The sequence below is a fragment of the Arvicanthis niloticus genome, chromosome 3 (genome assembly GCF_011762505.2).
Source record: "Arvicanthis niloticus isolate mArvNil1 chromosome 3, mArvNil1.pat.X, whole genome shotgun sequence".
Lineage (NCBI taxonomy): Eukaryota > Metazoa > Chordata > Mammalia > Rodentia > Muridae > Arvicanthis > Arvicanthis niloticus.
In genome coordinates, this window is record NC_047660.1 from 86,393,634 (window position 1) to 86,515,529 (window position 121,896).

At 46.6% G+C, this 121,896-nt stretch overlaps 5 protein-coding genes and 1 pseudogene across 7 annotated transcripts; 3 read left to right on the forward strand and 3 right to left on the reverse strand.

The window, feature by feature from the left end:
* The first annotated feature begins 1,361 nt into the window (after window positions 1–1,361).
* Rbp3 (retinol binding protein 3) lies at window positions 1,362–10,374 on the forward strand. The gene is made up of 4 exons (XM_034497486.2): window positions 1,362–4,539; window positions 5,828–6,018; window positions 7,851–7,993; window positions 9,462–10,374. The coding sequence occupies exons 1-4, from the start codon at window positions 1,492–1,494 to the stop codon at window positions 9,782–9,784; spliced, it is 3,705 nt and encodes a 1,234-aa protein (XP_034353377.1). The 5' UTR covers window positions 1,362–1,491; the 3' UTR covers window positions 9,785–10,374.
* Window positions 10,375–13,877: 3,503 nt separating this feature from the next.
* Window positions 13,878–25,324, reverse strand: Znf488 (zinc finger protein 488). Of its 2 annotated transcripts, none has more exons than XM_034496987.2 (2): window positions 24,917–25,324; window positions 13,878–17,145 (listed from the first exon to the last, which is right to left on the reverse strand). In XM_034496987.2, exon 2 carries the CDS (start codon window positions 17,032–17,034, stop codon window positions 16,018–16,020), a length of 1,017 nt encoding a protein of 338 aa, XP_034352878.1. In that variant the 5' UTR covers window positions 17,035–17,145; window positions 24,917–25,324; the 3' UTR covers window positions 13,878–16,017. The 2 variants fall into 2 exon arrangements, with proteins under 2 accessions (XP_034352878.1, XP_076787583.1); XM_076931468.1 differs by having other exon boundaries at window positions 13,878–17,258.
* A 1,135-nt stretch (window positions 25,325–26,459) lies between these two features.
* On the reverse strand, window positions 26,460–26,774 carry LOC117704971 (ATP synthase F(0) complex subunit g, mitochondrial pseudogene; annotated as a pseudogene).
* Window positions 26,775–31,456: 4,682 nt separating this feature from the next.
* On the reverse strand, window positions 31,457–63,744 carry LOC117706197 (anthrax toxin receptor-like). The gene is made up of 17 exons (XM_034499064.2): window positions 63,296–63,744; window positions 50,008–50,079; window positions 48,771–48,842; window positions 46,849–46,930; window positions 46,732–46,765; window positions 45,856–45,932; window positions 45,697–45,765; window positions 45,344–45,421; window positions 45,191–45,251; window positions 43,126–43,230; window positions 41,776–41,845; window positions 41,145–41,223; window positions 39,678–39,896; window positions 39,178–39,216; window positions 38,094–38,219; window positions 36,676–36,753; window positions 31,457–31,758 (listed from the first exon to the last, which is right to left on the reverse strand). Exons 1-17 carry the CDS (start codon window positions 63,535–63,537, stop codon window positions 31,555–31,557), a joined length of 1,707 nt encoding a protein of 568 aa, XP_034354955.1. The 5' UTR covers window positions 63,538–63,744; the 3' UTR covers window positions 31,457–31,554.
* Window positions 63,745–65,589: 1,845 nt separating this feature from the next.
* Window positions 65,590–88,729, forward strand: LOC117705664 (anthrax toxin receptor-like). Of its 2 annotated transcripts, none has more exons than XM_076931469.1 (16): window positions 65,590–66,053; window positions 73,640–73,708; window positions 74,669–74,740; window positions 76,403–76,484; window positions 76,592–76,625; window positions 77,507–77,586; window positions 77,657–77,725; window positions 77,989–78,069; window positions 78,164–78,215; window positions 81,112–81,210; window positions 83,435–83,504; window positions 84,044–84,122; window positions 84,823–85,155; window positions 85,384–85,422; window positions 86,406–86,549; window positions 88,387–88,729. In XM_076931469.1, exons 1-16 carry the CDS (start codon window positions 65,812–65,814, stop codon window positions 88,630–88,632), a joined length of 1,791 nt encoding a protein of 596 aa, XP_076787584.1. In that variant the 5' UTR covers window positions 65,590–65,811; the 3' UTR covers window positions 88,633–88,729. The 2 variants fall into 2 exon arrangements, with proteins under 2 accessions (XP_076787584.1, XP_034354251.2); XM_034498360.2 differs by having other exon boundaries at window positions 65,594–65,671.
* Window positions 88,730–96,136: 7,407 nt separating this feature from the next.
* On the forward strand, window positions 96,137–120,519 carry Antxrl (ANTXR like). Its single transcript, XM_034499241.2, has 17 exons — window positions 96,137–96,384; window positions 97,357–97,428; window positions 99,024–99,095; window positions 101,156–101,237; window positions 101,359–101,392; window positions 102,739–102,818; window positions 102,897–102,965; window positions 103,288–103,364; window positions 103,510–103,574; window positions 109,939–110,037; window positions 111,488–111,557; window positions 112,074–112,164; window positions 114,086–114,190; window positions 115,695–115,733; window positions 116,750–116,896; window positions 118,645–118,725; window positions 119,837–120,519. The coding sequence occupies exons 1-17, from the start codon at window positions 96,137–96,139 to the stop codon at window positions 120,257–120,259; spliced, it is 1,854 nt and encodes a 617-aa protein (XP_034355132.1). The 3' UTR covers window positions 120,260–120,519.
* The last annotated feature ends 1,377 nt before the right edge of the window (window positions 120,520–121,896 follow it).

Below are 121,896 nucleotides of genomic sequence, written 5' to 3' on the forward strand. Positions count from 1 at the left end.
AGCTTACAAAGTAAGCTCTCTCATCCCCACCCCGAAGACCACCTTCTCTGGCTGTCTCGTGGGACTCTACCGGCTATCTACCAAGCCCAGCCATGTGTTCTGGATAGAACTCAAGAAGCCAGAAGGTGGGAACCGGAAGTGGCAGCACCAGCTACTATTCCCTGTCTATACAACGCCCCTTACAGGCTGACCAAAGCATATATGCTAAATGAGAGAAATGTGCCCACTCAGAGGCTGCCTAGACAAAGCAAGAGTTCTAAGTGCAGGCTCCATGGTGAGTGTTCTTTGATCCCCAGAGCCAGTCAGACATGAGAAAAAGTCCACATCACTTTCATAAGAAAAGGGTAGACTATAGCCAATGCACCTGGGACTGGCTCCTATGTGTGATTCTGCAGGTATGAAAATGAACTGTATTCTTTGTATGACTTAGGACCACAGAGAGCCACTCACTTCTCACGGAGAGCACTGGGCTGAAGCTGAGCCCCTAACTAACAGGGGTCTCCATTCACAAAGAGAATGAGGCTCACTAGATCACTTAACCCTATCTGATGTGAAATTGTTGATCTCAAGTCCCTCTCAGCTGTCATACCCTATATACTGATGTCCAGACCTTTCATTGATCTTGTTGTAAAGTTGTGAGATGGCCTATATTGTACCTAGAAGCATAATCAGAGTATAGGAACAAGTTTCAATCCCTGAGGCTGGCAGTAGCCCTAGACTCAGCCTTCTCAGTATCCTCTGTCACCGGCCCCCATCTGAAATGGCAAGTTGAACTATCTACTTCACTCCCTGGCAATAATTTATATATATATATATATATATATATATATATATATATATATATTACTCATTATAGTCTTTATCATAACTTCCAGACACTGCAATGCTTTGTGAAAGCATTCATATTTAATCTACCCAATAACTCAGTCTATAGAACAAATCATATACTTTCCCAAGCCTATGAATAAACAGTAGCTGAATCAGACCTCCAACTGCATCTGCCTAATTCCAGAGTCATGAGTCACCCACAGCAGTAGGAAAATGATACATATTTTTATATTAACGATTCTAATTTGCAGGGCTTTATTAAAAAAAAAAAAAAAAAAAAAAAAAACAAAACAAAAACAAAAAAAAACCTGTGAATGTAGAAAGCATATCACAGGGCCTAGCATGTGGCAGGAACTCAAACTAAACACAATTATTTGTGTTATTCTATGCAGACATGGCTCAGCAGGATGAGATGCAATGTTCCTTCGGGGTCAAACCACCCTGGCCTCTTCTTCAGAGTCCCCTGGCTCATGAGCTTGAATTAGACAGGATTAAAGGCTTACCAGAGCTGGAAGCCTCACATCTAACTCCCACGTTGAGCCCCACACCTTCTGTCTGCCTGCTAAGAAGGGCAACGGAGAACGGTAACGGCAGGAGCAGGACCACAGTCTTGTACACGGTCAAGGGAGCTCTGACCCAGGAGCCAGGGCTCCGGGGATCCCAATGATGAGAGAATGGGTCCTGGTTTTGTCCACACTGCTCTGTGTTCTGGCTGGTCCCATGCACCTCTTCCAGCCAAGCCTGGTACTGGATATGGCCAAGGTCCTCCTGGATAACTACTGCTTCCCTGAGAACCTGATGGGGATGCAAGCCGCCATTGAGCAGGTTATGAAGAGTCATGAGATTCTGGACATCTCAGATCCTCAGACGCTGGCCCATGTGCTGACAGCTGGAGTGCAGAGTTCCTTGAATGACCCACGGCTCTTCATCTCCTACGAGCCCAGCACCCTCGAGGCTCCCCAGCAAGCACCAGCGCTCACCAACCTCACCCTGGAAGAACTGCTGGCCCAGCTACAGAAGAACATCCGTCATGAGGTTCTTGAGGGCAATGTCGGCTACCTACGAATGGATGACCTCCCTGGCCAGGAGGTACTGAGTGGGCTTGAGGAGTTCTTAGTGAGCCATATGTGGGGGCAGCTCATGGGCACCTCCTCTTTGGTGCTAGATCTCCGGCACTGTGCTGGTGGCCATGTCTCTGGCATCCCTTACATCATCTCCTACTTGCACCCTGGAAACACTGTCTTGCACGTAGATACCATCTATGATCGGCCCTCCAACACCACCACAGAAATCTGGACCCTGCCCAAGGTCCTAGGAGAGAGATACAGTGCTGACAAGGATGTGGTGGTCCTTACCAGTAGACACACTGGGGGAGTGGCTGAGGACATTGCCTACATCCTCAAGCAGATGCGCAGGGCCATCGTGGTGGGTGAGCGGACGGAGGGTGGTGCCCTGGACCTCCAGAAGCTCAGAATAGGTCAGTCCAACTTCTTCCTCACAGTGCCTGTGTCCAGGTCCCTGGGACCCCTAGGTGGAGGTGGCCAGACATGGGAAGGCAGTGGAGTGCTGCCCTGTGTGGGGACACCTGCAGAGCAAGCCCTACAAAAGGCCCTGGCCATCCTCACCCTGCGTCGTGCCCTGCCAGGGGTTGTCCTCCGACTTCAGAAAGCCCTACAGGACTATTACACATTAGTGGACCGAGTGCCGGGCCTGCTGCACCACCTGGCTAGCATGGACTACTCAGCCGTGGTCTCTGAAGAGGACCTGGTGACAAAGCTCAATGCTGGCTTGCAGGCAGTGTCAGAGGATCCCAGGCTCTTGGTGAGAGTCACTGGGCCCAGAGAAACCTCCTCAAGACCTGAGACTGGGCCTAATGACCCCCCAGCAGCCATGCCTGAATTGCCCAAGGAAGAAGATGCCCGGAGGGCCCTAGTGGACTCTGTGTTTCAAGTGTCCGTGCTGCCAGGCAATGTGGGCTACCTGCGCTTCGACGGATTTGCAGACGCCTCTGTGTTGATGACACTGGGCCCTTATCTGCTGCAGCAAGTGTGGGAGCCCCTTCAGGACACAGAGCACCTCATCATGGATCTGCGTCACAATCCTGGGGGTCCATCCTCTGCTGTGCCTCTGGTGCTGTCCTACTTCCAGGGTCCTGAGGCTGGGCCTGTACGTCTCTTCACCACTTATGACCGCCGCACCAACATCACCCAGGAGCACTTCAGCCACAAGGAGGTGCTTGGCCAACGATATGGGAACCAGCGTGGGGTGTACCTGCTTACTAGCCACAGAACTGCCACGGCTGCTGAAGAGTTTGCCTTCCTCATGCAGTCACTGGGCTGGGCCACACTAGTCGGCGAAATTACCGCAGGGAGCCTGCTCCACACCTGCACGGTGCCGCTGCTGGAATCGCCGGAGGGTGACCTGGCGCTCACGGTACCTGTGGTCACTTTTATTGACAACCATGGTGAGGCCTGGCTGGGGGGTGGGGTGGTGCCTGATGCCATCGTGCTGGCTGAGGAGGCCTTAGAGAGAGCTCAGGAGGTGCTGGACTTCCACCGCAGTCTGGGTGCCTTGGTAGAGGGCACAGGTCGCCTGCTGGAGGCACACTATGCTCGGCCAGAGATCGCAGAGCAGGCCAGGGCTCTCTTGCAATCTAAGCTGGCCCAAGGAGCCTACCGCACAGCTGTGGACTTTGAGTCACTGGCTTCACAGCTCACTGCTGACCTTCAGGAGGTATCTGAAGACCACCGTCTGCTGGTGTTCCATAGCCCTGGTGAGCTGGTGGCGGAGGAGGTCCCCCTGCCGCCCCCTGCCGTTCCCTCCCCAGAGGAACTTTCCTATCTCATAGAGGCTCTGTTCAAAACGGATGTGCTACCAGGTGAGCTGGGCTACTTGCGTTTTGACGCCATGGCTGAGCTAGAGACTGTAAAGGCCATCGGGCCTCAGCTAGTGCGGCTGGTGTGGCAGAGGCTGGTGGACACGGCTGCGCTGATTGTTGACCTGCGGTACAACCCTGGCAGCTACTCTTCTGCCGTTCCTCTACTTTGCTCCTATTTTTTTGAGGCGGAGCCCCGCCAGCACCTCTACTCTGTTTATGACAGGGCAACATCTAGGGTCACAGAGATATGGACTCTGCCACTGGTTGCTGGGCAGCGCTACGGATCCCACAAGGACCTTTACATCCTTATGAGCCACACTAGTGGCTCTGCAGCTGAGGCCTTTGCTCACACTATGCAGGACCTACAGCGGGCCACCATTATAGGAGAGCCCACAGCTGGAGGGGCACTCTCTGTGGGCATCTACCAGGTGGGCAACAGCCCATTATATGCCTCCATGCCTACTCAGATGGCCCTGAGTGCCATCACTGGTGAGGCCTGGGACTTGGCTGGTGTGGAACCAGACATCACTGTGCCCATGAGTGAGGCCCTTTCCACAGCCCAGGACATAGTGGCCCTGCGTGCCAAGGTACCCACAGTCCTGCAGACGGCAGGGAAACTAGTGGCTGACAACTATGCATCCCCTGAACTGGGGGCCAAGATGGCTGCCAAGCTAAGTGGTCTGCAGAGCCGATATGCAAGGGTGACTTCAGAAGGGGCCTTGGCTGAGATGCTGGGGGCAGACCTGCAAATGCTCTCTGGGGACCCACACCTGAAGACAGCACACATCCCAGAGGATGCCAAAGACCGAATTCCTGGAATTGTGCCCATGCAGGTAAGGTACAAGAGAGACTTAGCCAGGCCCAATCCTATGAGCAAGTTGTCCAGATGTTGGCATGTGTGTGGATATGTGCACAGTGCAAGGCTTACTTCTGGGCTTCTGTTTTCACTAGCCATGTCCTTTCTTCACTTTCACCCCACTGTCTCTCCACTCTCTGGCTACATGCTCCCTGGGCAACTCTATAGAATACTCAACAGATCTAATGTGAAAACTTGCAATGGAATCAGTATCAGTACTGAGGAAGGGGGTCATCAAGTTATCTGAGGCTCCAACTTGAGATTTCCCTTCCCTGGAAATACGAAGCTTACATTACTTGGATCCGCTGTGCCCTTAGAAGCCAAGTATGCAGACTGGGCCCAGGTCCTGGAGTGGCTGAGTGCTAAGGCACAGCCCAAAGGCCTCAGTTTGGAGCCAGCTTGCCATCTTCCTTCAGAACAATGCACAGCAGGCATCCTGGCTGAGTTGAGGCTGTGAGTGTCTGATCCGAGGCTCAACTTAATAGGAAATGTGAAGCAAGGTGGCTCCAGTCAGAATCCTTGAAAGCCAGAAGCAGAGTGCCAGGGACACCGGCAGGTGCAGTAAGCTGTGTGGCTGCTGGGAGGGTGTGGGAACTGGCCAAGGGCAAAGTGGACAGGATTCATAGAGGCCCACTCTACCTAAGCTGCACTAGGGAAAGAAGAAGTAGAGTCTTATTAGGGGAGTTGTACTGGGCTTCCAGGACTCCATTGTTCAAATTTCTCATGTTTATTTTTCCCAGAGTAGCCAGGGCCATGGAGTGAAAGAGTGGATTCCTTGTCTGCCTTTCGCCCGTTCCTGTCTGTAAGGGCCTCCAACAAGTTAGTCACTTTGTGCTTCCAGATTGTTCTGGAAAAATGAGAGTAACAGTGTCTTCTATACAGGGTAGCTGCCACTGTGATGGGGCTGTAAAGTGCTTATCCCAGGGCCAGGCCCCTTCCTATCCCAGCAGAGGAGAAGATGGGTCCAGGGACACTGAGAGTGTCTAGTGAGGTTGCAAGCATCAGAAAGGAACCGTACCTGGGCCTTTCATCTTAAGACACCAAAGGAGGGGTTGGCAGACCTGAACATTTGCTGCCAGGATGTCTCTGATCAGCTGACTCATGTACAACCCATGGTTCCCACCCCAGCCCCATCACTCACATGCTACCCTCCCAGACACCACTGATTCCTCCCCATATCCTTAGTAGTCTATGGTTCTGCCGCACTCCTGGGAACTACTGTTTGCTGCTGCCCTGATACTGAGCTAGGCTTCCCACTCTTCCAGATTCCCTCCCCAGAAGTCTTTGAAGACCTGATCAAGTTTTCCTTCCACACAAATGTGTTTGAAGACAACATCGGCTACTTGAGATTCGACATGTTTGGGGACTGTGAGCTGCTTACCCAGGTCTCTGAGCTGCTGGTAGAACACATCTGGAAGAAGATTGTACACACTGATGCCCTGATCATCGACATGAGGTCAGTGGGCTGGACTGCCTGAGGACAGTCAGAGCTATGGGCCAAAACAGAGGTAGAGACCCCATGAAACAATCAAGGATCTGAAAGGAACCAGGCAACCTACCTGTCAGGGATCTGGCCAGCTAGCCCAGAGGTTCAAATCTTACTGGTCTATGGGACCTCAGAACTGGTAGCCTTTTAAGCTCCCCTAATGATCTCAATATGTGTCTGAGGTGAAGAGTTATCCCACATCTGTTGCCTGACAAAACAAGTCAAACGGAGGAAAGGGCAGGGACAGAAAACAAGCCTACTGACCCTCAGCGCCATGCCATCCCTATGGCAGTAGCTGCAAGGGAAATTGTACAATCTATAATCCTGGTGGTCTGCCCTCCACTGTGGTTGTACTTCTGCAAAATCACCCCCCCCCCCCCAAGACAACCTCTGGGTATCACAAAGCCAGAGCCCCAGGGATAATTGGAAATGAACAGATGCTATCAGAACAAGAAAGCTTTGCATTAACAAAATAATTATTGGATGTCTTTGCCCATTCACATCCCTCTGCTTAAAACAAACAAACAAACAAACACTTTATATGTGGTGAGTTTCCCTCATAGACCCCTTTTACCACCCCCACTCCCTTCATGCAGAAGAGTCTTCAGGCCTCCCTCCAATCCCAGTTCTGTTGGTGGGTATGTCTCAAGCACCATCCATGAGTATGAGGAAGTTCAGGCTGTTCCTCTCCCATGGAAACCTTTTCCACTCTCTGCTGGAAGAGAAAGGCTCAAGTATCAGCCCATCTAAGCACCCAGGCCAGCTGTAATTAAATCTCTTGCATGACTCTTAACAGTCACTAGGTGGCTCCAAATTGTGATGAGGCTGGCATCCCTCTCTGGGAGATTATTTCCCTTGGCCAGGTTTTACAGTTGCCCAAAAACCTTAGCTGATCACTTTACTCCTTAGAAGCTTTAACAAACACCAGAGACACCACCAGGCCAAGCATCCTTTTGATTGAATGTATCATTCACATTTTTCAAAGGGAAGCCCTACCAGCATACCTGGCTCAGACTCTTCTGTCCCTGGGGTTGGGGGTCAGATGCCAAGGTCAAGGGCCCTGATGGCTCATGGCCATCAGCTGTAAGAATGTCTTGATACTTGCCAGCACCAGAGAGAGAAGCAAAGACAATACAAGGTTGAGTGTAGGCTTTCTCCCTCCCAGTGTACCTCCACAATCTTGAGTTTACTACTACCCCAAGCATCACTAGTAACTTGTGTTACTACACTTGATGGAGTCTGTATTCTATTCATAGGCAGTATGAACACGGAGGAGCAATCTCTGGTTGATACATGGGAAAGCAATACTAAATAATTCCCACTTACAGGACTCGTCAGAGCCTTCAATACATTAGTATATAGGATCATGACCTAGGTTCAGTATTTTATTTTCTCCTCTTTTCATCTTTTAATTCTTTCTTTTGTTACTGTCGTTGTTTTGAGATAGAGTCTCATTATGTAGTCCTAGATGACCTGGAACTCACTATGTAGTCCATGCTGGCCTTGAACTCTCAGAAATCCATCATCCTCTGCCGCTCAAGTGCTAGGATTAAAGGTGTGAGCCACCACACCCAGCCATTATTTTCTGAAAACATCTGACCACTGATTCATTTAGTCTCAAGAGGCTAAGACTATGGAATCCTCTGGATCATGTCTCCTGTGGAGTTCTGAAGGGTGCACAGTGCTGAGGTACCCTGAAATTAGAACCCTTCTTCACAGGACAAAGAGCCAAGTGGGGAGGTGGGCACTGAGTGCCTCTCTCTGAGCTCAGACCCCCGAGTCATTGACTCTGCTTCCCTTAGGTTCAACATTGGTGGCCCCACCTCCTCCATTTCAGCCCTGTGCTCCTATTTCTTTGACGAGGCACCGCCCATTCTGCTGGACAAGATCTACAACCGGCCCAATGACTCAGTCAGCGAACTTTGGACACACACTCAGCTCACAGGTACATGAAGCCTTCTTCTCCCTGTTGTCATTCCAAAAACCTTTTGAGTAGATCAGAGAAAAACAGCTTGAGTGTGTATAAAAATAGCAATAGCAGAGCATAAGGTCCCTGTTCTGGTCCACTGGACACAGCACTGGAAGAACCTTCAGTATCTGAAAGCACATGTCTAGAGAAGAAAAGTGGGAGTCAGATGGCTAGGCGATCTTGCCTGGAGTCACTCAGCTAAAAAGTGAAAGATCCAAGAGTCAAAGGTTACTTTGCCTGATACCTACATGCCCGCTCCCATCTTGAGCTAGCAGCCTATAGAACAAATACAGATCCAGGATGACCCCCTCACCTTGCTAATCAAATGGGTGCTTTTAGAGCTCATCTTGTTTGAACTCTCGGCAGCAGCTTGTTCATCACAATTGCCTGGAGAAATGTCCAGATGCTAGCAGGCCCTCCTTTACTTGCCTGGGCCGGAGCACATCCAAAGTATCAGAGGCAACCTGAGCTCCATAGAACCCTGACTCTCAAAGCCTTATTTCTTGGGGGATGGCCTCCCTCCCTCTTCCCAGAACACAGAACCAAGGACTCCTGGTGGACCTCGTGTTCCCATGCCCAGGAGGCCATTGGAGAGGCCAATAGGGTACCTCTGACCAGAGGCATCTGGCCACTTTCATTTCCACATTTACTCGGTACATAAGCATTTTTCTACCTTGGCTTCCAGGATTTATCCAATAACACTAAAAAATTGTAAAAAGGAAAAAATCAGAATAAGCAGAATCCAGTGAATTCTAAATTTAAATAGATACTTAAAACCAGGTTAGAATAGCCTCAGATTTAAAGACTCTATTACTTTGATTGGCATGCAGTACAGGACCCACTAGCTGCCTTTGGCTTCTAAGACCTTAAATGTGAATGGTTCTCATTGAGCTGTGTTATCACTGTAAACTCCACACAGATTTAGAAAGCCTGCTGTGGAAATGAAAGAAAGGAAGGGGAGGCTGGGGAGAAGCAGGGAGATGAACCTCATGCTTCAGTGTAATAATTTCATTTCAAGTCAATGTATCTTTGATATATTGTTTAATCAAAGCAGAATTAAAGTCAACTTCATCTGTTTTTTTTATATACTTGTTAATGTAGCTACTCAAAAATTTCAAATGACAACAAAGTCATAAAGTAATAAATGTTCTTCTGGGAGCCCAAAGCAAAAAGATTCTCAGGTCAGAGTTGGAGGTACCATTATTCAGGACATAGTTGTATGCCCAGTCCTCAGGAAAAGCCAAGCCTTCTTTTCATTTGACCACACACAGCACAGGGCAGCCATTGGGCATGTGAACGGCTGTCACTGTTTCATGGAGAAACAGTGCCCCAAGTATTGACACAAATGAGCAAGACTAAACCTGTGGCCCTCCTCATGGTGTCTGGACAGTGTAGGTGATAGGGTGCTGACTTGATCCCATGCTGAATGGCCTCTGTCCTCCAGGTGAACGATATGGCTCCAAGAAGAGTGTAGCCATCCTGACCAGTGGTGTGACAGCCGGCGCCGCTGAGGAATTTACTTACATCATGAAGAGGCTGGGCCGGGCCCTGGTCATTGGTGAAGTGACAAGTGGAGGTTGCCAGCCACCACAGACCTACCACGTGGATGACACCAACCTCTACATCACCATCCCCACGGCTCGCTCTGTGGGTGCCGCAGACGGCAGTTCCTGGGAAGGGGTGGGCGTGACACCTAATGTAGTTGTCTCTTCAGAATTGGCCCTTACCAGAGCCAAGGAGACACTCCAGCAGGCCCTGAGAGGGTAAGACAGAGCCTGAGGGCTCCGAGGATCCCCACGGCCAGAGCTGTGGTGGCAAACTCTCTGGGCCACTACTGGGCCTCCAGCATAGGATCCTGCCCGAGACCCCAGGCAGCCTGGGGGAAGGGGGTGCTAAGCTCAGGCATCTCAAAGGCATCCCCCATAGTGGTTATTCTGGGGAGACTGAAGTCCGTCTCTCTTCTACTCACATCTCCTAGCTGCCTGTCTCCAGTCCCCACACTGTGTCCAAGAGCAATTCTGTCAGGAGAGGGAATTGAGTCACAGCTGTAAGGCACATGTGACAGTTTGCTTTTTCTAGTAGTCATCTTTTCAGAAAGCAAAAGAAAGAAGTGCTTAATGCTTGTAGCACTTTCTAATGTTACAGCTCCTCTTTAACTCAGGGCAACTTTATCTGTAAGTTCACCCTTAGTAAACAAGATTATTAGTCAAAAAGCATGTGATAGCCACACAAGCCTATGCTAGAGTAAAATCTCCCTAATGAACCAACACCCATCAGTGTCCCTCTGTTTAATGTGTCTGACTTTCTATGTCCACAGCCCTCTTGTGAATATTCGAGGATAACAATGGTGGCCAGTAGCCTGCCTCTGTGTGGTCTTTCAAATGCAGTGTGTAGTTTGGGATGACCGAACATCTGTGTGTTTCTGGTACTCAGTGGGGACATGCAACTCATGGCTTCTGAGGTTAGGAGCCCTTCCTTATGCTTCTCCCGCAGCCCTGTGGTCATTTCTCCCCTCTCCAAGCCTTGTCATGTGCTACATGGCTCTGGTGTGCAGCCACCACACGTGAATGGTAGGTAATAGGACAAAAGTCTACATTGCCCTCCACCCACAGCCCTCAGACACCTTATCTGAGGGAAAGAGCTCTGGGGCCCAGAGATGGTGAGAGCAAGACCCCTGGCTGGTGCCCTGAAATTCATATAACTTGTTCCCACTACTTTGTAAACTAATTTAAAGATGATGTGTGTTTTTAAAGAAGGACCATGCACCTGTATTGTCTAGCCTTGGCATCTGGAAAGGCTAAGGTATAACTGCCCAGGGCCTAATAAAGTGGCAAAGCCCCACATCAAATACTCCCACTTATACTCACCAAAATCCAGGGAGTCTATGGGGCACCCTTTAACTGACACTATCTAGACTCTATGCAGTCCAGGACAAAATACCATTGCAGGGCCTATCTTGCTACATTCAAGTAAGATCATAGGTGGGGGATTTGGTGATAAGCTGTATGATATGGTTCTTATTTTCTCTTTATAAGATAAATGTGTGACATTTATCTACAGTGCTTAAGCACCTAAATTCCAGGAATCTCCTCCCCTCCCCGCTCCCCTTCCTACTTCCTTCCTCCTTTCTCCTCTCCTGCTTCTTTCATGTGTGTGTGTGTGTGTGTGTGTGTGTGTGTGTGTGTGTGTGTGTGTGTATGAGATGTAACATAAATGAAATCCTTAGTAATAGACTTTTAGTGATATTTCTATCTTTCTCGTTTAATACTTTGCTCTTTTCCTAGTTCTCATAACAAGCATATAGCACTATCTTCAGATGTAGCAGTTACTATTCTAAAATACAAAATTGTACACGTAATCATAGCATTAATGGTTGTTCTGTACATCCCTTTCTCTCCTTGCCTGACACTTCTGGCATTTGTGGATGGAGAACTGAGTTTAAGACCTGGGACCAAGAGCTTGGGGGACAGCAGAAGGCAGAGATCCCATGGGTGCTCAGCAAGGAGGATATTCAAATTCTGTGCTCTCTCATGAGCCACCATCACCATCCTTCACCAGGGAGGCCTCTGAGATGCAGGAAGCTCAGAAACCTGCCTGAGGCCACACACCCAGTTTGTTCTTCTTCAGGCCACCTATCGTCTGTGCTCTGTGGAGATTCACTCCCAACTGAGCTGCCTATGGGAGAGACTTCCGAAGAAGCAATGATCTTAGCTCTAGTGTTAGCAGCCTGCCTGAGTGGGAAGACCAGTCCAGCCTCCTCTTACCAGTATGATTCCAGGCAACATACTTCACTCTCTGGACCTCAGTTTTCCTGAGTGCTCAGTGGGGGAGATAGATACTACGTCCATGAAAACTCACAGTTAATCAGAAGTCCAACCAACATGAGTTATTATTTTTCTACCTCAAAACTGATATTTTAGAAGCTCAGCTTTCTGGTACTGGGGAGACATTCTACTTTAGTTAGGTAGGGGAACCCTAGGTAGAGATGCAGTCTGGAACAAGTGACCAGAGAGTCTAGGCATCAGCATTCTGCCAGATGCAGAGTGGGCGGTGGCAGACTGTCAGCAGCATCCTCAGGAGACAGCTCCAGGTATGACTTCAGCCCTGGTCCTGACTAAGCCACCTAATTTTTCTCCCAAGTATCCAATCAGATTCCTCAGGCTACTCTTCTGAGACTGGGCACAATCCAGGCTCCTCCCAGCAACCCCTTTCTGCCTCCATTAGCCAGACAGTTTTCTGTCAGAGAATAGCGCAGCCTGGAGCCACTGCTGAGGAGAGAGGTAGGACCTGAACCCCAAACTGTCTGCCTGAAGATCCCAATGTTTCCACTGCACAGTGAATAGTATCCCCTTGGCCTAGGAAGAAAAATTGAACTTAAAAGAAATTAATATTCTCTGCATAGCAAAACAAGCCAGCCTTCCTGCATGTGAGCTTCTGACAGGACCAGTTTAGAGACAAGACTAGAATAAAAGACAAAAGGAATCAACACACACACATACAGACACAGACACACATACAGACACACATACACACAGAGACACAGACACACATACACACAAACACACATACCCACACATACAGTCACACAGACACACACACATAGACACACACAGACACACACATACATACACACATACACAGACACACACACAGACAGACACACATACACAGTCACACATACACAGACACACAGACACACAGATACACATACACACACATACAGACACACATACACAGTCATACATACAGACACACATACACAGACACGTACACAGATACACATACAGACACACAGACACATACACAGACACACATACACAGACACACAGACACATACACAGACACACATACACAGACACATACACACACACACACACATACACACACACATACACAGACACATATCACTCACATTGCCAGAAAGCAGTAAACAAAAACCAGACATACCAACCCCCAATCCTGCTCCAGGAAACCCTCCTCCGTGTCACCACAGGACGGAACCTATCTCCCTGCCTGTGTTTAAACAGCAACTGAGTTAGTTGACAATTACACTAAGTCCTGACCTGTCTTATAGTCTGTACTCCAGTCCAGCTCTGAGGAGGCTTTCCCCAGATGACCAGCCAAAGCTCATGACAAGACCTGCTGCCAAGGTGTGCCGCCACCATGTCTGTGCCCTGGCTCCTTCACCTGCATTTGCTGTTCTAATCATACTGTCATTACATTTAGGATCCCTGACCTAAAAACCCAGGAATCTGTAACAAGTTCAGAACTAGGACTTGGCATTGAAATGGTTTTTAATTGTTCCCAAGATAAAGGCAATAGTAAAAAGAAAACTTCAACAATGGTCTGAATTTAGCAGTAAAAGCACTCGAGGTATGAGCTGTTGGTAAAGGCCCTGTATAGTAAGCTGATGTGATCTCAGAATGTTTTCTTTCGGCCTGGTTTTCAAATCCTTTTTTCTTTTGCATAGTTCTGGAGACTGAACCGTGGGTCTCATGCACGCTAGGCAAACACTCTACTCTGAGCCATAACCCCTGCCCCTGAGGACTTCTTAGATGCCTTGATTTTCCTAAGAATTATTTTTATTTCTGTGTGGGAGAGTGGTTGTACCACATGTGTGTAGGCACCCCCTGAGGCCACAAGAAAGCATCAGACTCCCTGGAGCTAGAGTTGGATCTGGAATTAGAGGCAGTTGTGGCCAACCCGACCTGTATGCTGGTAACCCAGCGAGGGTCCTCTGGAAGGCCAGCAAGCACTCTTAACCACTGAGTCATCTACACCCTTAGAAGCTATAACTGAGTTATGTAGAGGTAGCTGCCTGGCCTGTTCAGGCTGCTTTAACACAATACCATAGACTGGGTGGCTTACAAACAAGAGGAATTTATTGCTCACAATTCTCAATCATAAAGAGGACACGTGTCAGTAAATGTAATGTCTTTTGTGAGGGCCATTTTCTAGTTCAGAGATTGCTCCTTTTAGCTATGTCCTCAGAGAGAAAGTGGGGAGCTGGCCCTCTGGAACCCATAAAGACATTAATCCCAATCTCCCAAAGGCGCACTTTAGAATTTCCACGTGAATTTTGAGAAATGAAAATATCCAGACTATTATTTTATGAAAGAGATAACTTGGGAAGTCATGGTTTAAAGTGGCATGAAGGAGGAATACATGAGAGGGGGTGGGACCTCCAGAGGATGCCTGGGAGCCCAGCATGCTTATTCTGAGGGAGTGCCACTAACAGGTTCTAAGTCACAAACTCTTAAACATTCTTGAACTTGTAAATCTGGCTGTAAAGCAACTATGTCAACGTCAATTCCAAGCATCTTTTGTGTGTTTCCCTTTCAAAGAGCTGGCATAGAAATCGTGGGACAATGCATGAGCCCAAGGTAAGTGTGCACACGCTTTTGAGAGATGCCACCTCCTGTTCCCCAATGCCAACTCAAGAGTTGGCAGGAGCAAAGCCAGATCCAGGCAGATCGTTCATTTATTAACGTTTGTGCTTATTCTTTCAACAAATACCTGTTGAGTACCTACTGCATGACTGAGTTGTTCTAGAAGATGGAAATGCAGCAAAACTCCCTGCCATTATAGTGAGGAGAGCTACAGTGAACAGGATAAATGCTATGCTATTTAGTATACAGGATGGAAGAAAGTGCTTAAGAGAAGAGGTGTGTGTGTGTGTGTGTGTGTGTGTGTGTGTGTGTGTGTGTAAGTAAATGAGCATGCATGAACATGTGTGTGTCTTGTAAAGTAACAAGGTTAAGTTGAAATCGAGACCAGCCTCTAAGTTCCAAGTATTGAGTCACTCAGAGTGCTCTGTGACCATGCTTGGTAAGCAAACATGCAGAGGTTGAACAAGACGTGAGCTGAGATCTGGGGGTTCATGGGAGTTTGTTCTTCCACCAATGCTCCTAAGTGGCATTGGGAAATTCATTAACCTTTCCAAGTTTATATTCCTCTGCAGGAGGATGAGAATTCACTGTCTATGTCCTACAGTGTTGCAGGGGTAGATGGCAGAATGTGCCTCGGGGGACCTCCTCCTTCCGAGTACCCTCCAGTTGCCCTTTCCCGCCCTACTCAGAACCACAAGGAAGGATGGCACCTGGAGATCATTCAGAATAAGTGATGTGTGTTTGGTGTCTCTCTTCTCACATATTCACAGTATGAAGACCGAGGTTGAATTACTTGCCCCCACTCCTTTGTTAGGGTTTCAGCCAGGCCACTTTTCCACTTGGCCACTTTAGGCCTGGATTTATGTTGGCTTTACTTAGGCTTGTGACCCATTTTCTAGGTATTTTGCACTCTGGGCTTCACTCTATTCAGTCTATTGACCCAGCAGCAAAAAAGCCTAGACTTGAATGCAGCCCAAGCCATGTCCACCAAGCTAAGCTATCCCCAGCCTCACTGCAGAGAAACACAATGTTTGTTCACCCCTGAGATCTCATGAATAACATATCTGGCTAGTGCAAGTGTTGACTATGCAATCCATATGCTTAGTGCTCACACTGTACCAGGGAACGAGTGGGCCAGCAACCGAACATCTTCCTCGGCACTCTGATGACATCTTGCTAAGACACCACTTTCAGAACAAGACAAGTGAGGGTGGCAAGTTAAAGGAACATGTCCAAGGTCAGGGCTCACAGGTGAAAGCCCAGATTGAGTGCAGGCTCGCTTGCTAGCAAAGCCACAGATGTCATGTTCGTGTGCTTCCATGCAGAGTACCAGGGACAGTCAGGTGCAGCCCTGTTCCCTGAGCCATGGGTCCCACTATCCCATGAGTGAGACTTATCATTTTAATGCATGACTTCCCACATCATGCATTAAACACATCACAAGGGCTGGGACATGTGACAAATTATAACTGAGATGTTCATCTCTGGGAAGCAAAAGGAACAACCTTGAAGACGTCTATGACAACCTTCTCAGCACAGGCCAGGAGTCACCTGTGCCTCACCACTGCACACTGGATACTATGGCCATCCGGTTTCCTCTGTAACCACCTGCTAACTATGTGAAGTCATATGCCTGGACAGATGGTGGCGCTCCCGGAAGTACTCATTGCAAACAGGGCACGTGAGAACTTCCTCTCTTCGTTTCTTAGACTGTGAATCAGAGCCCACATGCTCCCTTTTGTGATGGGACCGCATGTGGAAGACCAGGTCAGCTGTCAGACGAAAGGCTAGGTTGCACTTCGCACACCAGTTTTGAGTAGACAAGCCCAGGGAGGAGAGTGTAGGCGGCAAGAGAGCCCGAGAGGCTGTGGCAGAAGATGCTGAAGATGTGGGTGCTTGCACCTGGGTGTGCTCCAGCCATGGTGTAGGAGCCCCCTGGAAAGCATTGCAGAGTAGAATGTTCTGTGACAACGTGTGTAATTTCCAGAAATCACCCATGAACTTGAAAGTTGACAGATGAGCCCAATATGGGATGTCCACAGTGGTGATGAGACCTGAGAGCTCCCATGAACCCTCTGCATTTCCACCAGCCAGAAGCATGGGGGAGCGCTTAGGTTTCTCTGCTGCTGGGCGCTTGGCTGGCTTGCTGAACGCACTTTTCTGCTCACTCCCGGCTGCACCTGGCCATACTGAGCACACTGTGCCATCACCTGAGGCTCTGGGGAGACTCAAGGGCGGCTGCTGAGTGCCAAGCTGGCCTTCTGGAGACTCCAGCTTCCTTGTCTGGGCCTGGATGTCCCCTGGCCTCTCCTGGAGACATGACAGCTCTGTGGAGGCATTCTGTCTCTGCTCAGTGCATGCCTTGCAGGCCAGAGGCCTGTCCAGTAGAGGCTTATTTGGTGCTGTTGACAGGCTCAGTTCACTATAGGCTGCATCTTGGCTACCCTTTCCTGCAGCAGTATCAGAGTCCACTGGGTTTATTTTCTTGAGCATCCCTGGCTGGGTCTTCTTGGGTTCCATGAGCTTACATCTCTTCTCAACTGAAGGCCTCAGAGAAGCCCCTTTGCCCTCAGCCATGTGATCAGCAGGGCTTGCCAGGCTAAGCAAGGTAGATGTTCCAGCAGCCATTAGTCTACAGGGCTTTGGAGTTCCAAAGGGCTGGTCCCTATCCCCAGGAGGAGCTATGAGACAGGAAAGTCCTCAGTAAAGCCTGGACTGGATGCACTTGACCGATGGTCTCTGCAGGAAAGGAAAATAACAGTGAGGCAGGTACTGGTCATTCAGTGTTCTGTATAGTCCGAAACCAGATAAGCCCAGTCTCTTCGATGTTTGTGAAGTGGGAGCAGTGCCATCTGAAAAGAAAGAGAGAAAAGATGAACGTTCTCAGACAGACCCCAGCCTCAGGAAGAGACCAGTGCCTGCCAGAAAGACCCTTGGAGCAATGACACCAGAAGAATATACCATGACCCCATTCAGGAAAAGGCAGAGGAGGCACAGAAACAGCTACTGTGATTAACCAGGCCTGGCTCAGAATCAAGGAGACTGAAGGGATAGAAAAGGGAGCCAGCTCTGAGGCAGAAAATGGAAGATTCTGGACACCTACCAACAAGCTGGCCCAGCAAGGAGGAAGCTGTGCACCATCAGCTCCAGCTCCAGCATCTCTGTCTGGCTCTGGCTCAGTGATGGTGTGGAAGGGTCATTATTTTGGCTCCTTATGGCATTCTTCCTCTTCTCTGACTCCTTAACTAGCCTGTCTCCACACCGCATCTCCCACTGGCTTCCACTTGTCCTTATGATCCCTCTGGACCAATCTTCTTAGATTCCTTGCCCCAATTTTCCCTCTACTCCCTTCCAAGTCGTATATGATCAGGTTGCCTTTCTCTGTGTACCCTGTGCTGGCTGACACCATACAGTGGCCTCTGCTTAGTTTCATGCACTCTTCTCCTGCTCTGGCCCCTGATAGGAAGCACTTCCCGAGTATGCCCTTGGGAATCAGGGGTTTGACATCCAAGCCAGGGATAGGGGGAAGAAGGGTAGATTTATGTTGTGGGGAAGCTTTAGAACCACTTCAGAGATACCCTGCTTTGACCTCACCTGGATCTGGCTATCCTCTGACTCGCAAAAGGAAAGCTTCAGAGGGTCGCACTATAAGTGGAGGTACTGGGTAGTCACAGTGGGGTGCATCCTGAGGGATCCTACTGCTGGATCCTATAAATGTTCTTCCCACACTGTGGGAGCTAATCACTAAACTGGGACTTGGGAGTGGCTTTTGCTCCCAATGGAGATTATAACTCACCACCATTTCCTTTGAAAGCTGCAGGTCTCCCCTAGTGTGCAGACCTGAGGATCCCTCAGGAGTCTGTTCATCAAGCAAAGGAATGGCTTCCACCAGCACCTGCCCTCCTCTACCTTAGTCATCATATTGTCCAGCTGTGGCTCTGGGTACAGCCTTCCCTGGGTTGGATGAATGTCACTCCTCCTAGCCTGCTGATCTCTCAGGCCCAGGGAAAAGGGCCTATGTCAGTGTCTGCCCTCCATAACCCCCAGAGGGAACCCAGGTGAGGCATACAACAAGGTCTCGGGAAGTGATGTCAGGACCAAAAGGTTCTTAAGCCAGCCCAAAGGAGGAGAAGATTATTGCCTCTTAGAGCAAAAGAGCAGATGTCTGACAGTCTGCAGTCCAGCATCTTCCCTCCCAGCCAAGTCCTTTCTAACATGCTTCTGTTCCAGGGTTCTATACTGCTACTTAGTTCCCATCTTTCTCCAGTTCATGTCTCCCGCCACCCCCTCTGATGGTGGGACCTGCCCTGCCCCATAACCTAATAAATTCCATCTCTGCTGTGTTGGCCAAAACTGATGTTTTCTACTTGTGTCCAAAGTACTGTGACTGTTCTAGAAGTGACAGCCCCACCCAGCTCTGAAGACTGTGCCTCCAGGACTCTATCAGGGAGAATGTCAACATAACACACTCTCACATGTGCACACGTGTGAGCAAACACACACAGAGGCTTCCACCCAGTGGCACCAGAGGCTCAACACCATCCCAACGCATGTCAGCACTGGGCAGCCATTACCATATGAGCAGTGTAAATAGTGCCACCTGCCAGCTTGACCTCTCTGGAAATCCTAATGTGTTTTCACCCTGGCTGAGGACAGGTTTCCCTGCTGGTTGGCATGCTAATTTAGATTCTTGTTGTCAGGTATGCTAGGCCACTTCAGGTGAGGAGGGACAGGAGCTTCTACAGGAACAAGTGGCAAGAGGGCTAGAGGAACACTTGGCAGGATGGATGTGGGCTGTTGGGTCCTTACATCACACTGAGGCACAGTCTGCTCTCCACCTTGTTTCTGTCTAGAGCTTGAGTCTCCCTGGTCTCCACTCAGCAGATCCACTCACTCTTGACTGGATCACCTCATCAGCCTTTCTAAATTGCAGCTTCAGCGGGGTTGCTTCTAGCATCAGACATCACATTCTCTAGTAAGTTGAGAGTGTGGAGGGGACAGCAGCCACACAGTAACCCTGAGCAAAGTAACCCAGGTCTCTACCTGCAAAATGGGCTTAGAATATCTCCACAGTCCAGCCCCGATAGCCCAGCTATAACTGGCTGGGATAAAATGTTCCACCCCTTTCTCAAACAATAGAATGTCTGTTGGAATCTCCACCACTAAGTTTCTATTCCATGAGCTCACACAGACATACATATACATTCACATGGGCAAATTCATACACACACACAGGCATGCACATGCATGCACGCACACATATACAGATATTTAACATATACACAAATACACATACACTTTCACACAAATACACACTCATACATGGGAACTTACACCTACATACACATACATGTACAAACCTATACTCATACACAAATATACAAACACTCCTGTGTTACACTAAAACACTCACGTCTTCTGCCTCTCCCTCTCATCTCAGATACTTCTCCAAAGTCAGCTAGATACAGACAGTGTAATACCCATCTTGCATTGAACCTGCCTTGAAAATCCCTGAGTTCAAGGCACTTACTCCACCTCTGCAGAGACACTTTGGGGCTGCCTTCACGGCCCACACAGCATTTTCAACCGGAAACAGCTAATATCAGAAACCAGGACTTTCCATGGCATGCAAGCAGAAATGACCACTCTCTTCTCAGGGACATGCAGGACAGAAAGCTGCTCACCAAGCTGCTTCATGATATAAAGCCACGATAATCTACTGACTAAGTGCACACAGGCCAACAAGTCCATGCTTACATAAGTTACATAAGTGTCACAGGAACTATGAGGTACATTGTGTCTCTCCACCCAACTACATTTATTATCAACCTGTCCCCATTCCATCTTGCCCAACCCCTGGGACATCCCTGCTTTGACACCATTGTGAATCTGGAGAATGGCAGATACTAAGTTAGATATCCTATCCAATCTCATGCTCCATCAATGACATCATCCCCATCCTTGAGAGGGGGAGAAGAGAAAGACGAAAGGGGGAACTGAATAAATGATAATAAGGAGAAATGGAGCAGACAAAAGCAAACTAGTAACTGAGTAGAGGAAAATATGAAGAGAAGCATGTATGCATATGTGTGAGACTTCTGTATGTGTGTTTACCTAAGAGTGTGCAAGTATTAGCACGTGCATTTGCTGTGTATGCTTTGTGTGTAAGTGTGGTTGTGTGCACATGTCTACTCATCAGCACTGCTTGGGATTAATCGTGCAGGCAAGTGCACAGGATTCCCTATAAAGCCCCCCCTCGGGCCCTGCTCCCACTTCTAAATCCTCCGTGAAAGCTGCCCGATGGATGCCTCTCAAAATGGAATCTAATGTGAGACTCATAAAACTTAGCCCAGCAGAAACCTCGCTGCGTCCGTGTGCTTACCTCTCCTGAATGGACTCCCAACCCTGGATGCTAGCATCTTGTCCAAGGTCAAAGTCAGACTTCTAAATCTCATAAATCTCCAGCAGCATCTATTTCTCCTTGATCCCTACGCCTCTCAGATGGCTACCGAACCCATGGGAGCTCATCTCCAAGTCATTCCACATCCCAGACACAGAAGTCTGACTTTACACAGTGCTCGGTGCTTCTCTCTTCTCACCTGTGCCTCCACCACCCTGTGCACCTGTGGATCACTCTCTGTCCAGCTGTTATCTGGGCAGAGTGGAGCTGCCCCTCCCCCTTTCTCCTCCCACAGACACCAGCTGCCCTAGGCAGTGATGGATCTATGCAGCCCTTGTTCCTTGCTCCGAACCTCCTATGAAAAGACTCTTTGTCATCCTCGGCTGTCCTCAATAGCTTTGGTTCATCCTGGGCTCTCCGTCCTGAGCCTCCACGGGTCCTCATCACCCTGTCATTGTATGTGTTGCACTAAAGGCCTTTTCTTGTCCTCCTTGGTTCTTTTCATTATGGTGTCCACAAGACAGCCTCTGAATTGCACAAATGTGGTTCAGAACCACTCCATGTTCTTCTGTCTGGGGGGGGGGGGGGGGGAGATGAAACACCAACACCCTCCCACTGTTCTTCCAGACCTCCGATTATATGATGATCCTATGCTCCTGAGTGCTTTCTGACACCAGGATCCCCAAATCAGCAGGGTAGAAATCTTACCGTGGCCCATCTTTTCTGCCATTAGAGCTACCAACTAGGGTGCTGCTATTGACCAACACAGCAAGGGTTATATTCTGAGAGAATAATTTTTCTCCAGTCTTACTACCCATTCTTGGGTACAAACCACCTACTTGCCATTCCAATGTCTGAGGCTCTAGCTACATTCTCCCATGCAATCTTGCTGTGTGTGCCTTTGCCAGTTGTCCCAGCTTCTGTGGAGTCTCACATTCACGTCATTAGGGTGAAGTGCATGGGCTAGAGGGACAGAAGGCCTGGATTCCAACATTCTCTGCCATTACCCACACTAGGACCTCTGTTTTCCAACCTGCAAAAGGGAACATTTGGGTACTGGACCTCAGTGGGTTGTCATGAATGAGTTAGATCAGTATCTTGGCGTGACACTCAGTTTGTAGACAAATTGTTGTTGGTCTTATCACAAAGGGGACCTCGTGGTCCCCTTTCTATTTCCTGAGAATTCACAGGAAGTAGCACACAGCCTGCTAAATCAATGAGCAAATAGCCAGGGAATTTATTTCCCTTTTGTTCCATGTACAAACGAGAGGAATCTCAGTAAACAAATGGGTGCCTCGGGCTTCTGAAAGCCCAACACCATCCCAACCTCTGTGGATCTGAGCGGCAATTCATAAACTAGTTCTGCTCAGTGACACCATGGATCCTGCCGGATTGTCTCCTTCATTTATTTCTCTTCTCGAGTTAAAACAAAACAAAGCATAAACAAATAAACAAACAAAAACAGTGTATACAGTCTTTTGATGTCTCCAGTCTCTGAAATCTTCCCAGATTCTTTTGGAAGATTCCAGAATATAATCTCACACTAACATCTTCTGTATGAGGATGGTACGCACCTGTGTTTTCCTGGGAGGGAGAGGTTGCACATGTTTCTAGGCATCTCCTAGCTCTGGGATATTGGAACAATGAAAACCTAGGAGCTTTCCAGGCTTTCATGGAGAAGCAGAGATGAGGGCTTCCAAGGCACAACTAGAGGTTTCCGTGTCCAGCTAGGGTGTTCTAAAGCAATGCCTTTTGTACTCAAGCAAAGCTGACTACGTTCCTAGGACAGTCGGTTCCCAGGACTACAGTGAAGCCTGACTTAGTGCTAACCCAGCTTGGCCATGTGAACCCATATAAAGATAGATGACATTTGTCCCCAGAAATCTGCAGAAACAGAATCAATGTCACAGAGGACAAAAATGTGCTTCATAAAGGCTCTCTCTCCTGGGTGCATTCAGAGTTAGCCATGGCCAAGAATGGCCAGGTCACTAGAGCAAGGAGAAGCATTCCAATAAACATCAGCTGGCCAACAAGTAATGCTATCTGGAGTGATGCTTCAGCTAGAGCATGTGGGGTCGAGTTAGCTCCAAGGGTTCAGATTCCAAGATACAGATTGAGCTGCAGTCCCAGCCTAACCACTTACTACGTGCATGACCCAGAACAAGCGTTCAGGATGTTAATCCCCTTATAAACAAAACTGGAATAGTGATCTTCACTTACGGATGCTTCTAATTGGACTAAACAGGGGTCTGTGTAAGATCTAATAAAGGAAACGCTTGTTCCTGGTACTGTTAGAAAGGAAAAGCAGATGCCCTAACCTAGCCATGGTTGTAATCACAGGATAAAATACATGGTTTATCTACCAAGCTGTTCAACAAGACCCTTTTATATTCAAACAGTAACATTGTCCAAAGAAAGAGGGGCAGTGACATTTTTATACAGACACACTACATAATGAAGGAAAATGAAATGTAAAACATTGAAACTCAAGACTTTGTATACCCTTTTAATGGCTTATCTGTTTTAAATTTACTAAGTCCTGGATTTCCGAAAAAGAAATCTGCCAAACAAAGCTAACATGTCATTCTAAATCAGTTGAAAAGCATCCTCTTTGCCATCGACATTACCAGTCCTGACTCACTGGAGTCAGTGGTTGGATGACTTTCAAGACAATTGAACTCTCCAGTGCAGAACACAGTCTCCCAAGTCAAAGCTCCCAGCACGTGCTTATTATCCACAATCCTTCAGCATAGCATCAAAACCTCTTCTACAAACCACACCACAACCCTCACTGACCAGATTCCACTTCTGCTCAGTTTTGGGTAGCTTACTTATTGCCAAGCTTCCTTTTCTGCATCAATAAAAAAAAAAGTTAAACTGGCTGAATTGTCATAAAATGGCACAATAAATGACAAGGTCGATTTAAATTGTTTCTAAGAAGCCAAAGCTGCAAACTTTAATTGGTAATTAACATCCTTGAAAACAAGCAATTTAGTGTATGCTTTGTATGTTGGTTTGAATATAAAGACATATCATAAATATCATTAAACATAAAATTGTGTCTTTGCCAAGACTAAATATTTAACAAAGTATCAAAAATTGCTTCATTCTACATGATGTACTTGGCTCCCTGACGACTTAAGCAGACTAGCTTTCCTAGATTTCTTCTCCTTTAAAAAAATGTATCTAAGGTAATCTTTGACAGTGACATGAAATATTTTCACATTTATTCTTCTACATAATGTAGACAAAAACACACACAGTCCTGGGCTCCCATTGTCTTCCTACAACCCATCCCTGAGCACCACCCCCTCTGTGCCCCAGAACCTGACAGGCACAGCTTGCCCAGAAGGCACGCATGGTTGGAGCTGTCCCCTAAATGCTGCTGCAAGGATCGGCTTTCCTGGTGTGCTGTCTGTGCCTATTAGGGAAAAAAATGATGTCAAGAAAAGAACTCAGTATCCTATCAAAACCAGGCATTTTCTTTCTGCTAACCCTGAAAACTCAGAGATACACAATTTGATCATTTATGGATTTTCCCATAACAAGTATTGAGTTACATTTCCAGATGTTTGTGAATATCTACTGAAGAACACATCTTGGATTGGGCCATGGTTCTTACCATAGCATTCAGCACAAACCCTGTTGAGAATAATAGAGTATAGGGATGCATGTATGGAGACACGAAATCAAGAAGACACACACACACACACACACACACACACACACACACACACACACACACGACACGAAGTCAGGCTAGGAGGAAAAGAACAATTGTGAGCGGTGAGAGAGAGGGCAGCAGGAAGAAAAAAGGAGAAAAAAATTAAAAAGGACAGAAAACAGGAATGCAAGGAGGAATCGCTAATAAAAATTAAACCTACAAGAAAATAAAAAGTGAGAGGAGAGAGACGGAGGAAGAGACAAGATGAGAAGGGCAGATGAATTCCAGATAGTGAACTGGAGAAAGATGTAGGAGCTGGCGACAGAGGGAAGGGAAATTCGGCCCGGCAAAGCTAAGGCAGGACTTGAGAATTCTTTCCCGGGAAGAGGCTAAGGGAAGGAGAGGCATTTGTCCTCTCCTGGCCGTCTGTCCAGGGCGCATCTCACCTGGGCTTCTCCGCAGCAGCAGCGAGGCAGGCTGAGGGTACCAGCTGCTGGTCTTCCAGCTTGCGTTGTTGAACTTGGCTGAGGAGCCCGCGGGATCCCAGGCTCCGCCTCGGGGGCGGGACCTTCAGGTCCTTCGAGGGTCCCCACCCCTGGCTCCTCTGGGCGGAAGCACCAGGGATCTAAGACCCTAGCAGCTTTCCGGAGGTCTGAGTTCAGCTCCTCTGACCCCTCCCTCCTTGCCCCCAGGCTCCGAAGCTTTCCAGGCAGCCCTGGAGCTCCAGCCTCAGTCCTGCTGTGTTTTGAGGTGAATCTTGTCACCACTGAGCACAGTGCACTCCAACCTCTAGGCTCTTGAACCCTCCTGGCCAAGGTGAGAGAAGCAATGAAGGCTTGGCGGTGCAGGAGAGGCTCCTGCTTGAAATGTCCAAGAACCTCTGTTTGCTCTCAACTCATTTCTTCTAACCGCCAGAATAGCCGCCTGAGCAGCGGTTTCACTAAAGTACCCATTGGATGGCAGAGAGGCCCAGGACTGCCAACAATCACCAAGTGTCTTCTAGATAGCTTTCATGAAAGAATAGGGTGGAGTGAGGCTGGAAGGGTCCCTCTGAATGAGTTGGCTGAGAATGGATGTCCGTAAGGTCATGTCCTGCAGGACCAGGAATTTCCAGTTGTGGGTTGCGGGGGTGGGGGGGAGGGGTGGGGGGGGGGGAGTTGGTGCTGTTGCAGCACTCCTGTGTGGGCTCTGATGTTTGAACCTGGGTTGCTAACCATCTTGACATGGTTGGCAAAGGAAAACCCACCCAAGTCCCCAGTTCCTTCTCTTTCATTCATTCATTTACACAATTGTTCGGAGGTCAATAGGGATTCTGAGGATGAATAGAGACAAACAGAGACTTCACAGCCTTTACCCAGGTTGAGGATCCGTTATCAAAGTGAATGGGGGCTGAGTAATGCTGGACCTGGGATTCCCTCAGCAGCAAGTGTCTTAGTCAGTATTCTGTTGCTGTGAAGGGACACCATGACTGAGGCAATTCTTATAAAAGAAAACATTTAATTGAGGGCTTGCTTACAGTTTCAGAGGTTTAGTCCATTATTGTCATGGCAACATGCAGGCATCTGCTGGAGCAGTAGCTGAGAGCTACATCCTGAGCCATATAGGCAGAAAGAGATGTTCTAGGCTTGGCATGAGCTTTTGAAATCTCAGGGCCCATCCCCAGTAACACCTTTCCTCCAACAAGGCCACACCTCCTAAATCCTTCTAATTTTTTCAAATAATGCTACTCCCTATTGACTAAATATATAAGCCTATGGGAGGCAAACCACACACTGATATTTCCATAGCAAATCTTTTTGTTTATAGAAAGGATCATAGAAATTAGGCGCCTGACTGGAGCTCCAGGCACCCACACAAGAAGTCAGTCATCAAGGTAAGAGAAACACTTTTTTTTTCCGACAACTAGTATTTTATTCAGATAGCAGCCTCATTACACATGGTCCAAGAACATTCAAATAAGAACTCAAATCGGAAGTTAAAGATTGGTCTTCAAACATCATAACCAACAATGCCATGTTTTGCCTATGACCTCTCCGATATAAAACCACATCCATACTCAGTGGCCACGAAACCATTCAGCACAGCTTCCTTAACTATAAGGTGTTTGAAGCTGCCAGTTTTAGCACTTTGAATTGTTTTTTTTTTTCATGCTCTGAATAGCTGTAGGGATTTTACCATGGGTTGGGGAACCAGATCAACCTTGGCATAATGCCAAAATGTGGCCAATAAAGGCTTTGAGTAAGCCACAGCAGCAGCTACCAGCCACGGAGCCTTCTCCAAGAAGTTATGGATGAACTTGGCCATGGTCTAAATGTGAAAAACACATTTTAAAAAGCCCCTAAGCTCAAAACATGGATTCCAAGAAACACTGAGAATCAAAAGCCTCACAGGACTCATGGCATCAGGCTATATGGTCTTTGGGATGCCTTGAAAAACCAGTGTACATGTTTACAATTAGGTATCCACCTGCACTGAGGAGTTATCTCAGAGTAAAGAGATCTGCAGAGGTGCAAAGCCGGGGCACACTACCAATGCTGGTGGAAGAGCTAAGAAGTGCACAGGAGCTGCAAATGTGCTAATCTGGGAGAATGATATACACTAGCACCAAATTGGAAAGTTGTTTGAAAAGGAAGGAGGGAAGAAAGAAGAACTGGGAAAGAAGAAAGAAGAGACAGAGTGTACTAGCTGCAAGAAAGTTTTGGCCAGTGCAGAGAAGGAATCTGGCTGTTCCTAGGAGTTCCAAGGAGGGTGGTCTCCTTGATGGGAATGTGCCATAGAGTACGAGGATGGAGCAGATTCTCATAACACTCCCTCCCAGTTACACACACATGTGGGGAGCGGAACTCAAGATGGTGCCTGGCTGGGTGCCAGACGCCCCTGATGTGTTGGCTTACCATTTCAGGAAGCCTGAGTGGCACATAGGCTAGGCTTTACTGCGCATGCATTCTGCTTGTTCATTGTTATGTAAGATCGGGCCATGTGACGTATGTGCTCAGCACCAATCGAGAATGACTTCGTGGCAGGTTCTGATTGGAGAGGACACAGTGATTTAAGGGCTGGGAGCTAGAGCTTGTGGGCCTTTGGTGGTACTTCAAGGTTCCTGAATAAACCGTGTTAGAAAGGAGATCCCATGTCCGTTGTCTTCTGTCTGCTGGTCGGTTCAGGAGGCGACACTCATACACACACATATACACACACATGCACACACAGAGAGACAGAGACAGACACAGACAGACAGACCTGAATAGTGACATTGAATGACACACACTACACACACACAGAGGGGGATCTGAATGGTGGATTGAGTGATACCTCACACAGACACACACAAAGGGGTATCTGAATGGTAACACTGAATCACACACACATACTATACCACATACACACAAAAGTATCTGAATGGTGGCATTAAATCTCTCTCTGTGTCTCTCTGTCTCTGTCTCTCTCTCTCTCTCTCTCACACACACACACACACAAAGGGGGATCTGAATGGTGACACTGAATCTCACACACACACAAAGGGGGATCTGAATGGTGACACTGAATGACCCCACACAGGAGTCAGACTGGATGGTGACTCTAACGCGCCCCCCTGAGCCTAGCATCCGTGGGAGAGAAAGCACGAGACGCAGAGATCGGGTAGTTACTGCAAAACAAGGCTTTTTAATCTGTCTCACACACGTGGAGAAACGCGGAGAGGCGCGGAAGGGAAGAGCTGTGGAAGGGGCCTGGCTTAAGTACAGTCTAGAGTGACGTATTCACTTCTGATTGGCTGTTCGCTCACCACCCAATATTCAGTGACTTTGGCACGCCTTTCTGCCTAGCAACTGCGCAGATAATTGTTTACATCTGGAGAAGACACGAGGCCAGCGCCAACTTGGGGTGGCAGATTATATTGCGGCTCCTTACAGGTGACAGTGACTGATACACTCAGAATGGCAGGAAAAACCCCTTGTCAGCTCATTGAGAAGAAATATACCCATAAAAATGTGCAAAACTAAAACAGAAAGGGTCATGAATGATAGCAAGGGCCAAGATGGTGAGCAGACAGAAAGAAGTAAACGTCTTCAACACTGGAAACTGTTCTTAGGGTTAGAGAGAACAAATTCTGAATGGAAGGGCTTCATTTCCCAAGAAAACAACAAACATTCTAAGCATGAATGCATCAATAAATGAAACAAATGATACCTAGAAAGGGGTATTTTGCCAAATTATGTAATACACCTAGGAACTAAATACAACATGTGCCAAAATTTAGAAGATTTAAACAGCAAGACCATTGCTAAGCTCTATTCAATGAGTCTTCCCCTAATCACGAGTTAGGTAAATTTCCTCTCCCCAAAATTCTTAAAAGAACAGTGCTGTGCAAGTCAGGTTCTCTGATCACAATGCAATTAATGTGGAAATCAACACCAAACAGAATGTTAAACACACACACACACATGCACAAACACACACACACACACACACACACGCACACGCACACGCACACACACACACATGGACACAGACACATGGACACAGATATACACACCCACAGCGCACACAGAGATACACACATGCACACACATATGCATACACACAGACACATATATACACACACATACATGTACAACACACACAGAGATGCACACACAAGCACACATACACATAACTGAAAGCTTTAAGCCATGTGTGTGTGTTTGTGTGTGTGTGAAAGGAGAAATCACTCAAAACAACACACATCACATCTTTAAATATTACATGAAAGGAGAAATGAGGTTTGTAACCCAAAAGGCTTATGTTAACAGAAAAGACGGGGAGAAATAAATGAACTGGTTATGTAAGCAAAAACATTAGAAAATGAATAGCAAAATAAATCTAAAAAAAAAAAAACTAGAAAGGAAACATGATTAAAAAAAAAAGAAGAAGAAATGTATATGTTAAATGAAAACAAAAGAACAGTGGATCTACAGCCCTGGTTCCAGAAGTTTCTATTATTGCAACTGAGGCAGAACAAATAAACATAATACAGAAGCCATGTCAGATCACCAAGACCTCCATTTTGTCCTGGACAAACAAATGCCTGTCCAGTCCTGCCTCCAAGTGGTCCTTGGGGAGCAACCATTACTGTCCTAACCAGTGTACTACCATAGAAGCTAATGGACCCCCAGTCTCTGCAGGAGAACAGGCAGGGTCATTGTGATCAGACCCCAGCTCACAGGCCTCTGTATCTGGCTTACATCCTAAAGGCAAGGAGGCTACTGTAGGGCTTCTGGGTGCTGTACCAACATCTTTGGCCCCCAACTGGGGCTTTGATACCCCTTAGCCCACTGGCAGAATCTAATCTTGGTGCAGACCTGGATCCTTGGGCCCTTCCTGGCTATCAAGGGAGAGAATGGGGATTAGATCTGAAAGAGGGGCCTGGATTCCTTCTGCCACTGCATCAGAAGGTTAAGAAAGTCCTGGCTGGCCTTCAAGCACCTTTGTCAGCATCCTCGAAACACCTTGGGCTGTTGGTGTCCTGGGCAGAGTGCACTCAGGATTGTCGAGCTGCCCAAGGCATTTGTTGGTGACAAGAGAACCAGTTCACTGTCTCTCATCCTTCTCCTTGGAAACAGTACATGGTCCTAGGCTTCAGCTCCCAAGCCAGGCCCACAATCTGCACTCTGCAAGAGAATTCCATCCTTTGCTTAGCTTAGTCAGACATCTGATAGGCCTGAACAGGTCTTGACTCATTGATGGCTAGCACAGGTCAGGGGATGAAGGGCAAACCTTTGGAACTAACAGTGTCATTGGGTCAAACCTTCCAGAGGATGGCTGTGAGCTCTGAGGATTCTCTCAATGGCCACCCTGTTACCCGTGTCTTACCTTCTCCCATGGAAACCTGCTGTTAAGGTCCAGTGGTGTTAAGCCACATGCTAGGATAGTTGAAGGGCTCTTGACCTGAACAAAGATGTGAAATATCTTCAAGCTACATGCAGCTGCTCTGGGCACACTTTAGGTGACATGCTGCTAGGCAAAAGTGTTCTAAAGGTAGGAACTGCCCATAAGACACGGCCACTGGTCAATCTGATGGAGACAATCCCTCCACTGAGGTTCTGATGGAGACAATCCCTCCACTGAGGTTCTGATGGAGACGATCCCTCCACTGAGGTTCTGATGGAGACGATCCCTCCACTGAGGTTCTGATGGAGACGATCCCTCCACTGAGGTTCTGATGGAGACTATCCCTCCACTGAGGTTCTGATGGAGACGATCCCTACACTGAGGTTCTCTTTCCAGGTGATTCTAGTTTATATCAAGTTGCTCAGAACATCTAACCAGCCGAGTTTCTCATAGGCACTCTTAGAATGAGTCTGAAAATGGAGCCATGTTAAACCTCTGAGTCCCCCAAGAGGTTCAGCACTCAGGTGCAGGATCTATAGTATAGCAGCTTGCCAGCCTCTCCTGTCAGTTCTTGTGTAGGGCTCTAGAACATAGTTGGGCAGGCTGGATGGCTGAGCACCTCACACAAGCACAGCTCTCATGGAGCAGAGGATGATGGAGACAAAGTACACAACCGATATTTATCTCTTCCAGAGATGTCCAGAGCATCCCCTCAAATCTGCTGGACTTGGTGGTGGTATGATTGGTCTGGAAAGAGAAGTCTTGGTCCTGTGGTGGCCTGGCCTCTGTCTAGAATACATCTAAGACAGGAGTAGTCTGAAACTAGAGGCTAGGGTCAGGTTCAATAGATGAAAAAAAAAAATCCAAATGCTTTTCTTTATAAAAACTGAAGGAAGAAGACTAAAACAGTCTTTGTAACTCAAAAATTGGGAAAAGGGGAGTTTTGCGGAAATGTTTTCACATGAACGTACACTTTCCCTTTGAGACAGATAAAGACAGGGTTGTCAGATATACTAGTGGGCCTGGTCTAGTCCCATGACACTGGAGAGCAGGTACAGCACAACTGCATCTCTAGGAGAAGATCTCATGATGTATTTGTTAATGAGCAGCAACAAGTTCCAATCGATTACTTCCTTTATTAAAATGCTAACTCCAATATACAGAATACAGCAGCAAAGACCTCTTAGTCTTCGCTTGGTGGCACCTGAGATGCCCACTATGTAGGAGGGTGTGACCGTGGGGCTCTGGGAGCCCGGGAATGAAGAGGGAGCTGCCGCAGCCTGGAGGAATGCCTGGAGCAGCTAGCTGGGAGACAGTGGCACTGGGAGCAGGAAGCTAGAGGCAGATACTCTTGTCTAGGTGGCAAGCTGACCTTGGGGATGCAGGGTTCCTTCAGGAGGGCCCAGTTAGTAAACTGCCCCTACAGGGAAGAGGAGAAAGAACAATGAGATACCACTGCTACCAGACTCAGCTACAGTTGCTTGGCTGGGGGGTGGGGAGCCCTACAGCATCACAGTGCAAGGTTAGGTGACCCTTCTTCTCCTATGCGCCCCCCCATCCTACCCTCCCTCATACACTCTCCTTCCAGATGTGGTGCAGGTAACAGAAGTCCAAGAGGTGTGGAGACCTGGAGGATCTGCAGGTTTTGACCTTGAGAAAATTTGTCTCTTGCGGCTTACCCAACAGAAAGGATTTCTATGAATGCAGCTAGGATGTGGGGTGGGGAGATGTGTTAAAGGAGGCAGAAAAGCGTGTGCAATCCCCAGCATGAGACAATGCCAGGGATGACAGGAGCTGCGGCTCCCAGAAGACTCTACCTTGCTGACTTTGAAGGTAGAGAAAGAGCCAGGCACTATGAAAGGCTGAGGCTGAGGCCGAGGCTGAGGATCTAGAAGTCAGAAAGGGTGAGAAAATGGACTCTCCTACAACCTCAGCAAGCTTGGCTTCCTGAAAACAACTTGATTTTAGCTCACTGAAGTCATTCCATACTTTAAGTATGCAAAGTATCTGACAAGTACAGGGGACCACACATGCTGTGGAACAGGAAACAGGGGTGATTATCAGCAGGCAGATGGAACCACAGCCATTCAAAGGGAAGGACAACCCTGTTCTCTCACAGAGCAGGTGCAAGGAATGTTTTGTGTCAGACAAAAGAAGCCAGAGTGGTTTTCAATATACCTGCCTCTCAACCCAGATGTCTCTACTTCACTCTGTGCCCCACCCCTACTCCACACAGCCCTAGGATTGCCCCAGCACACACCAGCCTGGAAGCCCTGAGCCACACAGACTCAATTCACACCACATTTGCCTCTATGTCCCTCTGCTAGCTTCTTGTGCCCTGATAGCCATCTGAGGAATCTTTATTGGGCCTTTTACGAAAGCCTTCCATGTCACTCACTCCAAGTCAGATGACAGACACTGATTCTAAACCTCTCCCTCCCTGATCTGCTATCTACATAAAGGGCTCGGCAAAATCAAATGCAGCTAAGTAACAGTAACGCTATCTCCACTTGCCCTCTTCACAACAGCAAGTGGAGTTTGGTAAGGAACACGGGCGGCTCAGCTATGAAGTCACGTGTTCCGCGGTAGCCATGTGAGTGAACTCTAGCAAGCAGAATGCAGGCAAGCATTTTTGGGTAGTATTTTTCAAAAGGCCCCCTTTTCATCCTTCTTCCTTCTTGCCCCTTCTTCTCCCTGGGATAATGTGTGTTTATTGGAGCGGAAGCAAACAACACTTTGTAAGGGTGAAAATAATTCATGTGCCTAGTCCATTAAAATATTGTTAGACTTCCCTGTGGCTGCCAGGCTGGAGATGTTACAAGTCGCTATTTAGACAATAACTTCCTGGAGTCACTAAGCTTTCTTGAGCCACTTTCAAAATAAGGCTTCTCTCATGATTTCATTCTCGTTGGTAGTCTTGATGTATTTTATAACACAGAGTGTGGTAGTTTGAATAAAAATGGCCACCATAATCCCAGAGGGAGTAGCACTATTAGGAAGTGTGCCCTTATTGGAGTAGGTGTGGTTTTGTTGAAGGAAGTGTGTCACTGGGGGCTCAGCTTTGAGGTTTTAAATGCTCAAGCCAGGTCCAGTGTTAACTCTCTCTTCCTGCTGCCTGATGTACAGATGCAGAACTCTCAGGTATCTCTCCAGCACCATCTCTATATCACCATGCTTCCCACCATGACAATAAATGGACTAAACCTCTGAACTGGCAAGCCAGCCCTAATTAAATGCAAATCCTTACATTGTGTGTACCAGAGCCCTGGTTAGTCTCTGTGGTTGGGACAGAAACCATCCTCAATGATATTCATGTCATGCAGTGTCTTAATTAGGGTTTATTGCTGTGAAGAGACAATGTGACCTCAGCAGCTCTTTGTTTTTTTTTTTTAAATTCATGTATGAGTGCTCTCTGTCTGCATGTATGCCTGCCAGAAAATATCAGATCCCATTATAGATGGTTGTGAGCCACCATGTGGTTGCTGGGAATTGAACTCAGGACCTCTGGAAGAACAGTCAGTGCTCTTAACCATTAAACCACCTCTCCAGCCTCCATAACAACTCTTATAGAGAAAAACATTTAATTGGGGCTGGCTTACAATCCACAGGTTTAATCCATTATCATTGTGGGAAGCATGGCATTACACAGGCAGACACGGTGCTGGAGGAAGAGATGAGAGTTTTACATCTTGACCTAAAGGCAGCAGAAAGAGGCTGTGTCCCACACTGGGCATACCTTAAGCATATATAACCTCAAAGCCCAGTGGCACACTTCCTCCAACAAGGCCACACCAACTAATAGTGACACTCCCTATGGGCCAAGCATTCAAACACATAAGTCTATTGGAGCCAAACCTATTCAAACCAACACATGTGGCTATGTTCAACCTGTGAAAGGGGCTGCCATGCCAACAAGCCATGATGGAAGACTCCAACTGGGCCCCTGTCTGTAGACTCTTTAGCCTTCAAGTCAGTTGGCTCTTCTTCCACTCAAGTCTGAGCTTCCTACTCTGCCTAGGCCCCACTATACCCTATGTACCTGTCTGTTCAAAAATAATTTATTTTCACAAAAGCGTCATAAAGTATGCAAGAGAGACTTGCTTGGAGCTGTCATCAAGCATGGACTTGTGAGTGACCAAGGACCTAGCTGCTGTGTCATTCCTGGGATCCTCTCATACTAAAGTTACCCCATCTCTCCTTCAGACTCCACCCTAATGCTCTCTCCAGCCCCTGTCCTGCTGGACACTATCTGGGACAAAACAACTTTTCTGTGGCCCAACAGATAATAACCCTGAGCCTTTTGAGTGACAACACCATCCACTCTGTTCTTTGTTGTAGGTTTTACTGCCCATTCAGGCCTCAGGCTCCCTCTTAGGCTGAATCAAGCACAGCTCCCACCCTCCATTGTTCCACCTACTCTTGAATCAATTCCTCACAGTGTCAGGTTCCCACTTTAGTCATCCATAGTACCAACTACCATACAGGCCCTCAACCCTACTTTACTCCTCTGTCTAGCTAGATCTTTCTGGCCTTACATAACCATTTTGCACATCTACACTCATCCATGCATCCATTCTCCCTACATGAGCCTCTTATTCTACTTTGTACCCATCAGGTCACCCCTTCCCAGAGTGGAAGAAACACTTTAGTCCCAAAGTCCAGAGTACATGCATGGAGCCTCTTTCTGCAACACTGAAGTAAAACAATGTGTAGAGGGGCTTTAATCCAGCAAACATGGCTGAAATACAGATACATCCTTAGTGTATATCTTTAATCACTCTGTCTGGAATACAGACATGTCCTTAGTAGACACCTTTAATCTGAAATAATGAAGGCAAATTTAGTTTATAGAAGGAAGCACCAATATTTGAAAGTGATGTCTAATTGAGATGCAGATAAAGTAGTAAATCAGAAAAAGATTTGACAGTATAGAATATGCCCGACTCTCACAAGAACAGAGAGAAGAGAGGCTACTTAAGAGAGAGCACAGAGAGACAAAAGGAGAGAGGGCAGTTTTACCAGGACAGTTGTGCAGAACAAGCTAGACACAGGTGAGGACAGAATGAGCCAGAGAATAAGACTGAGCCAGAAGATTAGAACAGGTTGCCAAAGTCAGTATAAGACCAAACAGCAATTCAGTCAGAAGGTGGGGGAAGCTAGTTTGAATCAGTCAGCTTAGAGAGGAGTTTGAGCCAGAATAACTAAGTTGACCAACCAGCCAGAATTCAGAAAGAACAAGAAAGGGTGAGCTTGCTCAGCAGTAACTCTCAGAGGCTGAAAACATTCTAGGCCTAGATAAGATTGTATAGAGACTAGAAGCTTCCAGGATTAGGCCTAGGTTAGCAGACGGAGGCAGTGAGCCTTGGAGATGACAGTTAGATCAGGTGAATAAAAGTTACTGCGACAGTGGTATGTCTCCAGCTCTGACTGAGTCTTTCTTCATCCTCTCTTTCACCTTCCCTCCATTCCTCCCTCTTGTACATTTGTACACAAGGAGTCTATATTTGATTCCTAAGACCTTGCACTCTGCCATATGTCATACTCCCATCTCAAGAGCAACCAGAGCAGCCACAGATCTTGGACTGGAGAAGGAAGAGGGGAGGTTTCTTTCCACATTTTCTCCAGGCTCAGGACAGGCTTCACATTCCACTCAGCCAACCACTATCATGCAGACCATAAACTGGGCAGCCAGAGCCCAGAAAACACCATTAGGATGAACTAGACCTGAAGTAACCCTGTAAGAGTGACCTTATTCACATCCCCTGCACCCACATAAAAGCTGGGCATATGGGTATGTTTTAACCCTGATACCAAGTGGGACATAGGCAGATCCCATGAGATCACTGGTAAACCATTCTAGCAGAAACAGTGAGTTAAAGGTTTAGGACAAGACCCTGTCTCAAAGATTAAGGGGAGAACAATTGAGAGTGACTTATGATCTCCATTCACTCACAAAAGGCAAGTATGCCTGTTTATACATGTGTACACACTCACAGAGAGAGAAAGAGACAGAGAGAGAGAGAGAGAGACAGAGAGAGAGAGAGAGAGAGACAGAGAGAGAGAGAGAGAGAGAGAGAGAGACCTTTAATATTTAATAAATTCATAAATGGAGTCACTATTGGCCAGACAGAACTGTCAGCCATGGCCAAAGTGACCAGTCATTGATTTCATAGATGCCATGTCTAGGAGGCTCATTAGTGCCAGGTCTCATGTCCTGGGCATTCTTCCTAACCTCATGCTGGGACATGGTTCTGAGCCATAGTCCCAGAAAGCAACCATCCCAGGCAAAAGGTAGTGGCCATTCTGCCCCTTGAGAGTAGCCTTGGGTCCCACTCACCTGGTCACCGCACTTAGGCCATATCAATGGCAACTGGGGGAAGCACAGGGGATTGAAGTTGCACACAGTCACGTTGCCCTGAAGAGCAGAAACATGATCATGAGGAGAAATCAGGGCACAGACTCTGCCCCCAAAAGCAAAAGGATCCTTGTCTCCTAGAACTCTGTGCCCAAAGAATTCTGAGAAAGAGCCCATGTGGGCTCCTGAGAAAGGATCTTACAACCTTGACTGCCTGGGATTGTCACTGTGGGACCCAATTTCAGAATCAGACACAGAATCTGTGGGGAGAGAACCCAGTATCTGACTTTGGAGACGTTTAGAGTCTATAGTGTGTGGTGGTGGTGGCAATCAGTGGCCTTTAGGGGAGCCATGATGTGGGCTCAGATCTAGACAGGGTCCCTGGGAACAAAAAAGGCCTGCACTGAGGGCCACACAGGAGAGACAGGTAAGCAGTCTATTTCTTGCTCAGTGGCAGGTAACTCAGACCAAGGCAAAAAATATGGAGAGCAGAAGAACCTTAGCTCTAGGGGTTGGGAACTCCCAACCTCAGCTCTAAAGTTCAGACTCAGTGGATCTGGTACAGTAAGTAGGGCCAAGCTAGGATGCCAGACATGCATGCCACCTAGTATCCAGGCTAGGCCAGTGGCTTCTTTCTCTCGAGAATCTATGTTGACTGTTCTTCATGCCATAGGCAGGAGATAGGCAGGAGATAGGCAGGACTGGGTCTCAGATAGCCTGAGAGGCTGCAGAGGAACTGAAAGCTTCCAGAAGGAAACAGGATCCATCACAGCGGCAGGAGGAATAGGGCAAAGCCAGGTAGACACCAGAGATGAGAGCTCTGGCTGCTGGCAAGCCTCTCCATCCTTTAGGCCTGAACCTCCTAGGTGAAAGAAGGAAACTTGGACTGCCTGCCCACCAGAGGTCAACTCTATGGGGTTTTTGTGGTGTTAGGGTCTCCATGACAACCGTCTCCTTCCTATAAATTGTTGCCCCATCTTGGCAGTAGAACCATTGAGTCAGCTTTTTTCTATGTTCCCAAAGAACTTGGAGCTAGTTAGTCAGGGGCATAGGACTTTGTCCAGTTTTCATGGTAGACAAAAGTGTTTGGAGACTAGTCTTCCTTTCTTTTTAATTGTCCCTAGATTGGTCATCAGTATATATTGATTTACCCACCAACATCAGAAACACTGTCAGAGCTAAGAAAATGGCCCTGGGATACCAGGAACTAGCCAGATAAGGCAATCATCACTGTCCCAAAACCTAGATGCTGTGGGAACCCTCCTGCATGCTCTCCTCCCCTAGGATAAGGGAGAGCCTACATGTGGTTGTTCTCATAGCAATTCAGAGCCTGTTCCCTAGAGTTAAACCCTCCCACATCCAGGCACTCTGAAGTCACAGCCTCTGAGGAGTCCTCGAACCTCCACATCTCTGCTCACATACAGGCCACGACAGGTGCAACAGCAGATGATCACGATGGGGGCTGAGTTTACAGGTACTGTGGGTGCCGGGGGAGACACTGGAGGAGGTTGTTTCTTCTCTCTGGGCTGAAAGAAGAGAAAACCCTGTCTGGTCCTTGTCTGTGCCCTGCACAGCACTTGGCACTGTGGGGCCTCAGCTGTTATTTGGGGGTAAATGGAAGGATGTGTCCCAGAGCATGGGGAGGTTTTCCACAGGAAAAAGAGAGCCCCACTCCCAGTTCTTATATATGGAGCCTCACAAAGTAATAACCTCCTTCTGAGCCCTTGGCTCTCCTGCTTCAGCCTTGCTGTCAGAATTCTGGCCTGGTTGCTGAACAGCAGGCCAGCACTAGCAAGTAACTGTCCCTTCCATCTGTCTCTGGCTTCTGCATGGGTATCCTCACCCAGGTCACTCTGCAACCAGCACAGTCCAACCATGACAAGGAGGCTGTTCTTATCTGAGCCCAAACCCAGACTCCACCCCAGCATCTCTACAATGTCTGGTCCTTACCTGATGGGAGCTGCAGATGCTTACCCACCTTGTCCCTGTGTTTCCATGGGGACATCCCTCACTGCACAGGGCCATCTGGTACTCTCTCACCCTCCTTATCCCTCAGACCCTAGGCTGACTCCAGTCAACCCTTCTACCCTTCCAGGAGACAGGGTTGAAGACAGAACTAAAGACCTCCAACATAGGGATGGGGACCAGGACTTAACAGAGTATCCTGTTCTCAGGAGCCAAGCTGCAACCTCAGCATCAGAGTCCTCCGAGGTCTCCTAAAAAAAAAATCCCTCCTCTCCTAGAGTCCACAGAAGTAGCTGCTTATGCTGAAGCAGCTCCCCAGGGTACAGATTATGTGGCTAAGGCAGGAGATCCTAAAAATCGGATAGGACCTTGTCTTTGAATGATGTCACTGTGAGCCCCTTTCTTGGCCCTTGAGTTCCTCTGCCCTTCTTCCTTCCTGAGTGCAGGTCTTCTGATGCCTCTCTTGAAGGTCATTGTCCTTAGCCATGTGACAGTGTCAGCATCCGAAGCATGACTTACCTGTGGTTGGGGCTCAGGTGGGGGCAGCTCCTCTACAGGCTGGAGAATAAAACAGACAAAAGAAGCCAGTGTGTGTAGGATGGGCTCTGGCTTAGCTCTGCAGACAGGGGACCCTGGTCTGGAGCAGGGATGTCCATATCCTGGAATCTATGTGTGTGCCCACGCCTGTGCAGATCTACTCCACCTGATCTACTGGAGCCTCCATGCTTCTCTGCAGGTAGGGAGTAATGGGCAGGTGAAGGTGCTGATGCAGGAGAATCCCACTGTATACACTGCCCTAGTCTCACCTGCCTCAGAGCTCATGCCTCTTCCTTTCCTCTGAGACAAACACATGCCTGACCTCCAGGCTAGTCTTAGCTTTCTCTACTGACTGCTTCCCTGGATAGAGATGGGACCCAACAGTTCTTTGTGCTTTGTTGTCATGATGCTTTCTTGTGTCCATGCCTCTTGGATAGACAGCATGTTCCTGGGCCCCAGGCTGAGCAGGCAGGGGCACTCACCGGAACACAGCACAGCTGCCAGAAACAACCAGCCAGCAACAGCAGAAGCAGCAGGGCCAGGAGCACAGGGACAAAAATGAATTTATCGATGCCTGGTTTCTCTGTGACCAGGAGGATGGTGGTGGGGCTTTTGGTGGTAGTAGATGGAGTTGTGGTGGTAGTTGTAGTGGTTCTCCTAGTGGTTGTAGTTCTTTGGCCGTATTTAACTGTCGTTTTGCCCTATGAGAAGGAAAGGTTATATGCCACCATCTCCCAAAACTGGAGCCCCCACAAAGAGCTGTCAGGTTCCATCCCACAGAGACCAAAGGCAGTTGTACAAGGCCCTCCTAGATGTCTGCCGCTTGGCTTCCCTTCTCTCTTCTCCTAACTGATAGAACACCAGGCCATCCCCACCTCTGGCCCTGCTCCAAGACTTTGGCTGAGGTAAGGATAGCCCAGGATCCTCCATGGTCTGAGGATTGTGTCCTTCACTATGGCTCCAGTTAACATGGCACTGAACTATTTGTGACCAAATCTCTGAAAGAGGCTGCAAGCCTACAAAGTGCAGGACCAGACTGAGATCTCTCTTCCCCCCTTCCCAGCACTCTGGTGCTACTACCTTTCTCCCGCTGAGCCCCAGCCTGTGACTCAAGCAGTGGCACTTTTAGTGGGCACTTGGCAAGCTCAGAGCTCACAATCTTGGCTCAGGCTCAGGCCACAAAATTCAGGATCAGGACTACTCTCCCAGCTGCCTTACTTAGAGTGGGCTGCAGCCTGGCCAACCCCACTGAGTCCGCAGCTTGCTCAGAGCAAGGGTTGTAGAAACAACAAACATGAGGTAGCAGGGACCCAGCAACTGCTTGACTACAAGCAGAGAGCACTTGGGAAATGCCAATGATATAATTGCTGGGGGTTGAAGCCAGGGCTTCTCTGCCTCAATGCTTATGTCTGGGAATGTTATAGGCTGAGTGCCTAATGGGTAGAAATCTGAGTCCATTCTCTCAGCTTATGTGTGGATATGAGGGATGAACCAGACAAATCCAGAAATATGCCACTCAACCCTTTGGAGTTCTTATAAGTTGAGAGAAATGTTTTTTTCTGGACACACTCTCTTATCACATTGCACTGGGCTCACCAAACAGGCCTGAGAACAAAGGGCCCAGAGTATTTGGGGGCCACATTAGTAGCTGAGGCTCCAATTCTTATCACCTGCACTCTGACTGCAATGGTGAAGCTTCTGTATTTTTGGACTGGAGATACCAATGTGGAAGGTTCATTTGTCCTAGACATCATGGACAGGCCCTAACAGACAGCTTGGTCCATGCCTCACTGACCCTTCTGGAAGCTAGGCTGGATCATCAAAGTTACAAGTGTATACAAGCCACCCTTGTGGTCTGCATAGGACCTCTCTGCTCTTTGACATCCCAGCTAGATCTGCCCAACCAGAGGATCTGCACAGATGGAGGTCACAGTCCCACGGGTACTCACACATGTCCTACTGGCAACGTATAAATCGTTATTCAGGAAGTTTTTTCCATTGTCCAGGCTGAGTAGAATATGGATCGCTCTAACACAGAGACAGACACTGAGAAACAGCCTGGTGACAAGGACCTTGGGCTTGACTCAAGGGATAACCCCAGTTCTTTCCACACTTATACTAAAATTCAGTCACTCTGAACTACTGGAGAGTGGATCTGTGGGTAAAGAGAGCTCATTTCCCAAGGAGGTAGGAGTGAACCTCTGTAATGACGGTGAAGGGCTGAAGATTAGACCATGAGAGGCACATACATCATGGCTTTTGAGATAATAAGCTAAGCTATTAGGAAGGCACACATGGCGTCACCATGCTGACTTATACCAGAGTTTGCTGTCTTGTTTCAGAGAGATGGTTAGAGATCACATTCTGGCCCTCAGCCCTGTCATCTCCTGAATCTTGCCCTTAGTAGAGTCTGGATGCTGTGCACCACTAAACAAGGATGGGGCCAGATGGGAGAGTATAGGAGCCCACCTACAGGCAGATAGGTGCTCTACATCAGAGGGGACATCTTACATCCCACACTATACTGGTAAACACTGACCACTGGTGTCTTCCCTCAAGGCCTCTCAAAGGGCTACTTGCCTTCCCGCAGAATCTACGATTGGTCCAGGACAAGTAACAGTCGTCTTGGTTATATTGATAGGGGGAACATCTGAAAGAAGATGACAAAACTACCAATGGATGTGTCACTGTTGCCTTCCACCAGCAGAGCTGATAGTCTGACTGGTAAGCAGTAATCTCCTCCCTATCCTCTTCGATCCAAAGACTGGTGAGCCCCAACTCTGCTCAGCGTCTCAGCACCAAACAGCACCCTGGTGCCCAGCAAGAGCCCCTGTACCTCCAGGCCCACCTACTGGAACTGAAATCACCTTTCTATTCTTAAAACCTAAGAGCACATGTGCATGCACACACAGACACATAGACACACACATGGGCGCACACACATATACACAGAGAGAGACAGGCACACACATGCGTGAGCACATGCACATGGGTTGGGGTGACTCTGCTTTTAAGAGAAAATATGTGGCATTTGTCTTTCTGGCTCTAGCTAATTTTGCTTGATATTGTGATCTATTATCCACTCTCCTGAAAAAAAAATTGACATGACTTCATTTTTATATTTCAGACAGGGAAAGGGGACAGGAAGTTTAAATAAGTGAAAGGATAAATAGTTAGAGGAGTAGAGAAGGAAATTATGCACAACAGAGAAGAAAATAGCATTAGATTAGTAAAAAGGAGGAAACAAAAACAAGCAAAAGTCCCCGAAAATGAGAGGCCTTGAAATCAAAATTACATAAATGTAAGGAGAAAATTAAAACTTAAATCATGAAATATAGGTCATGAGTTTTAAAATAAAACAATGAAGTTAAAAATTACAGTAAATAGAGAAGATAAAACAAAGCGAAAAAACTGTCAACCACCCTGATACAAAAAACTATGGGCCACTGGGGGATGCTGAAAGAGAGAGGGAGATGTGTCCCTACCCCCGTGGAGGATCTCCTTTGGTGATTATCCAGTACACAAGTACTCAGCCCTGAAATCATGTGCATGCAACACTGGATGGACTCAGCAGGCTGTACCCATATATATATAGCAACAACAAAAAAGAGGAGGCCAGGAATTTGAGAGAAAATGATTTAAAGGAAACGATTTTAAATTAAGAATAAATTTAAAGGTTGTCCAGTAACAAAAATGTATATAATCAGATGAATGTAGAGCAGAGAATAAAACTAAAAACATCATTTAAAAAGATATGAAGTTTAAAAGAATACTGGTAAAAGTGCCAATGAAGGGGGCAGTATCCCGATTAGCTCAGCCAGCCCCCCCCCCTTTTTTTTTACTTGAATACACTACCTCTAACCACGGTGTCCAGCAGGACAGTTGGTAAGGATGGGGAGACCTGGCTCAGAGAACAGAAACCTCGCTTACCTCTGACAGTCATTTGTGGGTCGCCTAAATAGAATCTGCAGATAATGTCTTCTTTACGCCTGGCAAAGTCAAAGCCGTATCCTTCAACTACCACTGGGTTTGATTCTGTGAGGAGAACATTCAAACCCTGAGAAGAGCTATGAGCGTTAGTCTTTCTGATCTAACTTTTCATGACTATCCACTGGCTAAACTGGCCTCCAACAAGGGAGAGTTTGTGCGTGAACCAACGACTGTATTGGTTCCCACTTGCTGACAAATTCCCCCCTACAGCAGTGGGGATACTCTCCGGCATTGATAGAAGTGTACAGTAGATACAGCATAGGCAGCTAGCTGTCTGTTCCCACAAGAGTCACAGTAGAATTTCTTCAGCTCTTGCCCCTACACGACCACCTCTAGGACAGATCCATATGGTCCCTGTACCCTGTGTTCTTCAGATGCCCAAGGCTAGTTGACACCAAGGACTTTCCTCCCTCCTCAGACTCCCTGGAACACAGGTTGACTTCATACTAGGTGTAGGAAAACAGCCTTATTCTGCCTCATTTGGGGTGCAGCCTCCTGCATAAGCTTCCCTCCAAATAAAAGACACCCTGTATGTGGCAGGTTTGCATAAGATAGCCAACAGTGTAACAGGCTTGTGGTCGAGCTGACACTTGAAGGCACATGTCTGACTGGAGACAACTCATGCTTTCATCTGCAGTTTGTCACAAATGCCCAGACACCAAGACCTCTTTGTCCACTGTGACAATCAGAAACACGCAGCAGTCAGGAAGACTGCAAGGCAGGACTCCATTACCCAGAAGCAGAAGAAAGCCTGCAAGAAAGGAAGGCTTCTTCCCTTCACTCCTCCACGTAGCAAAACTCCTCCCTCTTACACAGTATGAGGATGACAAAGGGCAGCATAGAGGCAGGTCGCAGAATAGAATGTCAGGACTGGATTCTGTCTTTAGCACCTACACTTTCTAGGTGCTGCCACTGTCCCTACTCTATTCATTGCCTCTAGTCTCACCGACAGCCCATGTACGCCATTTCTATCCAGCAGAGGACTCTCTGACACACAGCACTTTGTCCTAGGCTGAGTGGCATGGATCACAGAGCTCAGATGTGATCATAGTCCTGCCTGCCCAAGCCTAGAGCAGTGGAGCTCCAGGAGAGAACAATGTCAGGATCCAGCTGCCTAGGCTGAAGGACACAGAACAACGCAGGCCTCCCTGTCCTGCCTTCACTACAGCTCACATATGCCAGCCACGTGGAGATCAAGCCTGAGTGCACCATGTTCCTGATGAGAGAGGCAGCTCTCTCCCAAGACCATGCACTGCACGCTGCATACTGACAAGGAACACTGGAATGTGCAGACCTTGTTCTTGTCAGCGGCAGTCCTTGGCACGCTTTCAGGGTGGAGCTGAAGTGAACATGGCTGTCTTTGTAGACATTTCACAGTCACAAACATCCCTGAGTGTCTCCAGGGACATAGTGGCTGGCCTCTGTTCCCAGTTCTTTCTCTTCAACTCAACTTGATTACCACACTAGTGTCCTCCTTTTGAAATGCTTGCTTGTCTCTTCTGGAAGGATCTAAGCTTCTCTGGATGGTGGGTCTTTCTGGGTTTCTTTGAAAGTTTTGCACCCTTTTCCTAGCTTAACAATTACATGTTTGTTATGAGATTAAACAGTACTTTTATACATATTGCTATACAACCACAGCATGTAGCTTCCAAATATACATATTATACCCAAATCATAGTCACCTCATGCCTGCTCATCTCCTCCCCCACACACATATCACAGTTATCCATATTCCAACATATACACAGTCTGTGTACACATAATACATCCAAACATACCTATCATGTATCATATGCATAACACAATATATAGAGACATATTATATAGTAACAACACAAAAACATCTACACATAGAATATACACCCAAATAAACCACATGCACACAAACTTTACACACCACCCAGAAACTAATATACATGCATACTCATTGTATGCAAGTCACCTGCATAACCACAAACACATGCGTGCACACACAACACATTTATTTGCCTAAAGCAGCTCCTACCTAGTATACATATAATGCTTGTAACTGCAGTTTTAAGGGATGGACAGGCCTTGGACAATAACTGGAATAGAGATAGTGGGAAACAAAGTCAGGAAAGTTAGCTTCAGGAATCCTGTGAGGTGGTCTGCTCCCACCTAGGCCCATTTCACTCACTGGTGTAATGATGTCACTCAGATGCTCAGTTTTCTTATTTGTAAATGCATTGGCTAGACCACCTGAAAGTCCTATTATCTAAAAGAAAGAAGATATGACGTGAGCATCTAGCCAGGAGCCATTTGATTTCACCCATGGCTCAGACACTGGCTTCTGCTCACAGCCTAGGCTTTTGGAAACAAAAAGCTCTCTCATCATCCTAGCTGGGGGAAGAATCTCAGTCATGTTTGCCTTACTGCTGCAGTGATTACCTGTTGCTCACATCCCCAGGGTAAATGAAATGACTACCTCTGAGAGGGTGTTCTTCAACTAGGACTCAGAGGAGCACATAGTCGGTCACCTGGACCGTTTACCTGGCTTCTGCGGGACTGGCCCGTACCCACACCGTAAACCTGTCCTCCCATTTTCCGAGTATCGTTAGTCTGAGAGAGAGAGAGAGAGAGAGATACAGATGAACCACCAAAGCATACATACTGCATGAAAGATATGCAGCTGAAAATGGCAGGGCTCACCTCTATCATCGAATACCCATAGAGATCATTATTCAGAGGGCCATTGAGCAAGAAGATGATCATGGTGGGGCGGACACCTGCAAGAGAGCAAGAGTGACTTGGTACTTGAGGTCCGAGGAAGACCAGAAGAACCTCTACAATCCTCACAGGCTATCTGGGCCAGTACTACCTAATGCAGGCCCAGTTGTTTCAACTCCTTAGCCACTTGGGTCAGGACCCAGACCCAGAACCCACCATAAGTGATTCCCATAGTGAAAAGGGATTTTATTCACTATCTATTCTACAGGAGATAGGGGTGCAGGAGCAGCCTACAAAGGTAGATTTGTCTGTTCCCTCGGGGAACCCAAGTCACCTCTAAGCCCATCTTTGAGTAACTGGAGCATCAGGAAAACCCTCCTGCTGAGGATGACCAGTGAGGCAGGCGGAAGCTGGTGCTAACTCTGGGCACAGCCCTAGAGGTGTCCTGTTGTTAACAGTGTACCCAGTACATCAGGGCTATAGCTCAGAAAGTGTTAGGCAAGGGACTCCACAAAAGAGAAGGAAGAATTGAAAAGGGAAGATCTGACAGCCATCAAGTCCTGGTTTCTATGCATAGGTCACTGTACTTTCCCCCTTTCTGTTCACAAGCCCATCTGTAGGCCAAAGATGCTCAGCCTGACCAAGACTCACACATAGCCGTATGGAGCCTCCTACCCTTCTCAGAAGCATCACAAACACAGCACTGTGTTCACAGGGGATTTCAGGCTCAGAGAAGGGACCACCAGATCCTTTTTAGCACTTACTAAGAATCAGAAGAGCCCTGAGGATCTGCGCACAGGCTTTCCAGGGAAGCCTGGCTCTGTGGGGACCCACTCAACTAAAGTGTGGGCAGCTCACCTTTTCTGTTGACCTTTATTATCTGCTTATTTGCCTGTAAGAAAACAAAAAGAAATGGGGGACATTGTGAGATGAACCCTTGGTGCTCATCCCATAGGTGGTTCTGGCCCTCTATACCTTCCACAATCCTTCGTGAATGAGTTCATGTCCTGCAGTTATGGTATGCTTAATTCTTTCAACACCCTTGAGGATTTCTTCTCTGAAAATAAAATAAAATGTGACATGAAAACTACGGACAATGATGATATGTGGCTGGATACTAGAGTCATGAATATTATACCATATGGTTATCAGAGTACATGAAGCTGAGGAGATAAAGTCTAAGTTTCTATGGAAACCCTAGGATGTTGGTGATGACTTGTCTACTCCTAGGTTGAAGACGGTACCTGGCAAGAGGCCATATTACTCTTTCTGCTCTGGGCCTTTCTTAGTCTTGGACCCCATGAGCACAAAGGTAGCTTGAGATGGGGGAGTGGGGTGTAGGAGGACAGAAGTTCTCAGTCATTGTCTAAGCCAAGGACTCTTGTGGGTACCCATATTCCTAACTTGAATCTTATGTCAACTCTCCTTCTGATCAGCCTTTCTTCTCAGTGGGTAGTGCTGAAGGGGGCCATGTCCCTCTGCTTGACCCACTGCCCTGTCACAGAGCCCTGGCCTAACTCCCCTCCCTCTAGTCTGCTAATGTGAGCCCATCTGTGGATTCCACAAACTCCTGACAGGGAAGTCTTGAACCTGGGTGTCAGGCCCTGAGGGCTGTCCATGAGGCATCTGTGTTGCTCCCTAGGCTAGAGGCAACATGGCTTGTCAGATACTGTTAAAAACAGAACACACTGAGGTGGGCACAGTTAGGTCTAATAGCTGGTTTGGGGCAGAAAGTGGGATATTAGGATAATCCAATGTGACAAAACTGTATGGACACAGCAAGATGACTCACAACTGACTCTAAAGTACAATTGACTCCAAAGTGGATTCCTGTTGGGGACAAAAAGAGTTTGCCATGAGCTGTGATCTGACGGCATTATGCCTGGCCCAGCCCAGCCTAAGGAGTGTGAGGACAACACTCATAATAACCAGTGGGGTCAAATCACAGCCTGCCAAACCCAGCCCTGTCCCCACCCATCTGCCTGGCCCCTACTGCCTCTCTAGGCTTTCCTACCAGAATCTTTCCCATAGATGTTATCTCTGCTACCTCAAACTCATCAGGTCTCTCTGAGCAAGCCAGAGGGCACATCAGATTTTCCCTGGACTCCTGCTCCTTTTCCCAGCTGAACCACAACTGTCATCCCCAGGGGCCTGAGATATGTTCTCTTTCACACAGTTTCTTGCTTTTCTCCTAGGTCCTGTACAGAGGCTTCCTAGACCTCTGAACACCCCTAACTCTAAATGTTTGTGCCTTTCTCTCTCTCTTCCTCTCACTCTGTATGGATTTCCAGGCCAGACATCCAAAGCTCTTTCTCCCAGAGAGTGAGAAGTTTCCAATATCATTTCTCTGGTACTCTGGGGACAAATGGGTCACCTCCCTCTATGGGCGCCAGCTCTACTTATCTGCCTGTAGTATAAAGGCCAGCCTTGCACTCATGCTCCCACCCTGAGATGCCCTTTTCCCAGAGTGAGCCTCGGCTGCTTTTCCCTGGACCCCAGAACCTTTTGGTTCCCAGTGATCTTCCTATCCACTGACCCAAACAGAGGATGATCTAGTCCAATTGGCTCCACACAAGCCAGGGTTGTGTAAGAGATCCACATCCGCTCCACTACCCTCCTCAGTCTCGTGTGTGGTCATAGCCAGGTCCCAGAGCAGATTCAAAAGTGGTGGAAGGAAACAAGCAAGAAGGTGGAAATCTTCTGGAGGCACAAGGTTAAGAGTTCCAGTGGAGTGGGAAGTCAAGGGTTTTGTAGGCTGTGCTATAATCAGTATATAGGCATGTGGCAACCAGCCACTGTGGACTCCTGTGGGAGCCCTCATGGAGGTCTCTGCAAGCCCTCAGTTCCACGGAGGCCTGGAACACCAGGCCTGAGTTATCTTTCAAATGGACACTTACCTGTCTCCAGTGATGGGCAGGAGGATGTTGCCCTTACAGGAGTAGGTGATGATAGACACCCGCAGATCCGGGCTGGGAGGAAGCAGGTGTTTGAGAAGCTGTCACCACCACTACAACATGATGTCATCCAGATGTCCAGGAGGGTATTCAAACAAGATTCTCTTTTCCCTAGTCTCAACCCTTCCACTTTGAGGCCTTATCTAGTAGGCATAGGGACTTTGGATAAATGTCATGAAAAATTCTGTACCCTGTGGCAATGTGGCCCCTGGGAATGAGAGGCAGCCAGTTCAACCCCCTACTCCATCCCTGTGCTCGAACACATACACACCTACATGTACTTACAGTCATATATGTAAACAAGCTTATATACACACACACACACACACTGAGCAAGCAAGAAAATTCCTCCATAAGAGCCTCCTTCCTCATCTCTTGTCTACTGTAAATTTCTCAGCAGCTCAGCTCAGCTCTGAGTAATTGTTCTTCCTTCAGCCTCCCTCTCTCCCCATGCATTGCTCTCTCCCACAGGACCCTTGAAAACCCATCCAGTATCCCATAATGAGCTCTCCAGTATCCCATCTCTGGTTTCTGACTCAGCTGGGTCTTAATCTTGATCTGGTTCCTCTAATCTCCCCAAAACTTCTATGACCCCCTCATAGTTCACATTAAAAAATTTAAGGCTGTAAGTCTGGCTAAGTAAGTCCCTAAACCCTTGTCCCCAAGCTGACTGGCTCTCCCCTGAGTTACACTCACTTACTAGACTCGGAGAACACACACTTTCTTGAGACAGCTCTAATGGCTGCCCTGTCTCTAGCTTCTTCATTATTGAAGTTATCTCATTTTCACATTCCATTGGAAACTTCCCTGACCCCATCCTTTCTTTCCCGCATCCTTCCACGGCTTGTTGCTTGTCCTTTTCTTTTGATCCCAAGCACTCTGTAACTAAGAGCTAGTTCTGAGTTACTGGCCCTCTTACCCTCCAGGCCTTTAAGCCTGGGGTCCTGGAAGATGAAGTCTGTCTCTGTACTACACCTAGCTCCCAGGCAGCAGCAACCAATGCTACAGACATCTCCATGGAACAGGTGTGTTGTGTCCTCTCTCCTGCTCACCACACCAGCCTGGGTCTGTGTTCCCTCTATGAGGAACTCTTAAGCCTACCAAATCCAAGAAATATGTCCTCTGAGTGACAAGACATGCCCCCCTGCATCACAAAGGAGCCTGAAGTATCATGTCGTACTTTGATAACCTCGTCACCATATCCTGCACAAACTTCTGAACATGTGACCAGCCGTACAGCATGTTAGCAGACCTGAAGACAAAGAAGATATTCCTCAGTAGATATGGGGCTCCAGTAGACTTGCCCACTTTCTACCTTTCCAGCCTTCCATCAGCCTCCTCAACAAGCCCTTCTGCACCAATAGCACTGACCACACTAGAGCATCACAAGAGGTAACTTTCTTCATGGCCAGCAATGGGCAAAGGGTGGCTAAACAGCCCCGTTTGCTGGAAATGAACAGATCCCATGAGAAGACACTTAGAAGCTCATTAGTGTGTCTGGCTGACCATATCAATGTAGGGACTTTGTAGTCTTGAAATAAGGAAGGATCTCGTTTGGAAACACCTGAGTGGTTATATGTAGCCTCTCTGGGTTCCTCACTTGCCCTTGGTTTTCCATTTCTAGCCCCACCTCTCACTTAATATTACTGTTATAAAAAAAATCCCTGCAACTGTAATCCAGTCCCAGAGGATGACTCAGGCCTGGGCCATATTATCTTTGTTGTACTCTTGAGTTTTTGAACATCAGATTGGTCCCAATATATGTGGATCCTTTTTCATATCTGCATGCCACCTGCACTCTTTCATCATGACATTCGCCCATTTCCAAATCCCCTCACATTTCCTAGCATCCACAAAAGAGGCATTTTCTCTGGGAGATGGGCCTTAGCTGCAATTGGTGGGCATAAAGGCTATTTTGGACACTCGACTTCTGACTATCCTATAGAAGTCAGCCATCTTGAGCCAAGAAGTATTCCTTCAGAAGATGCTGCCAAAAGAGAACAGGTGGAGGGCAAGCTACTTCTGTCATGATATCATAGCTCCCAGTCCACATGTGAGCTGTGAAATCTTCCAGCTCTGACTCTCAAAGCCCTGCTCCCAGGATTTTTCTCCCTCTCAGTCAGTCCCCAGATGGAAAGCAAGCAAGGGAAGGAAGTTGAAAACTTGCAACTCACAAAGAAAGATCCATATCTGACCTACATCCCAGAAATAATGACCTTTGCAATCACACACACACACACACACACACACACCTTTGCTGGTCTTCACATCAAGGAAGAGATGAGAAGCACTTGAGGTGTGGAGAAAGAAGGGTTATTGCTCAGCAGTTATCTATGCTTTCTGAAATCTGAAATAGCATATCCTCCGAGTTTTGCTGGCTTATGTGTTTTGCATGCTGTGTGAGTCAGGAGCACCTACTGACAGGTCTTAATGTTCACCTCCAGTGTGAGCATTGTGCCCATGAATGAGACCTTCCTGGAGGTCATGCTCATATGTGTAATTGTCATTGAGTCAGTCACTTTTTCTTGCTGCTGTGACAAAATATCTGGCAAGAAAATAATAACTTATATAAAGAAAGGTTTATTTTTGCTCGCAGCCTGAGAGTACAGTATAACACAGTGGGCAAGTCACAGAAGCGGGGACTTGAGGCAGTTGGACCCATTGCATCCACAATCAAAGAGCAAAGAGATGGATGCAGAGGTCAGTTTGCTGTCTCTGTTGTATCCATGTATCTGTTAAGACTCCAGTCCCTGGGATGATGTTGCCCATAGTTAGGTGGGTCTTCACACATCATTTAACCCAACATAGAAACTCTCTCATATCTGTGTCCAGAAATGTGTCACCTAAGCAACCCTAGATACTATCAAGCTGATAATATTAACCATCATAAGTCCACCCCTTTTTGCCAAAACACGTTATTCTTAACCTGTAACTTCAAACCCTTACCTCTTTCCTTGCCAGTTCATGTCTATCTCAGAGAGCACAATGTGTTCAGTCTAACTTTAAAACTCTTATAGTCTTTTTAACAGTTCTGACACTACTCAAAGGTACAGGTGTGTAATTTTTTTTTTAGAAACTAAGGCAACGAACTCCAATAACATTTAAAAGCAAATCACATGTTTCTAATGTAAACTAGCACAGAGTAGGTAAGGATTTGCTCTTGCATAAAGGAGTAATGAGGACACCACAAGAAAAAAATCAGACTAAAGCAAAGCCAAAACCAAGCGGGGCAAGCATCATTTCCAGCATCTGGGGTCTTAGAGTCTTGGAATCATCTCCTTTGGGTAGCCCTGCCCTACTACCTCTGCCCCCTGCAACAAACATAGCCTCTCTTTTGGGTCTAATCCATGTCTGCAGCTTTTCTCGGCATATGTCCCTTGTGTTTGGCATTACCAGCATCCTAGGGTGTTCAGTAAAACATAGATTTTTGCCTCCTCAGCTTCATGTACTCTGATCCAGCCACATATTGTCTGGACTCAATGGCTTTCTAGAACCATGGGGCCATGGCCTGTGACCTCCCCCAAATCTTGCATCTTTTGTGCCTATAAAATGGTACTACACAAATGATGCATCCAAGTTCTGTTACTCGTGATGAAAGCTTTCTCCTTTAGACCATAGCTCCATCAGTCTTTGTGTGCTGGTCCTAGGGAAGCACTCTACTAGGTGGTTCTTTTCCAGCAGGGAACTACTTCAGTGGTGATGTCAGATCAGACTTTCCCTTTTTGATGAATTTGTATTTTCAGAGGAGCAAGCTTTGATGGACAGCCTTTGGGTCTTGCCTTTGGGCATCCTTCATATTGTCAGTACAGAGCAAAAGGTTTTTATTTAAAGATGCTAGTATTTATAGATTGCAACTGCTTTCTCAGCACTCATCTTGCAGACAAGATGACTTTCTCCTTTTCCTACAAGCCACATTTCTTTTTTATGTCTTGCTGGCTTGATTGTTTCTCTGTCTCTCGCTAAAGACCCGTGTAAGAGCAGCAAGCAGTGTGGTACAACCCACATGGTACACTATCTTATCTTGAAATTTCTTCCACCAAACAAATTAGTCCTTTTCCTTTTTTGAAACAGGGTCTCATGTATCCTAGGCTGTCACATAACTTGTTATGTAGCTGAGAATGACCTCAAAAGTGTAATCTTCTTGCCTCTATTTCTTAAGTGTTGAGATCATAGGTATACACCTCCAAGCCCAGTTTGTGCGGTTCTGGGCAAGCCAAAAACTCTACTGAGTGAGATACATTCCCAGTTCAGCTAAACAATTTTTCTCACTCAAATATTCAGAACACAAGCCCAATGCAATCATACTCTTTTCCATAATATGCCATGAATGATATCTAGCCAGATTGCAGAGTCCTCAACCCTTTCTGAAAGCTCAGAAGCAAATCATCCACTTTCCTGTATTCAAATTGGCATTCTAGTCTTCCCAGAAACCACTGGAATGACCCATAAGGATATCTATTTACAGCATTGTAGGATTTTCTGGCCTAAGTAGCCAAATTCTTTCACATTTCGATTGCACATCAGTTCTAAAAGCCTTTTAAAAAACCCATATAGTCTAAAACTGCACCATCTCTTCTAGCCCACAACTCAAGCTACTTTCCCAGAGATGACAGCAGTACTAGGGACCCCAGGAAAGGCACCAACCACTTTCCCCAGCACCTAATACCTTAAGCCCACCCAACAGCCCCAAACTGCATGCGTGCATACACACACACACACAACCACCATTAACATAAAAATAACAGGACTTAACAATCATTGCTCATTAATATTTCTCAATGTCAATGGATTCAGTTCCAAACTAAAAGACACAGGTTAACAGAATGGAGGAGAAAACAGGATCCATCATTCAGATGCATACAAGAAACAAATCCCAACAACAAAAATGGACATTACCTCAGAGTAAAGCACTGGAAAAAGAATTCCCAAGCAAATGAAACCAAGAAGCAAGCTTCTAATAATTAAGCAAATATAACTTTCAAACAAAATTAATCAAAAGAGATGGGAAAAAGATTTAATACTCATCAAAGGAAAAATCAACCAAGATAATTTCACAATTCTGAACATCTATGCCCCAAATGTAAAGACACTCACATTTTTAGAAGAAATATTACTAAAATTTAAATCACACATCAAACCCCCACACATTAATAGTGGGAGACTTCAACACCCCACTCTCACCAATAGACAGGTCATTGAGACAGAAACTAGACAGAGAAATAATGAAACTAACCAACATTATGAATCAAATGGACCTAACAGACATCTACAGAACATTTCACCCAAACACAAAAGGATATATCTTCCTTTCAGCACCTCATGTAATCTTCTCCAAAACTGACCATATACTCAATCACAAAGTAAGTCTCAACAGATATAAGAAAACTGAAATAGCCTCCAGCATCTTATAAGGTTACTATAGATTAAAGCTGGACTTTGCCAAAAACAACAGAAAGCCTACAAACTCAAGAAAACTGAATAACTCTATACTCAATGATCACTGGGTCAAGGAAGAAATAAAGGAATTAAAGGCTTTCTAGAATTCAATAAAAAATAAATGCACAATGTAAACAAACTTATGGGACATGATGAAAGCTGTACTAAGAGGAAAAATTTCATAGCATTCCATGCCTTCATAAAGATATTAGAGAGATATCATACCAGCAACTTAGCACATCTGAAAACTCTAGAACAAAAAGAAGCAAACACACCCATGAGGAATAAACGGCAGGAAATAATCAAACTCTGGGCTGAAATCATTAAAGTAGAAACAAAGAGAGCAATACAAAGAATCAATGAAACAAAGAGCTGGTTCTTTGAGAAAATCAACCATATAGACAAACCCTTAGCCTGCGGCAGAAAGAGACTGTTCAAATTAACAAAATCAGAAATGAAAAGGGGGACATAACAACAGACACTGAAGAAATTCAAAGAATCATTAGGTCTTACTTCAAAAACCTGTACTCCACAAAATTAGAAAATCTATAAGAAATGGACAATTTTCTCAATTGATACCACTTACCAAAGTTATATCAAGATCAGATAAACAATTTAAATAGACCTATAAACCCTAAGGAAATAGAAGCAGTCATTATAAGTCTCCCAACCCATCACCCAATAAAAGCCTAGGGCTAGTTGGTTTTAGTGCAGAATTCTACCAGACTTTCAAGGAAAACCTAATACCAATACTCTTCAAATTATTCCACAAAATAGAAGCAAAAGAAACATTGTCAAATCAATTTTATGAGGCCATAGTCACTGATACCCAACCACAGAAAGACTCAACAAAGAGAATTACAGACCAATTTTTCTCATGAACATTGATGCAAAAATACTCAACAAAACACTCACAAACTGAATCCAATATAACACATCAAAAAGACCATCCACCATCATCAAGTAGGTTTCTTCCCAGAGATGCAGGGATGGCTCAACATATGGAAATCTGGTGATGTAGGCCATCATATTAAAAAAAAAAAAACTGGAAAGAAAACCAACACATGACCATCTCATTAGATGCTGAAAAGCCCTTTGACAAAATTCACCCCCCTTTCATGTTAAAAGTCTTGGAGAGATCATGGATGCAAGGCTGATACAAACTGGAAAAAATAAGTCAAAGTATCCCTGTTTGAAGACAATATGATAACATACGTAAGAGACCCCAAAAATTCTACAAGGGAGCTCCTACAGCTGACAAATGCCTTCAGTGAAGTGGCTACAAAACTAACTCCAAAGAAATTCAATAGCCCTCCTACATACAAATGATAAATGGCAGAGAAAGAAATCAGGGAAACAACACTCTTTACAAGCCACAAATAATATAAAATATCTTGGTGTAACTGTAACCAAACAATTGAAAGACATATATAACAAGAACTTCAAGGTTTTGAAGAAAGAAATCAAAAAAGATATCAGAAGCTGGAAAGATCTTGCATGCTCATAAATTGGTAGGATTAACATAGTAAAAATGGCCATCTTAGTGAAAATAATCTACAGATTCCACACAATTCCATCAAAATTCCAACAAAATTCTTTACAGACCTTGAAAAACAATACTGGACTTCATATGGAAAACCAAAAAACCCAGGACATCTAAAACTATCTTGTACAATAAAAGAACTTGTGGAGGTATCACCATTCCTGATTTCAAGCTGTACTACAGAACAACAGTAATTTTTTAAAAAGCCATAGTATTGGCCTAAAAACAGACAGGTTGTTCAGTGGAATCAAAGACTCAGAAGTAAATCCACACACCTATGGACACTTGATTTTTGAAAAAGAAACCAAAATTATACAATGGAAAAAAAGAAAGTATCTTCAAAAATGGTACTGATCTAACTGGATGTCTGCTTGTAAAAGAATGTAAACAGTTCCATATCTATCATCCTGCATAAAACTCAAGTTCAAGTAGCTCAAAGACCTCAACATAAAGCCAAATACTCTAAATCTGATAGAAGACAAAGTAGGGAATAGCCTTGAACGAATTGGCACAGGAGACAACTTCCTGAAAAGAACATCAACATCTCAGGAACTAAGATCAAAAATAAATGGGACCTCATGAAACTGAAAAGCTTATGCACTGTCCATAGGACAAAACTGCAGGCTATAGAATTGGAAAGGATTTTCACCAACTCCACATCTGACTGAGGGATGATACCCAAAATATATAAAGAACTCAAGAAACTAGACATCAACAACCAAATAGTCCAATTTAAAGTGAGATAATAAACAGAGAATCCTCAACCAAAGAATTTCAAATAGTTGAGAAGAACTTACAGAAATATTCAACATCCTTAGTCATTAGGAAAATACAAATCAAAACAACTCTAAGATTCCATCTTACACCTATTAGAATAACTAAGATCAAAAAACAAAAATTCCAGCTCATGCTGATGAGGATGTGGAGTAATGGAAACACTCTCCATTCCTGGTGGGAGTACAAACTTGTACAGCTTTTTGGAAATCAATATGGCGGTTTCTCAGAAAATTGGAAATAGATCTACCTCAAGACCCAGCTATTACCACTCCTGGGCATATACCCAAATGAAGCTCCACAATACCACAACTTGCTCAACTATGTTCATAGCATCTTTATTCATAATAGCAAGAAACTGGAAAAACCCTAGATGTCCCTCAACCAAAGAATGGATAAAGAAAATGCAGTGCATTTACCCATGGAACATTACTCAACTGTTAAAAACATGATATCATGAAACTTTGCCTTCAAAAGGGTGGAACTATAAAAGATGATCCTGAGTGAAGTAACCCAAACCAAAAAAGACAAATGTTATATATTCACTTATAGGTGGATATTAGCCATAAAAGATAACCAAGCTAAAATCTACTGATCTAGAGAAGCTAAGTGGCAAAGGAGGCTCAAGAGGGACAACATGAATCTCACTGTGAAGAGGAAATAAAATATACATCAAGAGTGGACAAGGAGAGAGATCTGGAGGCAGGATGGAGATAGGAACAGGAAGGATTGGGTGTAGGGATGATGGAGAGAGAGAATACCGGGAGAGACAACTGGAATGTGTTGAGGCATCTCTGGAATGAGCTAGAAACCTAGTGCAATGGAAGCGCTCAGGAATCTGAGGGTAACCCTAGCTAAGACTCCTGAACCAGCCACCTCCTATAACCAGACAAGACTTCCAGTGGAGGTACTGGGACACCAACCCACCCACAAAACATTCAATCTACAATTTGTCCTGCCTACAAGATGTACTGGGGTAAAGGTGGTACAGAAATTGTGGGAGTGGCCGACCAATGACTGGTCCAGCTTGAGACCCAGGTCATAAGAGGGACCCCAACTCTGACACTTCCTGGAAGGTCAGGATCCAGAAGATGGATAGCCCAGAGACCAAGCACAACTAGGAAAAAAAATCAATAAAAATGATTATGCTCTACTCATAGATTGATGTCTAACCCAGCTGTCATCAAAAAGGCTTCACCCAGAAACTGATGGAAACAGATGAAGAGACTCACAGTCAAGCATTAAGCAGATTGTGATGGTTTGTATATGCTCAGTCCAAAGACTGGCACTATTAGAAGGTGTGGTCCTGTTGGAGTAGATGTGTTAGTATGGGTGTGGGCTTTAAGATCCTCCTAGTTGCCTGGTAGTCAGTATTCTGCTAGCAGCCTTCAGATGAAGATGTAGAACTCTCAGCTCTTCCTGCTGCCATGTTCCTGCCTTAATGATAATGAACTGAACCTCTGAACCTGTAAGCCAGTCCCAATTGAATGTTGGCCTTTATAAGACTTGTCTTGATCATGGTGTCTGTTTATAGCAGTAAAACCCTAAGAAGTTGGTACCAGGGACTAGAATATTGCTGTGATAGGCCTGACCATGCTTTTGTTTGTAAGAATGTGGATTTGGGGACTTTGTATTTGGAAAGCCATGGAATGTTTTAAGTGGGGTTTAATGACTCATCCTAGTAGGAATATTTAATTTGAACTGTGCAGACCTGACCCAAGAGGTTTCCATAGAGAATTTCAATTTTTTGACCTAGAGATCGTTTTTTGTAGTGGCTGGGTTTTTTTGTTTGTTTGGTTTTGGGGTTTTTTTTTGTTTTGTTTTGTTTTGTTTTGTTTTGTTTTGTTTTGTTGCCCTTGTCTGAAAAGTCTGCTTAAGGCTAAGGTGAAAAGACTCAGATTAATTGCATTGACAAAGGAAGTCTCAGAAATGCCCATCATAGACTTTGGTCTCTGTTTAAATCTCATGAAGAGCATTTTAAATAAGCGTAGCAAGCTGAGAAATAAAAAATATAAGATACATGGTTTGAGTATTAAAGAGGCACTAGGAAATGAAACGGAGCTGAACCCTGTGTTCAAATATTTTTGAACTAATTGTTCTATTAAACTATTCTAAACTATTGTAAGTTGAATTAAGGGAGTGGTGATCTTGGGGCAGGACCCTATCCAGCTAAGTTTAGGTCCAGGAATGGTAGTATAAGCCTTTAATCCCAGGAGGCAAAGGCAAGCAGACCTCTGAGTTCAAGGCCAGCCTGGGACATAGCAAGTTCTAATGAAGAAAATCTTAAATCTAGACATGGTAGTACACACCTTTAACACAGGAGTCAGACACACAGATCTGAGTTCAAGGTCAATCTACAGAGCAAGATCCAGGACAGTCAAGCTTAGATAGTGAAGGAGTTGATAAACAGAAAGCTAGTGATAATGTAATACAATAAGGAGGCATGTTCTAGCTCCAGCAAGCAGCAGAACCCATCAACTTCAGTCATGTATCTCTGGCTTTATAGTCAAGAGAGGAAATTAGTGGTGATTAAGAAGAGACCATCATCATTGAGGTGAAATCTTCTGAGAAGTGTTTTCAGAGAGCACAAAAAAAGCTGTGTTCCAGAAATAGCCAAGGTTGTACCACGTGCTGTAGTAGTTATACTTGATAATATCTAAGAGTCACCCAAGTGGGACTTGTTTTAAAGATATGAAGGAATCATGAAGAGCAGCTGAGGCACTGTGAGAGGCCGTGGAAGGTCATTGATGAAGGTGCAGCCTCAGTTGCAGTTGACAGCCCAGGAATGAAGGAGTCATGCAAAGGATTTGGGACTTGGCACCATAAAGAGAGACTATGAGAGGCTACCAGTGAAGCCTAGTTGAAGCAGAAGACCTTATTGGAGATGTCAGTACCATTTGATGATCACTAAGAAAAGCAGCAGCAGTGGAGTAGAGTCAAACAGAGCCTAGAATGCTACAGAGGGCAGAGCTGGATAAATGATGCCAGCCCTTTGGAGAAACCTAGAAGATCATATGTGGATCCCAGACATTGAAACAAGGTGTAACATTGAAGTTACCTTGGAGACCCCAAGATGTTGGAAATGCCAGAGCCATGGGCTATCTGCTGAGAAAAGCTGCTAACAGGGAGTGCAACCAGCCCAGGAAAAGAAGTTTATTCCAGTCAACAAAGATGAAAAAGGAGCTGGAGATCTGAAGACCACTTTGACATCAGACCTGGAGATGTAGAGTTTGGAGTTGGCTTAGCTGGTTTCCTGTCTTGCTTTGAAGACTATAATTAAGTGATTTGATGAATCTCAGAAAGAGACCTTAAGCTTTGGACTTTCAACATTGTTGAGACTGCTAAAAACTATGGGGACTTTTGAAGTTGGACTAAATGTATTTTCCATTATGCTATGTTTACGTATGTTCCCCATAGACTCATATGTTTGAACAAGCTTGGGGGGCAGAAAATGATGATTTGTATATGCTTGGCCCAGGCAGTGGCACTATTAGAAGGTGTGGCCCTGTTAGAATAGGTGTGTCACTGTGTGAATGGGCTTTAAAACTGCCCTAGCTGTCTGGTAGTCAGTATTCTGCTAGCAGCCTTCAGATAAAGATGTAGAACTCTCAGCTCCTCCTGTATCATGCCTGTCTGGATGTTGCCATGTTCCTTCCTTGATGATAATGAAATGAACCTCTGAACCTGTAAGCCAGTCCCAATTGAATGTTGGCCTTTATAAGACTTGCCTTGGTCATGGTGCCTGTCCACAGCAGTAAACCTTAACTAAGACACAAATCTTTGGGGATCCTGTGGAAGAGGGAGGAAGAACTGTAGGAGCTAGAGGGATCAAGACACAAGAAAACCCATAGAATCAACTTATCTGGGTCCATAGAAGCTCACAAAGACAACTTCCAACCAAGGAGCCTGCATGGGACTGACCTAGGTCCTCAGCATATGTGCTACAGTTCTGCAGCTTGGTCTTCTTGTGGGACTCCAATAAGTTGGAGCAGAGGCTGTCTCTGACCCTGTTGCCTGCCTTTGGGACCCTTTTCTCCTACTAGGTTGTCTCATCCAGCCTCAGTAAGGACAGGAGATGCTTAGTCTGACTGCAACTTGAGTACTGTGGCTGGTTGATGTTTATGGGAAACCTGCCCTTTTCTGAAGAGAAATTGAGGAGTGGATGGAACATGGGGTGGTTGTGGGGACTGGGAGGACAGGAGAAGGGAAAACTGAGGACAAAATTTTTTTAAAAAATCATATGGCTTGGTTTAATACAGAAACTATCCTACTTCTCAGTAGTTGTGACACAGTCCCTGACAAAAGTGACCTAAGAGTTTATTTTGTCTTATGTTCAAGGGCGTAGTCCATCATGGTGGTAGGAAAGACATGGCTGCTGAAGCAGGGAAAAGCTGGTCACATTGTATCTGTAGTACAGAAGCACAGAGGAATTAATGTGGACTAGTAGCTATTCAGTCTCAGAACCTTTGGGATGGTGCTGTCCACTTTTAAGGAGCATCTTCCCACCTCAATTAACAGATAACTCCCCATAAACATGCCCTGAGATATGTGTCTCCTGGGTGATCCTAGGTCCTGTCATCTTACAGTCAATATTATCACAGTTTCACACCCATGGGTGACCTCCCACTTTACACTGTCCTGCTGTCTCTGCCCAGCTGAAATCTGCATAGAGGGGATGGGGAAACCTCACTACCACAGGATCCTAACACTAGCAAGCTACCTATACATATTCCTACAGATAGCCCGTATCAGCTAATCTTCACTCTACAACAGAAGAAAGATAAAGCTTCAAAAGGAAGAGCCAGCTTTTACAGTATTCTAACCAAGTTAGGCGAATCTAGAACTTTCTCCAAGTCTCATGTACTGCTTATTGCTCTTGTATACCTCATCTCAATTGTTTAGTTTTGACTCTGAAAACAACACAGACTAATATACCAGACGGCTCCTTTTCCCTAACAGGAGGTGACAAGGCTGTCTGGTTTTGTCCTTCCATAAAGACTGCCTTCCCACAAAGGCTCACAGAGACCCAGAATAGCTATTTTTCTCTCAAACTCGAAGTTTTCAATTTGAGATTATATTGAAGGAGCATCTGGATTCCAGAACTCAAGACAAAATGAGGGTTAAGGACAAAGCGAAGAAAGACCATGCGATGCACAGGGGCCTAGAGCTTCCAAAACATTGCCCCATCTGTGAATTAGTGCTGATCCTTACATGGAATGTGGTCACCAGGCATCTAAAGGTGTCGTTGGTGATAAAATCTGAGGCCAAAACATCACAGTGATATAACCATGACAGAGGGAAGGGGGTGAGACAGTCTTTCAGGAAAAGCGGCAAGCTATGAGAAAGCTGAATGTTTTTTTTTCTCCTAGTTATCAGTTGATAGGTGATCTATAAACCTCAAACAGAAATAGAAGGTACTCAGTGTAGTCCTGTTAGTACAATCAAGGCCATAATATCAATAGCAGGGCTGGCATGTGGCTGCCTTGAGGATGTGGGACCAGAAGTGGAGAGTTTGATGGGCACTTTGGGTTGTGATATTCATTATCCTGCCAAACATTAAATTTACTCTCATTCACTAGTAAACCAGCAGGTCATGCAAGTGAGCATGGTACATTACTAGGCTGTCTAGTTAATATTTCACACTCCCTACCTGTGCCTACAACCCTTTCCATCCATCAGAAAGAGGGGCTTATTCCCTACTCTACCCCACAGTGGAGTGCTAGGAAAGGAGGTGGGACACAATGCAACAGGATGGTAGATAAAAGGATCACTCTATAGAAAAGCTGGCCCAAAAGGCTGTCAGCCCCATAGCCCTACAAGGGCTCATCCCCCACCTGGCCTTGATACCCAAGGGAAAGAATACCAACCTCAGCAGTGATAAGTGTGACAAGATGTGCCCAGTTTTCAGAGATTCCTGGGCTGGACTGAGAAAAGGTTTCTCTTTGAATGGCTAGGGAGGCTTTCTAAGTTGCTGGCCTGGCTTAGAAGTTAGTCATGTCCCTTCACCTACCAGTGTTCAAAAAGAATGAGAGAAATGAGAAGATCCAAGTTTGAACTGATGAACAGAACCAGCTAGGAATCCTGGTCTTGTCACCAGCAAAAGCCCTGCTCACCTTGCCAACCTAAGAGTGCCCTCCAACAGAGAAGCGCCAAGCTTCTCTGCAGCCCAAGATGTTTGAAGATGCAAGCATTTTGGAGAGTCCAGACAGGACTTCCCAAACCTTCTGCTCTGGTTGAATGGGCAGAAAATCTGGCCCTAGACTACAAGGAAGTGCAGAGAAGGGAGTCTAGGCTTTCTCTCCCAGCCCAGATCCACAATACCCTTCTTCCCTTGACAGCCAAGAAGGGCCTAAGAGCTAGCCAAGGCTACCCAGAGGCACACTGAAGCAAACTCAGCATAGGGACTCTCTCTGGACCTTCCTGTAAGAAAAAGAAATTGACTGACTAAGGTAGCCCAGCCAGGCCACTTGGTAACAATAATCTCTGCAGAGCCCCTGAATGGACTGCTCACATGACTGAGAAGTCAGATCCTAGCAGCCAGTAGACTGGAGGACAACAAAAACTCAAATGGGGACAAGATGCTATGGACAAAGCCATCAAGAAGTCTCCTTGACTTCAGGAAATAAGGCAATTGCAAAGGCTGGGTTCTGACCACCATGGCTCCTACAGAGGCTGGGCCTTCAGTGTCCCCTATAAAAAAAAAAAAGTGACTCACTTATCCAGAACAAAGTAGATGTCAGGGGTGGCCTGGCATGGTTCAAGATTCTGATTCCTTTGGTTCCACATATTCCTTGGGTTCTGGCCTTTGTGGTAGAAAGTTCTGGGGTCCAAGCCAAGTCCATGGTAGTTTTTCCAGTCACGGTACTGGTACGGGGAGTTCTCTGTGCTAAGCAGTGATGGAAATAGCACCAGCAGGAAGATCACAGAGTAAGGGACCTGGGGATGGTAGCTCAGCATTTTCTTGGTGGTCTTTGTGACCCTTCTTGCTATAAGGACCCAGACAGACTGATCACAGGCCACCTCTGATCTTCTCTGGTGCTTCTGCCCACACTTAGCGATAGTCCTTTTGTCCTCTGACTAATGCCCACTGCTGCTTTCCACTTAGAGCATAGGGACTGAGGGTGTAGTTAGCTGCTCTGGGGTATCCTACCTCTCACTGTCTGCATAGCCCTTCCCCCAACACCCTGGGCTTATGATGGGCAGGAAGGTTGACATGGTGACTTTATGACCTGCCTCTCTGCTCAATGTCCTGCATGTTGACAGTGCCAAGTGGCAGTTACAGGATCTCGTGTGTCAGATAAGGCCTTCTTGTCCCTTACCTTGCTACTGAAGCCAGACATTTTGTTCATTGAGAGAGTGTTTCAAAGTGGCCAAGATCAAAGGTCATCCTGAGTAAGGAAGTCCAGGTGGGAAATCGGAAGCTGTTTGTGGGTCCTTAAGCCAGCCAGGCAATGACAAGTCTAGAAGGGGGTGAGATGACAGGTTCCTGCCACCATCTTCTGTGATCAACAACAGTCCAGTCATCCACTGCTGTGTGACAAGCCACTCAACCTTGGTGACTTAACCATTTTACTATATTTGAAGGGTTGGACCCTCAGGGAGGATAGAGTAGGAGGGTTTTCAAGTTGGGGCTTCTTGGGCCTGAACAGGGAGACGGAACTCAGAATTGCCTAGAGGCTTTCTCAGAAGCACCTGGGCTAAAGATCATCTCCTGCTTGGACTCCCAATGCATTTCTTAGTTGTGAGTCGGGAGAACCATAATATGCCAATGGGAAGTACACCAGACTTTAAAGCATCACCTGTTCAACAGACTTTATCATTCCAAATAATTCCTGAAACAGAACAAACAAAAACCCACCAATCTAATGCTGTGAGCAATAAGACACTTGCACATTAAATGAATTAAAAGATCTATTTTAGATTTATTAAGAACAATTTAATCAGATTCGCTTTTGTGCACATAAAACTAAGAAAACAAAATTCATCAGGGTACTTCTAAGTCTGTTTGCACTCGGTTGGGAGGCTCTGAAACCCTTTCAAATGCATGTGTCTCCCCACACTACATCCCCTCTAACACTGCAAATGATGTGATGTGATATGATGTGATGTAGCCAGGTAATTGTGGTCTAAGCCAATGCACAATCCTTTGAGAGCTGGGGGCTACATCCTTGCTTCTAAACTTTCTCTGCTGCAAAAGCTCTGACCCACAGGCATGGGTGATGTCATAAAGGGATTCATATTTTGACCTTTCTCCCTGTAAAAAAAATCTCAAAACTCTGAGCCTCCATCATAAAAGCCAACACATCTTGATGCTACCACACAGTGAGGAGGCCCAAGTCATTAGATATCACATGTTCAAGGGTTCCACGAACAGCCCCAGATGAGTATTGGGAGCACTCCAGCCCAGGCAGCACAGGTGACAGTGAAGAAGCTTCTAGATCACTTCAGTCTCCACAACATAAGCCCTGCCTTGTGCTGAAGTCTTTCCAGGAGTCCTGTTGCAGAAACTCATCCAATGCTCCCCAAGGGTCTAACCCATGGAATTTCTGAGTATAATAACAGTTCTGTGTTAAATCACCAAGATTGGGCTGCTTGTCACCTGGCACTGGTGACTGGACTGTTCCCATCCACAGAGGATGCTGTTGGAAGCACACAACCTAGACCCTGCTATTACCTTGCTGACTTGAGGGCCCACAGTTGGCCTTCTACTTCCTACACAGGCTTCCTGGTCCTTTGACCTCATGCTCAGTGACCTGGTAATTTTCCTATCTCTGCTACCTTCTTAGAGAAAAAAAAAATGTCTGGATTCCTTGAGGTGGCCCTTAAGGACCTCTAAAGAAATGTGATGAGACAAAAGGGCATTCTCTGAAACTTCTGCAAAGGTCCTATGACTGCCACTTGCCACTGTCAGCATACAGGGCATTGAGCAGAGGGACAGGTCACAAAGTCACCATGTCAACCTTCCTGTCTGTCATAACCCCAAAGTGTTGGGGGAAGGGCTATGCAGGCAGTTAGAGGCAGGATACCCCAGAACAGCTATGTCCCCAGTCCCTATGCTCTGAGGCCACCAAGTGGAAAGCAGCAGCAATTGGTGAGAGGACACAGGGGATATTGTCTCTAAGGGCAGACAGAGGCACCAGAGAATGAGATGAAGGGTGGCTAGAACTTAACCTACCTAGATCCTGGTATAAGCTCCCAAATTCTATTAGACTCACAGGATCAGCCGAGAAAATGCAGGACTATGGTCCCCAGGCTTCCTGTTCAGTATACCTGCTGCTGCTGCTGCTGCTGCTGCTACCATTTATTGTAGTCCAGAGTTTTCTGTACCCTCAATCTGGCCAAGAACCCTATCCTGAGGAATCTGCTAGTTTCTTTAGTTATGAAGTCAGGAAGGCAAGGCAGACTGGGGTAGATGAGGAAGATCCTCTGCAATATTGTGAAGGTGACTTTGACATTTACTTCATCTTTGACAAGTGAGTGGCCCTTGCTGCCCTGGACCTAGATAACCCTCAGGTGTTTCTATCCCCTAGCGGAACATGGCTTGAGGGGTGCCAGCTTCTTCCAGGAGAGAAGTAGGCACTGTCTGTGAATGAGACCAGAGACTTGGACCTGATTTCCTGTACGCCTAGAAAGGGGGGAAATCAGGAGGTCCTTTGGTCTGGTTTATTCATTAGTCATGTCTCATTGTTTTCTTCAATGAATTTGAAGAAAATGAGTATGCACCTGCTTTCTGGTCCAAGTAGTTTACAAGGACAGAGGTTGGGACAGAGCCACATGGACAGAGACTCTGAGATTCAAACATATAAGGATTGCAGTAGGGTCCTAGTTTAAGGAGAAGGAACAGGGAGGAAGATGAGAAGGGAAAGTGAGCATCATGAGAAAAGGGGATTTTTATCAGAGGAAGACAGACCCTTTGTTTCCTAAGAAGTACTTGGTCTCCCTGGAAGGATGAGGGATGGATCTGGGGCTGTAGTGGAGTGCTCTTCAGAAGCCCACGCAGAGTAGCTGAGAGACAGCAGATTGTAAGGCCTGTGATGGTTATGCATGATTGAGGGAGCAGGGAAATAGAACCCAGGGTAACACCCACAAGACAGAAATGGATGATGGAGGAAGAAGAGCTTGTGGACAGGAGAGAGGTTGAGCTGGTGGCTATCTACTCTGAGAGCCAGGCTCAGAGCAGTGCAGCCCTGGTACACTGAGGAGAAGAGATGCTCACTGATTCTGTGCTGGTTGTGTTTTGTCAACTTCACACCAACTAAAGTCATTTGGGAAAAGGGGGAGCTGGAGTTGAGACGATGCCTCTCTCAGATCGCCTGTAGGTAAGCCTGTAAAGCATTTTCCTGAGTAATGACTGATATTGGAAAGAGCAGCCCACTTTAGGAAACGCCACTTCTAGGCAGGTGGTCTTGGGTTGTATAAGAAAGCAGGCTGAGCAAGCCGTGGGGAGCAAGCCAGTAAGCAATGTTCCCCCATGGTCTCTGACTCAGTTCCTGCCTTGTGGTTTCTGCTTGAGCTCCTCTCCTGATCTCCCTTCAGGGTGCACAGTAAGCTTTAAGATAAAATAAACCCTTTCTTCTCCCAAGTACTTTGTGATTGTGGTGTCTGTCACAGCAATAGAAAGCAAACTAAGACAGACTCCACGCCTGGTCCCTGACTCCCCCAGCTCTACCTCTCCCTGTGTCTATTGGGTATGGTAAGTGTGGGAGCTGCTGGATGAAGTAAATCAGTCACTGAGCTATAGAATCAGGGGCTCCAGCTTCCCTCCTCCTCTGCAGTATGTCAGCAGGGAGTCTAAGTAAGAAGAAGGTGATCTGCTTTAGAAAGTCCTAAAACAGAAGAGGAAACTCTAGGATGGAATGGGTGGGACCCAGGACATGAGGCTTTCTAGGTCATTGTTCCCTGTCCTCTACTGTCTGCGTCCCCTGTGCAAATGGCCCTCCAACCCCAATCCCTGCAGAGTCCACAGGTCTTTCCCAGGTTTCTCCCTGCCAAGTCTATACCTCTGTAGCAACTATGCACAATAGACAAGGTGCTGCCCTGCCTCTGTGAGGAACCTAGAGCTCCTTCTCTTAGGACTCAGTTGTGTGGAGGTTGGTCCCTGGTCCTCTGCAGAAAGCCTCCTCTGCCCTTGCTCTGTCTGCCTGCTGTTTACCTCTGTAGGCATCCACTGCTTAAAGGGGCCTCAGCATCTGAGAGTGTCATACGTCTCTTGGCCCCAGGACAGATGGTTAAGCAGCAACTTGAAAGGAGACCCCTGCTTCCTGTGGGAAAAAAGGAAGGGCCTGGCTCCAGTCAGATGGAATTAACTCCTCTCAGGGCACCTGTCAACTCTCCTCAGGCACCTTTGGCCTGTGATTCCCCCTTTGTCCTTTCCTTAAAGCCACACAGCTGACTGAGGGAGACATAACCCAGGCCTTTCACATCACATAGTTCCAAGATCCATCACCCCTAAGTCTAACTAGACCTGGCTCCAGCACTGTATGGGAAGAGTTGTCCTTTACTAGGACACTCTTGGTTAACTAGGGTATCACCAGGGTTACCAGACTGACTGTCCCAATGTCCTGCAAGGAATCTACCTGCTCCCTCTCCTACACTTCATCTAGAGGATATGTCCTATGTTCAAGCAGCAGGCCATGGGGAAGGCAGAGCCAGGGCAGGCAGGCTTCTCCTGGAGAACTGGGGACAGAAGTCAGTGGACAAGCTACCTACAAGGGTAAACCCATGCCAGTGTTGAGGGCACTTGTACACAGCCTTGATGACCTCAACTGACTTATGGGAGTTTGGGAGCTGAAGAGTGCTTTCAAGTTTGTCCCTCCTTGAGCCACACAGGTAACTGCCTACCTGTGTTGTAGAACAAACCGTCACTTGGAATGAGTGAGTGCAGCAATTCTGCAGCCGTGGGAATCCAGAAGGGAACAAAATGGGAAAGATCTCTTGCTTTGGGTGCTTGGAACTTAACTAGCAGTCCCAGGTTGTGGAAACAAAAGCAGATGGTTTGTTCTCCATTTTTAGGGTTTGTTTTGTTTATTTTGTGTCCTTGTCTCAGAACCTCTTGCATCCCCTCAGGTAGTGGTTTATATACTAGGTAGAAGAGTAAATCTGAAGCCTGTGCTCAAGGGTCTGGGCTAGAACCTAGCTCCTGCTCAGTCCTGCCTCCTTTTCATCCTTGTCTCTTATGACTTCCCACAGTTGCAGTGGTACTGGCTCCTACCCAGAGATTCTCTGGAACCTCTCCTCAAGCAATTTGGGTCCAGACTTCACAGGACTCCTCTTGTTGCATGGTGGCCCCGGAGCGTTCACAGTCCAAACAAAATTGGTGCAATGGCAGAAAGACAGGAGTGAGGCTTTGAATTTAAAATAACGTTCCTTTGCAGAGACCGTGGGAAAAATAGATTCTGTCCTCCTTTAGATGATGCCTAAAGTTTTTCTGTGGTGCTTGTTTGTTTGTTTGTTTGTTTGTGGTGCTGCCTGGCTTCTGCTTCAGCCTGACAGTGGCTTGGCCCCTCTCCACCTGTGACCTTCATGATTATTCCCTACATGCCTCTGAGTTCCCTCTTACCCAGGCACTGCATATAGGGTGCATGTCTTACATGACCCCAACTAGCCAAAGGAGGCAACGGTCTCACAAAAGTTACACAGCATGCCCTAGACACACAGTAAACATCCAGCTGCATCTTCCAGCTCCCCAGTCTATGAATGGCATAAGTTTTGGTTGTGGTTGGTTTTAGAAAAAAATTATACATTTTATACACACTCTCGTGCACACGTGCAAGCACGCGCACACACACACATACACACACAGAGAGTTCTGAGGGTTTTTTCGGTGAGATGTTTTTCAATACTGATTTTGTCTTCTTATAACAAACAGATCTGTTCATACTCTCTTCAGCATTTAGTTTGGAAAACCTGATATTTTTTTAAGCAATCATTTTGTTCCATCTGTGATCTAGGTTTTTCCTGTTGTCCGAGTGTAAGTGCTGGTGCTGTTTCTTCTCTGTTAGAGCTGCAGGTGTGTCTCACCTTTTGATTTTAGTCATCCTAGTCACGGAGGTTTTATCAATCTTGATAGTTCGAGATAAAGGTCGGTCAGTCTTGTCAAAGAGCTACGTCACAATTCTCCCACGGTTCTCAAGTTTTCCATTCTCAATTTTATTTCACTCTGCTTTCACTTATTTCCTCTGCCAGCATAGCAGTTATTTCTCCTTCCAGTTTCTAGTTCTTTGTGATGTAAAATCCACGTGCAAGCTGCACATCTCCCCCACACACTCCCACCTTTTCTTCAAACTTTAAAAATTATTTTTCTTTATTTTTGGGAATTTCATGCACGAATATGATAAAATATAAGGGTATATACCTTCTCTCGCCTCCATCCCCTCCCCTCCCCTCCCCTCCCCACTGTGTCCCCCACAAACACTCCACTCACCCAGACTTCATGTCTTTTCATTCTGATAAGCCACTAATCCTGTTACAGTACTGACCCATCAAGCAAGATGTGCCTGTAGTTGGAAAGAATATTTAAGATGATTGAAAACTTTGCAGTTTTTTAAATGTGTTTTAATGTGACCCATCCTGGGAGGAACTTCCTTGGCTCCGAGCCTGTGCACTTGTTGATTCATCTGCTTTCTTATTTCTTCAGTTCCACATATTCTGTTTGGCTTTTCCCATGATTCCAAGCATCACACTGATGGCACAACTGCTGTCTGTTGCTCTGACACATTCTGCCAGTGGTCCGTTTGATTGTTGGTGCATCTGCTTATAACTGTTCCATCTGCTTAATGACTTGACACTTTTATAGATATGGGATGTCCTCCTTTGACTCTCCTAAATTCCATGTTGTCTGATAGAAATGTAAGGTTAGAAACTCCAGCAAGAGCCTTGCAAACCACTGCTGTCCCTTCCCTCCTCCTCCTCCCTGAGTCTAACCCCCTCTCCAGACACCATTGCAACCTGGCTTTCTTTTAGTTCCTATGTACTCGTTTCTGGAACCAGAAGCATCCCGATTGCCATCTGCTGTGTGGTTTATGGATGCTCTATCAAGCTCCATTAAAGGCAACGAGAATTTCATTTTCTTAATTTCTGCTCCTCTACGTTATTCTGCCCCACCTCCTACTACCCTGCCAACGTACAGGTAATGCCAAAACAACATTCTGATGTTTTGGTGTCAAATGTTGACACTGGACACACACTCCTGTATACTGATCACTGTTGTCACACATGAGTGTGGCCAAGTGTGCTGAAAGGCCAAGTTCTGCTCTGTACTGCCTGCTTCCTAGACAACACCCGTCTGCCCCCCATGACCCTTTCCTTTAGCTTCAAATCCTCTCTTTCTCTTGTGTTCTAGAATCTAGATCCTCCTTTAGGAGCCGAAAGCTAAAAACTCCCTAGCGTATGTGAATGGGGTGGTGATTTGGGATACCCAGGAGCCTTTATGGGAAAATAATCTTACTTGATGGAGGTGGGAAGACAAAAGGATGAGAAAAAACAGTGTTGCCATTAATTGGTAAAAGAACTATCTTTTACCCTAGCTAAGAGCTAGGGAAGTTTCCTCATCTTAGAACTGACCTTAATACTTGCATGTAATTAAAATGGTATAATAGCAGATTGAGGAAAAATAAGAAGAAAAAAAGAGAGAGCTAGGGAAGTTAGGGATGAGTTTGCAGTCTAGAGCTTAGTCACTGAGCAATTGTGAGACACTGTTAAGTTCATGAGTCGTGTGTGGGGTTTGGAGAGTGATCTGTTCAGATCCATGCCATGTTTGGATGTTAAAGAAAAAGAGAGAGAGCTTTTTTGGAGGGGAACCTCACTCTGTTCTGCTGTTGAGAATTAGCTGATAGTGACCCAGATGAAAAGCAGGATGCAGGTGTCCCATGAGTGATGGCGCTGCCAGCCTAGGCTCATCTAGCACCAAGTGTGAGGCACAGCCTGCAGCGCCAATGGAGAGGATGAGGCTGCTCATGGAGTCTAACAGCCTCGCATCTGAGCATCGCCTCCTGGGAGCTCCCATTCATGATCACCAGAAGGACATAAAGATTCTAATCTAACACAATAAAACAAAGGAGCCCAAGTCAGGCCCAGCATCAGTTCACCTCAGACAACCTCCAGGACCAAGATTTAAGAATAACACAAATGTCAAAAATAAATAAATAAAAGAGCAGCTACACAGAGGACCCACCCGTGTGCAGACTGATCAACTCAGCTCTCATCTGGGCCCAGATTGCAACTCTTCAAGTCAGTCCACCCCAACATCCACTCCACCTAAAAACTGTTGGAGTGGATAGAGTGGATGGTGCTGCAGATTCAGATCCCAGGAAAAAGTCATCACAATTGAAGGAGAAAGCCTGAAGCTGGCTATGATCCAAGCTGGCACCTGCCATTGCGAAGCACCTCTGAGAAGCCCGAGTTCCACGGAGGCTGGGGGTGGGGGGGCAGGGGAGGCAGGGGAGGCAGAGGAGATGGAGGAGTCTGCGGAGCTCGAAGTGTCCCCAGAAAAACTGGAGAAGGGAAAGGTCTCAATGGGAAGATGTGCTTTTAAAAAGTGGACTCCCAAAATTGGAAGAAGAGATAGCAGAACAGAGCCAGATGCTCAGGAGAGAATGGAGAAACTACAGAAGGTACACTGTATGTAGCCCATGCTGTAGCCAGAAACCATGTGGAGGCCGGGATCCATGCTACCGCTGACCATAAAGGGCAAGGACGCTTCTTTGTACCATAGTACCGAGGACTGCAGACCCAGATTTGAGGAGAAACATAGAAGGGTTCTGTGACAACCTCTCTCCCTGACCCCCACCCCTGCCCCACCAAAAACAAAAAACAAAACAAGAAACTATCTAGACTGGAAACCATTGAGGAGAACTCTTTAAAATTTGTGATAAGGATTCTGAAATGTAGCTCTTTACATTTGATGTCTTTTGGCAGGGGTTGGGTAGGGGAAGAAAGCAGGTATCTTTAAGGGGCTGGCCAGCAGGAGTTTGACCATGCTCCAGTGAGTGTATGGGCAACACAAATTAGACTCACTATTTTATCTTTTTCCCCTTCTTTTGTTTTGGGGGAGGTCCTAAGAGGAGGAAGTGGACCTGGGAGGATTGGGAAGTGAATGGAATCAGGGTGTATTAGGTGTGATTTCCAAATAATCAATGAAAAGATTAAGTTAAAAAATAAATAAAAATTAAAAAACAGCTCTGAACCCTCAAACTACTGGCCCATTCTTGGAATGGGTCTCTTCACCTCTCCAGAGTTTAAACACTCCAACGAAAGTGGCCCTGGGGAAGCAGAGATGTGGGTCTCACTAAAGAGGACATAAAGAGGTCTGGCAGCCAGTACTGGAAGGGCCTGTGCTTATGTTGTCTGTTGAGAATTGTGATGCCAGGGTAGCACAGACCTGTGCCCGCCCTCACCTGGAGGTGCCTGAATGAAGCAGCCTTCCCAAGCAGGATACCTTGGTTCTACATGCTGCTAAGAATGCTGGAACACTTTAACATGTGGGAAAACTCTGTGTGTGTGTGTGTGTGTGGTGTCAAAGGAGGACTTTTAAGGAGAAAGAGGAGGAAAAGGAAGAGGTGGAGAAAGAGAACCAATGGAAGGAGGGCAGACAAGAGAAATCAGTGTGAGGACAATATGAGAAAAGCAGAATGATGCATGCACATGAAAATTTCAAAAAGAAACCCATTGTTTTGCACACTTGATATATATAATATACATATATATAAAACTAGTCTCTAACACTTATATTCCATGACCGAGGCCCAGCCTCCTGGAGAAACTGTCTTCACCTGATTTTTGAGTACTGGGAAATTTAGAAGAATGAGAGGTATTTGAGGTGTTATAAGAAAGGGTAAACACAGGCCTCCAGAAGGATCTCTGCCCAGGAAGCCAAATGGGAGTCACCCAGAGTGATAGCTGTGGTCAACACATGGTGGGAGAAAGCAGCCCTTTTAGAAGTCTGTTGGAAGAAGGGAAGGCAAAAAGCAGCCCTCCCATGACCCACCTCTCTCTCCCATGATCCACTTCTCACTTGCATGATCCACTTCCCTCTCATGACTCAAGACTCCTCTTTTTGTAGGTCCAAAGACGTTCAAAAATGGGGTGACTTGTACACATGCTGGGAAGATATGGTGGAGAAATACGTGAAGTATGCCTGCACACTCCAGCTCCTGTCAGCAGTGGTCCACTGGCAGGCAGAATAGGTTTGGGGGGGAGGGGGCATGGGAATGCCCTGTGTAGGAAGCAGAGATCAAAGCTAGAATGCTAGGCAGACAGGAGAACAGAATATACTGGTCCCATGAACCTTTTCAGCATTGGCTAATCCTGCCTTAGAAATGAGAAGTAAGGGTCAAAAAGGGAGAGTTGAACAAGGGAAGACCATGACAGTAGAAGAAGTGAGAGGTGGAGGGTGGAGCCCATTGAGGAGTGTCATTGTGGACTAGCCTGGACAGCATGATGCTAGGTAGTTTTAGATGTCAACTACCACCACCTAGAATCACTTGAGAAGACAGTCTCAACTGAGGAATTATCTAGATCAAATTGAACTGTGGTCATGTCTTTGGGGACTTGGCTTGATCATTAATTGACGGTGAAGAAGATTCAGCTCATAGTTGTCCTGAGCTGTTTAGGCATGAGTATATTCATTTCTCTCTGCTCTTGACTGTGGGTATACTTTGAGCAGCTGTCTCAAGCATGTGTCACTGTGACTTCCCTAAAATTATGATCTATAACCTGAAGTATAAACCACAGATGCCCTTTCCTGTCCTAGGTTGCCTTTGATCCGGGCATTCTATCACAGCAACAGAACAGGAACTAGGATCCCACATAAGTACTTGTACACATGTTTGTATGTGTCTGTGTATTGGGTTTGCAGCACAGGAGAGGATCAGGGGATCATCTTAGCAATCATTCTTCCCAGGAACCCTATATCTCCATAGGCTTCAGAATCATTCATCAAGTTTGTTTGGAGTCCCCATCTATGAACTGTCCCAAGTGCAGAAGAGATGGGGTGAGAGCAGAGATGTGGCATATGTCCCTTCTCTGGCTGCTTCCTATCGGGCTATGGAGCTGTTACATGAGTTTCTTATGGGCTGTGTTTTGTCTTCAGCCCCAAACAGCGTATGAGCTTCATTCTCTTTGATACCAAAGCTTCAATCAAAACACCACTCATCTCAGAAAGGTAGGTACTGTGTAAACTCCTAGGTTTGCCCGGTGGGCAGGACACAAGGAGTTTATACATTCTGAAAGAATCCCATGTGGCTTCTATTGTCCCCCATGGTAACTGGCCAGTACTCACACTGACTTCTAGCCCCAGATCACCAGTCCCCTTAAGAACCTGCTTCTTAAAACCTGAGTTCTTAGTTCTAGAACTCACAGACCCAGAAATTCCAGAAATTCCAGAAATTCCAGAAATTCTCTACTCTCTTTCCCTCTATCACTTCTGGATCTTTCCTTGGTCCTGGATACAAGGATTTAGGAACTAAGGATATGGCTGGGCAGATATGTGTCCCTTCAAAGTCTTTCCTGTGTGTCTCCCACTCTGAGAGTTGCTCACTGTCTGCCCGGGCTAATAGGATATATACATACATATTATTTGTGGGTTCATATATAGATATATAATGGATTATATGTATATGGCTATGTATATGTATGTATAAGCATGTGTATGTAGGTGTGTATATAGAAACATAGAGATATATATGTGCATATGTACACACATATGTACACACACACACATATATATACATATACAGATACATTATACATATTCATATTTCTTCATTTGGAGGAAAAATAGAAGCAAAGAGGGAAATGAGGCAAGCCCTAGGCTTATGGAGATGGCACTTCAAAGGGAACAGTAAGGGCTATCTCCAAGGTCCAAGGAAGGCCGAGCAGGGTGCATCCAGTGACTTGGGTTTGGAAAGACCTGGCTGAGTTTGTGATAGAAGCAAGGACATTTACAGTAGAGTCTTGCAAGAAGCCTAGAGAGCCATCAGGGGCTGGGCTGGACAAAGGAAAAGGCTAACCTGAATAGAAGGGAAGCAGCTGACCTAGGTAGAGGGTAGAAGACTAGGCTGGACAGGGGAAATGAGGCTAGGCTGAACATGAGAGAAGGGTCTGGGCTGGACAGGGGAAGAACTGAAGTGGGATGGGTAAGCCTCTGGTTTGGCTCTCACTGGGGATTGTGGGCATAGTGTCCTCCACTTCTAGGAAGGGTTTAGCTGGGCTAAGCATGGGACCCTGGGAGCTTAGTCCACAGAAGGTTCTCACTGTCCCAACATAAAGCCACTCAGTTCATTCTAGGTCGCTTGCTGAGCCTGCTCAGCCTTGTCATATCGGATTATTCTAAATCCCCCACACACATATCCTTCCTGTCCTAGAACGGTCACAAGCGCTAGTCCTGCCTACCCCAGTGTGTTCCATCTGCTTTAATAGCACCCGATGGGCCGTGTTCCTTTCTAGCCTTGGGAACACAAGACTCTCAGACAGCCCCTAAATCTGACTTCCAGATTCAAGTTTTCTGGACATGGAGTCTGCATCAGGACCCAGGTCTAAGCATATTAACTGCTGCCTTTAGCAGGGCAGAAGGAAGAGAGGCAGTTAGAACTCAGAGAAACCCAGACACTCCTATGGGACCCACTGAGCAACACACACTGTTACCTTCAAAACTTTCTCAGTGCTAATGAGATCAGGGCCAGAGAAAGACTCGGGACAGAATGGGGGTACCAGGACCTGGTGCCCTCCCCACACTCGCAGTCTACACAGTGGACAAATCTGTGCAAGAGCTTGAAGCTAGTTTGGCACTGACAGCATGCCTCACCTCACGCTTCTTCAACTTTAGATGGAAAATCCGCCAAGAACTCACCAAACTTGAGCACCTTGTGATGAAAGGATCAACAAACCTTCAGAAAGGACTGGAAAAGGTTCGGAGGGCTAGAACCACATTTGGGCACTGGCTCAGTGTAGACTACCGTGGGGGGGGGGGGTCATCTTACTCTGGAGTCACCAAGTTTTCTTCATTTCTTGGCAGGCTAATGAACAAATCCAAACTGTCAACTCAGGAGGTGAGCTGCCTGCCCCTTCAGTGGAGTGGGACCCACAGAGATGAGCTCCCTACTGAGCCTGTCCTCAGATCCTGGATCTTTTCAGGTCTTATAAAGGCAGTGCTCTCCCTCCCTGCACAGCAGGCCTCTTTGAGCACAGCACCCCACTTGGGATGCTTCTGAGACTACCGGAAGCTGCATGTGGTCACATGTAGGCTTTGTTCTCACTGGTCGTTGGCCTACAAATATGCTGGTGAATAGAAACAAGAAAACATAAGGGGCAAGCAGACTGAGGACTCTGTGGGTGGAAATCAGGACTTAATTTGTTCATAGGCTATCAGGCCTCTCCCACTTGCCTCATAGGCTCACATATCAGCCAGAACAACTGCCATGCAAAGTAAGGACCCATGTCCCTCCAGAGTAGAGGTCTGAGGCACTTGTCTGGAATAGATTGGACCATGTAGGAAAAGATGCTAAGGGGATTGGGGGAGGGGGGTGTCTTTTGTCCAAGACACTGTGATTTGTGATTCTGACTCACTGAGTCCACCATTGCCAGAAGGACAACCCTGGGAACATAACTAGACTTGGCACAAACAAACCTCATTGGGCATTACTGGCACAAGAGCTATTTTTTTCCTCCTGCTATCCAGGGACAGGCTGGACTTGTGATGTTTTTAGCCTACCTTTGAGGAACAGATTCTGTAGGTCAAGAACACTGAGAGCTCCGATCACCTGATGGAAGACCCTAACTCTCCAGGGGTTCTATTTAATAGTTGATGCTCTCTCTGTGTTGGGGCTCCTGTCTCAGGAGGCTGAAGAGTAAGGCTCACCAGATCTGCCTGTTGTAAACAGCCCTGGGCCTGCAGCCCCATCCAACACATGGCTCTTTGTTTCTTTGTCAGCCACTAAAAGAACTAGTCTGATCATTGTTGTCATTTCGGGGGAAATGACACCAGAAGTATTGAAGGAGTCTAAGGACGAGGTGAGTCTGACCCATCCACCCAAGCACTTTGTACATTTTGACTCTTTAATCAATACCTGCTTTCTCTTAGGCTGAAAAAGCTCGGAGAATGGGGGCATATGTTTTCTGTGTTGGTCTAAACTTCTACGATAGACAAAAGGTAACTTGGCCCAGGTAAGCAGGGGCCCTCTGAAACCTACTAGTGAAAATTCTCTGGTACAGACAAGACCTCCCAGAGGATGGTCCATACCTGTCCCAGGGGACACAAACAGGTCCCACTGAAGAAACAGACTTAATGGTTGAGTAAGCTGACCTCTGACTTCATAGTCACCATTCCCTGAGGGCGAGTAGCTGTGTCTCACATCTAGAGACCCTCCCTGGCCTGTCCCTGGCTTGGGTTTCAAGATACCCTCTCTTTTGTAGTTGAATGAGATTACAGACAACAATGAAAATGTGTTCGTTGTAGAAGGCAATTCCGATATGTTCCATCTGTCAGTAGACACGGTGAGCCAGCTGAACACAAGCAGTGTGAGTGACAGCATATCCCTGGGCCCCCCAAAGGCCTCCCTGCCTATGCCTTCTTCTCTTTCTCCATCAGATTGGCACAATGACCTGCCTTGAACTCAGAGCAGTGGAGCTTCCATGTGGAGGTGAGATTTGAGGAGCAGCTGCTTGCTATATGTGTTAGTGATATACGTGTTAGTGCAGGTATGGGTGAAGGTGGTGGAGGTAGTCTATGTGACATCTGGTTGGGTGGCAGAGTGTGCTTGTATGGTGTGTATTTGTTTCCTATGTCCCTACTTGTGGTATGAGACTGTGTGTGGGGTGGGGATGAGAATGTGTGATGTGTACTTTTGTGCAACTTGTTTACATGGCATGTGTGTCTTACGTAGCACATTGTGGTATATATTTGGTGTTTGTGTTATATGCATGCATATGTATACATTATGTGTGTTCTTTGTTTGTGGTATGTGTGCTGTGTTATTCTACATACATAACCTCTATGAGGTGCCCACATGTTGCATGTGGCATGTGAGAGTTTTGTGTAATTTGTATATGGTATGTGTAGTGGGTGTATAGAGTGAGCATATGGGGTATGTGATGGATGTTGCATGTATGTTTGTGGTGTGTTTGATATGTACCTTTAAGAAGTATGATATGTGATGTGTTTCTAAACAGCATTGAAGTAACTACACATAGGACACCTAGTGCATGCGTCTTATGTACTTATATGAACTGTGTGGTGGGTTTGTGGTTTAAAGAAGGCAGGCAGCTGTGTTATCCCTATGACTGGTTATAATGCAATGTACATTTGTCAAGGGGTATGAGTCAGTGGTGGCAATGTGAGTGTGTATGCAATTGTCATCTTTCTGTCTCAGAACAAATATAAAGTAGTTAGAAAGCCACCACATGCTAAACATCCATATCCACAGCCCTCACTGTTACAATTATTTTAGATGCTGCACTATTTCCAGTCTGTAATGTTTACACGGACATAATAGAATATCTTGGGCGTGGGACTCAAGTTCCATCATATACTGCATGCATACAGCTTGAAGGTGACATCAGACATTATTTTTGGTGCAACTGCATTTCAACTATGGCTCACCATGAGGTTAAATATAAAATTTAAGAGTATTTCCACTTGTGGAGACCTGTTGAGCCTCAAAAAAGTTTTAAAGTTTTAGACCGTGGAGCATCTCTGATTCCACCTGTTCAGATGAAGGATGATTAAAACTGTATGCCAAGATCAACTTGGCTCCTCCAAGAAACTTTAGGTGTAGCCAGGAGTGGGCATGTGAGATTTCCACATCCATAAAACTGGGACAACAGCCATGTGATCACATCAATTGATGAAAATAAGAGATCAGGCCCAAGTGGACATCTGCTGTGCTACAGGGAACAGGGGGAAGCCTGTATGCTTGACAGAAATATCCACAAAGACAGCCACTCTCACAGAACCTGACAAAGGTACCCTCTCTCCAATCTAGGGTTACCCTGTCAGTGTCCCAAGAACATGCCTGTGTAGCCTTAGAAGGCCACTTTTCTTTGTCAGGTGCTTTGTGTACATAGGCTTAGTCTTCACGTGGACAGAATATAATTATTTACTGATAAAAAGGAAGAGAGAAACCCCAAGTCTCCCCCTGTGGGAACAGCTTGGCTGATGGGCTGTTTCCAGCCCAGACAGCTAGGCCCTGCTCTTTGTGTTCTGTGGGAGCCTTGGTTCCAGGTTTGAGAAGATAGGAGTAATCTTGCATCTAAGTTCTGCTACCCATAGTGCCCAGGCTGGGGTAAAGACCACAAGTGGGGGAGACTGAAATGTTTTCCCCCAAAGGATGGGAACACTGTTCCAGGACTGTTGGGAGACATGAAACAGTAGAGTGTGGTGACAGATGAGACTCTAGACTCCAGGTTCTAGAGCCTGATAGATGCCAAGGACATTCGAGTCCTTGACTCTGGCTGCCATGAATCTTCCCCATAGTGTAGAAGAGTAGGGAGTTGGCTGGCTGAGCAGTGAAGGATGAGAGGAGGCCTCTCCTACAAGATCTCTCCTGCTTCTGGGTAAAGCAGCCCAGCCTTGCAGCCCCACCCAACTGCTGCATGCCTCTCTGACTATTCCTAAATACACAGGGCTTGGTGTCTGGGTAGCTGTGACAAACCCCCAGTGAAAACACAAGTTGCCATTCTCCTCATTATAGCTGAGTCACGGTGACAGGTGCCTCCAGATACCACCTCAGCCAGTGACCTGTTAAACTACTGGTTATCTTGTACAAAGCTGATATATAGAGGGTATTTGTCACTTTGGGGGAAATCTCAAGGCCTGTACCCCAAATGAAGCAGTATGGACTGTTTCCTTGAGCTGTTTCTGGATCAACCTATATGCCACAGAGACTCAGGAGGGTCAACTGCATGGAACATCTGAAGTGCATGGCTGCCAGAATGAGTCAGAACTATCCCATGACATCTGTCCAGATAAATGATAGAGAATTCTGCCTGCCTCCTGTGGGAATAGCTACCAAGAGACCCTCTCTGTGTCCCCTGTATATTGGACTTCAAAGCCAGGGAGCAGGCCCTCTACTGTTAGAATGAGCTTACTTCTGATCTGTGCTCTTCAGTGGATAGGGAAGAAGGAGTAGTTGAGAATAGAGATATTAGTTTCTGGCTTTGCAGCTGAAATAAAATGTCTCCTATGAGAAAAACTCTTAGAGGGGTCAAGGTCCTCCCCTGAACTCCATGTTTTAGCCTTATTTCTAGGGTCTCTCACTTGGAGCCATGGGAGTTTAGGATTGGTCTCTGTGTGCTTGGTGGGTTTTGCAGGCTTATTGAGTCAGGAATGGTGGAGAAAGGTAATCAGTATGTACAAGGCTCCATTGAACTACATTGGCATGGACCCTTGGTAACATAGAAGGAGTTGGGCTGCAGGGGCTGCAGATGCTGGCCCAGACGTAGCTGTTGCCTCTCATGGGGCCTTGGGAATCCTGTCTGAGGCCACCATAAACAATGCAACCAAGGCCATACCACCTCTACCTCATATTTTCCTTGCAGAAAATCACCCAGTGATCTTAAGAGGCTACGGCTTTCATAATGCAAAGAATCTCAACGAAGTCATTTGCAGATTCAAGTTCACTGACTCCACAGTCATCGGTAAGTAAACCGTCTCAGTGCCTCAGAGACACGTATCTTCCACACAAATCCTTCCTCTTGACCAGGCAAGCTTCCCACCCTTGCTAACCCATTCCCAGTGGGTACTGTGAAGCAGTTCAAAGAGTGTCTATGTAGCATAACCAGCCACCACTCTTCTTATGAACACAAGAAAATAATAAAGCCCCCAGCTTGTAGGAATATCAAGGGAGCAGGCATCATTCCTCATGGAGTGGGGCTGACAGTGACTTGCCCTCATACCAGCATTTGCACACCTTGTCCTCAGTTTTCCCCCTTTCCTGAGTCTGTGTATGGGACAAAAGCTGCTAGAATCAGAGCCTAGAGGTATACATACACACACACACACACACACACACACACACACACACACACACACGGCATCTGTATACAGAACAATACACGATAAAATTTTCTATGGCAACAAGAGTGTTGCATTTCCTCAGTCTGTACCTTACAATGCCTCTTCACTCAGCCAGGCTATATTGGGCTTCAGCCCACCCTGACACAGAGTGGCTGCCTCAGTGGACCAGGTATACCTGTTTTTCTCTATTTCCTTGTACCAGGTAGAGTGCTGGCTCAGTCAGTGCCCCTTTTTTGGAGACCTCTTTCCCACCCTAAATTTCAACCATTCAGATGGGAGCAAACCCTTTCCCCAGACCAGATTTTAATTATAATGTTCATTATCAGACTCAACTAAGGCAGAAATTATTCAAGGACTCACATGTAGTATGACCACTGATTTAGGACCAGGAAACTGGTCCAGGTAATCCCCTTACCTAAGGTCGAGAACAAAGGAGGAGTGCTATATGTGTAAGGTGGAATTTTAAACTTGCATTTTATGTTCCAAGTGCTTGGGATTCTAACATTTCTCATTATGATTTCTCTAAAGACGATGATATACACTGCAAAGTAGAGAAATAGAAATGAATCGCATCAAAACATTAGCACTTACCAGTGGTAAGTGTTGTTGATGCTCTCAAATATGCAACAATAAGTTTAGTTCGACGAAAATGTGGTTAAAACAACTCCAGTGAGACAGAGAAACTGTTGGTGTGAGAGATGTGTTCCCAGCAGTCACTGAGAGGTCACGGACATAACTAGCGTCTTTCTGTTAAGATCAGTATGTAGACTTCACCAGTAACATATCCAGGTGGCCACAACTATAACTGTCATAGAACATTCTAAACAGCTGAGGAGTCTGTTTGTACCAACATTTAAGAATGACCTAGAAACTTAGTTCTGACAATAGGTAAATGTTTCCTGGGTGTCCCTGGAAGATAGGTATGGCCATTACTAGAGATAGCAAAGTCATCTCTCGACCCTCTCACCTTGTCTCAGGGCTGAGGTCAGCAAGGAGCGTTCCTGTCTCTCTCATTGGTGGCCAGAGGTCAGCAAGTACAGAACTGTGGCTCTGATATTTGAGGAGGAGAAACTCAAAGGGTTTCAGGAAATGGAGGTCATGACATGGAAGTGATTGTCCTCCATAAAGCACAGATGGTAGGACCACCAGGGCTTTCTGAGGCCACGAAGTTCAATCTACACAGAGAAAAACAACCACCTAAGAAGGTGGGGCCGAACAGACAGGAAAACTGGACTCCTTGCCAGCAGAGATTCCATTCAGCCCTCTCCTTTGGACCAAGCTTAGGAGGCGAGATGACAATGTCACAATTAGAGTGCCCTTCTCTGGTTCCCACAGATACAGTCATTAATAACCTCTCTGCTAGCTTCCCTAACTTAGTAAGTGGCATCCATACAATCTCACCAGTCATTTATTCCAATGTCATCCTTGACTTCTCTTAATCCAACCCCCAAGCCCATCAGCAAGCTCTGTGGCCTCTATGTCCAGTATCTGTGCAGCTCCAAAAGAGTCAGAAAACTTGAAACAAAGCAAGACCTCTTCCCACAGCTCAGCCCACCCACCCTTGCTTGTCCCTTCCTTCTCAGCAACCTGGGCAGATCTGCTGAAACTCATCTCATTCCCTGGCCTCTCCACATTGGTCTCCCTTTAAACATCAGCTCGGAGAGGATGGCCATGGTCCACAGTATGCAAGAGTACCAAGAACTGTGTGTGACTTTGAAACACGAACCATCCAGTCTCATCCATTATCAAAGTGCTAAGACTCAGCTCTGCTTGTCATGCATAGTTTGGGGTGACACGGGTGGATGAGCAAGACAATTGACATTCCTCTCATGTCACTTTCTTTAGATAAAAATCCAATTGATAAGAACTCCACTATCGTGTTTTGTCCTTCACCAAGGATAGAGCCACCTGGACAGTAAGTGCCCACACTTCTTGGCCCTGTAAATTCAGAGACAATGTAGTCCTCAGAGTGTACAGCATTTGGTTTGCCCTCTGTTGTAAAGCATCTGTTTGTCTGCAGGTGAGCTCTCAATGCTCTACCACCTGGCCTTGTTTGTGATCCCCATGGGATTGCCCAGCACCCAGGCTCTGCTCAGAGCTGGGAGCAAAGACTATAATCAATACCTGGTGTTCCAGGCCCCCTTCCAAAGCTAAGACAACAAACTTTATAAGTCCTGAGCGTTTTACAAGGCATGAAGCAACACTCCCTTTTCATAGCCTACTGCTATAATGACATCAAAAGCCACGAGGGCCCCTCATGTCCTGAACCCCCCCCCCCCACTTGGCCATAATTGCACAAATTGACTCCTTGTGCTTTGGGAAAGAATTTCTCATGGCTCTGTTCACTCTGAGAGGCCCAAGTGCTAGAAGTCCAAGGTTGTTACCATGAAGAAAGCCCCTGTGCAGGCGCTGCTCTCTAGGCTGCTTCTTGAGGTCTGCCTTTTTGTGCATTAGAATCATCTTAGTTGAAGTTAGCCTGAACAGTGGAAAAGACTTCCTTGCCCACACCATCCGTGTGAATACTTCTGACTGTGTGAGTATCCCAGTGGGTTCCATAGCCCTGGTTAGCTAGAGGCCCTGGGAAGATACAGATTCTCCTGGAAAGTAAAAGATGAGGAGGGGGCTAGGTGAGACAAAGAGAATCTTATGCTACACAGGCACTTTGGGTGGCCCATCCTAGTTTCTAGAAGGACAGGGATGAAGGGGTGGGCAGGTGCCAGCCCTGGCAGAAGCCATCACTATCACTGCCAATCCTCCACATGGCCTGTGTTTTCAGCCAAGGTGTTTCTAAGTCACAGGGATCACACCAGTGCTATCTGCTGTCCTTGCTCTAAACAAGACTGTGGCCCTTTGAGAAAGGTGTAGAGGTGGAGGGCAGACAAGAAAGGGTCCTATATCTTGGGGGCAAGCATCAGCCTAGCCTTCTCTCAGAGATCTGATCACCTGTAGTCCAGCATATTGTCAGCTGAGACCACAGTGACAGCTGAGATCCAAAGAGTGCTGAGGAGCCTAGGCTGTCCTCACCTCGGTTCAGGGCATGGCCTTGGAGCAAATTGAGAGCTAGGTATGAGACCTACTCTCCAGCCTTTCTTTGGTACCTTGATGCCAGGTAACTTAGAAGAATGGAGAAGAGGCAGAGAGATGGCAAGCACTGGGCATCCAGGAATGGGCTCCTTGGTGTTCTACATTAAAGCTAGGTTATCTGCTAAGGATAGTGATCTTCTTTCCCACAGATACCTCCTCCATCAGTGACCACCGCTCCTGCTCCTGAAACCTCCATCCTACCAACAACTCCGACAACTTCACCAGCAAACCCTACTATCCCAAATGCTCCAGGCCCCCCTACTGTATTCCCTTCTCCTCCCCTACCTCCTCCGTTTCCTCCTCCCCCACCTCCTCCACCTCCTCCTCCTCGGCCACCTCCACCTCTACCTCCACCTCCACCTCAGCCTCCAGCTTCACTCCCAGCTGAGCTAAGCAAGGAAGTTTTGCTCAGCACTGTGGCACTGCTCCTGATGCTGGTCCCTGTAGTGCTGTGGTGGATCTGGTGGCTGTGCTGCAGAACGGTGAGTGCTCTCTGCCCACCCAAGGACATGAATCTGAGACAGCACCATGACATTTACAGCCTGCTAAGGCAGATACTGAGGATTATCAAGGGGCTTCTTTGGGGTCAGGTGGAGCTCTCCAACACAGCATCAGGAAGTCTGTGCTGTTATACATGTTCCCCGGGCATCTTGGGGACAGTTGTCTAAACCATAATAGCACATCTCACTCCTGTCTGTTTCACCCCCTAGCCTGTCAAGGCTCTGCCAGCACCTGTACCACAACCAAAGGTGAGTCATCCTTTGTATCCTGATAAAGTCACATGCCAGAGATGTGATGACTAACAAAATACACCATTGTTCAGTCTGTACCCTGGGCCTCCTACTACCTCAGCAAACACAATGAGGTGAAGAGTCTGCAAAGGCTGGGCGACTCTCAATATCACCAGATAACAAACATTCCCAGAACCTTCTAATCTAGACCTTGGTCAAATGATCAGTATGAATAGCTGCTATTACTGCTTCAGAGGCTTTCGGGGGGCTCCTGTGATTGATGCTGAGGTTGCAGCCAGGCCACTGAGAGCAGAGCCTTCTGCAACAAGCCCTGATTCTCATCTCCAGGATAGGGATCTTCTGACTCTTATGAATCTCTTCATCTCTGTCTCCTGGCAGAGTAGAAGAGTTGGCTGGCAGCCTAGGGACTGAGGGATAAGGAGGGTGAGAGAGTACCAGATGGCCTTGTGCCATGAGAGATGTCCCCATGGAAACACAGGGACAAGGTGGGTAAGCATCTGCAGCTCCCATCAGGTAAGGACAAGAAGTTGTAGCGAGGCTGGGGCAGGAGGAACCTGGGTTTGGACTCAGATAGGAACAGCCTTCTTGTCTTGGTTGGACTGTGCTGGTTGTGGAGTGGCCTGAATGAGGATACCCATGCAGAAGCCAGACTCAGATGGAAAGGACAGTTACCTGCTAGTGCTGGCCCACTGTTCAGCAACCAGGCCAGACTGCTGCCAGCAAGTCTGATGCAGGAGAGTCAAGGGCTCAGAAGGAGGCTGTTATTACTTCGTGAAGTTCCATATCTGAAAACTGGGGGTGAGGGTGGGATAAGCTCTGCTCTTATCCTTGTGGAAGACCTCCCCATGGTGTGTAATATATCCTTCCTTTTACCCCAAAACCAAAAGGTCCCACAGTACCAGGTGTTATGCAGGGCAAACAGTGCCCCTGTTCCAGAAGTGGCAGACAAAGCTCAGACAGGTTTTCCTCCCTTCTACCAGCCTAAAAAGAAAGAAAAGTCCCCTTCTCCAGTGCCTCCACCACCACCACCACCACCACCACCACCACCACCGGTGAATGCGCCCCCCATTGTGATCATCTGCTGCTGTACCTGCTATGATGTGTGTGTGAGAAGGGGTGTGGAGGTAAGATCCCTATGAGGGCTGGGACCCAGGCTGAGTTCAGGGACCCAAGCACACCTAGGTCTGACAGCAGAGGTCGGGGTGTAGGAGAGAATATGACCTCTTGGGACAGGTTTGGATTGATAGGTTCACAAGGTAACATCCAATGCCTGTTGGGAGAGATACACAGGCCTCCCCCACACTACCTTAACTCTCCAAAAAATTGAGTCTATCTTTGGCACTATCTAGGTGTTAGGGCAGTAGCCACTGAGTGTTCTAACTGGCCAGTCCCTGTTCCTTAGAGTCACTTTTTCAGACAATGTTTTTGGACAATGTTCCAGCCATGGGTAACAGCATCTCTGACATTACCCTTAGAATGTGGGTAAGTCAGGACACACCGAATGACAAAGAGGCTCATGAAGCCAGAGATAATAAAAACAGAAAGGACCAGCTTTGCAAAACCTCTGCCCACTACAAAAATTAGTAAAAAGCCTGAGCCCCAGACCTCTTCATACACAAGGAGGGAAAGAACTGGCCTGCACAATTCTGCTTCCTGCTGAGATGGGCCAGCCGAAAAGAGGAAGAAGGGAGGTGACACAGCAACCCTACAAAAGCATTGCAAACTCCTTGTATGCAGTCAAGCCCTGAAAAGCTGTCATTCAACCTGAGGTCCCTTCTTTTCCCAGAAGATCTAAGTCCATCTTGGGGAGGGGGAAACCAGCAGAACAGCAACCCTGGGCCCTGGACAAAGAGGACAAAGAGGTCAGCACTTGGGAAGAAAGATCCCCAGTTCCCATCCGCATTTATTCTCTCCTTCAATGTTCACTCTCTGCGGGGGACCTATCATTCCATTTTGAAACCTTGGGTTCCCCATAGTTGTCCAGGCCAGCCAAGAGCCTGCCTTGTCTTTCCCATGCTTGTGGGTGGCCACAGAGAAGTCAATTCACATCTTCCAGGGATGGGGGAGATGCCTCTGACAGTTACATGGCCTAGCCTGAAGGGCCTGGCCCCACCCACTCAGGGCCTTTGGAATCTAGTTGTAGAAGCCAGCCCACAGGGTGTCCACCATAAGAGCCATGCATCTTCAGTCCTCTCTGACATCCTCTTCTCTCTGCCCTTCATAAGCTGAGAAAAGACCAACACACTAGACCTGATGCTAAAGAGCCTCCCAGGTGGCTTTTGGATATGGTTCTTATGAAAGCCATGCTTGATCACTGGGTCAGGCATGATTAATGGTGCTGGATTGCCATTACTGATATGCTTGCCAGATAATAAAAGACCCCAGCTATGGCTTAACCTTGTACTCGCCCCCAGTTCCTGTCCCAGAGTACATGCAGTCTTCAACTACTGAGCCTGTCCTGAGATTTTGCATTTGGAAGTCTAGAGTAGAAATCACTTTGAAGCCTAACCCCCCCCCCCCCTTTTTGGTATGCAGCTCTTCCTCTTCCTGCAAAGTTAGCAGGACAGAGCCATCCAGCCTGTATCCTCACAGGGAAACTCTTGGCATCATCTCCTTGTGCTCCTCCCATGTAGCCCCTTGGGTTGCATAGGGTCCCTCACCCAGTCTCCAACATGTCTTTCTATCCCCCAGTCTTTAACTGAGCTACAGAGTTCCTTCTGCCAGGTAAGGAGCAAGAGCCTTTGATTCCAAGCATCCACATCAGACCGACTTCAGCCTCCAAGCACTGAGGCTAGCAAGAGAGAGGAGCCTGGAGACAGCTCCCAGGGAAGAGAAAAGGCTTTATCCAGGTCCACCCTGTGGTGATGCTGATGCTGACCCCAACCTTTGAGCAGGCACTGCAGGGTCCTGAGCTAGTTTCAACCACATTTTTGTGCCCTTATCTTTCTTCTCTCCCTGCAGGGGCCATACACCAACCTTGACTTCCTGACGGACCTCTATTCTCAAGATCCCTGCACCTCTAAGGCTGGCTTTTTCCCATCCGAGGAGTACCTGTCTCTGGCTTCCTGTTCCCAGTGCCACCATCTCCCACACAGTTGTCCCCAGCCATTCCCTTTGCTCCTTCCCCCTGCCCAGATGTCTCCCAAAGCCCCATTGTCACTTTCTCCTATACAGCAGACCTCTCAGACACCACAGAACCAAGATTGAGAGGTCTTTGCTGCTAATTTGGACCCATGTATCTGTTCTTGGATTTTAATTTTAAAAGAGTTGGAATTTTTTATTAGGAGGTTTGTCATCCAAAGATAAACCTCAGATGTGTTTCTGGGGCATCCAGAAGGACAAAATTTCATGGCATCATGTGGCTAGGCATAGATGAGTTCTACAGCTTTGTCACCGGATCTGTGACACACCACAGGTTTTTAAGTCAATCTCTATAGGAAGAGCAACCCCAAATTCATCCTGCTTCATCCTGAGAGTAAACTTTACAGCTGCAGAAGCATGCCTGGGGCTATAGGTATGTACCACTGCATTTCATTTTTCAAATTGACAATGAGGATCCCAAGCTGAGGTCCTTGTACTTGCATGCCAAATACTTAACTACTTGAGCTGCTTTCTAGCCCAGTGGTTCTCAACCTTGGGGCATGACCCCTTTGGGGGTCACATATCAGATATCTAACATATCAGACATTTATTTACATTATAATTCACAATGGTAGCAAAATTACAGTTATAAAGAAACAACAAAATAATTGTATGGTTGGGGGTCACCACAACATATGAGGAACTGTATTAAAGTGTCATAGCATTAGGAAGGCTGAGAATTACCCTGTTCTAGACCCTTGGTTAACCATTTGCTTTTTTCTCTGTATGGGTTTTGTTTGGCGAAGAAGATTCAAGTCATGTACGTACAGAGATTTTTAACAAAGGCCAGAGTGTTCCTACTCCATTCTCTGACAGGAAGAAGTGTATAGGATAAAGGCATATGGAGCCTGACTGGCAGATAGCAGGGCCCCATATGCAGTCCCATGGGGCAGGGTCCAGAGAGAAGGGACACAGATATCCCTGGAGTGTATTTACCCTGAGCACATCACCCATGATGACATGTAGATGTGTCCTGAGCAGCCACATGCAAGCTTAGAAAGGGTATCAGGACACTAGATCTCTGGAAACCCAAAGAATAAATATTTATGGTACTTATGATACCAAGAAAAATGTAAGAGTGCAAGAGAAATTTCATCCATTCCCTAGAAGCAGTGTGTTTTGTGTCTGTCTCTACCTGGTTGGGTAAATAAGGCTCAGTCCACACTTCTCTGAAGTCTGCCCTGGACTCTCCATGTGCATATCATATGTAGCCTGCCCTTCTCTAGTCTGGGATCCCCCACCAAGCATGTGTGGTTCATGAAGACAGTGGGAGTCTTTGTACTCTGGCTTCCATGAGTTAGAGTCATAGCCCTGCCTGCAGAAGAGTATTGCTTAGGAGCCGTAGGACTTCAGGAGAAAGTTTCCTCCACTCTGGCCATCAGCAGGGATCCTTACCAGACTCCCTGCAGCGATCAGTGTCAGAGACACAAAGGGAAAAGAGTAGCATCACCAAGTCCCCCTTGTCACTCTCACTCCTTGGTGAAAAGGAAGATGGAATACAGCCCTCACCTGATTTGCAAGGAGAGTGTGTTGTGTTCAACTATCTGTTGAGCCTAAATCCCATGTCTTAGGGGATAAGCAGGATATTTTCAGGTAAGTCTCACTTTGGAGTATCACCAAACTAAAGTAGAGAGTTGATTCTTAGCCTGGACCAAGATGGTAGAGAGACCCCATGACTGAACGTCATCCAAATCATATGATGATGCACCCTTAGAAGAGTCAAAATGAGCCAGGATGGGCAAAGTAATGAGTGGCCCCTATGTAAACTACCAGGCACTCTTCCTACAAAAGAAAGCACAGGTGGCACATGACCGGATGAAGAGTAGGTTCTGCTACCTTTTATACTGACCTCTCTGGGGACAGCTTGCATGACAAGCAGCATCAAAAACAGCTGATGTGCTGAGCCTTCCAGGGATCTTCTTGATGTGTGAGGCCCCTCAGGAATGCAATAGGAATGGAAGGTTTTCATTTACATCTATTGAGAGCGGTGTGGTTCCTGCAGATGTACAAGAGTCTAGTCTTTACTATGAGCAAAGACAAAATCACAGCTATATTCCCAATTACAAGACCCTCTGCTTTCTGTCTGTCTGACCCCAGCTTCCCTGGACCCAGGCTACCTCTCTGAGATGGAATGCATGACCACAGAGGATCCAGGTGTCTTGCTATATGTATTTTAAGGAAGAAAATCCCTGCCCTATCTGACTTCAGTTTCTGATTCCCCTTCCCAGAGGCCAGAAGTGCAACTCTGCCCCTGGTCAAGGGTGACTCTGAGCACTGATGAAACTGAGGTCTCACACTGACCTCAGCCAAGTCACAAGTCAAGGAGGATGCTCTGCCCTCTCCAGCAGAGAACTTGCCTATTTTACCAGAAATACTCTCAGCAGACATCTCTCTGATGAAGAACTGGGTACCAGGTTGCTCTTCAACGCTGAGGAGAGCAGTTTCCCCATTTGTTTCAAATGTTCTTTGATTTTTTTTCACAAGACAAGGGTCACAGGTATAGCTGACCAGACACTTGGATTGTAGGACCCATAAATCAATATTAGAAGTGGTATTCCTACATTATCCGTATCTCTGTTGTGTCCTTTACATGTTTGGGCCCAGAAAGAAATGAATGCATCCTTATATGCCATCATGCATGTAATGTTGACAGTCTGCTCATCCCACATGAACATCTTCCCCCATCCCACCCTGTCTATTCATTTAAATATATCATGGTTTATTTGAGAGTATTAGAGCACATGCCTTCATATACTACTACAGATAGTCTTACTCCTTTATTTCCATCCTTTCTACAGTATGTCTCTTTTTTTTTTAATTTGTATCTTGGTTTGGGTTTTTGAGACAGGATTTCTCTGTGTAGCCCTGGCTGTCCTAGAACTTACTCTGGAGACCAGAGTGGCCCCAAACTCAGAGCCTCTGCCTCTGCTTCCTGAGTGCTGGGATTGAAGGTATGAGCCACCATTACCTGGGCGTTATGTCATTTTAAATAAAATATTTTTCTTAAAATTTTTATAACATTAATTTGTGATGCATTATTTTTTGTTTTGAAATAAGGTCTCACTTTGTATCTCAGGCTGGTCTCTCACCCATAATTTTGGGATTATGGGAATATAATATGAAGTTATAATTTTACACATAAGAGTAATTTTTATAAGTAATCTGTCTTTGCAGCTTAGGAAATCTTTGCATACATCCTCTCAAACTGAAACCCCATACACACATCCAGAAACGATCCGGCATTCTTTGACATGACATGGCAAATTGTTTCACTAAACACACTGCGATCTCCATCAGATTTAGTTGTTCACGTCTGTGTGCATTTTCTGAACAGCACAGATGAGAGTCTTAGCCAACTGAAAGCCTTTAATAAACTATGAAATTGGTTTCAATTGGTCATTAAACAAACAACTTTAGTATTTTGTGTTCAGCATATAGGCATATGTAATAAAATACATATCATAAACACTAAAAAATAAAGCCATGTCACTGGGACAAGACTGAATTCTACAGGAGTTAAAAGCCTCGCTATATTATTTCTGCCTTTTCCCTTCCAGAGTTACTCAGACCTGCTTTTCTAGACATTTCCACTTGAAATGTAGCCAAGAAAATCTGATTTTAACATAAAATGTTTTTCAAGTGGCCCTAATTCCTAACTTGAGCACAGGAACATTAATTTCGGCTACCACAGTATGGTATTTTAAAATGCTCTGTGTATCATCAAGAAGTTAAAATGTGTTACTTGATGTGTGTAAATGTGTCTAAATGTCTCCATGTTACTTAATGCTAATGTGTGTAAACGTGTCTAAATGTCTCCTAACATGTGTATTGTCAGTGGCATTTACAAGTGCTTAGTTTAATGTCATTTTTACTTCCAGTCACACCTAACGGTCTCAAGCACACAGCCCTGGCCTCCTATTTATCTTCTTCTCATGTCCATTCCTGAACCCCATCGCCCAACTTAACACTGCACAGTGGCCTAGAAGGCGGGTGTGGATGTTCCATCTCCTACAGCTGATACAAGGATCCTCTTCCTGGTGTGTGTGAGTGCCCTGTGTGTGGGTGAGGGTCAATCAGGACCACCTCTCTAAAGCCAAGTACTTTCTTTCCACTCCCCTTGAAAACTCAGAGGTTTGTAATTTGATCATTTGTCCTCATTTTCCCATGATAGGTACTGAACGTGTTACATTTCCAGATGTTTGGAAATACCTGTTAGGGAAAGCTGGTGTATCGTTCTTACCCTAGCTCCCAGCATACACCCTGGCTGAGATCAGAACCTCACCAGGGATGGAGTCATTTATAGATGGAAATGAAGCCCAGAAAGTCAGAATTCACACATGCAGAAAAGCAGACAGCTGAGAGGGGATAATTGAGAGGGATTCCCCAACACCATGCCTTCTGGGTTCTGCACAGGGGATATACTCTCAGCGTCAGCATAGGGGACAACCCACAAATCTCTGAACTTTGTCCAACCAGCAGCCATACCCCACTTGCAAAGAGAACTGTTCAGGCACCTGTACTGGAGCCTCTGCAACTCACACTTCCAAAAGTCCACAGCCTGTAGCCCCACACCTAAAATGTACCATGAGGGAACAAGACTGGGAGGCACATGAGAGAGACCACAAAAGCAGAGTCAAGCCAGGTCCCAAGACTGCAGCCTACAACTCTTGAGGACTCGTTTCCTGGGACCTGGACCAGCTGCCACTAACTGAAACCAGGCTCGGTGCCTGTGTAATGGTGGAATACTTGTCTGGTTCATAGTTGCTGGAAGTTACCTTCTTCCACCACCACCCCTCCTGCTCTTCACCCCTCCACTCCACCCTAAGTCCCATCCAAGATCATACCACCATCTCCTTCCCTACTGCCGCTCTAACCTTTGCTTTCCTGGGCCCTGTCTGTTCTACCCAAGATTCTCTGAAACCCCTCCTTTCAAGATCCTCATGGATGGATTCTTGGGACCTAGAAACACTCCTGGGGTATTTGTTGAGGTTTCTCACTGCATCTCTGCCAATCTGAGAGCCCACACCAACACCACACTCCCCATTTGTAGAATGGCAGCCTTGTCCCAGGTTAGGATAAATTCTGTGACATTGGAGAATCTGAAGGTGTCCAGGGACACGAAGCCTTGAGAGTAATAAAAAGGATGGGAAATGATAGTTAAGTTGTGTGTGTGTGTGTTAATTAGCTTTGTGGTGCCATAACAAAACACTTGAAGCAGTTAGCTTTTTTAAAAGATGGGTTTATTTTTTTTAGAACATAATTGTTCTGCTGTAAATAAGTAATATACATAAAAATATTACATAATTTACATAATTATAGTGATTTAAATCACATTTTTTAAAAAATTGATTACTAAAACTAAATATAAAATGTCCAAACTATAATTAAGATGTTTTTCCCTTTATAACCCATTGAGTCTAATTAGAGCTGCAGGTGTGTGCTTGGGTGTAGGGCCAGACCCAAGTGTGGGCAGCTCTCCTCAAGAAAACATCCCTCCTCCTCCCAGCAGCCCACAGCCACCAATAAATAACACTCAGCAGGAGCAGGGCTTCACCAGCATCTGCTCAGTCCAAGGTTTGGCTCACAGTTCTGAAGACTCCTGTCAAAGATCAGGTGGTCCTTTGTCTTTAAGACTTTGGAAAGATGGTATTTCAAGTCAGCATCTGGTGTGGATGGTGTATCTAGGAGATAGAAAATAAAATGTAAGAGATGAAAGTGTCACCTTCCCGTTGAAGTATATGTCCCCAGGGATTAACAAGCTCCCATTAGGCTACAGTACAGCTACCTGTCATCTAACCCACAACAATCTGCATAGCATCTAAGAACATGTGCACTGTTTTTTCTTTTCTTCAAATTTAAGTGGAAAAACAAGCCACACACTGGACGATATTGCCACACCTGATAGAAGCCTGGTGTTCAGAATACACGGTGAGCCTAGTGTTCAGAATACATGGTGTAAATGAGCAAACACTCAAAGAGCAACAGCCTGGATAAAGAAAGAACACACGCACACAGGCTCTTCGGAGGAGGAAACAAATGCACAGGTCATGTGACCAGATGGCCAGTCCACTTAAGAATTAATAAAAGGCAGATTAAGGCTACAGTCTAAGCTATCTACTTGACAGGAAAGCCCCTAAAACTGTGACAATAAGAACTGTCATGAAAGATGGGTTAAGGACCCTAACGTTGTAAAGCCAGTATCCTAGATTTCATCAATCTCAATTCGTTACTTATTTGAGATTGTCATTATTTTAAAGACAATAACAAAAATAAAAAGATTTCTGGAGACCCAGTTCTATCCCTTGTAAAATTTATCTTGTAGGTCTATTTTAAAATTAATAAGAGGGAAGGTTGTGATTCTTAATGGCTTTTATGAGCATACAGGCATAAAAAGAAGAGTGATTTCCCTTAAAGTCTGGGTGGCCTGAATTCCTTTTGAATGCAGTTGTGTGGTACCATCTCTCCACATCATGCCCCCCTCTGCCACTCCAGGTACTTTGATGGAGAAGGGTGAAGGCACCGGAAGAGCCCACCCACACTCCTCTCTGAACCTTGACAACTTGGCAAAGCTCTGACCAGAGAACAGCACAAATGACACCACGCCTGGTGGACTGATGTCATAAAGGGCTCCATGGTCTCAAGATCCTCACTGCAGACACTATCTCCTCAAGCTCTGGGCCTTCATGAAGGAAGTTCATGCCCTCTGATGCTGTGAAGAGGCCCAAGTCACAGGGAAAGACCACAGGTTAGGGTTTTATGACCATTCCAATTTAGCCACCCTGAAGTTCCTCAACTCTGGTGCCACAGGGGACAGTGAAGAAGCTTCCAGAGAATTCCAGTCTTTCCTAGTACTGGGGTTTTCCCTTCCAGGGGGACTTCCCCACTCCACCTTAACTGAGGATCTGATTCACTTAACCTTAGATCACAATAAAATGGTTGTGTTAAGTCATCAAGGTTGGTCAGCCTGTGGATGAATGAACTACTCCCACCCACTGGGAACCCTGACAGCTGTTGTACACATCTCTTTCTGAAGTCAGACATTGTCTGCTGCTTTTAGGACCCACATTTAACTAACTACTTTCTACACACCTGCCCCTTGGTGTCTTGACCTCTTCACCCATAGTAACAGGTGAGCTCAGTCACCTTCTCATTAACAAAATTTATTGAGGTGGCTCCTAAGGATGCCCTGTGAGGGCTTGTGATGTGGAAAAGGAGTTTTCATCTGAGACTGCTGCAAAGGTCCTGTGACTCTCTTGGTACTGTCAGCATGAAGGCATTGAGCACAGAAGCAGGTCACAAAGTCACCATGTCAACCTTCCTGTCCATCATAACCCTACAGTGTTTTGTCCCAAGGTGGGGGAAGGACTCCTCAGGTAGTTGGTGGAAGGACACCCTAGAGCAGCTGCCTCCCCGGTCCCTGTGCCCTGAGTATACCAGGTGGAGTGCTACCTGGTGGTAGGTTAAAGGCAGATTCTTACCCCTAAGTTCAGGCAGAGGTGGTGGAGGAAGATTCCATGTGACCTCCCACAGCATCCCAAGAGCTAGCAAAGTCCGAGGGACAGTCAAGAACATGACAAGCCACAGTCCCTACATGCCTTACTCGGCACTCTTTCTGCTCCTGCTCCTGTTGCTTCCTCCCACTTTTAAAGGTGGGAGCCTCCGATACCATGGTCCTGGCTGGAAACTATTCCACCGACTGAGCAAGGGTTTCATAAGTCCCCACCATCGCCAGATGGAACAAATGAGACAAAGCGTGCCCCAGGGTCAATCAGGAGATGATTGTCAGGGTGCTGTCGACCTCTACCTCATCCTGGACAAGTGAGTTGCCTTCCTGCACTCTCTCTAGATAGCCCTTGATCGTCAGTGGTAGGTCATACTCGGCAGGCAGGCAAGGTCATTGTGATCAGACTTCAGGGAGTAGGCTTCCATCAATGACTTACTTCCTGAATGCGGGGACACCAACTGGCCTTCTGGAGGGCTCTGGCCCCATTGCCTTGACTCTGATCTGGTCATCATGGCCATTAGGCCCAGGGTCTACTGGGAAGTACCTTTTCACTCATGTAAACTACCCACAGGGTGACTCTGCAGAGGTCACCCCTGACACTGTGGGCACTCTCCCAGCCTTGCTGTCCAGAGCAGCTTTTGTTTACAGCCATAGGGTTCAGCTTCTCTCTCCCAACTCAAGAAGAACCCTAGGAAGATCCTGTTTTTCCTCAGTGTGGTAGGCAAGCTGGCCTGGCCTGTAGACCCTTCTTAGCTGTCAAGGGAGGGAATAGGGACTGGACTTGAACCTCAGAGGGCCTCAGAGCTTCTGCACTGTCCCATCTAAGTATCTAGTTTCTTGGCTTACAGAAATTTGTAGTGTGCTCTAAATTTCTATAAACTAGAGATCACATTCACACTGATCTCCTGACTTTAGCCATTTGACTTGTCTGAATTTTTTTTATTTTTATGCATGTATGACATGCGTTTTTATCATTTCATTGCTAGTTGCCTCCCACCCCTATTAATCCCCTCTCAATCTCCTTTTCCAATTTCATGGCAGTTTGTTTCATAATGACCCAGTGAGTCCTACTTGGGACCCCACAGTCCCAGTAGATGAAATTGTTTTAGCTACTTTCTGTTCACTACTGGCCCTGAGGAAACTCACCTCTCCTGATGATTCATCGTGGTCTGCAGCAATTAACAAGGTTGCTAAAAATTCTGATAAAAGACTAGAGAGGCTGATACTACCCCTCCCTGCCTGACAAAGCTGTGTTATCCCTTGACATATCTCTCCTTTGTCTTCAGATCGGGCAGTGTGGCAGACAACTGGATCTACATTTATTCATTTGCAGAGGGTGTGGTGAAGAAATTCACAAAGTATGGCTTCTTCTGACAATAGTCTCCTCTGGGCTTCTAGGGAGTATCTCTCTGACAGACAGAGAGGCTGTCCTAGATTTGATGGGCATGAGATTCTCTCATAGAGAGAGCATAGACCCAGACTGATGTGCTAACAGAGTGGGGGACACTGTGTGGTGATGGACACTTAGTACAGGATATTCAGGGCCAGAGGAGTAAAAAAGCAAAAACTCTCAGAGAAAGGTTTCAGGGTCTTAGAGAAACTGTATGTGAACTGAGTCCTCAAGGCTAGAAAGTGAATGGGGCTGGGTGTAACATTACTGCGACCACAATTCTTATCAGACATAATTTAAGAAAGGTATCCATGGCTCACAGGTTCAGAGAGGGTTTCAGTCCATTCTTCACAGGCCTGGCAAGAGAAGCATGTGGTCAAGGCTATTCACACCATGGTACACTAAGAAGAAAGTGAACAACAGGGACAGGGACCAGGCTACAACTATTAATGTGTCTGCACTTGACGATCTTCAAGCAGCTAAATACCATCTAAACATTCTACAGCCACACAAAAGAGTGTCATCAAATGGAGAACAAATGCCCAAAGCATGAGACTGTGAGGGATGTTTTCAATTCAAACTATAACAGTTAACTCCTGTAAATGGGTGATTCCCTCAGACGAGGGAGTCAAGGTAACTCAGGAAAGGCTAAAAGACGACCATGGGTGGGATGGGGACAAAGCCATAGTAGACCTCATGCTAAGCCAAGGGGATCTGATTTCCTACTTTGAGCCATAGTAAGAGAAGGAAAGGGGAGGAGTGTATATGAAGAGCTTCTGAGAGAGAGAGAGAGAGAGAGAGAGAGAGAGAGAGAGAGAGAGAGAGAGAGAGAGAGAGAATCTCTCTTAAGTTGGAGGGTGGAGAAAGGTAGATGTGATGGGTTGTATATGCTTGGCCCAGGTAGTGGCACTATTTGGAGATGTGGCCTTGTTGGAGTAGGTGTGTCACTGTGGATGTGGGCTTGAGACCCTCATCCTAGCTGCCTGGAAGTCAGTCTTCCACTAGCAGCCTTCAGATGAAGATGCAGAACTCTCAGCTCTGCCTGCATCATGCCTGCCTAGATGCTGCCATACTCCCACCTTGATGATAATGGTCTGAGCCTCTGAACCTGTAAGCCAGCCACAATTAAATGTTGTCCTTTATAAGACTTGCCTTGGTCATAGTGTCTGTTCACAGCAATAAAACCCTAACAAAGACAGTGGCTACAGATGCAAAGAATTTGATATCAGGGTCCAGGGATGAGGATGACCCCACTGGGATGTGTGGGAGCCTCTTTGCCTATTCAGATGTGAGTGTGTGTACATATGTAAGAGAAAGGGGGTCTGGGGGGATAAAAGAGAGATAAAGCATGGGATGGATCAAGGTTGTGACACTCTTCTGTGGACCCACGTATCTCCATGGGCTTTAGAATCCTTTGTCAATTTCACCTTAAGACCTTACATCTGAATATCCTCAGTGCAAAAGAGATGGGGTGGGTGGGAGCAGGGACTTGGTGCTTGTCTGCTCCCTGGCAGGTTGATGATCTTGTGTGTTGGCTTCTCAGTGGTTGTGCTTTGTTCCCAGCCCTAACATGCGGCTCTCCATCATTACCTACTCAACAGAGGCTGAAGTTATCCTGCCACTCACCTCAGACAGGTAGGTAGGTGTTGCTCCAAATCCTGAGGCTAGCCTAGTGGCCAGGATACAGGGATCTTGAGGAAACAAAGGGCTTGTAGAGACCTCTAAGGTCTAGCATTGCCCTTACTAGGGGATTTATGTACCCAAATTGACCTCCAGCCTGAGTTTACTAACACCCTTGAGCCTGTACTTAAGCAGAATGGACCTGATGCTTCTAGAAGTTCTCCACTCCTGAGTCTTACCTACATTCTGTCCATAATAACAGATGAAACCCAGGTGAGGTATGTATCTCAGTACTTTTAGAATAATGGCCTGTGTGTGGTCTGCTGTGACCAATTCATTCTCTGCTTAGAAAAGTGGGGCAGGGAAACCCTGAGGGAAGTAGTGGAGTATAGGGAAGTCACACTGGGCCCCTGTGATCATAAGTAAGGAAGCCTCATGATGGGACATGAGTCACCTGTACTGAGTCACCATACAGGAAGGTATGGGAACAGGTAGCCACAAAGAGAGGTGGCCCAACTGTGCCCAGAATCCAAGAGGTATGAAGCTGGGGCTTTTGACTGAGAGGGAGGAAAGGTCAACTTTGGGTGCTCTTCCAGAGACCCCATCCTGAGTTAGAGAAATGGAATGAGGTATGAGATATTTAGGATTGGGGTATCTGGGTGTGTGAAAACCCTCTGTCCTCCATCCTAGAGAAAAAGCAGGAGCAGGGAGTGAGGGAGACCAGCCAGGCTCAGAGAGTAGACAAGAGTCTCAAAATTTATGGACATAGCACCCGAGGTCCATCTGGGAGTTTGGACAGGAAGAGACTGGCTCCCAAGGATGCAGGCAAGGCCTTGGTGTAGTGTACTCTTGTGACTTGTTTTTTGATAGACTTGATTAGATTCGAGGGGCAGAGAGAATTCCTGAGGGTGACTCTGGTAGGGAGTACAGAGTAGCAACAGAGCATTGGAGAGGCTGAGCAGGGCAAGGGGTTGTCCTGGGCTAAAGGGAGGAATTGAGTCTGGGCTGGGTGGAGGGTTGGGATAAACATTGTAGAAGACAGTTGGCTAGACCAAGCAGAAGGATAAATTCTAGGGCCAGATAGAGGAGTAGGTGCTGAGACGGGAGAAAGCTAGGGGTAGGAAAGAGAGAAAGAGCTGGGTTAAGCTATACAATGGGGAGACCTGGACTGGGTTGTGCTGACGAACAGAGGAAGGCAGAAATGGAGTTGGAAATCCCTAGTTTGACCCCCATTGGGCATGCTGAACATTATCATCTCATTTTCTAGTGGGGTATACCTGGGCCAGGCATGGGTCTCTCAAAGCTCAACCCTGGTAAGTCCTCTGTTCCCCAACAGGAAGCCACCTTTGAGTCTATTGTTGATCACCTTGCTATGCTTGCTTAGCCTTCTCACATTGGATTATTCTGAACCTCATACCCACCTTTCTTGTCCTAGAATGACCATCAGGCCCCACCCTGCCTGCCTCAGTGTGTTCTGACAGGCCATGTTGCCTCTAGCCTAGGGAGCAACACAGATGCCTCATGGACATCCCTGAAGGCCTGACTCGCTGAGGAATCCACAGTTGGGCTCATATCTAAGTAGTCTGGCTGTTGCCTTTAACAGACTAGAGGGAAGGGAGTCAAGCCAGAGAGAGCTCTGTGACAGTGGGGATAGGTACTGGTCAGTAGCTCAGCAGGCTTACATGGCCCTTCAGCCCTACCCAGTGAATAACAAACTGCCCAGGAGAGTGACTTTGGCATTACTTTGCCCATTTAGAATGTGGATACCCCCTGGTAATCCCTAGTTTAAGTGCATATTCCAGGTTGTTGTTCTCCAAGGAGTTAATAGGCAAGGTCTCTGTCCAAATTTCCAAGGTTCCCCATAATATAAATAAACTCAAAGAAAACCAAAACATCCCCCTGGGTCCTATCAGGGACAGAGAAAGGTCCAACTCAGAAGGGAAAGACAATACCTCTTATCTGGTGCCCTCTCTCAGCCATGTGGTCTGCACAGTGAGCAAGGCCACAGGATGACTTGAGGATGTCTTGCCACTGTTGATAGCTCCCATGCCACCTTTCTTTTTTATTCTCTCTAGAAACGAAATTCATAAGAGTCTTCGCGTGCTTAAGGACATAGAGCCTCAAGGACTCACACACATGCAGAAAGGACTTAGAAAGGTACAGACACCGACAGCGGGCTCAGTCTAGGGTACCTCTGGGGTCATCTCCCTGTGTCACCATTGGTCTCTTTTGTTGTTTTGTTTTTTGTGTTTGTTTGTTTGTTTTCATTTTTTGCCAGGCAAACGAACAGATCCGAAAATCCGCCAAGAGAGGTGAGCTGTACCTTCAGCGAGGCAGAACCCACAGAACTGACCTCCCTGCTGGGTCTTTGTGCAGATCTTGGACCTCTTCAAGTCTGACTCTTGAAGCCAGTGCTCCTCTCCCTGCACTGCAGGACCCTCTGAACACAGCACCCCACTTGGGATGCTTCTGAGGGCCCCAGACGCTGCATGTGGTCAGGTGTAGGCTTTGTTCTCACTGGTCCTTGGCCTACAGATCATGCTGGTGAATAGAAAGCACAAGGGGCTAGCAGACTGAGGACCCTGTGCAGGGCTTAGTTTTCTTCTGGCTCTCAACTCTCCTCTTCTACCTCTTTCTTTGTTTGGTCAGCTTCCTAAGCTCATGAATCAACCATGTCCAGTCAAGACCTGTGTCCCTGTGGACTACAGGCCTTTTAGTACATGTCTGAAATATGTAGACTCCAGTGGGGAGATTTGACAAGATGTTATTGAGTCCCCTGCCTAAGGCTTTCTGACTTGTGGTCTTGCAGTGAGCAAGAAGGTAGATATGCATCGTTAACGCAAGTTATATATTATTATGCTGAGGGTCATCACATAAAGTTCACATGCTGAATTCCTAACATCGATCTCAGCCTATCCCCCCAAAGCTGCTCACCTGTATGATTATATCTTAGCTGAAGGTCATATCCAGTTAGGATCCAGGGTTAGGATCCTGGAGGAGACTCTTTAGTCACAGGGCAAATCAAGGTGGCATCTCTCCAGATGTGCAGAACAAAGCAATCCTCTTGGTCTCTGCTTATATACTGTCCAGTGGGCATCATGGGGTTCTAGGACTGTGTCTGGTTGTCTTGGGTGAGTGACAACACTGAGTTCTGGTTATCAGGTGCAGCCTTGGGTGTGGTGGGGATCCTGACTAAGCTATTTTTTACATGTCTAAATGGCATTTTTTTTCCTACTATGCTCATTACAGGTCTTGACTTGCTGGGCTTCCTGTTCCTAATAAGTTGTTCCCAAGGATATGCCTAAAGCTGGCCCCAGACTCAACCTGTCTCACTGGGGCATCCTCAGCAAGGAAAACCCTCCTTGCTCCCCCACCTGCCCAGGGAGAGGCTGGGCTTATGGCTTAATAACTAGACTGCCTTTAGGACAGAGGTTCCATAGCAAGGGAAGGAGAGGCCAGGCCTGCTGGTAGGGTTCCAAACCCCTCTGGCTCCTAATCTGTAGACTAGATAATAAAGAAAGCCTTCTTTTCACTTTGAGACCAAGGACTGAGGAACAACCAACTTTACCACAGAGGACAATGCTGAACCTGCAGCCTCACCCACTAATCAATCCCCACAGTCTTCCCCACCCACCCTATCCACTTGTTTCTTCTGTAGGCCGCAATGTCATCAGCGTGATTGTTGCTCTGACTGATGGGCTATTACTGTTAAAGCCATTTCAAGACAGTATGGAAGAGGTGAGTTCAGCCCACATGTGTCAGCACTTTGCCTCTGGTATTTGGAGGATTTATTTTCAGTATCTTCTTTCTTTTTAGGCCAGAAAAGCCCGGAAAATGGGAGCAATCATTTACACCGTGGGTGTTTTTATGTATAGCAAACCACAGGTACTTCAGACCAGGTGACCAAGTGCAGTGCCCCTGAGTATCCTACTAGAGCAAGATTGTAAAGCCATCTCTACAATACCCAAAGGGTGGGATTTTCACCTACCCAAGGGTTAGAATGAAATAAGCCAAGCCCTTACACAGAGTGGGCCAGAGAGTTTCCCTTCCTTAAGTCTGGGCTCTAAATGAAAGTCAGTGAGTGAAGTGCCCTAATATCACTATGGCCCCAGAACAACAGTTCCTGTCACAAGACTGGGAACATGTTGCATCACACTTCTAATTCCTGGCTCTGAGGTTCAAATGAATTCTTTTTCTCCTATCATAGTTGGTGAATATTGCAGGCAACCCAGATCACTGTTTTGGGGTGGACAACGGGTTTGATGCTCTGGAGAGTGTCGTTGACCCAGTGAGTATGTGGGATGTGGAAGACTGTGGAAACACTGTCTGCATTCCCTAAAGCCTACTATCCAGCTCATCTCTCTCTCTCTCTCTCTCGCTCTCTCTCTCGCTCTCTCTCTCTCTCTCTCTCTCGCTCTCTCTCTCTCTCTCCGCTTACTTCCAAGTCCTGTACTGAAATACTCTCCGTGCAGCCTACCTTCGTGTGTGCAAAAGGTAAGAACAAAGAGGTCATGGGCAGGTGGAATAACTCAAAAGCAAGTATACAACCGCATGCAAGTGTGAAGTTTGCATGGGGGATGTACAGCCTGTGTGTGGTGTTTCCATAACATGTGTGATAGACATGACCTGTGTATTTTGACAAGGACTATTGATCATCCACTTGACGAAGTCTAAAATTACCTAGAAAGCAAACCTCTTAGAGTGGCCATGAGCAAGTTTCTAGACTGGCTTCATTGAAGTGGGGGAAAACTACTCTAAATATAGGCCGCCTAATTCAATGGCCAGACATCCCAAGCTGAGTGAATAAAAAGAAAATGTGCTGTTCACCAGCAGCCATCTCTCTGCTCCTCACAACAATGTAGTAAGGTAACCAAATGCTTCAAGTTCCCACCAACATGACTTCTTCCCATACATGATGGACTGAACTCTTATTTTTATTGGATATTTTATTTACATTTCAGATGTAATCACCTTTGCCCCCACCCAGGAACCCCCTATCCCATCCCCCTCCTCCTGCTTCTATGAGGATATGTCCCCACCACCCTCCCACTCCCACCTTCCCACCCACGATTTCCCTCACACTGGGGCGTCCAGCCTTCACTGGACCAAGGACTTCCTCACCCACCTATGCCTGGACTGAACTCTTAAAACTGGGAACTAAAATAAGCCCGCCCTTTGAGTTTGTTTTGTCTGACAGCTTGTCACAGCAACAAGAAAAGTAATACAGAAAACTGGTATCAGGATTAAGATTGTTAAAAAGTTCTATGGCATTCTTAGTCTTTGAAACTAGTTGGCAGGAAAGAAAATGAACAAAGGTTTGGAACTTGGAGACAGAAAAGCCCGAGAAGGCTCTAAGCAGAGCTCAATAGGCTGTTCTAATGGGAGTTTGGAAAACCAGTATGCCAAGGGAAACATTTACAGAGGAGGCCTTTAAGGAGTCCATCAGGAACCTGAGTAGAGCCCACACACGTCGTATTCTGGCAGGAAATGTGGCTGTCTTGTGCTTGGGTCCCGAGATCTTAAATAAAGCTGTGTTCAAACTTCAAGGACTAATTTCATTGACAGAAGAAATCTCAAGACACAAAGTAGCACCCAGGGAGTGTCATGGTAATTTCTCACTGTTAACCAGGTCTACGACAGAGAACCACGAGAACAAAAATGATAAAAAGAGAAAAAATGTGGTATTTGACAAGATAAGGGGAAATTTTAAGGTTGTAAAAAAGCTAGTACTGAGAAAGTACCTGTAATTTTTTAAAGTCTTTAACATTGTTCAAGAGAAGTCTGATCAGAACAAGGACAATAGTGAAGGGGCCCTGAGGGCAAGACCCCACCACCATGAAGACAATGACAATGACCACCACCACCGCCACCAGCAGCAGCACCACCAGCACCACCAGCACCACCAGCACCACCAGCACCACCAGCACCACCAGCACCACCAGAACCACCTATAATCTGGTCCACCTTTTGAAATGAAAAAAAAAAAATTTTAAAGAGCCTGAACTCAGAAGGGATTACCAGTTCAAAAAGAACTTTCTAGGGAAATGTTTTCTCAGATTCAGCAACCAGGACATATAGATGCCACTACAGCTTTGTCCCAAAAGGGACCCAACTTCATCTCAAGCTGACAGCAGAACTTGACAGTGGTACTGGTTTGGTGGACACACAAGATGCAAGATTGAGGAGATAATGGGGACTTCTGAGAATTCTTTGGGCTACCTAATTTGTAGCAGGATTGGAGTACCAGAGAGAAAAGACCCTAACAGACCTTTGTTTGAAACTGTGCGAGTGAAGCTTATGTTGCATTGGAGACCCCAGCACCTTATGGATGCTAGAACCATAAAACATCCGTTGAAGCAAGCTGTAGGAATATTGAGGAGTTGACCAAAGAGAGGCTATGTGTGCTGAAGGAATCAGAAGCTGTCTGCTGAAGGGCAAAGCTACGTAAGCCCTTTGAACCCAATGCTTCCAGGAGGAGCTGACGCAGGCTAGATTTCCAGGATGGCCTGTACCCTCTAACTGTGAGTCAAAATAACCCCTTCTTCCCTAAGTTGCTTGTTTGAGACACTTTGTACAGTAATGAGAAAGTAATTGATACATTTATACACTGAGGGTGGTCTGTGCACATGTGTTTCTATATAGAAATGTGTGTAGAAAATTTGGATTGTATGTGCATGTGATATGTTGGTGATATAGATGGTATGCATGTATATGATGAATAGATGTGTACGTGTGGTTATTTTTTTATAGTATAAATATGGAAATTGAGTTGAAGTAGTTTGTATAAAGCATACGTCCTGTGTGTGCTGTGTATGTTTTGTAGGTGGGTTAAAAAAAAAAGGAGATGACTGCTCCTAGGAATGGCAGGGGAGAAAGTTTATTGTATATAAAAGGGAAAGCACAGTCAGAGGCAGGGACATCTGGGAGAGTCCAAAGCGAACATGACCAGACTGAGCTGAGCCATGTGAGGGAAGAGGAAAGGGCCAGACCAAGAGCCCGGGAAGGCAAAGGCCAAAGAAAGGGCCATGTAACCAAAATGGTTGGATTATATAGAAAAGGGCATCTGGGGAGGGAAAGGACAGCCTAGCTCCTAGGCTGGAGAAGCTTAGGGTAAGGAGCAGAGTATGTCACCCATACCCTGTAACAGGTAGGGACTGAGGGATGCTGGGAGAACCTAGTGGCCAGCCTCCACTTTGATATGTTAATAGGCATCTCTGCCTTTTGACCTGGGTTTGAGACCTAACTATAGGTAGAAAATCTAAATGCAATACTCCTGTGGTAAGGTTTATATGTATGTGTGTCTTGGGGGAATATTATGAGAAGGAGGGTACATGTGTGGTTTAATATGAGGGAAGTTAATATTTATGGTATAGGTGGTGGTTTTGGACTGCCTGGTAGAGGTGTCTTTGTGAGCCATGTGTATGGTATGGTATGATATATGTGATATGATAGGCCTGGGGGGGGCTGTGGGATGTATGTGAGCCATGTGGATGGTATGGTATGATATATGTGATATGATAGGACTCTGGGAGGGCTGTGGGGGGAGTGGCTCAAATACACATGGGAGGAGAAAGTCTGATATGTAATTGTGCTTTGTATGTTGGTGTGGGGTTCTGAGGTGTGAAGTATTATGGCGTGGAGGGTAGATAATTCATCTATACCACATGTCTTTATATGGCATGTGCTACATGTATGAGTTTTAATGTGGCATGTGGTGTCTAGCATATATTTATTAGATTTATGTCATGCATTTCTGTTGTCTGGTATATCAGAGTAGTATATATGATATCTGTGGTACTTTTACAACTGTGATTATGAAGTAAATTATGTGTGTTGCTTAGTGTGGGGCATAGAATGTGTCCATTTGTGAATATATATGTGGTAATAAAGAATTTGGTGTGTGTGTGTGTGTGTGTGTGTGTTACACATAATATATGTGATTAACTATGTAGTATTTCTAAAGGGAACATGGTGTTTGTGTGTTTATAGTTTATGGTTACATATGCCATAGACAGTATGCATGCATGTGTAGTTTATAATATGCATTATAGTTAGTATGTGTGTGGTACACAGTACATACAGTATGTGCATGTGATGTATGTGTGTCTATGAAGATGCTGTGTGTATGTAGGTGATGAGCATATATGCAGTGACTATGCTTTAGGTATAGTATCATGTACACGTGGAAGGTACATACTGTGATAATATTGGGATGTCCATGCAATTACTACCTGTTTATCTCAAAACAAAAGGTGTCATTATAAGACTAGGAAGAAGGTATTTTCAAAACCCTCAAGGAAACCCTAGAAAATGGTATGGAGCAGCCAGTATGTCCAGTACACCTCGACTTTGCTAGAAAGACCAAGAGCAATAGAAGTGGAAAAAACCGCAGTTTCCACTTCAGAAAAGTGGGAGATCATGTACACAGGTGAAAATGAACCGTTGGGCACAGTGGGCATCTGTGTTGCTCCTGGAAACAAGAAGGAAACACCCACGCCTGGCAAAGTATCCACAAAGACAGGCTTGCTTACTTCACCCCAGCATTGTCAGGGCCAACTCCTGACCTCCAGGACCAGAACTGAGAAGGATGGTCTCTGTCTATCATACACTTCCTACATCAGTGTGCCAAAGACACACATGTCTGTTTCTGAAGGAGGGATGTCTTTCTTTGTCAGTACCTGCATGCAGACTTGTCCCGTATAGCTAGAATTGTACCCTGCAGAAAGAGATAGAGGAAGCCCTGAATCTCTTTATCCCACTGGGAACAGCTAGGTCTTCCTCTGCCTGCCAGTCAGCCTAAGTCCTGACCTCCATAGTCTTCAATGAGAGCCCAAGGCTCCAGGCTTGAGAAGACAGGACTGTGCTTGCACTGAACTGTGCTCCCCTCAGCACCCATGTGAGGCAAAGTGCCACCATGTATGCTGGAGTTGCAGTGTGTTCTCTGGTGGACAGAAATAAACTGGGGCTGTGTGGTGGTAGATGTAGCATCTAGAGGCTAGCAGACATCTGGACGCAGAAGCTGGCCCTGATAATTGCATCCTAGTCATTAGCTCTAGGCTGCTCCTGCCCCTCCCCGTGTTGTGGAAGAGTCCAAAGCCTACTGTGCTGAGGGATGAAGAGAGAGGTGCTTCTTGGTTAAAACCAAAAGCAAACAGCACCCAGCTGTACGGCCCACCTGATTTTCTCTGACTGTTTTGGAGCACACAGGCCTTGGTGTCTGGACAACTGTGACAAAGCCCAGGTAAAAACACGAGTTGTCACTCTTCCCTTGCTGTGGCTAAACCAAGGTGACAAGTGCCTCCAGACATCAGCTTAGCCACTGACCTGTTAAACTGTTGGCCATCTTGTGCAAAGCTGCCACATAAGAATACCTGTCAACCGTCCAAGTACTAACCAGGCCTGTCATCCACAAGAAAACCTACAGAATCAACTAACCTGGGCCCATAGGGACTAAACTGCCTACCAGGAAGCCTGTGTGGGACAAACCTAGGCCTCCCGCACATAGGTTACAGTTGTACAGCTGGGTCTTCATGTGAGATGCCTAAAGTGGGAGCAGGGTCTGTTAGTGACTCTGCTGCCTGCCTTTCCATCCCTAACTGGACTGCCTTGTCTAACTACAGTAGGAGAAGGTGAGCCAGGTCTTACTGCAACTTGATATGCAACCAAGGCTGGTTGGTATTTATGGAAGGCCTCCCCTTTTCTAAAATGTAGTAGAGAAGAAATAGATGTGGCGGGGATGGTGGGGAAGGACTGGGAGGAGAAGAGGAATAAAAAAATGCAGTTGGGAAGTTAATTAATTAATTAAAAATAATCACAAAATCAAAATTTTAAATTGTACCTATTGTGGACTCAGAGACAACTTCATTAAAGCAGACTTTATAGTTTAAAAAAGAAAAAGGAATAGGAGAAGAAGAGGAAGAGGAAGAAGAAGGAGGACTGTCACTTCCAGGGAAGCCCAAAGCTGCCTGTACCCCAAATGAAGCAAAATTAGCTGTTTGCTTGAAATTGCACCAAAGTCAACTGTGTGCTACAGAGCCCTAGGAGGAACCTTGTAAAGGGAGTCCTTGATCTACTACCCTGAAGCATCTGAAATGTGTGGGAGGCAGGAATGAGCAAGACCTGGGCCCCTAGGCAGCTATGTACACAAATGATGGACCCTGCTCATAGAACCACCTGCCAGCTGTCATCTCTGTGTCCCTTCTATATTGGTGTCAGTGACAGGGAGCTGTTCCACTGATATTATAGAAGACTTTGCTAAACCACACAGGGATGAGCAAGATGGGTGAGGATGAAGAAGGAGGTGCTGGCCTCTGGCCCTGTGTCTGAAATGGTCCAGCTCCCATGAGGGACTCTCTGAGGTGGGCCAGGGACTGGACCTATTCTCTATGTCTCAGTCCTTGCTCCTGAGGTCTGTATTTCCACACCATAGAATCACAGGAAAGAACTGATGTTCTCCATTCTCAATAGTATCAAGTAGGGAGCTAGCCCCTCCACTGTGGAAAGAAGGCCCTGGCTGCGGCCATATTGATTAAGGAGTGCATGAGGTCTCAGAGCAGGATGGTTTCAGCTGAGTTGATCTAGCTTGGAACAGGCTGGGACTCTCTCACAGACTTTGGACTTGTTGGGTCAGGGATCACAGTAAGACTATGCAAGCCCCCTCCTGGCATGGAAGCTCAGTGACACCAGATGAGGATTTGCCTCCCCTACAAGTCCCACAAATGATGGTTCAGACACTGATGCTGTTTCATAAGGGCACCTGATAATTCCATCTTCAGGATGGCAATCTGTGAAAGGTGAGACCAGAGAGAGATGACACCCTACTCTTCCTCGCTCTAATGAGTACATATTGTTCTTGCAGACTCCTATCAAGTAAACATTAGCGGACATGGGTTTAATAATACAGGCGACATGAAACAAGTTATTTGTAGATTCACATTCAGTGACTCCAGAGTTGTTGGTAAGTAGTCCCTTGGTACCTCTGGGGTACACTATTACCACACAGCACCATTTCCCCCAAGTCAACCAAGCCTTCTGCTTTTGCTAACCATGTCCAATGGGCACTGAGGAGCTAAGGCAGCATAGGCCAATGAAAAAGGACTAAGCAGCTTGCCTAGCCATTTCTCCATTCATACAAACACGGAGAAAGAATAAACCCTTCAGCTCCCAAAGGCATCTGGAGGCTGGCGTGACACTGGCCTGTTCCCTCTGCAGCATTCATTTAGCCTGTTTTCTTCCTGAGAGCTGAATACCAGAATCTACAAGTAGAACAGAGCAACAGACCCCAGACTAAGTCTAGAAGATGCAGGAAAGCCTTTCGGGGAAGTCCAGAATTACATCACAGAGAGGAAGCCAGGGATTGGGAAACTGGAAGCCTACCTAGTGTGTATCCAGCTTAGCTCTTGGCTTTTTGCCTAGCTCATTGGACTGGAAAGATAATGTGTGCCAAAGAGTTTTCTTCTGTCACAGTTACAAAATGCTTCTCAGGCTCCCAAAGCAGGGAAAGAAAAATTTTCTATTCTCTTTTGAGCCTTCCCTGGCTCTGTAAACAAGTATCCACCCACTTCCTGGGTCTTACCTTGCTGTCTCTCTTGATGCTTTCATCCTATCCCTGTACCCAGTCCACCAGCAGGTCATGTTGCCTTCATGTCCAACCTGTATCTAGAGCCTTCCTAGCCCCTGACAGTAAAGCCCTATCTATCGCACTGGCAGTAAAGCCCACACTTCTTCCCAGGGCCCACAATTCCTCACTCACTCCCTTCAGCAACCCAGTAGATTGTGCCTTGGTGCCTCGCCATTTGCCTTTCACTTCTCCCAGAGACCCATCATCCCAGGATCAGATCATACCCTGGCCACTCCTAGCCCAAGTAGCAGCAACTCACCCAGAATCAACTTCAGTGGACATGGTACACCAAACACAAATACCAAGAAGTGTACCTGGTCTTGAAGCACCCACGGCCTACTCTCAGTACTTCACAACCCTCATAGTATAGCTCCCTAACACTCGTATCACTAAACATCTTTAATTAAATTCCAGGGAAGGCATCATTTCATGTATAAATACTTCTGTTTCTTTAAATAAGACATCATCCTTCTAAAAGAAGAGGCAAGTCACATGAGCATCTGTCCTTCCTACAGCATGCCCCACCACGCCCTCTGCTCAAAGCACTCTGCACTCTGACTTTTACACTGTCCTGTGTTTCTAGTTTTGCTCTCATCCCCTCAATCCCCAACAAATCCCCGGGATGCAAGAGCTCGCTTAACGTTCCTGCTGAGTGCTGTTCAGTGCTGGGCAGGTGACCTTGAACAAAAAAAAAAAAGAGGCAAGGGGAAGTAGGCAGTCCTCTCAGCCAGGGCTGACAGTGGAGAAAGAACATCTATATTGATAATCTTGTATCATTTTCTTTTAGATGAAAGTCCCACTGATGTGAATGAACACAGTATAACGTGTCCTGGACCAAAGATACAACACAGTGGAGAGTAAGTGCTCCTTACTGGAGGCCTTATGGGAGTCCAGTGGTCAGTGTTTATTAGAATAAGGAAGTGTTTGCCAGCCTGTGGAGAATCTGGGTGTCCCTTCTGCTGTAGAAATTCTGTATGTGGGTTCTATTTATTTTCCATATGCCCCAGTTAGTGACCCTGGTGGTATTCAGGAATACACAGTACCCAGGCTCTCTGCTCATGGCAGGATGCAGAAGATGGGTTTGAGGGTTCAAACCTGCATTTGAATACCTTCCTGATTCTTCAGTTCCTGGCCACTATGGTCATATGACATGCAGGCTTCTTATGACAGCCTAGTTCGTACCTGTCACCATCCCTACAGAGGTTGACTCTTTATGCTTTGTGGAGTAGTTTCTCTGCCTACCTGTCCACTCTCAGGGAGTTCCTGCGATAAAAATTCAGCATCACTACACTGAGGAATGATGTGTGCAATGGCTAGAGCAAACTGAATCTCTGGGGCTCTTCCCATCATCCAATCTCTTTTCTGTGCATTAGGGATGTTTCTCTTCAAGTCAGTCTGAACAATGGCATCTCCTTCATTGGGAACAAACTCATTATAACCAGTACCAACTGCTGGAGTCCTAGGGTAAGTTCCCAAAGATGATACAGATCCACATAGAGATCAAAAGATAATCCAAAAGAGGTGGTGTGGGGGAGCCCAAAAGTAGCAGTGAATACTATGTTAGATTGTCTGCAGCAGTTTCTAGAAGAGCCACTAGAACAAGCATGCATCTCTCTGCCAGAGATTGTCTAGGACATGTAGGGTACACAATACCTTCATATGGATGTTCTAGGCCAAGGAATTCAGTGTTTCCACCAGCAGTAGCCAGCAGCTGATATGGACCCAAATTTACTCAGGCCTCACTCCTCCCACAACGTTCTTGATGACATTTACAGTGTCCTCAGCCTTCAGCTATGTCCCCTTGTGGGGTTGTTGTGCCCACACATGGGTGTGGGTTCTGTTGGGCTGAGTTGTGGTTCCCGCATCTGCCACCCCAGGCAGCTGGAACCAGGGCTCAGAGGGCAGATGTGCAGGAATTTGACTGAGTTCACTCCACACGGCTGCTGCGCCAGGCAGATGTCGGACTGTGAGAAGTCACAGAACTCTGCTCCAGGCATGGGGAGATCTCGGTCTGAGACCCGTGGGGACAGAGCTCTTGGGTGGGGACCCCTGGGCAAGAAGGCATGTGGGGATTAACTGGTCTCAGACTCCTGGGCTGGGTCATGGCTGGCTTGGCTAGCTTGCTTGAGTTGGCAGCCTCTGTGGCTGGAACACAGAGAGGTCCTCCACAGGGAGATTAGGTGGTGGCTCATTGGTTGAAAGCCCCTCCACAGTTCTGGGGGGGTGGGGGGGAAGAGGAAGTCCATGGTTTTAAAAGGTTTATTGTCATGGCGGAAAGTGGATAAAGCTGTACCTGTGTCCTCAGGGCGGGCCTGAGGTCAAACATCTTTTGTGAGTAGGAGGAGGGTCTGGGACGAAATGCTTAATTGGCTACGCCCACTGGCCTTTAGGTATCTCATTAATATGGAGATCTGTCTTGAGGCTCTGCAGCCTGTAGTCATGCCCTCTACCTGTGGAGGGGCGGGTAGGGGCATTGCCCTATGTGACTGAAAGGTGTGGATCAATGGAGGTCTTCCGCCTCCTGTCAGGAGCCTGGAGTCTGGGAGCATGGTGAAATGTATGCTGTCCCTTACAGGGATACCTGCTGTAGCCAGTGCTCGACCAGAAACCATGCTATCCTTTCACGGTCCCACATACCCTCTCCCTGGATGCCCCTCTGTGGGCTTACTATCATCAGCAGAGTATCCTCTCCCACTGTGGTAGGAGGAAGCTGTCAGACATGTATACTGCTCAGCTCAGCTCAGCAAGGGCCCCTGAGGAAGAAAGTGCTATTCTTCAAGTACTAACTCTCCAGTTCCACATCTGTCTTCCAAGCACCTGAGTCCAGTTCAATGTGGTGGGAGGAGGGAGGAGTATGCCCAGGAGGAGGAGTTTTGTCTCCACTTGTGACTATTCTTGAGTTCCTCTCAAGTTTCAGGGGGGAGGAGAGGTGAGCTTCTTGTGCAGAGCTGGGAGACACAAAGATCTTGATGTCTTGAAAGATGGACCCACATCTCCTGGCCCTACCTCTTTAGTAGCTCAGCCACCTGGCCCTTTCCCAGAAATCTGATCACCTATACCCTAGTATACTATAACCAAAGCCACAGTGTGAGAACTGCCATTCTCAGACCATAGAAGATCTTGGGTTCAGATCTCATAGATTCTGAGCTGGTAACAGAAGAAAGGTAGGCTGCTCTCTGAGGACCAGCCTGGGCCACTAACCCCACTGTAGCCCCTTGTGTTTAGGCAAGACGGATGAAAAGAGCATGTGTACAAATAGGAAGCAAGGGGTGGGCACAGGGAAAGAAGCCACTGGTACTATCAGCCACAGGGAGGTACAACCATTGATACAACCAGCCAGCCAGTGACTAAAGACCCAGACAAAGTCAGCGCTACTCCCAACCAGGAATCACAAGGCAACTTTACATCCAACTGGACCTGGCTGATGTTCCTGCCAATCTTGCTGGTGACTCTACTCTTTCTATGCTGCACTTGGAAGCTTTGCATAAAGGTAAATCCCAGCCACCCACTCCTACCCCCTTGCCCTGGCATGCACACACATGTCTTCCCTCCAAGGAACAGTGTCATATGCCAGCACTATAATTCAGCCTGATAGCAAGTTCCCATCTGTTTCAAGGTCTCCATATCATCCAGGGGAGGCACAAACTTTTAATACTAAATACCCAAACTCTAGACCAGCCTGGGTTCTAGGAAGTCTTCAGCCTAGCTGACATAGAAATTCAGTTTGAGATGTTTGTCCTGTAAGCTAAGGTTGGCTCCAGAAAGAGGCCAGCTCAACACCCTTAGACCAGGGCAATTGTGGATCAGCTACACATCCACAGAGTTCATGTGGGCCAAACCTCATAAGGTGTCTGTGTGTCTTAGTCTGGGTTTCTATTCCTGCACAAACATCATGACCAAGAAGCAAGTTGGGGAGGAAAGGATTTATTCAGCTTACACTCTCACGTTGCTGTTCATCATCAAAGGAAATGAGGACTGGAACTCTAGCAGGTCAGGAAGCAGGAGCTGATGCAGAGGCCAGGGAGGGATGTTACTTACTGGCTTGCTCAGCTTGTTTTCTTATAGAACCTAAGACTATCAGCCCATGGATGGTACCACCCACAAAGAGCCCTCCCCCCTTGATCACTAATTGAGAAAATGTCTTACAGCTGGATCTCATGGAGGCATTTTTTTCAACTGAAGCTTCTTTCTCTGTGATAAATTCAGCTTGTGTCTGTGATGGCTATCAGGCAAGATTAGGAACTCCTAGGGCAGACCTACTCTTCCATTCACGATATACGGGGGGGTATAACATATACAGCTCACACTAGGGTGCAGAAGCACAGAGACAAAGCAGAGCCATCTTTCCCCACCAGGGACTTCAGTCACTATTGAGGATTGAGGATGAAATACCAGTCATCGAGAGATGGAACCAGGGCTTAGCTAAAGCAAAGCAGGATCCAAAGATGACACTAGCTAGCATCCTGGGGACAGGGTAGGACAAGACAGAGGAGCCAGCGAACTAGAATGGAAGGAACCCTCCAGAGAGCCAGAGAAGGAACAGGATAGTTGCCCTGGAAATAGCATACAACACAGAGCTGTCAGGACCCATTTCCTCCCAGGGGCACAGTGAACAGAGAAACCTGGGGACTAAACTAGAGAGACGGTAAGGAGGACACAGGAGGTATGGGGTGGCTGAAGGACAGAGCTTCTGCCAAGGAAAAGGATGAGAGTGAGCCCCGCCTCAGGTGGGGCTGGGATAGGTGTGCAGCACTTCAGCCATGGGCCTCTCCAGGGACTGGCACCTTGGTTCAGATCCCTCCTACCAGACAGAAATGTGGCTACCTTGGGCCAGGTAGAGCCAAAGGACACATCACTACAGGCACTGGGCACCCACCCAGGCATGCTCTCCCTGCCCATGTCCCTGCTCCAATCCAGGGTCCCCTCTGTCTGCAGAACCAAGGCAGACCCCACCCTACCCACTCCAGTCCACCTCTGTCTGTTTCATGTTCCAGCCTAAGGAGCCACCACCACCTCCCCCACAGCCAGAGAAGGTAAGCCTGGGAGGGCGGGGATGGGGGGAGGGTAACACTGTACATTAACAAGAGGTGTCATGAAGGCTGAGCCCAGACTATCTCACTACTTTGGTGGTGAATGGGGGGGGGGCGGGGGGCGGGGATGCAGATCAAAGATAATATGGGAAAGCTATGGGATTCAAATTAATGTTACCCAGACAACACCATTGCCAGACTCACAACATTTCTCAGTCAGGGCTTCGGTAGCACAGTCAGCATCTTGGCAAACTGCCCCAGCATATGCAGCCGTCTATTACTGAACTGGTACCTTTCAGTGGCTCCTGTAGTACCCTCTGTAGAATACAGAGGTCAAGAATGGGTTCTTAGTATAGGGACTGCATGTGTCAAATCCAGGTCTCCATCTCCAGGCTCAGAGACCTTGGCCTTCTTTTATACTAGACTTCATCATCTGCTGGAAGGGCCAAGGGCTTTGCTAAGAGTAGCCAGGGCTGGGGAAGACTGGGATATCTTAACTGACCCCAAACTGTGAGGGATGTCCCCAGGTGAGCACAGGGACCAGATGAGGAAATGACTGTGTCTTCTTTAGGGGTGGGGACCAGAAGAGGCAATGAAAGGCTGGGAAAGACAGCTTATGCCTGGGCCTGTGCTGGGGACCACTTCCCTGTTTATGTGGGACAGTGTTGGCTGCAGAGTAGCCTGGGAGGTTGCCTGGGTGAAGGCCAGAGCTAAGTGGAGGAGACCAGACATCACCTACCCTCTGCACAACCTCCAGGCTAGGCTTCTGCCAGTAAAAGTGGCCTCAGGAGAAACAAGAACACTGAAGTGGATGTTGGCATTTCGGGAAACTCGATGTTTACAAATCAGAAGGGCTTTGATTATTCTTCTCATGCCTGACCTCCCCAGTAGGGAAGGCTTCCATTCACTGCACAGCCTTAGTTAGCTAACTGACCCCACACTGTAGATGCTCTGCAAGGGATGCTGTGCCCTGTCCATGCAGCTGCAACAAGACACAGACCAGTTCTTTTCACTTCTAGGAGCCAGAAAAAGAGAGCCCTCCTTCACCAACACCATCTGCTTCTGCGCCTGCTCCTTCTCCTGCTCCTCCTCCAGCCCCGGTACCTGTTAACACAAACCCCACTGTGATCGTTGCCTGCTGTGGCTGTGGGAACAGAGGCATGCAGGTGACTGGGGGATGGGCAGGCTGTGACTCTCTAGGCTCGGCTAGGGAGGGCAGGCACAGCCAACCATCACAACAAAGGTCTGAGTGTGGGAGGGATATAGGACATGTATTATTTTATGTCTGGGGACACCTGGATCCCTGTCTTTCCCCAATGGCTGGAGGAGAGCATGCACGGAGGGCTACACAATTGCTTGCCACCTTCTTTCACAGTGTCCAGTTCTGGATGTAGCCACTGTGCCCCATCTTGCCAGTCTCTAGTTCCCATGTCCTTGACTGTTGCCACCAGCTTCAACAGCTAAACAGGGTTCACCTGCAAGAGAGGCTGAGGATGGGAAAGGGCGGGAAGAGATGAAGCCAGGACAAAGTTCTCTGATTGAAGCTCAAAGTTTAATGTAAGACCATCAAATAAAAAGGGGGAGACCCCACCCCCACAAGAAGAGTCTCTTCGGCACTTCAGCTCAGCAGCATGGGTGAGGGGTATGCATCCTTAATCACAGGCGGAGGTGTAGTCAACTTGACTCCTGTGTCAGACTTCTGGTCTCCAATGCAGGCAGCTTCCCAGGTCCTTTGTTATTCGGTCTCTAGTGGTAAACAGCTCAGCCTGGCAAGCTGGCAGCCCAGGGGGAAGGGTACACTTGACTCAGTCCCAACAGTGTCTTTGATGCCACCCTTAGTCTGAGAATGAAGAAGCCAAGATGTATTGGGTGTATCATGCAAGGTCAGATATAATAAAACCAGAAAAGACCAATCCTGAGCTACCTTCTGTTCATGAAAACTGATCAAATGCCAGTGACCCTGGCCAGCCTAGATCAAGGTTTCTCATATACAAGTAAAAGAGCTTATCTAGTGGTCCTAATGCCCACAGACCTACAGCAAAGAGTTACAGGATGAAGGGAGTTGACCAGGAGGTGTATAAGAGCATCACAAGCTTCTTGTGTGGAGTTGAGACCCAGGAGGCAAACAGCCATTTATCTGAAGCTGCCCTCCTAGGAGGTCCAGGCCACCCCAAGAAAGGAGGAAGACACATAGCAGTCCCTGGCCCTAATACGTAGCCCCTAAAAAGAGAGCAAAGAGAGAAAGAGCCCTGTTTCCCTCCTGGCTTTGTAGTCTTCCTCCCTGGTCTGTCTCTGTCTGTGATGAGCCCATGACTTCCTCCTGAGAGCCCTGTCTGCCCAGTCCCTGCCTGTGAGCTACAGAGAAACCAACACAAGTCACTGCCAGAGGCTTGCCCGACCCTCTCCATAGAGCCCAAGGGGTCTACAAGGCTGAAACCATGAGGTTCTCTACAGTTAGGCCTGCCTGAGTTCTTCAGGCCACTCCACCTGCCTCTGCTTTAGCTTGGCCCTTATCGAGACATGAGCCTCTTGCCTACTTGACTAATACGGCCCACATCATAGCTTTTTTCCTTTTCCCAGGCCTTCTACCCAGACAGAGCCTTCACAAAACACATAGCTCCCCTGGAGGCCTCTGCTCGACAGCACACACCCGTCGAGCCTCCAAACTTCTCCAAAGCCAGCACCTGACACAGCTTTCCACTCGAAACACTGTTTTGTCTCCAACTGTCCTGGATTCTCTGTGTTCTACAATGACCACTCTGGACACTCAAGTCTTTAAACTGGTCTCTCTTGGGAGAGGATGTGTTTTGTGGTCTTGTGTGTGTGTTGACAGAGTTCTCGGTAATTGGATCCAGTATCCCTGGGGACTGCTCCCATGACATTCTGCTTCCTCATGGTCACATCTGCTTTTCAGGAAAACCTGGGCACATGCTGCAACTACTTTCACCCAAGCTGCCACCAGATGCCATTGGTGTGGTGCCATCCCAAGACACAGGTGAGCCAGACAGAGGAAAACCCTAAGGCACAGAATGGCCACTATTTTTATATTTTAAACTTTTAAGTTTTATGGTTCTGCAGTCTAATTGAGTATTGGGTGTTAACTGGGACTTCTAGGTCCCTTCAGGGAGGTGGTGTGACATAAGTTATTTAAAGACATATGTAAACAAACCAAATGGAAATAAGAATTTCTTAACTATCCAGAGGAAGCAAAATAATTAGGCCTGTAGAGCCAAGAATGAATCCACCACAAACAAGCAATCATGAGGTCCTTTGAGGTCTTTGCAGACATAGCGTAAGTTCACAGAAACCAGAAAGACGGTTGTGATAATGCTAAAAACAGCTTGTAGAAAATCTTTCATGGTCCTAAGGCAGATGCCAGGTTCTTTAAGGCAACTTATTCAAAACAGTCAAGTCAAAGGGGACTTTACTGGCTCTTTAACCAACAATCAGAGAGTTTCTCTGAAAAATAATGAGTGAGTTTCGGGGCCCTGCAATAAGGATCCCACATCCCATAGCAAGCTGTGGACATATAAAAAGAGACAGCATAAAGGGAAACTTTAAAGGTTCCCACAACCTTTAAATTAGAAGGTTCACACAAGTTACTTTGGGGAAGTAACCTTTGGCCACAAAGGAATCATAAAAGAATATTAAAGGACAAAGTTGACAATGGCACCAGTTTACCTTTGAATAGACTATTAATCAGTAGGTCTCCTTGAAAACATACTTTTGTGTAAGGGATTTAAAAGGCAATGTATCTTTAGGCATCTGAGTTATGGGTTTCTATGGAGCCATTGATGGTATCTTTGTGGTAGTCTTTGGTCAATGTGGTCCTAGCAGTGTTTTTGTGGTAGTTTGTCTACAGAAATGAACTTTTCTCCTGCATAAATACTCAGCTTTCCCTATTACAATTTTAGTTTATATTAAGACTTGACATACTCCATGTTGATTATGATTTGATTTGATTCAAAGGAGCATCAACAAGGCTGGCACTGTCAGTTGAGTCCTGATGTGTCCTGACTTTACTGCCTTAGGTCAGGCAACTTCAGCCTTCTGGCCCAATTCCAGTGACATCTCTGTGACCTTTATTTTTTTTGTCCTTCCTCCAGGGAAGATGTCCCAGCTTCACTGTCATGAAACCAAGCTGCTCACAGGCCTCCTGCCGCCAAAAGCTCTGCCTTTGTTCCAATAGGGATTGTTTTCACCTTGCAGAACCACCATACCCCACAAGGATTGTTCTTCAACCCAATGAGGAGTGTCTCAACATCACACGGGCACGCTGCAGCCCAAAGATCCGCTTTCAAACCACCCAGGAAAGTCTGCCAGTTGCACAGAGTCTGTGCTCAAAGATGTGCTCACCTCCCAATCAGGAGTGCTACACTTTCAAGCCCCCACAATCCCCATACTCAACCAGGTATACCAAGTCTCCCTCCAGAATGCTGCCTCTGCTCGCTCCCCGTACTCGACAATCTTTAGAATCCTTTTGTTACACCCGTCCTTATCCCCCAGTCTCTAAAGGACAAAAATTCTAAGTTTAAGAGGCTTTTGTTTATTGCATTGGACACATGCGGCAGGTCTCAGATTGTAGAGAGAAAGCTCGGGTTTGCTACTCCAGCAAGCTCCACACCTAGGGATATGTTCACAGTCTGAGGTAAGATCATGTTGCACCTACCAGGACAAAGCTCCCTGGTCCCACTTCCTACCAGTCTGTCTTCGTCTATCTGCAAAGGCTGGGACAAATGGGATCTTCCATAAAGGTCTCTGTGGAACAGCCCTTCCCAATCTTTAAATCTCTTTCCCTACTTTTTTTTTTTTTTAAAGACAAGTATATATGAATTTTTCATCTGGATGCACACTCCTGATTTCCATTTCTTACATTCTTGAATTTTGAATGTGTTCTGGGAGGAAATAAAGCCTCTTCTGGAAGCAAGACTTCTCTTTCTAGATGTGCCTTGTATTCCCCATGCCCAAGAGAGCCTCTGAACTTTACTGGATCAGACAGACAAAGCTCACATGTATGTCCTCTAAATCGGACTTCAACAGGGCTGAGTATTCAGGCACCCAGCACATGCACCATGGCTGTGTGATCCCATAGGGACCAGGTACACCAAGATGGGGACATAGCAAGGGGTCCCAGGATCTTCTGAAGACTCTCTAGAAAGGTCATGACATGGTTTACCAGTTGTACCAAATCTTGATGGTTAATTGAATGGCAGCCTTCTAGGCTCCCCATTATACCTAGGTATTGTACTTGAATTTTTCTACGGCAAATACAGGTAGAAATATGCCAACCCCTTGGCTTGTAAATGGTATGGATTGAATCCATAGATAATGATGAACGTACCAACCCTCCATGTTTCCAAAATGAATGTTATGCTGGAATGTCTGGCACTGTGTGAGGGGTTTTATGTGGGCTTTTTTTCTCTTGGTTGTAAAACTTTGATCTTCAAAGCACCAACTCAAGGGGTTTCTGTTCCTTATCTCTACTCCAACTTCCCTGTCTTGTCCTGCCCTTAACTGTCACAGCTCAGGCTGCATAGCTTTCACCTGGATGGGATCTAAGCCTCTCTCACCCTTCCAGTCCTCTCCTGTTTCTGACAGCTCTTTTCTACCGTCCATCAAACATCTCCTATGGAAGGAGTAAGGGCAAATTGGAACAGAGGCTGCTGATGACAAGGTATGATGAGCTCAGATACCCCTGACCCTCTCTTACTGCCAAAGACACATGCTGCAACAAGACGGTGACAGACACAGTTGGAGCACATCAGTCTGGCTTAGGCCTTAGTGACCAGACCTTCTGCCTGAAGCCCAGTACTTTGTCACTACCCTGTGGGGCCCCACCCTTAGCAACAGAGGCTGGTCACTTTTTTTAAAAGATTGGTTGATTGATTGATTGATTGATTGATTGATTGACTGATGGTTGATTATGTATAAAGTGTTCTGCCCAAATGGCAGAGAGAACACCAGATCTCATTATGAGATGTTGTGGTTATGAGCCACGACATGGTTGCTGAGAATTGAACTGCAGAAAAGAAGCCAGAGCTCTTAAACTCTTAGTCATCTCTCCAGCCTGAGGCTGGTCACTTCTGGTGAGACAGCTAGAACATCCAGGATGAAGATGTAGCCTTGGTTTATAGGTTGCCCTTCCTCAAGGCTTGTCCTTGTCCCC

Bases quoted from the DNA above. Each gene is read 5' to 3' on its own strand.
- Antxrl (XM_034499241.2), top strand. From the start codon at position 96,137: ATGACAAGCCACAGTCCCTACATGCCTTACTCGGCACTCTTTCTGCTC. The intron at 114,191-115,694 runs GTAAATCCCAGC...TTCATGTTCCAG, and splicing joins CTTGGAAGCTTTGCATAAAG to CCTAAGGAGCCACCACCACC. The intron at 115,734-116,749 runs GTAAGCCTGGGA...TTTCACTTCTAG, and splicing joins CTCCCCCACAGCCAGAGAAG to GAGCCAGAAAAAGAGAGCCC.
- Rbp3 (XM_034497486.2), top strand. From the start codon at position 1,492: ATGATGAGAGAATGGGTCCTGGTTTTGTCCACACTGCTCTGTGTTCTG. The intron at 6,019-7,850 runs GTCAGTGGGCTG...TGCTTCCCTTAG, and splicing joins GCCCTGATCATCGACATGAG to GTTCAACATTGGTGGCCCCA. The intron at 7,994-9,461 runs GTACATGAAGCC...TCTGTCCTCCAG, and splicing joins GACACACACTCAGCTCACAG to GTGAACGATATGGCTCCAAG.
- Znf488 (XM_034496987.2), bottom strand. From the start codon at position 17,034: ATGGCTGCTGGAACATCTACCTTGCTTAGCCTGGCAAGCCCTGCTGAT.
- LOC117705664 (XM_076931469.1), top strand. From the start codon at position 65,812: ATGCAGGACTATGGTCCCCAGGCTTCCTGTTCAGTATACCTGCTGCTG. The intron at 66,054-73,639 runs GTGAGTGGCCCT...CTCTTTTTGTAG, and splicing joins ATTTACTTCATCTTTGACAA to GTCCAAAGACGTTCAAAAAT. The intron at 83,505-84,043 runs GTAAGTGCCCAC...TTTGTGCATTAG, and splicing joins AGGATAGAGCCACCTGGACA to AATCATCTTAGTTGAAGTTA.
- LOC117706197 (XM_034499064.2), bottom strand. From the start codon at position 63,537: ATGCTGAGCTACCATCCCCAGGTCCCTTACTCTGTGATCTTCCTGCTG. The intron at 45,933-46,731 runs GTGAGCTGCCCA...GCTCTCTTGCAG, and splicing joins AATAAAGGTCAACAGAAAAG to GTGTCCGCCCCACCATGATC. The intron at 45,422-45,696 runs GTAAACGGTCCA...TCTTTCTTTTAG, and splicing joins GCCAGTCCCGCAGAAGCCAG to ATAATAGGACTTTCAGGTGG.